This window comes from Coffea arabica, chromosome 8c, assembly GCF_036785885.1.
Source record: "Coffea arabica cultivar ET-39 chromosome 8c, Coffea Arabica ET-39 HiFi, whole genome shotgun sequence".
NCBI lineage: Eukaryota > Viridiplantae > Streptophyta > Magnoliopsida > Gentianales > Rubiaceae > Coffea > Coffea arabica.
In genome coordinates, this window is record NC_092325.1 from 1563630 (window position 1) to 1707808 (window position 144179).

The following is a 144179-nucleotide window of genomic DNA, read 5'->3' on the forward strand; positions in this document are numbered from 1 at the left end:
CATCTCAAACCCGTAGCTCACGCTCGAATTAACGTCATGATCAAGTTTTTTTTTTTTTTTAATGGAAATCCATGCATCATGATTCATGACATCCTTTGTTAAATCTGCAACAAACAAAAAAATTTTTTTTTTTTGGACGGAACATATGTTTCTCAGTCACCATGGAGGTCCAAAACTAATTTCCACATCAATTAATGTCCCAATTTCAATGGACTTTCCACTGTCGGTTCCAATTCTGCAAAAGTCCCTCCCAACCAACTAGATGACTGGTTTGTTTGATCTTTCTCCTTATCTTCTTTCCTTCCCACTTGGAAAACCAGGTTCTCTGCTGTGCCTAGGAAAAGAACTACAGTACTTTTCTTCCACCTTGCCTTTTAAGTAAGAAAAAGAAAAATTCACAACTGTCCCTGTCATGTCAAAACATGGTCCAATGTCTCCGCAGGTAGCCTTCAAACTTAGGAACCTAATTGAGCTAACTCCTAGAAGGCTAGAACCGAACTTTCCAAGAAATTCAAGAAATCCCTCTCTAAACCAAGGAAAAAAAAAAAAGGCAAACAAAGTCATCATCTTTGGCGATGCTTACGTGATGGTATATGGTACTACTGCCGCTAACCGCCCATCCACCAGGTTGTCTTTGTGTCCATACCTCAATTCCTTTTCTCTTCATACACGTTAATCTTTATCACAATGCTCAATTTCTCATAAAATTCAACTTTCTTCGAGCTTCCACATTTGACCACCTCATTTTCACAGTTTTTCTTTTTAAAACCTTTGTGTTAGTAGAAGTATTTATGCTGAATTCTCCTTCTTTTTTTTAGTATATAATAACAAGTTTTCTCATCAGGGTTCTCCTGTTTTCTTTGTTTTCTTCCTTCCTGTTGCTTCTCCTGCTGTTCAGTTCCATCCCCATCAGAGTTCGCTTGATTATCTCTCTCTTACTCTAAGCTCTGTCCACACCTAAAGCACACAAGTCACAAAACACATACTCATACGACCAAAATCCAATCTTTTTTTTTTTTATCATATTATATTCTGCAGCCATCCGTTTATGTTTAGGAAGAATTCCCACCCGGGATTATACAAAATTGGGTAGTATTTGAGGATTTTCTCGTCCTTTTTCACATATGCAACGTATTTCTTACACTATTTGCTTGTTCATTTATTCCCCTTTAAGCTATCTCTCTTTCTTCAATATCCAACAAGTTCTGAACTTTCTTGAATGATCTCAACCTGGTGACCTTGTTCATATGTTTTGCGTATAAAAGGGGCGTTACCCTTTTGGTTTTAGTCCCCCATTGAAGATGCTTTGATGAGAATCAAGATCAGTTTAAGTCAAATTCGTGAAGAACTATCCAAAATGATGAAGTGTTTCTACATATTCAAAGATAAGTCATCAAGATCAGGTAGGGAAGGAAGATCAGCACCAGAATTAAGGAATACAAGTAAATCAAATAGTTCAGCATCAAGTCGTCCAACAAGGTCCACTGGCTCATCTTCAATGCCTAGGAGCATCCCAGAAATGTACAGAGAAAAAGAGCACAACTCGATAGTGTTTTCTCTATCAGAGCTCAGAGAAGCTACTAATAATTTCAATAAATTGTTGAGGCTTGGAGAAGGTGGTTTTGGGAGTGTTTATAAAGGGAAAATTAGGCCACCTGATGGCAAGGGTGATCCTATTGTCGTTGCTATAAAAAAGCTCAACACGTATGGCTTACAGGTACTAGTTTCTGCTTTATAATTTACTTCTTTGCAAAATTTAGAGTAAAATACTCATCTTATGCTGTGTGATCGGTGGATTATCAATTCTGTATTCTTCTGCATCTGTCTGGTAGTTAATTGGTTTCATTGGTGAAGAATTCTATTTACGAAACATGAGATACATGAATGCACTTTTAGATAAACAAAAGTTGAAACTTAATTTAAAAATGTGTTGCAATGTATTAGAAAACAAGATGCCAGAGAGCTGCTGGAAGGGGCAACTACTTTTATGTGATGTTTGGTAATGTTAGACTAATCCAAGTTAACTTGGGTCAAAGGATACACGGCTACTACGTCTATATATAATCAGCTGTCCGTTTTCTAGGCAACGGAAGTCTTGGTTGCACAATTTCGTAGACTAAAATTAAATGAAAACTTTACAACATATGGACATGAATTAAATATTTTAATGGGTGTCTTGATTTGATAATTCTCCCTTGGAAGATGTTGTTTTCATGAAGTTGTATGACGGCTGTAAATACCACACCGGTGGCTGTAAATACCACACCGGTGATCACTTTTTTCTTTCTTTTTCTTTTTTCTCTCCCCCCCCCCCCCCCCCCCCCCTTTTTCGTACTCTTTCATGTACAAGAACAGGTTAAAAGTTTGGACTTTGATTAGTTTTCCACGTTTTGGGTTGGACCTGCCACAATATTTGGTAGAAGGAGCTGGTCATGGTCCTTGCTATTCTTTTAAAAGTGCCCCTTACTGGTAATGAAATTCATAGTACCTAGAAGTGGAAGTGGTTTCCTGTAAAGATTGCACTTACTGAGATGACCAGCATCTGTATAAATTTTTCATTCATTTTTGGTAAAATATGAATCCGAACGTAATGGACAACTTTTGTTTCAACTTAAAGATCTTTAATGTGTATTAATTTTGTAATGGATGGGCCACGGTCTCCCATTTCTTCACCTTCTCCATTGTGGATTGGAGTAGGGGTTGCTGTACCAAGGAGTACCTTTTTCTCTTTACTAGTCTTATCTGATGTACAAAACATTCCTCCTCCTTTTTTTTTTCCCTGAAAGGGGACCTCTTATTTATCTTTAGCTTTTCCAGCATGACTCAGATCCACCTTGTGGAATGCTAACATCAGTATGATTCAGCATATGTCCAAAAAACATACATTCAGTCCATACACTAGATTTTCTAATATCAACCTATTGCCTTGAGTTTGTTATTTCAGACGACACTGTCATTTGCTCATTTGCTTGACATCCAAATGTTTCATAGACCTCTTTGACTGAGTTTGACATTCCTATACCACTATGGTGTCTCCGAACTTCAAGCATACAAGAATTAAAACAAGACACCAGATTATTGGGTCAAGGCTATACTGAGTGGAGATGATTAGTACCTGAATTACACTATCTGACTTCATCTATACCTTCAAAATGTACATCTTATGCCCTTATTGTTGAGTTATTTCATGATTACTTGTTTCAATGCTGCTATGAAGTTTCAACTTTAAGGCTTACATTACAGGAGAATGTTTCTCATTATTCATCTTTCATGCAGGGACATAAAGAGTGGGTAGCAGAGGTTCAATTTCTTGGAGTTTTGGAACACCCTAACCTTGTAAAGCTTTTGGGATACTGTGCTGTAGATGGAGAAAGAGGGATTCAGAGGTTATTGGTGTATGAGTACATGCCCAAGAAGAGCTTAGAGGATCATCTCTTCAACAGGACCGTGCCAGCCATTCCTTGGAGAACAAGGCTACATATTATTCTTGGGGCGGCTCAGGGGATGGCTTATTTACACGAGGGATTGGAAGTACAGGTGCTAATTTTTGGTTGTTAAATTGTAATCAAGTGATGTGATTGTTGACTTGCAGGAAAGAAAGAAAAATCAGCATGTCAGTTAGATTTTAATCTACCCTTTTTTACTTTTATCATGTTAAAACAGATCAATGACAAAGAAGGATTTTATTTGAGTGCTGATATTTTGATTTTCTAAGATGTAATGGAAAACTTGGAAATTCTAAGTTATTTTCATTGCCAATTTCTGCAATGCTCAAACTTTCTGTCCTGTTTTAGCACTTTTTCTGGTCCATTAACATGTCTTTGGCACACTTCCACACTGATTGTTAAAGTACACAATCTGGTTTCCTTGTCTACTTCTTTATTATAGTTCTTTCAAAGTTGCATTGATTGCATCCAAATTTAGAAAAAGTTCTAAAACAAGATTAAAAATGTGAAAAGTTGTAGCAGAGTCAGAAAGTGTACATCCACTGATTAGCTAATGCATGTTAGCACAGGCAAATAGACTTCCTTATTGTGCTTTTTGCCTTATTTATATATTTACTTTTTTCATTTAAAGGTAAATACACGTCTTAATTGTTCGTGTATGAATTTGAAGGTGATTTATCGAGATTTTAAATCTTCAAATGTGCTTTTGGACAACAACTTCATTCCAAAGCTTTCAGACTTTGGGCTTGCAAGAGAAGGGCCAATAGGGGATAGAAGTCATGTATCTACAGCGGTATGTATGACAGAAGTTTGATTTTTACTGCAGTTTTACTCTAAATTGGTGTTTACCCTTCAGATTGGTTGGTATTTTTATGGTAGTTTTGCTATTAGTAGGCTGCTATCTGAAACCTATTCAGTATCTTTTTTTTTTTAAATGGCTGAGAAAAAATACTGTACTTCAGTGTATTTTGGTTAAGTGCTCTTTGTGTATAAGATGAGGTAAAATGCTCGGTTCAGTTCTTTTTAGTTCAATAAATGTGGAGAGAATCTTGAAACTTTATGTTTCATATATAGCACTATTTTTCACTCCCTTCCTAGTGTACTTGGATTATGCATTCTTTTACAATCTCACATTGTATTTTATATACTTTTTCTTCATCCTTTTTTTTTTTGTGTTATTCGTATGCCTATGATCTTGCTTTGGTGAAAGATTTCAAAAGTCTTTTGCACTTTTACTCATCTCTTTGGTTGCGTTTGGTTCACCTCCTCAAAAGCATTGCTACAACTGCAATCATGCGATGATACTTATTTATGTATGTAGTACAGAATCTCTTCTTCTTATTGTTGTTTTTGAACCTTTTTTGGTGATTAGCCTGTCGGGACTTATGGTTATGCTGCCCCAGAATATGTTACAGAAGGCCATCTGTCAACCAGGAGTGATATATATAGTTTTGGGGTCGTACTTTATGAGATCCTCACGGGCAGGCGAGCTCTGGAGAGAAATCGCCCGGCGGTGGAGCAGAAGCTGTTGGAGTGGGTGAAACAGTTCCCAGCAGACAGTAGGAAATTCAGCATGATAATCGATCCTCGTCTACAAAACCAATATTCTCTGAATGCTGCAAGGAGGATTGCAAAGCTAGCTGATAGCTGCCTGAACAAGAATGCAAGAGATAGACCAACAATCACTCAGGTAGTGGAGGTCTTGCAGCAAGCTATAAAAGACACAGAAGAGGAAAGTTCTTCAAATACAATAGGTCCCGAGCCTTCAAGCTCCAGAAGTAAACCGGTCGCAACAGATAAACAATTCAACAAATTGAGAGTGAATGCAGCTATGAGACAGATGAGCCATGCTGCTCAGGTAAAGTTCAACCTGGCTTTGTATAGAAACTTTATATGAGCTAAAGATAAAACTAATTGACTTGGTTTTATACCTTCTTTGGCTAACTATTCTTGTGTTGATATCTGCTACAGGCCTGAATCTTAATCGATCTCCTGCTCAACTTGAACATGGAGTTGTAATTCAAGCTGTTATGCGAATACGAGAACATTCCCACTGTTTATTCAATTTCTCACGTGGGTTTGGAATCTGGCATTTTTGTAGAAGATGGATCCATACAATTTTTGGAGTTGCTAAATACGGATTCGAATTTCTATTTTTCTGATGAGCACAAAAGTTTTAATGAGAAAGCAAGGTTCCAGACTTCGAGGAAGAATGGTGCCAGGATGGATACAAAACTCTGTCTGCAGGAAAAGTTTCAGGATCGGCCATTATGCATTATTTTTGGGATGTGGCATTCCATAATGCTGTTACTACTGTGCATGTAAAATTCTTTTAAATTGCTAGAGGCTAGAGTTTGTTGCTAAGCTGATTGTGGTTTTTGTTTCTCTTCTGCATTTTTTTCGGCCCCTGCAGAATTTAATAAGCGACTTGTCAGGTTTTTTTCTGCTGCATGAGTTTTACCTGTCCATTTTCGCAAACTATTCATGTACATCAGCCATTTTTATGTATGCGTTCCTTTCTTCTTCTGTTCTCCCTTTCTGTCTTCTGTTTTACCCCATGCAACATGCAGAACTGGCTTGTAACCAATTGTCATTGGCTAAGTAATTCCTTGTCATAACTACGAAGAGTCATTTACCCTAAAAAAAATATAGGTTTCTTCAAGGATCGACAATTATCTTTTTGTTTTTTTGTGGGGAAGAAAATCAGTTGATAACAAATCTTCTAATAAGCATGGCAGAGATTGCTCTGTCACAAACAATAATATTTCAAATGAATATCTAAATTCTTGCAAAAGAGAAGTTTTTAATTAGTGTTCGAATTTCAAAACTCATAAAATTTTTTTTCTTTGAAATTACCAACAATATTTCAAATGAATAGGTTCCGTTTGAATTGGTCATTTTTTCAAAAATAAGTTTTTTAAATACAATGTTACAGTAATACCCAATAACTCAAAAAATATCTCATTTATACAATATATCAAATATTTTGAAAAATTTTTATAGTAAAAATTTTTCAAAATTTTTTATTTACACTGCTATAGTAAAATTTTTTAAAAATATTCTCAAAAAATAGCTAATCCAAACAAATAAATTCTTTCAAAAGAGAAGTTTTTAGTTAGTGATCATCTTACAAAACCCATAAAATCTTTTTTCCTCCAAAATTGCGTGTAATTGTAAGAGTTACTTTCAGCTTTACAAAATCTTTTTTCCGCCGTAACTCATTTCATATCATTTCATAAAATGTCTTTATTAAAAAAAGGTTATTATAAGAATTTTCCTGCAAATCCTATCCAATTAAAACAATAAAATACAAAATTAAATCAAATCAAAATAATTAATTTTAATTTTAAATATAAATAAGAGGTTTTGAGTTCGGCCCTTCAATAAAAATGTTTTTAAAAAACAAAATCAATCCCATAAAAACTAAAGTCAATTAAACGATAAACGAGGAAAAAAAAAAAAAAAAAAGCAGCCCGCCGCGTCATAAACCCAGTGCTTCGTCATCGGCTCGCTCAGTTCTTTCTTTCCCTCCGCTTCCGGATTCTGCTTCCCACTGACCCAATGCAGAACAAGAAGAGCTTTACTCTGTTACAAACAGTTGCGACCGCCGCCGTTTTTTCTGCTGTTTCCGGCTGGTACCGCCCACCATCATTACCCCCTTTACTCTTATTTGTTACTTTTTTTTTTCAATAACAAAGTTTCAATTTTTTTGTAATCCATAACGAGTTCCTTCTGCTTCTTCTGCAGGTATGGATTTATGTTCGGAAGAGAGTCAGCTCGAAAGGAACTCAACGATTTGATTGAAGGCCTCCGACGCTCCAACTCCGAACATCCCTCTTCTCCTCCTCCGGCGGATTCCTAATATCCGGTAATTCATCACAAGCACAAAATTTTGCCTGCAATTTTTATTTTGTAGTTGTGTGCTGGAACAAAAATACGATTTTTTAGATATTGTCTGCATTGGGATTTTGTCAATATAATATAGGATTGGAGTAAATTAGATTTCTTTTTTTTTATGTATATTGGAAAAAGTAATAATTTTTTTTTATCTATGGGACTAAATCAAGGTTGTTCTTTACTTGGTCTAGTGTAGATTCTGAGTATAATAGTTTTTGTAGGTGTTAAAAGACGGTAGTCTTACTCGAACTTGCGAGAAAGTCATGGGTCGAAATGTCCTTCTTGGATTGGAGTAGAGTCCATGCTGAAGGTATTTGGACCTCAATCAAAAGCTCTCAATGTGTGCTTCCTGGGCTGGCTAGTTAGTTTTGGACGAGGAGCAAAATTTTGCTGCATATAATTGCTGTATGTTTGGCATATAGGTTGACATTTTGGTATGTTAAACTGATTGTGATGTACTTTTCTTTAATAACTTGTAAGCGTTTCGACAGGCTTGATTTTCCAGTATGGGATGATAATGTATTAATTTAGTTTTTTGGTAGTTTCTGATGAAATATAATGACACCAAAGTGCAAAAGGAAGAGACAGAAACTGGATAAATCTCACAAATTAAAAAGGTAAATAACTTGGATTGGAGATGTATAGTGCATTGTCGTAATATGAATCCATGGCTGATCTTCAAGTGATGTTGCTAAATTACACTGCAACAAGGACATGGTGGTCTAATACCCATTACTTAACAAGCTCTTTAGCTTCCCTCCACCATATGAAGTCTAGTTATGCATGATGGATTTTCAGAGCTCTAAATTTACATGGATTTAGTTTTCTTTTGTTGGTCTACCTTGTAGTATGATAAGTACAGAATGTATGATTTCTTCTCATCTCCTATATTTTCTCTTATATCTTTATTGCTCTGGAATGTAAAAGTTCTATGTCCATGTCGCTTTATACCAGGGCAGCCTCATTAATTTTCTGCTCACTTTTTCCTTTGATAAATCCCACGTATAACTCTGTCCTGCTGGTATCACTCTCTGGAAGCCTTGTGTGTCTACCACCTTCAGACATGCTTTTGACAAACTCCACCAAATTTTGCCAGTTGTTTGGTTCGAATAAATGCTTATTCATTCTTAAGTATGTGAAGGCACTCAATCCATTTCCTGCATCTGATCTACTTGTTGCCAATACCTGGGCATAAGCTCCAGCATCATGTCTCTCAAGGGCATTTTCTCCTGCAAGTTCTATTCCAGCTGTTCTAGTTGCCATCTTTATTTGCCTGACTAAACCTTGTGGTGAGCAATTTGCATATTCAGGCTGTTGCTCATCTTTCATTTCCATACATGTAAAGTTGAAGACAACCCCATGCTTACCCATCATATTTGCTATTGGTAGGTAGCCATCTCGATGCCTGGTATTGTAGTATCCTGCTGTTAATTCTGCTGCATGTGATCTTGTTTTGTAGTGCCAATGTATTCCAGCTACTTTTCCAGACAGTTTAGCTCCAGTACCTTGGAATATACCTTCTGCTGCAGCCAGGATTCTGTCTCCATGCTCCAGAAGCTTTGTTGAATACCATTCTAAGAAAAAGTGTCCATATTCACTATTCCATGTTCCATCCCTTCTGAAAAACCCTGTGTCTTCGGGAAATTGGTTATAGTGGCCAGCATCATGAGGCCCTCCATTGCCCCAATCCTTCTTTCCAATTGCCTCTGCTGATGCTTCCAGTGAAGATTTCATGTACTGTTTTGGAAATAAATATGTTTTCGTGAAAAAATGAAACTAGAATCGGCTTTATATAGTATTCTGATAGAGGCTGAATTTTGATTATGTAAACACATAATGCTCGTAGAAAAAATTCTTGTTTATTTGGCAGATCGAACATTTCTAAAATTTCACTCGAGTAACTAATTTCCCCCGAGTTTTGTCATGATGACAGGCTACCATGAGATTTTTATATTATGTTTACCTCTCATCTCAAATTTTTGTGGTCTCAATAGCGTCATTGTTGAGACAACAGAGGGGAGAGGCTATTCTGAGTCAAGAATATAAGAGTTCTGATAGAATCACTACCATAGCTATGAAGAACACAAAGGTGATCTATATCAATATGATGGAAGTTAGGGCGGTCGGTTCAATTTCACTTCAGAAAATTAAGTTTGGGCGTACCTTGTCATAGCATTGAAATTCTCCAATTCCAGGAAATCTCCATGTTCCATTGGTTTCTGGATAGGATGGGTATCTTAGCTCTCCACAAGGCCCCATTCCCACCTGAATCTCCTGCAATGAAGAAACAAAATTTCATTTGTATAGATGACGGTAGGAGCTTCTTTATGTACGACTGTTAAAAGGTACGAATGTATGGTGGTCCGTTTAGGAGATATTTTAGGCATTGTTAAAACCCTTTAAGTGGTCCATCATATGTGATTTCGTGGTCCCTAAAGGCTAGTTTCGTGTATTTTTTAGTATTCATGCCTTGTCACTTCATTGATATAGTTTCAAGTTCCTTCTGCCTCCAACCAGAGCCAGAAGTAGTGAAAGTGAAGATAGGGCAAACAATCAGCCAAACAGAGCCAGAGCAATTGTTGCGGGTAGCACAATATAGTTTCTTACAGATGGTTGTTTTTAATTAGTTGAATAGAGTTTTTTGAACATTTGAGACTAATGTATATAATCATTAGTTGAACATGTACTTATTTTCGGTCTCAATGTAATAATCATGTTCTCTTTACAAGATTGCTTATGTAAGAGTTGATTGGTTCTCAAATTCTTTTGCACATGCATATTGCAAGGAATTATTTGGCCTTTGCTGCGCTTTACTGTTATTCGTAGCTATTACTCTCTCCCTTTTGGATTTTATTCGTAGCTATTAATCTCTCCCTTTTGGAAGCATTCTTGGCAATCACTTGCTTCAACTATGAACGAGGATTTGGATCTCTTGTCATGTACTTCTTGTCCAAAATGCTATGTACCCTTACTTTTGGAACTTAACAGTAACTTCAAAGAGTTAAATGTTTCAATTTGCCCTTTGTGGCGAATGTGAGAGGTATTTTATGTGATAAAAAATATTTTCAAGGATATTTTGCAGTGTTACAGATTGTGTGGTTTACTATGACATGAAATGTGACAGGATTAATGGGAGGGAGAGAGTGTTTCCCAGTGAGAGGAGACAATTATGTGCAAATCTGGCCATGGTTTTGTATCTAATTTGCTCCCTGTTCTCTGTTTATCTCTCTGCATCTTTTGCAGAGCCATTTCCTTCCCTTTAAACCCATTTATTCAGAAGCTTTTCTTAATATTTCAGGGATCTTACTAGTGTCTTTTGTGTTTTTGAGTTTCATAACACATTTCTATATCATATATTAAATCTTTTCCTCTCTGAGATATTTATATAAATGACTGCAATATGTCCAAGTTAAAAATGTTAGGTAAAGCAGTCTAGAAAATAAAAGCCTTACCATTATGACTTCCCCCAAGTGATCTTTGAATCTGTCTCTGAAGCTCATCATGTAGTCTGAGTAGACCTGAATTGGTGTTCTTCCTCTGAGCAGTGGTAAAGAATCACAGCCCAGTGAGATGTACTCAGGATTCCTTCGGCCTGATCTATCTGTGTAGACAAGGTCGGGATTCTTGCTTATTTCTTCGAGCACCCATGGGGGTAAGGGAATGCTACAAAATTGATAACAATAATTTACAGTAAAGGTACAGAAAAAGCTGTGTCTTTTAAGATGAAGATAGTACTGCAATATGTCAAGGAAGTATGGATATTGGTTCTGAATACAATTAGCAGAGAAAATTGAAGATTTACAGGGCCCCTTCAATGAGTAGAGGCATCTTCAGGTGGAAGATAAAACATCCTAAATTACAGCTAAAGCAAAAATCTCATGTCGACCTCTTGGAAGGTTCTTGCTTTCAAATGAGAAACCTAAAACACTCTTCATAGTTATTGTTATAACCCCACAAGATTGCTAGATCTCCTATGGTATGCTTTACCGGCAAGAAATGTGAGTTACAAAGATGGTTGTTTATTCATGTTCTACACGCTGGAATTGATAAAATAGAACCTAGACCACAGAAGTCAAATAAAGCAAAGACATAGGAAAGACTAAGCCTGAATTAAATGGCACGTTGGTGCTTGGGGGCAATTTAACCTGACTACTTTCAGGGTGTAATATGTATCAATCGCCTAAAAATCTAAAATTTAGCGGATGAAAAGGTACCTGCAAGAATCTCCAACGTTCCCTCCGCATTGATGGAAAGACATAACAACTTGCAGCTTCAAGCCATGGTTTTGAACCATATTCACAAGCTCGGCATAACCTTCCCAGTTATATTTCAAGGGTCCATCTTTCTCTACCAATCCCCACCAAGCATCAACCATTACTCCTTCAACTCCTGCACTTTTCAAAGCCATCAAACTAGCATTCATCGCTCTTGGCTTGTTCAAGTTCCCACCAACTGATACGGTATCAAGCGGTAGCATCACAAAAACAGGTACCCTTGAACCGTTTTGGCTATGAGGAGCTGGTAAACCATGAAGTTTCTCTCCCTGCTCATTTTTTCTCCCTTCGAGCTGTGAGGGTCTCTCACGTGAGATTGGAGCTTCTTGCATTGAATTCCTCGCCCGGAGGCGGCATGTTGGCCTGATCTGGGCAAAACAGACCATGCCACTGTAATCATCTGGAGTTTTTAGACTGCTGCTGTCTTTAAAGTTGATAAAAGAAGTTGAAGAACGAAGTGTCAGAGCCATTTTTGAGTAGGTGTATAGAAAAGAGAAGTGGGGAACGGATAAGGGCCGCAAGCGTTAATTTATAAAGAGAGAGTCAGGTTTGAGTTTATGAAGAAGACAACGTTGGCGGGCTCTGTTTCCAAATGGAAAAAAGTGCAGAAGATCAAAACACGTCAGATTCCCTTTTCAAAGTCTTTCTTTGGACACTCACACGTGTTCTTTGAATTGACAGTATTACTTGCACAGGGTAAAAACATGGCAACGACTAAGGACGAAAGAATGTTTTAGGTACTAAATTCATGGTTTAGCAATGAATAGGAATGAAAGAATGTTAAATTCATGTTTACATGTGAAGTCTACAATCATCTGCTAATTAAATGGGGAAGTAGCTACATGTAGGGGTGTTAACGGGTCGGGTTTGGACCTGGGCCCGACCCGAATTCGATATATTTTTTTCTGAGTTTGGGTTGAAATATTATTTCGATATCCGGATTCGAACCTATTTACTTAAACAAAAAATTGGTCGGATACGGAATACTAGATTCCGCTGCATCTCGAATCCGAACATTATATTAATAATTATAATATATAAATATTTTTGAATACATTTTTTTTTATCAAATTAACAATTTAGTAATGACTTTGTAAATTGATTTGTGGTTAGTTTTGAATTGACTATTATGAGTTATTTGTGATTCAGTTTTGTAATTTGATTGGTTTTGGATTTAATTTTGAAATGTTTAAATTTGGACCTTTTCTTTCCAGGTAAATCTGGACCCAATTCGGGATCCAGTTCCGAAACTCTAAGATTAAGACCCGTCGGGTATACGAGTGGGGTCCGAATCTACTACATAAAAATGAGTCTGAATCCGGGTCTAAAATTTTCAATTTCGATTCGAACCCGACCCATTGACACTCCTAGCTACATGGAAGCTGCCATCCATGCGGAGGAGTGATTCTTTGTTCCGATGAAAATGTCGTGCAAACTTGTTCAACAAAAAAGTAATGACGGTATTTGCGTGTTAATTCATTCATTGATCTGAGAATATCTTCTGTGAAGTGATGCCCTTCTTGAATATTATGAACTTCAGGCGCCATGTTAAATGTATCTGTCCTAATCAAAGCCGTATTTTGTGCGTGATGGTAATTTTACTTGAGCAGAGGCTATCGATGCTATTTTGGTTGCTATAGAAATCGAATGGACAAACCTCAGCTAAGTACAAATTATGCCTTGTGTGGTCTTTGCATCACCTTAAGCTTTGCTTCCTCCTTTCTCTCTATTTTCTTGCTCGCCTAGTTTGGGCTTCAAATGGAGAAATCTGACTTATAGTGACCCAGTTTAATCGTGTCGATTAGATTAACGACATCAAGAATATTCATCATTTTTTCCCAGTTCAGATTTTTGTCTTGACTTCGCTTAAAAGTTTGGTTTGTATTCTCTTTTATGATGGACTTCTTCTATCTCCTGTTTGAGATAATGGAGTCCAGAGACAGCAAGCAGGCCGGTTAAGAAAGCAGTTGCTTGCATTGCTAATTGGTAGGTTCAGAAAGGATTATTTACCACTCGTTCTTGCAAACTTATGGTCGCTGTCAAGCAAACCCCACATGGTTCCCCCCCCCCCCCCCCCCCCCCCCCCCTACTTGCTTGTTTTCTCAGTGGCTTATACGTACCAGAGCCTGTGTTTCTGTGTTAACGTGTGGATGACAAAAAATGTCGAGTTGCTTCGAAAATTTTTGCTTTTTTAAGTTGTTTTAGGATAAGAACGAACGAAAGATGCTTCTTTGAAGCTGTGTGTGCTTGTGGTTGCAACAAAGTTTGGTTACTTCAGTTTCTTGGAGACGCCATCCCATATATGCAGAGTTTATCCACTCAGCAGCTGAGTCACCGTATCACGATCATGGTTCGAAGACTCGGCCGACATCGAGACGACTCGGCCGAGTCGTCACCGTCTTGACTCTCGCCGATACGATATCGTGACGAAACGATACCGAGATATTCAACTCGCCGAGACGTCACCGTAAAGGGTTGAAACGGGCGAGTCACATCGAATCACTCCGAATCATCCCGAATCAACTCGAATTTTTATTATTTTTACTAATTTTTAAATTATTTTTGTTTACCATATTTTTTTACAATTTTTAGAATATTAAATATTTCAAAAATTCGCGTCTCGCCGAGACTGCGACCGATATGCCGAGACCGTTGTGGAACGATCCAGGCCACGACCGCTTTGAACCATGATCACGATACTTATAATCAACTTGATGGGGGAAAACGGATCATCCTTGTTTGTCTGCTGCTTGATTAGTGCTGGGAAATTTTTTGTTTATGGAAGAAATTTGCAGGAGTGGTGATAGATTCCACAGTTTCATTGTTTGAAAGTAAAAAGAACGAAAAGCATAAACATCTGTTTGGTTTTGAGATAAACATTCACGTTTTGGGTTCTATCTGTGCTTGAATTGTCAGGTTTGAAGCAAGACTTGGAAGGGAGAAATCTCAAGGCCTAAAGCACAAAGTTGGTTGTAGTTAGTAGAATTACACTCGAAAAGGCACACGGGCATGATCATAGGATCTTTGGCTTTTATATTGTAAACTGGCGGTTTCAAATGTGGATAGTTATTGAATTTTTGCAAAAATTGTTGATAAACTACATAGGGGCAAAAAGACCATGGCGTGGGTGGTCAAGTTTCCTCCCTTTCGGGTGGAAAAGATCATTTTTTTCAATTTAAATGTGCACGTATTAACAACCAAAACAAGAAAAGGAAACACAAGACAGAGGTAGGGATGAGCATCTTGATGATCTAGTGGTCGGAAAAAATCCAGTGATTCGATTCGATTAGAATTCGATCCGAATTAACGGATATCCAGTCCGGCGGATCGTACGCCGTCAAATCACATTCGGATCAATAAGTAATGCGAATCGGATTCAGATATCATTTTTTGTGATCCGTGGATATCCGATCCGATTCGCATAACCTTTTTTTTTTTGAATTTTTTATACATTAAATTCACTAATTTATAATAATTTTATTCTTTTTTTTTTATTTTTTGTCCTCTTTCAAAATACGCTTTCTTTGTATATGTGTTAAGTTTTTAAATATATTGTCATATAATTTGTGGGTAAGAAAAATTTTAGATAAAATGTTGGATCTTATCTGTTTGAAGCAAAATAAGAAAAATAAATATGGAAGTTACTTTATATTGCAGCAAAAAAAAAAAAGATTAATTTTGACTAAAAAATCTTTTTTTTTTTTTTTTATGACTAAAAACTCGTATGTAAGTACAACCTATCACTTATATGATATTTTTGAAACTCTAAATACATTTGAATTTCATTTTTATCTTTGAAATTTATAGTTTTCTTTCAAAGGAAATTTTAAAATTTAGATACTGATCGGAATTTGAAGTCTCTAATTCTAGTAATTATTATAGGTGCCTTTGTCCATACTCTTTCTTGAAAGGGAGAGTAGGTATCCATCCCTTTTCTCATTGGCTATATCTTGCGATTTATTTCCCATGCCGTCCAATGCCATCTAAGAAAGTACTACGTATTGAATATAGAAGACAAGAATCTTTAGCATGTTGGTCCTTTCGCTGCTGAGAAAATACCAAATCTCCAGCTGCTGCAGACGTTGATAGTTTGGCTCCCAAGTGGCTCTTGTGGACGGCCTTAAATCTTATCCACTTTCTTTTTGATCTTCATGCACTTTTAGGACCATATTTAGGAAATGTACTAGAGTAGAGTGACTGGTAAACATCTACATAAGGGACAGAAATGTGAGAATCAAACTTCAGGACCGTATTTGGAGAGGAATGGAGATTGCTGCACCAATTTTTGGCACTACACATAAGAGTGACTGGGGGGTTGGGTTGGGTAGATATAAGTCTCCTACTGGCCTACTGGCTTGCCCTTGTGGGGTTGCCATCCCACATCGGTTCTGGGTTCTGGGGGGTTGGGTTGGGTTGGGTAGATATAAGTCTCGTGGGAGGCCTTTAAAAGTTGCCGGCTTTTGGAGGTTCTTCTGTCATTGGAGATGTCAGGATCAAAAATTGCAATTTCGATTTTGTGACCAATGATGCCTTGGTTTGTTGGAACTTGGAATCACGCGTACAGAAAATTTGCTGGACCACAGCCAGTTTCTTGGCTCTTTTTCATTTCTTCTTTGGTTCATTTTCAACTCAAATGGGAGCTGAACACGCGTCATTGGATATGTACATTTCCATTTCAGATTTGATATTTTCTTTCATGGTCGGTTTTGATTCCGTACTCTTTTGATTTCCTCAGGACAAGAAAGTCCAGTTGAAATTCTATGATCCCTTTTGAATTAGGCACGTTCTTGTGTTTTTCACACCAGCTAAAACTGCCAAAAGACCAGTCATTTTTTTCAGCGAAACAGTTCATCTTATTGCAATGGTCCTTGCTGGCTACATGTAAAAAGCAAGGTTTGGTGGCCATTCTCACCAAATCTTGTGGCTCCTGAGTCTGCAGAAACGTAATCACTTTTAACTCCCACAAGCTTCTGCTGGCCCTTTCTCTTTCCTTGATGTGATCTTTTCTCAACGTAGAAAAGGTGAAAATGAAAGCACCTATGATTAACGTGCAAGCACCTATAATTAACGTGCAAGCAATGTGGATTAAGCACAAATTAATCTATCCGCGCCTTCAAGGGCAATACACAAGAAGGCGTGGAATCTGGATACTATGACGCTTGGTCACTGACTTCTGTCTGTCTAAAGCGCGTCCAGCAAATGCTTGCAAGCTCATTTACATCTTGTGGTCTGTGGAAGCCAAGGAGAAATGAACCTGCTGAATATAAATTGCTAGCTGTTTTCGTCGTCTTTGTTACCAATCGCTGCATGAATGGGGTAAAACAGGTCCATTCTTGTGCATGTGCTGGGGTTCTTTCCATGTATTCTTGAATCAAGTCTGTCTCATGATATGAAAGTTCTTGTGACAAGTCCATTCCAAGAAACTATAAACAAAATTATGACTGAATTAAGCACTTTGAGGTTTGAATTTGATATACAAGAGAGTGAAGATTCGCACAACTGCACGAGAAAGTTACTTACGTCACATTCTTCCTAAAATTGCCAGGATGAATGCCTTGAACATCAGACATAAACACAATGATTATGCATTCTTAGCAAACTTCAGCATTGAGATGCAGCAGGTCCTGTGAAAAAATGTTTCCAGGGGATGAATCAATGCTCGTGGGGAAAAGTATAAGCATTTGATTTTTCCTCTCCAACACTGACATGAAGAACAAGAGGAGTTCTCCTCTAAACTGTAATGGAATGTGAACTTATATATTGCAACAGAGACGGATAATATAAAAACAAAACCAAAGGTGGCCTGTCTGTTTACAGATATCTCATACTACGTATCTTCCAGTAGAGATAGTACCATTCGTAAATGTCACAATCATACAGCTCCATTGTGATAAATATCCTGAGTGCTGCTTAGTGTTTTAGAATCCATTCAATTTAACAAAATAATTCAGGTTAACAAGTACAGCATCCACTTTTTACTTTTCTCTTCAAGAGTCTGCAATTGGGAAAGCAGAACCGAGTTTGTTCCCCAAACGATAGCACTTCACATTGACAGGATATGGACCAAGCTCAACTTGATTATCTTCTCCACCCACAAAGAAACATAGAGTATAAAGCGCAACTTCAAACTCAGGACTCACTCCTACCAAACAGCTTGAAACAGATTTCAGAACACCGTTCCATTCAAACTGAATTGTGAGTAACTGGGTCTCGGAGTCAGGCTGCAATGTATACAAAGGATCTAAGTTTCAAGTGTATCGCATGGAATAAGCGAAGACTGAAAACCCAAAGCCATGATAAAATTAGGCTAAATGACTACTATGTTTCTCATACACCATAAAACTAGTATGTTAGAGAATAATCTAAACTCCCTATTTACCAATACATGCATTTCACATATTAGCTGAGGTTCTTTCTCATTCTCAATTAGATGGATAGTCCTATAAAACCCATCCTGGCATCATCAGCTGGTTTGCCCACATCAGCACTAGAGTTGCTCTTCTTTTTTTTTTATTTGAAAGAGAGGAAAGAAAAAGGAATAAGCATCTTTTATCTGATTTGGGATTCCATTGATCAATGAATTTGAGACACATTGCTTGAACGCTGAAGTGATGAACAGTATTAAGAGGAAAAATATGTTAAGTTATAATTCAACAGAGAATCCAGAAAGAATGCTAACCATAATTACCCAAAAATTGACCAATAATGAAACAAGGGGAAGTTTGCACTATAAGATTCCAAATATGTCCCAAAATTGTTATTTCCTATCCACTGCAGCATGAATGTAAATGAATCACTTACAAACTGTCCATGCCTTCGAGGAAGAATATAACCTTGATAATCCACCCTCCCCTTTGCTTCTTCAAGATAAAACTGCAGACAAAATGAAACAGATTGACATCTTTGTAAGGTCCCAATGAAACGCATTCAATAATTAATGAGAACATTGGTAGAAAGAAAATGGTTACAACTGAAACTAACAAAGGCTAATAAGGTCCTAACCTTGCCAACAACTACTGCAATTAACGCTGTCTCCAAAGTACTAATGTGCATATGGTTTACCAAAGATGTGATCTTAGTCAATTCGAAGAAGCATCCATGTGATGCAGAGTGTTTGTTGACCAGAATCTATTTAATTGAAACTAGGAGAATGCAGTTTATTTGCATCCAAAACATATCAAACTGCAACATTACCTTCACAGCTCCTCTTGCCAAATCAAATGTCCTTTTCATTGGGTTAGAATTTTGTTAGTGAGTTCTTGAATTTCCATTTAAAATATCATATCCCACCTTATCACAATAAAAAGGGTAACATTTTTTTTAGTCATTACTCTTTTCAGATGATACTTATATAGTTTATACTAGTTCACAATAACTCAATTAGTACAGTAAGTTATTAAGAGTAAAAGAAGTTAAGGGTGTTTTAGGCATGTAATAATTTCATTAAGGGTATATTAGGTGTTACAGAAAAAGGAAGAAACACGATTATATTATATAGTAATAGATGGATAGAAGAATCCATTTGGAATGATTAGAAACAGTTTTATGATTACAGAAACACGATATGCACCTGAAGCCAGTTGTGGAATCCAGACACTTCTTGCTCTCCACGTTGCTTGATTTCTCCAACAAAAACATGCTCAAAAGCTGAAGAAGAACCATGGGTACCACCTCGGTTGTAAAGGTCAAACCAGAGACTAGTCATCACTCTCTTGAACTCCTCATAGTTATGGGACACAATGCCCTTTGATATGAGATAATTGTAGAGATATTTGATTGGTGCAGTTCTACTGATTTCTTCTATAAATGCTGTTTGCTCCTGCTTCTCTTGAGATGTCACATTTTCCTTGTACCCTTCATGTGGGTTGTAGTTATCTAAAAGAGAACAAAAGCGAGAAAAAGTAGGCCTCTTAAATATATCTTCATTCACCCAGGAAAATAGGCTTCCTTCTGCACAATCTCCTTTTTGGTAAACCTTCTTTCCTTCACCAATATCAATTTCATAGTCCTTGCCTGGTGTCAAACGGTTTAAATCCAGTTCCCAGAGCTTGTTACAAGCTTTAGATAGATCTCTCAGTTCTTCTTCTGAGGGCTCCATGTGACTTCTGTATTCAACCTCATTAGAGTAAGTTTGTTCTTCAGGAGGGCGTTTATAGTTGTCCCAGTGATCCATGTGTACCTGCCTCCATTTTTTAAGTCAAATGTTGTATTCAGATAGACACAGCAATATTTTGACCAAAAAAAAAAAAAGTTAGAAACAGCAATAAGCGACATACAGAATTAATGCATCACATATATACAGGAAGCTCATATAGCAAAGACTGTCAAGGGGATTAAAAGGTTAGACTCACAATGCCTTAAATTGCCAATCTAGTTTGACATGAGAATGCTATAAATAACAGAAGATCAATCGATCAAATACAATTGTATCAGCAGGCTAACAAGTCAAAAGCACAGATAGTTACACAAATATTTATGAGACCAACCAGATAGAATACCACAAAATAGGATAAAAAAGTTGATGCTAAGTGTTCCTTTTCAAGCAACAACAGCTTTTGATCTCCCAATGTACGAAGTTTTATGAAGTCAACCAGATAATATGATGTCAATATCATGAGTGAATGAACATGTCGACATTGAACTATACAGGATATAATGCAAATTTTGTCCCGACCATTGAGGATCAAAATTGTCAAAGATGAAACAGGGTGTACACTTGGACTACCGCCAAAAAAGGAGGATGGTGTGGCAGGAGCGGGAGTAAAACTAAAATTCACCTACTAAGTGTAAAAGGAAAATGCTGCTGCTGCCCTGACATCACAACTCAAGCAAGTAAATGCAATCTATCTTCTGTTTTCAATGTATCACATTGGAAATAAATTATTTATTCTCAACAATTTTAAGTACAAATTCCTGCCCCTCTTATCTTAACATGCTTGTGTTCGTCAACTTAAAAGAAAAAAAAGCCTAGGTTTGTGTTCAAAAAGATTATGATGGAACTCTAGTTGTTGAGTATTGCAGTTCAACTATAAATAAAAATCCTTCAACAGGGCAGAAGGGAAAAGCATGAATGATACATGTCATGTAAAGCACACCAGGCAAAAAGATAATACCTTTTGGTGTCTTTTTGAAGGCTTTTTATGGACAGTTTCCCAACCATCTTTGCTTTCTCCTCCCTGCTGTACAAGTTCCATGAAACCAGTTCCCTTCAGCACCAAGCTTTTCTTAATCAGAAAAACAAAAAAGGAAAATTACACATGCAAACTGAACCTGTTGATCCCACTGGCTCTGGTCGTAATTATCTTGTCTACGCTCATCATTTCTCTCATTATCCTGCCAAGTGGCCTACAATTATAACATTTAAGATTAGTAATTACCAAAAAAAAGACAGACTAAATTGACAGTTTTTGCAAAGTAATATGAAAAACAGCACAAGCAGTTATCATTTGTCTGTGCATCGAAAAGTTTATGCTCTTCTCTTTCTTGTTAAAATGACATAAATTCAATGCGTTTGATACTTCCTGCAAGGCCCAACTAGGCCTTTTACTAAGTGAAAAAATTAATACATGAATCTTATGCCACCATAAAGATTAAGAAGTTGTCAACAGAAGGATTTCAAAATTCAAGCCCTCACCAAAACAAAAGAAATTTATTCACCACAGTTCATCAGTCTTTGCTGTAAGAAATCAGCCGATTAAACTGTATGCAGAAATACTGAGATAGAGTCCAATTTCACTGGCCTATAAATCAAGAAATTGTATACAAAAGGATCAAACTATTTTTGGTCTCTAAACCTCAGGGCCATTTTACAGAATACTGATATTTTTATGGGAAATCAAAGAAATATTGTGGATTTTACCGTCGTCTTTCCAAAAAAATGGACTTTAAATTCATCTTATAATATTCATTTTGGCGTCTACTAACTGCGTTTCTTTCTCCTTCAAGTGCAACTGTTGTTCCTTTTCTTCTCAAACTCCCTCTACTCCTCCCTCTCCTCCTCAATTCTATTCTCCGGCTCTTCCAACGAAACACCACATCCAAATTTGATGCAAAACCACCAAGGCCAAAGCTATTATAACTAGTTCTAGTATTGTGGTCTCCCACTTGCACTTGCACAGCACTCATCTGTTCTTGTCATTTTGAATTGTCCCTCCTCTTCTTCTGCTACTGCTGGTGTTTCTTGGCTTTATCTTACTTCTGATCACAATGATGAGGACACGAATGGCTGCTGCTTCTGCTGCTGCTGCGCTTTGGATCCCAGTAAGGACAGACTAACCCACAACACCAACAATAATTTTCCCAGCACTCCACTTTAATATCTTTATCATTACAATTCTGAGCTCCAGGGATTTGGCTGACAAAGAAAATGAACTAAGGCACCTCAACGGTGCTAGTTTGACATTGAGTATTGGTGGTGGTTGTGAGGAGGGAATAATTGGGATGGAAAGGTGCTGCAGGAGGTGCAGCTCACATGATGCGCTTTTATGGTTGCTCTTCTACATTATTGTTCTCTTCTCGTATGTGCATAGAATTAATGGAGAAAGACGGAGGGGAAGGACAGGGAGAAGTGCAAGAAGAAAAAAATAACAGTAGACGGAAACGGATAAAGAAGAAGGAAGAATCGACTTCTAACAGTAGAAGTTTTAGAAGTCAATTTCTCAGAAAACCAACTTCAAAAAGAAATAAAAAAAAAAAAAAAATCAACAATGCCTCTGTAAATTCCAGTAAAAATATGAATATTCACGTAAATAATACCTAAGCCCCACATAAGATAAATCAAGGCGCAGATCATCTTGCTCACGTATCAACAATCCAGCAAAATCAAGTTTTTCCCAAACATGCGTTAACCACACGAAGAAAATACTCCAAATTCAACTATATAGATAATAATAGCTTAAACCATATAAGCAGAATCAAGAACCAACAGAAAATCACCATCTACCAAAGCCTGCAAAACTTAACCGAAAAAATTAAACAATTAACCTTCTGGGGTCTCATGGCTGGCCGCGATCCACTTGATTCCCACGCCTCATTTCTTCCATAATTCCCTTCCTACCATCCAAAATTAAAATACCCAAAAGTAAAAATCAGATTTCTATATATAGTTCCGCTAAAACCCGAAAAAAAAAAGTTCACAGGATCAAAGTCTTTAACCTGTCTATTATACTCATTTCTACCATGATCCCTGCTATACCCTTCATCATCATTATCCCCAGAGACCACCTGCTCCATTTAGAACCCAAATTTAACACAGATGGATTAATAACAATAGAACAAAGAAGTTCTTTTTCAACAAACCTGAGCCCAGGAGGATCTCGATTGCTGTTCAACATCATGAGACTGAGATTGAGGGTGGTGGCCCTGACCTTCTCTTCTTTCTGCATTATCTTCATCACCTCCCAAAACTACATTGATCAATCCCTTAACTAGGCCTTCCATTGCTGCTCTGTGGATAAGTGTTGAGAGAGATATTTTCTGTACGTTCGATGGGATGTGCAGAACTGATTTTCAGTGCAGAGTTTGACTACTTTATTGGAGATACTTTATTGTGGTCGTTGAATGCAGTTAAAGAGTTGAAGCTGATGAGGCGGGTAATGGCAATCAAGTAAAATTTGTTAGTTTTGGGGATTTTTTTTCGTGTTCCCCTGCCGACAGCGGAGTTTGAGGCGGGTAATGGCAATCAAGTAAAATAAGCTTGTTTGGATTGTTGTTTTTAGAAATTTTTATCAAAAAAAAAATAGTGTGGCAATTTAATATTATCTGACGTAAAAGATGATTAAAAAATATATTTATGAAAAATATATAAATGTTTGGATCAAAAACTACAATCCAATCATTGATGAATTTGGGATAATGACAAGTCCAAAACAAATCATGTAAAAATCTAAATTACAAATTATACGAATAAAATGAACGAAATGTACACGTTTTCATTTACATATTCTTGGACATTGAAAGTTTATTTTCGAGAGAAATTAATTTTTTTTCTTTCAAATTCGAACCATTTCATTTCAAATTCATACCTTACACAAGTTATTTGATGGATTTGGAGTGATAATTGTTCCAAACAATACATGCAAGCACCAAATCACAATTTATACAAACAAATGAATATTGGGTATATTTGGATATTCTTGACCATTGAAAGTTTATTTTGAGAGACGTTTCATTTCAGATTTGTACAAGTCATTAATACACCAAAAAAGTATCGATTATAGAATTTAGCCTATTTTTACAATAACAACATTCTCAAACAGGGACGGAGCCAAAAAAAAATTTTAGTGGGGACAAAAATAATACTAAAATTTTTTATTTACTCTTTTTCTAATTTTTTTAAGCAAAAAAAAAAGTCTCATGCATAAAATCACCATTTTACAAGTCAAAATATTTATCAAATAACCCATTTATTAGTTATTACATTAACTAATCAATTTTCAAATTTCTTTAAAACAGTAATAGTTTCATGTTCTAGAAATATATTTGCAAACAAACTTAAAATAATAATAATAAGAAGTAATTGTTTAGAACCTGATTTTGATGGTCTCCTAAAGTTGGTGAAAAGAGCTGCAAAATGTTGCAGACCCAAGTCCTAGAAGATCAATTGATTCTGGTGCAATCTCTAAATAGGATGAAGTGATCAAAAGAAAGAGTAACAAGCTTTGATTGTGGAAAAAAAAATGGCTCTCGTATGTATGTTGGGGAGGAGTGGGGACAACCGAGAGCCAGATGAGGAAAGGAAAATTGGAGAGTGGGGACAAAGGAAGTAAATGATAATTGGCTGAAGTGATAAAAAGAAAAGGTAGTTGGTTTGGGTGTGGAAGAAGAGGAACCGGTTGTGAAGAGAAATGGCGGACCACAGGAGTAAAGGGAACTTGGAGAGTGGAGACCAAAAGGAATGACTGATATAATTGGTACTTGGCCCTGTTGGTGGGAAAATGGGAACTAGAGGAGGAAAGGAATGATATAAATTTTGTGACCCATTCTTTCACATTCTTCTAAAAAAATTTCTGGGAGCATTTTAAGATTATGTCAAAATTGTAGATGTATTATAGGAATTTAAGGGGGGCAGTGGGGGCCCGTGCCCCCAGTGCCCCCACTTTAAATCCGCCCTTGTTCTCAAATATATGTATTATATTCTTTTTGTTTTTATTTTCCCCCAAGAAAGAGTAATAACCTCCCTACTACACACATAAATTAGTTGAAAGGAAAAATATATACATGATTGGATTGATAATTTAAACTAGATTATTATATTTCTCATTAACTCTTTGAAATCAATACCTATAGATTAACCAACATGTCAAAAGACCACCCCCCAATTCAAAAAAAAAAAAAAACACACTCTCACACAAACACGAATTAGTTGCACGGAGTGGTGCATGCATGGTTACGTGGACAAGTTAAGCTGAGTAATTATATGTCCCGTTAATTCTTTAAGATCAACACCTATGGATTAACGAACAAATACACACACACACACACACACACACACACACACACACACACACACACTCCCTTTGAAGTTAGTACACCAAAGCCTTAAGCCCTTCAGTACGGCAAAGACAAGACAAAAAATTCTTGCATGTACACTTGCAGAAGAACTCGAATGAAAAGCACCAAAGTTTCAAGTGCAACTCAACCAACTCCGACCCTCAAATCATTAATCATCTGTGTCGACGTTCCCGCGAGAAAATCTATGGAAAGTACAAGAATAAACTCATCATCTTCATCTCGCACGTCATAGCACAGAAGCTCCGCAAACAACCAGCTTGGGCAGAAGTAAAATACCTTATCATGATGTACTGACTGGATACTGAGCCAAAACTGTGAAACATTCATGAAACCGAAGGTTGCTCTGAAATGATGCAAAGACAGTCCCAGAGATTTGGCTTAGTTTCTCAACGAGGGTGTTTTCGCACCAAGATGAAGGATCTAATGAAAGTCACCGAGCTTCTGATGGTTGAGCCAATTGTTGAAGGTCATCAACAACCCTCATAGACTTCCATTCAGATTCTTCTTTGGGTTGTCTCAAGGCAACAAAATGAAGGGCTCCACTCTGCACTTGGTAAATATGGCATGACCACGGATATGAATCATGTGCTGACCAAATCTTTTGGTCTTCTAAAACTGTTTCCTCAGCAAGGGATTCTGCAATACAATATACAGCTTTAGGGTCTGGCTCCTCAAACCTAGGCACAGCAACACATCCAGGAGAGACATAGCCTGCAGGAGCACGAGGATGCCAAATCGAGACAGGAGTTATGTAGTCCTCCAGGCAATTCCTCCATACCTGCACCATAATATCCAAAAATTACTTATCAATTTCGCACAAGCAATAAAAAAGGATACATAGTTTGAAACCTTAACACAAGCATGAACAGGATTGCCAACTGAGAATGCTTGAGAAAAATCAATGTTCTGCTCATTGCTTAACCTGTGAACACTTGCATGCCATGACTTGTACACATAGCTTGATGTGTCAAATAGGAAGTCAAGGGCATTAAATTATTTTCTTCCAAGTACAAGGTTTGCCAATAACTAGATTAATAAATGTAAATCTGAGCTCCTTAAAATGTTCCCACTACTTGATTGCTCTTAAGATGAGAAATCTATACCCAGAAAGAAATGAAAACATCCAATTCGTGTTGCTGAATGTCTGAAACGGATAAGAATATACTAGAAAACTTCCACGTTCAACTAGGGCTACATCAGCGTTTCATTGAGCTCAGTATGAGAAGCAGCGTGATCTGGTCTGGTCAGCTATGTCTCCACTGAACAAGCCAGAATTGGAATTCACACTGATGAATACTATGAATTTTTTTATTGCCTCTTTTGTGTTTGTGTTAGGGGAGGAGGTTCTAATCTGAAGGAGAAAGTACTAGCATTTACTTTATCCAGAGAAGGCTATTTCAGAGTATACATTTTAATAAGCAAATGAACATCAGAAAAACCGTGGAAACAGGAAACCAAATAGAGGTTAAGGCAACTGTTTTACACAAGATGACTAATCCTTGGATGAGTCATGCCAGGACAACAATTCTGCGATGACTCATCAGTGTTTGATTGAGCTAGGTATGAGAAGTTGAGTGATCTGGTCAGCTCTGTCTCCACTGAACGAGCCAGAATTGGAATTCGCACTGATGACAACAGCCTTTTGACTCTCTTTTGTGTTTGGTGTTAGGGGGAGGAGGTTCTAATTTGAAGGGGAAAACACTAGCACTTCAACTGAGGAAGATTACATTTCAGAGTATGCCTTTTAATAAGCAAACAAGTAAACGGACATCAGACATACTGTGGAAACCCGAATCTAAACACAGAGCAAGGCAACTGTTTTACCCAAGATGAGGAATCTTTGGATGAGTCATCCCAGGACAACAACTCTAAGATGACTCATCCTTCTGTATCCAATCCACAAACCATATGACCCTTCACTTTTTTTTTCTTTTAATACCCTTGCAATGTGATAAATAAATCTGGATTGTTGGAAAAATATAAGATTGAGATTTAATGAAAAGAGAAGTAAAAGAAAATTGAGCTCATTAACAGCTAACAGAAATAAAAATATGCAACTAGCAATTCATTGCTGCTTGCAACATTGACCTATTTACTTCAAAAAGTACATTCAAAAGAATAGGGCATGCCATTTCTCAGAATTCAGTTAGTTTTCTACTAGCCCACAGATTTGGGCCAAGTTTGTTCAAGTCTTCTGAAGGTTCTTACCAGGTCAAATCCTACTGGAAGAGTGAAGTGTTTGTCAGAATAGTGATATACAGCTGAAACATTAGGAGGATGGCTGCCAGCACGAGCTATATCCCCAACTGAGATATACCTGAGGCAAGTGGAATTTCATTTGAGATTAACAGAAGCATTAAGACAAAAGTAACATTACCAGTAAAGGCAACTTGCAAAATTTTTAACCTCCCCAAGAATGTGATCCAGATAAAGTAAAAGACTATTCCAAACATGGTCAATTTATGCACACAACATGCAGCAGTCCTAGTTAGTTTCCAGAATTCATAGGATTATACTACTGTTTGGCTTGAAAATATAATTTCTTATTTTGCTCTTTGAGATTAGGACAATATTATAAAATATAATCAATAACGAACTACAAACGAGAACAGCCATAGTTGTTGGATATGAATACGGAGAAACAAATAATCTGTAGCCGCTAAATTTCCAAATGAAACTCAATATGCTTTTACAACCTAGAACTTCACAAGATGCGCATACTGCATTAGACAGTCAAAGAATATCCACAGCACAAATCCACCTATTCTTTCTACCTGCCTTCCCTGCATTTTGCCTCACTTTACTGCATTCTCAACAAGAATCCTAATTATGTGAAGTGACGTTGCAAAATGATGGGAAGCAAAAAGTTGCATTCCACAGAGCTTTTAGAAGGCTGATCATGACAGGTATACTGTCTACTCAATGGTGAAGTCCAACAGTCAAGCACAAAGAAGTGGAGCCTTGGGGAAGAGGATGATAGCACTCCTACATCCACACTTCTAACTCAACTAATCTAACCTCTCAGCCTGACCCTTCAGTTCCCAAAGGAAGAGATAAAATATCAGGAATGATTCTGAAAACATTGCATTATAGAGTATGTTAACATTCTCCTAGCTTGGCTTCACTTAAAGAGGACGTTATGAGGATAAGCAGAAAGATGCTCCATCTCAAATTCATTATTCTTACATTTCCCTCGAGTCACGCACCAGATCCTATGGATGCATTGATTAGTATAAATCTTATAATTAGTCACGCACCAGTTTCAGCTGGTTTATAATTTACATCCACAAGTTCCAATGTAACATTTATGTATTCTCTCATCTAAGACGTCATAACAAGTCAAATTAGTTTCATGTGCTACCAGAAGTCCTAGCCTTTTAATAGAAAAAATCTGAGAAAAAGTTCAATGATTACCCATTGGGACAGACTGGTCGCCAAATACTACAAATTCCACCTTCTTCAGATTCCTGAGAGAAAGGCATTTCATTTAGATAAGTTTGATAGTCACAACCTGTAGACATCATTATCTTAAGATTGACAAGTTTACCTTCTTTTGGCACAAGGTACATCGACCTTTTGATTCTTGTTCACTGCTCCACACCTTCAAAAAGTTCATACAGTGTGTGACAAGTTTACCATCATCCGAAGCAGAACCAGCTAAAGAGAGCTCTGTTGATTTGATCACTGATTTCAAGTGCATATGAGGATCACTTCCACCAGCTTCATTACGGATAGAACATACATGTCTCTGGATAGACGGGACCTGCAAATGGCACAGGCATATCGTATGAAATATGGTATTACTGTTTCCTAGTTAAAATTGATTGACTGCAAGATTTATGACCTTTGACATTTGGTTGCTCGGCTCTGAGTCAGTTCGCTTCCAAAACTTGCGCACCATGGAACATATACTTACAGCCTGAGGCTCTCTTTCGTTTGATTCTTCGGTATTGCACTTTATAACTCTGACAAAGTTCTCTGACCTCTTAAAATTCTTGAGATGGATAATTAAATGAGATGGTATGGGGAAACCAGCTTTTGCCAACTCCAATGCCAATATGTCTTCCCATGGCACATCCCACATGATCTTGCAAGGTTTTTTGTCCATCTTATCAGGTGAGGCACACTTCAGATGTAGAAAAAGCAGAGAGTATCAAATACAAGATGGCAACAAGAAATGTAGTAATTGACAAAGGGGGGAAAAAAGGAAGTATGAGAGAAAAATGAATGAATGAGGCATTTATCAACCTGTAGCAGCATAACACGTTTGTTAGTTACTAGAACAATCCGTTGGTAGGGCACCACAAAATGAGCCTCATACTGATCCGACCAAGCAAATTTTGATGGCTCTTTAAATATTTCAGTACATCCAAAATGTCGACTTGCCTCCGCAAGGAAAAGTACCATCTACAATGAAGATTCAATGAATCAATAATAAAATTCCATTTTTGATCTACAAACTGATACATGTGAGAATCACCACACGTCCAAACTTATTTTTTTAGCTCCAGAAGAATATGTGGCATCAGTTATGGAGATAATCATTAGCTTGGAAGAGGCTTAAGTAATTGTTTATATACTTGAATGCACTGCTACCACAAAACACAGTGCAGTTAATTTCGATTCTTCATCAGGAAAATGATGAGGTAAACATATCTCCATGCTTCAGAAGTTGGCCAACAGTCCCAAAGTTATTATTTCCCTTCTGCAAGGCCTTTGGTACTGACAGAAGGCCAACGCCTCTACATGTTGTGATTTTTGTGAACATATTTAGATCCAAAAAACTACTCAATGAGATGTAAGGGAGATGAACTTGAAACAATAACCAGATAAACAAATTGACATCTAAAATCACAACAGTTATAGCTACCTGACCAACAGCTTCTCTCCTGCAGTACTCTCTAAGTACATTGTCAGAATGAATAGCCCGGGGGTTCCTTATTCTCTGGAAAGAGGTCTTGTTTTGGAGAATATCCAAGCACCTGGAACAGCTTGCACCTATTCCATCAACAGTCAACGAGACAAAGTCTAATGCTCCACTGACTGGCTGTACAATGAATCCTAAGAAAGCTTGACCCAGCCCATGAGCAAGGCCAAGAAGACCATTTTCTCTAGCACTTTCCACAGGCTTTCTTAAAACCCCTGAAACTCCAAAAGCAACTCCTTGTGCAAGAGCTTCTGTTCCCTGAATGATTCCATCACCAACACCACCTATCCTTCTTGACCAAACCTGATTAAATTTAAATTGTTTCTTAGTTCAGAATTGCACGCAGTCAAGCCACTAATAACAAAAAACAATTAAATTGACTACCTGCTTTGAACGTAGTTGCAGAAACTGTCCATCTGTAGAGAGCTCCGCAAAACCTTTGCTAAGAGAAGCTAAAGTTGAACTTGTCATGCCGAGGACATCCACCGAAAAAATCAAATGCAATGGATTATGAATCAAATCTCTCCACAAACGATTTGTAATGGCAGATACGACAGAACTTTTTCTCATGAATCTGCCTCTGCGTATCAATTTTCTCAGATGGATCTGAAATAGAAGTATGAAGTAAAAAATGTTTAAAATTGTCAGCCATATCCCTTTATTCAGTTCTAATAGCAAATTTCATCAATCTGCCAATCCAAGGGGAGTTCAACAAGTCATTGGTAAAGGAAAGCAGTTTTAAGGTTTCATATAATCGCTTCATGAGTTTGTAAGGGGAATTTTGCACATTATATACATCTATGTCAAACGTTATTATGTTTGTCTATACAAATAGAAAAACAGGGCAAAGTGCAGCCACTAACATTAACAAGTTTGTCATTTTGGTCACTGAGTAATATTTAGTCTCATTATGGTCGCTATAGAATGTTTGATCTTCTGATGCATTCTAATTTAAGTTATACACATTCTGTGTGGCAAATTTTTGTCAGATCATTCCTTAATTGTTTTTACTTCTTATTTATTCTCTGTCCCTTCCTTGGGCAGTGGCTGCATAGGATTAGCATTTCAGGGAGGAAGAGGGAAAAGAGACAAGTAATGAACACACGAGGAAAAAAAAAATTGAGACAAAAGATAAAAAAGATGGAAATGATAACAAGATGATACAAGAATAAAAAAAATGACGGTGAACATAATTGCCCACCATAAAATGCACAAGAATGAACCAGGGACCTCATCACTGTGACAAACAGAATAACTTAGGAAATTGGTAAGCAACCAAGATTGTAAAGTTGGTTGGCCAGAAAGAGACAGAAGATTATTGACTATGAAAACGGAATATTTTAGAATACCCCATATAACTACAGATGAACATGCATGAGATGATATACAATACACATATGCATCAGATATGATTCGGTGGTGAAACAGATGAAGAGTATGAAGAGTTTTATGTTGCAGCATTTCTTTCCCACCCAAAAAACAAAAAAAAAAAGATCCAAAAAATATCAAATTTACTAACTCATCACCTAATGGTTCTGGAAGCAATTGATAAATACCAGCTTGAGGTTGACATTATGAATGCTGTTCAACTCATTAACATCTCAAGGAACATACAAGTAATCTATACAAACATATACACATATGAACAGAACTGTTCGATAGCTGCATCAGTGTATATTGTCCAGTGAATGAGGTATAGGAAATCAACTGCATTGAGTGTCATACACTCTCTCACTTTATGTATACCAATTCGTAAGTCCACCAAAAGTCACATGAAAAGAAAGGAGAAGAAGAAGGGAATCGATAGGTGAAAGGTACACACACAGAAGACTTCCGAATGGAAGGAGTAGCTCATATATTTCTAGGAAAATAAATTCACATATCATGCTCACCAAAAAAAGAAAAAAAAATCACATACCAGTTGAAAATGAAACATCTGACCTGAATTTTGAATGCATTTCCAACAGCTGTAAGTATGGGACTCCACACACCAAGAACTCCTGGTGGTCTTTCGGCAGGACTAGTTTCCAAAGACACCTTCAGTCTTACTTCTGAAATGTCAATAAGGCTGCAAAAATGTCAAAGGACGTTGGCACATTGCATCAATATCATTTACTAAAAACTTTCTTGACACAAAAACATGGTGCTGCAATTGAGAAACAAGGTATGAACTGATCAAGAGAATGCAAAAAAAGAATGTTGTCATGTCCTAACAACATCAAAATGCTTAATCTGTAAGAAATGAGAGTGAACATTCATTTAAGTTGTCAAACACCAATCAAGTTTGGCTCAACTTCTTCTCACTTGGTGCAACAAACAGTGGGCAGGGAGGATTGAACCTAAGACTTATGCCTAATCTAATACAACAGTGGCTTACCACCGCATCCAAAAGTTCTTTGGAAGCCATAAAGTTCATCTATGACCAACCATTACCTAATTTGGAAACCTCCAAAAAGCAGAGTTTACAAGAAAGAGCAAAGTTACTTAAGCCACATTTTTCCCCTTCTGCCTAGGAAAGAAAAGAAGAGAAAGGCAGAAAGCCCAAAGAATCTTTTAGTGTCTTTTCTTTAATGCCGCTATACCACTTAGTGGACTTTGGGCAGATTAACCCTGCAAAAGTACTATTTGAAGTTGAAGGAGGAAAAGAAAAATGGTTAATCCTTCATTCATCTGCCTTTTACTTATAAAAAATGTAAGATCTTTCAATTGAGGAATCACAAGTCCTTAAGATTAAGGACAGATGTTTGTCAATAACTGCTAGCATAAAAGTTTCCGGTCTCACCAAAAGCTATATGAAGAACACGATTAAACTTATTCCTAGCTATATGAAGAGCACGATTAAACTTATCCCAAAGCTGCAGAGAAGAGGTCTCTATTTTTTCGCTGCTCTTGCGCTAGTGCTTTCTTTACATTCATCAGGGAAGGTATAATACTTTTGACCCTTAATAACTTCCTAACTAATTAAATTGAGCTTTTTTTTAATTAAAGAATGTTTACCAAATATGATGAACCAAAGAGGTACTTGTTATTATTCCACTAAAAGCAACAAATATAAGACATAAAAGCACCTCTTCACAGGAAACCAGGAGATACACTGTGCATGGCAAAGGGACACTAGCCATCATATATACAAATCACACATACACCAACTATTCGATACGAAAAGCTTATCCTTGGTTTCTTTATCTCTTAAATTGGAGAATAATTGTTACATATGACGTTAAATTCCATGAGAGCAAAAGAGCTGTGAGGTCTCATGAAGGAACAAGAAGGATCATAGAAAGTAAGATACTTACTCTATACGTATTTCAGGATCTACTTGGGTAACACTGGAACTCTGATTAACACGATCCAGTTGCAGACTACTGTAGAAACCTATATATGCCCAAATAATAGGTTCATGAATGTTAAGCCTCCAACACTTGTCAGTTACCTATCACATAACCAAAAGGTTTAGTTAGCTCCTGGATTGTGTAGCCTCTTACAGAAGCAAATTTATGTGGTTGAAGAGTTTCCTGGTTGATAAGGATATATTACCCGTATATAGACATATGGATAGATCTGAATTCCGTTCTGACTTTTATTGCTGACAGTCACAGTCATTTTGAACACTGGATGGCTTGCATCACTGGTTTGCTCAGGTGCAAGCAGTACAGGCATCAATGTCAGCGGGAGCTGATTGTCGAGCTGCAAATAACCCAATATGAGTTTGAACCTGGCACAGATGAGGAAGAAGTTCAGCTTAATTTGTTAACAGAATTTTACTCATCAAAGGATATTAATATCAAAGAAAGTTATACACCTGATCACAAGACACATTGATATCTGAATGGGATGGTTAGTTAAAAAAAAAAGGCGGGTAGAGGAAAAGGGATTTTCAATTTATATATGCACAAATCAAGGCCATTCCCTTACTAAATAGAATTTTTTCTTTTGAGTTTCAAATTTGCAATTAGTGATATAATTGCAGTCATGTACAGAAAAGTGTCTAAAAATTCTATCACACAGAAATATGTAAATATATTGCTCTAAATTCCAAAAAGATATAAGCAAACTATCTAAATTAAAGGTCACTCTCAGTTTTTCCCGTCAGATTTTATTGAATTACAATTTACTACTTAGGTTTAAACATTAGGATTTAGGCAGATTGCCAATCTTAACCATTTCAATTAGATACTTGAAAGTCTTATAGCTTAAAATGGGGAATGAAAATTAATGGAAAATCGTTTAAAACGTCCCTCACATTTAATCAAATGAATTTTTACGTCCTTCACTTTTAAAATATTAACTTTGTGTCCCTTACAAAATTTGGTTCTAACCTAAGTTTCCGATTACATTTTAGCCTAAAATCATCATGTGACCCACATGCAATCATTTTCCATGTACAAAAAGGTCAGATCTCACTTTTTAGTTGCGAAAATGAATATGGATTTAGTCAAATCTCACTTTTCAGGGAAAAATGATTATTATTCAGTATACTACTCTTTTAGGGACAAAAATAAATATAAATCCGGTCATTTATTTAACTACAAATGGGATCTAACCTTTTTGCCTCTACAAAAATGACCGTGTATAGGCCACGTGATGGATTTAGGGTAAAAGGTGGCCGAAGACCTAGGTTGGGACTATATTTTACTGACTCGATTTTACAAGGGACATAAAGTTACCATTTTAAAAGTGAAGGGCGAAAAAAATTTATTTGGCAAAATGTGAGGGACGTTTTGGATGATTTTCCCAAAATTAATGAAGTATAATTGCCTAGTACTAGAAAGAAAGAACTCTCGCTGATAAACCAACACATACATGAGTAGGGAAGTAGCAACTAAGCAGCCATTACACATGATACACAGTCCACTATTAACAATTTAACGAATAATCATAGTGGCATAGTATATATGCGGCTGTTCAGCAAAGCAGCATATCAACCTGAGCATGGATTTAGTTAGAAATCTTAAATTTCCTTCAAAGCAACAATTTGACAAAAAACAAGTAAAGTTTATATAAACAAACAAAAGTATGAAAATATCTGAACCTGCTTGTGGTCCCACCATCATAACCAGTTGAATAAGATATGAAAACTCGCTCCAAGTACAAGTAGGAGAGTTCTTTTGGTGTATGATCAACAACAGAAACTCCAACAGCTTGCATCTCAACTATAAGTTCTAAAGGAGATGCATGGTCCTGCATATTGCTCTCTATGTGAGAATTTCCAAGACTCTCCACATGAATTGCAGACCTGCTCCCCTCCCTTGAGAGTGATAAAGTCATCTCATCTAAAAACCTAGCAACTTTAAGATCTCCCAGATCTAAAACATGGAAAAGCAGGCCTAATCCGTCACCTTCAGTGTTTAAACCTGACTTTTCTAAGTTAAATTTGCGAACTGTAGTACTATTTCCCTCCTGAATCTCCGCATCAATAAACTTTTCACCATATGGATTCTCCCAAGAGAAATTAGAGGTTGAAAGAGGGCATAACTGAATCCATGCATCATCACCAAATCCAGATTGATGGATTCTCATCATCTTCCTCCTTGTTCTATTCTCGACCCTGAAAATGAAAAAGCATCAGAACTAATCTGAGACAAATAAAAAGTATGAATTTAAAATAAAACAGAATGAAGCTGCTTGAGGTAATCAACTAGCAGATTTCGTTAAAATTACAAAATTTTCACAACTAAATAGGTACCTTATAGGACCATTCAGTGACCCACAGCGAAATACAACAATAAAACGAGATCCCTCCTCATAACCACGGATTTCAGTTCTCAGAAATCTACATGTACCGTCACCTTTCCTCATCACCAGAGAGATGGTGTCCTCCTCTGCTACTTGAAAAGGAAACGACCAGTTTGTATCATCTAATCTTACCTATCCAACAGACATGCGATATATATAATATGTCAGCTGTGAAGCAAAAGATATGGCAAAAGAGATGAAATGAAGAGAGATTTAATATCGACAAGAAAATGACTACCATTGCAACTAAGGAAAAATCAAAGGCAGTGTGCCTTAATTAGTACTTTATCCATATATAGAAAATTATCCACAATCTAATTTGTTAATGTTTTTCGTGCCTCATCTCACTTCCTCGTGAAATTCTAGACATAATTGAGTACATGAATATGCAGTAAGTACCACATGCATAATCAAGCCTTGCACACTCATATACTGCTTGATTTTCCTATTTGTTTAAAGGGAAATTTGTCAAATTGGTCCCTAACATTTGTCAAAAAACTTTTTTAGTCCCTAACATTTAAAATCAGCCAGAATTGTCCCTAACATTTAAATTATGACCCATTTTGGTCCCAATGCTCGTATTTGCTCATTTCTCCGACTGAAAATAGCACGCCTCTCTCACGTGGGTATATTTTCAACGGCAAAACCGGAAAACACACTTCATTTCTAGTTGAGTAAAGCCATCTTATCTTCATATTTCCCCATTTGTGTCCTAATTGCCTCACTAAAAGAACGAAATTGAAGAGGAAAAACCCAGCTGCAACTGGATGGCTGTGTAATGGAGGAAAAATTGCAAGAAAATGTGAAGAAGAAACTGACATTTTGATCCAAGTACTTGTTGGCCAAATATGTCACACTTGCCAGGTCAGTAGTAGAGTCAAAGTTCAAAGCTTTCTCCATTGCCAGCATAAAATAACCACCAGCATCGGCAGCTGCTACCCCCCTCACCTCCCACCACCTCTAGCCCTGCCGCATCACTTCCCACACCTCCATCCTCATCTTCCTCCCTCCCCTCTCCCTCTCCAGTCGCAATTCTCATTCCGCCCCCACTAGCATGCAATTGACCCAGCCCTTGCTTCTTTAACCAATTGTCCAACTTCATTTGGCCCCATCTTCTCAATCAACCTGGCTGCCCCCCTTATCACCTCATAAGGCTCTATCTAACCACCAATACTGCCACTGTCATCAAAAATACAAGCTTTGGAGCCTTGGCTAGACTTGCCTCTGCCTCCTAGGGCTTTAATTGAGCCTGACTCATATTACCAGCTGCAGCAACAGCGCCGCCCTCTTTCCCCTCTCCTGCCCCGAACTAAGAGTTATGTAATAAATTTTATTTTTTATTTTTTATTTTTTACCTATGTGTTTAATATGTCAGCTTCTTCTTCACATTTTCAATGGGGAAATATGAAGGAAAAATGGCTTTACTCAACCGGAAATGAAGTGAGTTTTTCGATCTTGCCCTTGAAAATATGCCCACGTGAGAGAGGCGTGCTATTTTCAGTCGGAGAAATGAGCAAATACGAGCATTAGGACCAAAATGGATCATAATTTAAATGTTAGGGACAAGTCTGGCTAATTTTAAATGTTAGGGATTAAAAAAGTTTTTTTGGCAAATGTTAGGGACCAATTTGGCAAATTTCCCTTGTTTAAATAAACAATATGCAAGTAAATACATAAGCTTGCAAACACTTAGCTATATTACCATATGCTTTGCATAAGTGCAGATTATCAAAGATAGGCATATAACAAGCCAAATAAATCCCAGTATGAGCAAACTGATTACCATAGTATTCTACAGAGTGCAGATTATTAAGGATCGGCATATAACACCAAGTAAATGCAAGTACGAGCAAGCTGATACAGCTTTTGAGAAGATAAATTACTTTAAGAGTTTGTAGATCTTCAGCATGTAATAAAATATCAGATCTAAGCGAACTAATAAATGTTCCCCGAAAATCTTACAGTAAGAACCTTTCATTTGATAATAAAAGCAGTTGAAATCAATATAAAATCTCTCTCTCTCTCTCTCTCTCTCTCTCTCTCTCTCTCTCTCTCTCCGGGAGTGGAAGTGCATGCATATCGATGGAGAATACACAATTTTTATTCTTTACTTCTTAGTATATATTGATGAAAGCAAATGCTGTACTAATTTCTTGATTAGATCTCAACAAGCAAACAAGCAACCAGAATTTCTTGCAAGTGATGGAGGAAAATCATGAATCAAGATATCATTGAACATGTCAGATCCAATCTAAAAGATATTCACCTACCTGAAGTTCCATTGGTCGACCAGCTTCACGATATACAAATGATACTCTTTCATCCGTTGCATGCAAAATCTTTGGTTCATCTTCACTGCTTAACTTGATGAATATGTTTTGACCAAGTCTGTTTGTGAATGTTATATAGGGACGAATGAAGATGACCTGCCAAAAGAAATGGTAAATTCCAGAAAACAACAATGCTTAGATCAGATGTGTGGAAGTTTTGAGTAACCTTTGTTGGGATAGACAGGAAGGTGCAAGGTTTTGAAGATATAAACAGCCGCATACAATTGCCGTCGCTATTGTAAGCACACAGGTCCACAGATCCATCCTACAAATGAAGAAGGAAAAAGGTGAAACGGTCGTCAGCTTAAAGGCAAAAAAGTAACCACAATCAATATAATCTACCATGTCATTGAGGGGAGAAAGGTCCTTGACCGGCCCGAAATGCTCTTCTCCAGATTGACTTGCTGATGCCGAGAGTCCCAACAATTTGAAATTCAATGCAGAAGCAATTGTATGACCTTCACATAGTTCCTCGTCAGTGATTTCCTCAAGGATCACTTCACTGCTCTTTTTTGACTTAAAAGGAAAAGGTATCTTTCTTGATGGACTTTTGCCCCCAAAGTTTACCAGCCTAAATGTTAGTGAAGGGCATCTGGCAATGGCAAGCCAACAAGGCGAATAAACTTTAATGACCTTAGACTGCACAAGCCCTTCTTCGGTGTCATTTTGTTCAAGAATGAGTTGAACAGTCCTGCACCAAAATCACATGAGAGATCAAGAATCAAGAATAAGCAATTGAAATTTCTTGCAGATAAAGAAAAGGAAGGGTTAATCATTGCACAACGATGGCTGAGCACAAACTCAAACCTTCCAGAAAGTGAACTTCTTAAGCTAATAGTTTTTGAAGGTTCCCTGCTAGGATGAGATATTAGGACAGCCTCCTGCAAAGACACAGTGATTAGTCAGAGAAAACATATACCTTGTCAGTGAGACATTAATTATGCACTGGGCAGAAAATTAGTAATAAAAATAAGGGGGCAGAAGCAACCAACTTGCATGGGTAGCCATCCTTTTTGTGGAAGCAATGATAAGTACAAAGGATTTCTTATGTCAACATTATATATCTTTACAGTCTCTCCAGGTTTAAATACTCCTCTATAACAGTTAAGACAATGACCACTGCTTTGCATCTCCAGAACAGAAAATTCAGCTGAAAGAGGCAGATAGTTGGTGATAGATACAGGTGACTTGACCACAATGCTCCAGTCTTTTATAGGATAAGAGTTCTTGTCCTTTGCAATCTCTGTTCCTAGTATCTTCAAACAAAACCAGATACTGTGTGAACCATTAAACGAGGTTCCACTAATCTCAGGGCAATGCAAGAGTTTCTCTGTCTCTTTGAGAGTTGAGACACAAATTTCAGAATTTTCTTTTGGCGTACCAACATCCTTTAATTGACTAGGCCTATCCATTACAGAACTCCAAGCATAATCTCTTGAGTTTTCGATATCCAAAGGCCTCAATTGCAGTATATAGGATGCAGACTGTGTCAGGCCAGAAAGGGGAACTGAAACAACTTCACCAGGTCTAATGATACCAACAGATATTTGTGACATAAAATCCCCTGATATGCACTTTCTATGCCTAATCCATCTCCTTTGCCTAGCATAATTGACAGACTTAAGTGGATTGTATGACTCGGGCCACTTCAGATGCTGAAAATTTGGAGCATAAACCCATCCATCAGCTGTTTGGACAGAACTTTTATCAACATGCCATTCATCAATCCATTCCCAGCCTGATGGCAACTCGTCTCCCAGTGCTCCCTGTATAACTTTGGATGTTAATATTCACCCCAGGACTTCAATTTAGAGTCCAACAAAAAATCATTCTAGTTTGACAATACAAAAGAAAAAGATAGAAAGTTACGACTCTAATATGTTTACGAATTATCAGCAGCACAATGAAATTCAGGACTTGATTATCAAGCTTATGCTCTGACTATCTCATTGAGAAAAAAAAATCCAAACTACAAAAGCAGAGAATTTATAAAGCAAATTGCAAGTTCACCCAAATAAACACTATAGTATACTGAAAATCTGATGGCTGTATGATTTGACCAGTGAAAACATCATTTTAAATGTCTCAAATGGATAGTGGAAATTATTCCTGCTGCTTCAGCAGCATATTCTTACTATAATTAACCTTTATGCTCTATAAACTCTTTGGGTTTCATTTGGAAGGTGAGGTTTCCTATATTGCCGACTCTAGGAGAAATGAATCTGATGTGAAACAGTTTGTTTAAGCATAATCATTATGATCTTTTGGTTCTTGATCTGAAATCAATATTACCCACCCCCCTCCCCCCCCCCCCCCCCCAAAAAAAAGAAAATAAATAAAAATGGATTTGAGATAAAGACTACAAGAAAAAGGTATATTTCCATCCCACCCTGCAGGAGCCAGAGATTTTTTGCTGAGGCAAATTACTTTTAGACTCTAGTTTAAGTTCATACCCTTGGAGGCCAAAGAGACAGCGAGCTAATTGCTTAATGAAATTTTAACAATGCACTTTGTAAATCAAATCAAATAGTACTTGAAAAACAATTGTTAAAGAGAAAAATTAGAACTCAAATAAGATATTTACCTCAAGGGAATCCAGATTTTCAACCCAACCAACAGCTGGGTTATATTGTTCATTTTCAAAAAACTCATCTGTCACAAATTGGTTTCTTTCTCTAGTAACCACCATTTTTTCATCCTCTCCAGGCATATTCTTCTGACTTGAAGCCGAAAGCTTCAGGCACAAATCTAGTACAATATCAGTATCATTACGAACTGAAACCATGGATCTGATGATAACATATCTGTTGCTATCATTAACACTAACTTCACTGGCAACGAGGCTATTGCCAAACTGCCAACAAGCAGCAGGTGCTGCATAGTTTAACCTAACTATAGTCCACGGTCCTCCTCTAGTTGGACTAATCTCAATAAACCCGGATCTTCTATCTCCAGTTAATGATTTTTCTCCATATTTAACTTCTGATTTAGGTGATAAGAGCACAGAGCATCTTATCCTTCCAAATGTTTTCTTCAATGTCTCACCAACCTGGGAAGACATGTAAGCCAGAAATCAAATATATGAATATAAAAACATTGACCAAGTCATCAAACTTCTGCTCAACTAGAATTAATCACACCTTAGGTGCTGCTGAGGACAACTGTAGCCAAGTCAGCTCAGCCAAGCTATTGAAGTGGTAGTTGGCTTGAGATGTGGCTATTTGCTCCAATGGAGATGAAAAATAACCAACTTCATCACCTGCAAAGTAAAAGCACATGTGTTAACTAGAAAGCAAGTGTAAGGTGTTAAAGCGGCTACTTGGCCTATTGGGAGCTCTTGGAATGAACTTTGCAGTGAGGCAAGAGGAAGTCAAATTTAGATGTTGAAAGAAAAAACCGATCCTTTCTTTTTGGATCATTCTACGCTGTCGGGAGGGTCCCACGAGACATCACCTATAATAGAATAGCCTTGGGCGCTATACCAATGCCAGTGTTGGTGTAATGACAGTCTTAATATAATGCATATGTTAGAGAATGAAGCAGAAACATATGTTGGACCATAATAAATTAGAACTAGCTGATAATCCTGACTGTTAGAGAACAAGTTATCATCAAACTTTACAAGAAGAAGTATCAAGCCATTGATGAGGGTATTTATATGAGAAAAGGGGAGATAAAAAAAATCCAAACAAAAACATGAAAGACCATCAAGACACATATAAAGTAACAAGTCACTAACAAAAGCAAGCATTTACAAGAAAAAAGGGGATTAAACAAAGATTTCCATTAGGAATAGCCAGTCCCATAGCAATGAAAATAAAAGTATCATCTCAAATTTGGAAAGAAATTCTCTTTCTAGGTTTAGACAAAATGACATTATTTCTTGCATTACTAAATGAATGCATATTTTAAGCTACCATTTGATGAAATTTCACTTAGGCTATGGTTTGTGAAATCAAGTGAGCACTAGCTACTTGTCATCCATCCAGTAAGTTTTCCATACTGACAAAGCACACCAGAATAAGTTTCACCATTTGCCAATTAGATGACGAGGTATATTTTGTTTTGAGCAGAACGCTTCTAGTCAAAATGACAAGGTGACAAATAATAATTCAACCAGTCACCTTGGTACCATCCTTAATGTTAGCCAGGAAACCATTATCAACAAAACATTTTGGAAATGCAGAATTTATGGAGAAAAAGGTAAAATCCCTTCGACCTTCAATTGTATATCATCTATAATTACTCTCTCCCTGTCAGAACCAATTTCTCATAGACCTTCCTCCTAGAGGCCTGAGAGCATTCATATTTATTTGGGTAAAATACACTAAGCCCCCTTGTAGTTTTGGTTATAGTCATAAAGCCTCCTCATTCTTTAGAAACTTGCAAAGAACTCCATTGTGGTTTGGACTAATTCAGGCAATGAATGGAAATAGTCCAATTTGACGGAAAAATATAAAATTCCTATATTAACCGTATTTTCAAACTATACTAAAAGTCAATTCAGGGTTTAATTTTTTTTTTTTTCAGGTCTAGAGGCTAATCCCCCCAGGTTGGGCAAAGCTTTGCCCCAAAGATACCCAACAACAGTAGCACGTGAGGGTCGAACCTGGGACCTTGCTGTAACTACAGATGACCAGTACCAGCCGAGCTACCCACGGGGGGCAATTCAGGGTTTAATTAAGATTTGAAAAACTTTTAAAATTCCTATATTAACCCTATTTTCAAACTATACTAAAAGTCAATTCAGGGTTTAATTAAGATTTTAAAAACTTTCTTAGTTCGTTTAAGAAGAAAGTAAAATTCAGAGGTTCATTTAAAAAATTCTAAAAATTTGTTGTCTTCTCCTGTCAACTGGTATTTTGGAAGGAAAACATCTAGTCACTGTATTATGAGTGACCAACTAGTATTTATAGGAGTACAAACCTAACAAACTATTTACAAGAATACCCTTACTAATTTATTATCTACAAGAATACTTATATTCTCTTGACACTCCCCCTCAAGTTGGAGCATATATATCATAAGCACCCAACTTGTTACAAATGTATTTCACCCTAGAACCCCCTAAACTCTTGGTAAACACATCAGCCAATTGATCTACAGACGGTACATGAGATGTCTTGATGACCCCGTCAAGCAATTTCTCTCGAATGAAATGACAATCAACTTCAATATGTTTTGTCCTTTCATGAAACACTGGATTAGACGCAATATGAACAGCCGCCTGATTATCACACACTAAATTCATAGGCTGTTTATGCTCAAACCCAAGTTCCAGTAATATGCTCTTCAACCAAACCAACTCACACACAGTGTGAGCCATAGCGCGGTATTCAGATTCTGCACTTGATCTGGATACAACTGTTTGCTTCTTACTCTTCCACGACACTAAATTACCACCAACAAACACACAATATCCTGTAGTCGATCTTCGATCTGAGGCAGAACCAGCCCAATCTGCATCACTATATCCTTCAATATCAGTGTGTCCATGATTTTGATACAGCAACCCTTTTCCAGGAGCACTCTTAAGATATCTGAGAATCCGTATAACAGCATCCCAATGACTAGTACGAGGGGTATCAAGAAATTGACTCACAACACTCACTGCAAACGAAATGTCAGGTCTCGTTACAGTGAGATAATTTAATTTACCCACAAGTCTTCGATATTGCTTAGGATCATCAAGTAATGCACCTTGATCTCCTGCTAATTTCACATTTGGATCCATAGGAGTATCCACAGGTCGGCAACCTAACATCCCAACTTCACTCAACATATCGAGTACATATTTTCTTTGACATAAATAAATCCCATATTTAGACCGAGCTACCTCAATACCCAGAAAATACTGTAGATGACCTAAATCCTTTGTCTGAAAGTTTGCCTGCAGATTGGATTTAAGTTTCTGAATCCCCACAACATCATCACCTGTAATCACAATGTCATCCACATAAACAACTAATAAAATTTTACCAGCATTAGAATGCCGATAAAATACAGAGTGATCTACTCCACATCTTGTCAGACCGAACTCCATGACAACACTACTAAACCGGCCAAACCAAGCCCTCGGAGACTGTTTCAATCCATATAAGGATTTTTTCAAACGACAAACCAACCGCGGATTCTCCCCCTGAACAACAAATCCAGGAGGTTGTTCCATATATACCTCTTCTTTCAAATCTCCATGCAGAAATGCATTTTTCACATCCAACTGATGCAATGGCCAATTATAAGTGGCTGCCAAAGAGATAAGAAGACGAACAGAGGTAATCTTTGCAACAGGAGAAAAAGTTTCTAAGTAATCTACTCCATACACCTGAGTAAATCCTCTAGCTACCAGCCGAGCCTTCAATCTATCAATAGAACCATTAGGCTGCACTTTTATAGTGTACACCCATTTACAACCAACAACAGGCTTACCTGAAGGACGAGGGACAAGATCCCAAGTACCATTTTGTTCCAAAGCAGACATCTCTTCTTGCATAGCTAATCTCCAACCAGGATGATTAAGAGCATAGGTAATAGACTTAGGAATGGAGATAGAATCAAGGGAAGCAACAAAAGAAGAATATGACATAGAGAGACGAGAATAAGAAACAAAATTAGAAATAGGATGGGAAGTACAATGTCTCTTACCTTTGCGTAAAGCAATGGGAAGATCTAACTCAGAGGAGGGCGTCATACCTGGATTGGAAGATTGAGAATTAATTGGTGAAGTGCGTGGCATATCAGGAACTTTTTCAACCATGGAACGACGAGAGTAAACTTGAAGATGAGGACGAGATAATCGAGCTATGGAATCTGGTGGACTAGATAACTCAGGTAATAAAGGGGAAGGGACTGGTAAAACAGGAGAGGAAAAAGAGGGACACTGGTCTAACTCACAAGACATACTTTGTTTGATAAAATACGGAGTGGATTCAAAGAAAGTAACATCAGCACAAGTAAAAAATCGATTTAAAACTGGACTGTAACATCTATACCCTTTTTGCGCTCGTGCATATCCTAAGAAAATACACTTAATAGCACGAGAATCTAATTTATCCACCCCGGGAGCAAGCTGATGAACAAAGCAGACACATCCAAAAATACGAGGAGGCAATTTAAACACAGGTTCATGAGGAAAAAGAATGGAGTGAGGTAATTGACCTTCAAGAATATTAGATGGCATGCGATTAATTAAATAACATGCAGTTAGAACTGCATCACTCCAAAATTGTTTGGGCACATTCATGTGCAACAACAGTGTTCGAGCAATTTCGATTAAATGTCCAATTTTCCTTTCAGCAACTCCATTCTGTTGTGGAGTGTGAGGACAAGAGGACTGATGAATAATACCAGACTTAGTCATAAAGGTATTAAAAGGAGTGGAAAAATATTCTTTCGCATTATCACTGCGAAGTATACGCACAGGCACACCAAATTGATTCTTTATTTCTGTAACAAATGCACAAAAAATGGAATATAATTCTGAACGATCTTTCATTAAATAAAGCCATGTAACTCTGGAAAAATCATCAACAAAGACTACAAAATATTTAAAACCTAACTTTGAAGTGACTCGACTAGGACCCCAAACATCAGAATGAACTAACAAAAAGGGTTCAGAAACCCGTTTATTGACTTTAGGAGCAAAAGAAACACGATGATGCTTTCCTAACTGACAAGACTCACATTCTAACGAAGATAATTGATTCAAAGTAGGAACCAACTTTTTCAAATTTTGTAAAGACGGATGACCTAAACGACAGTGAATTTCAAGAGGAGAAACAGTAGCAGGACATGCTATCGGACCATTAAAGTTGAGAAAGTAAAGACCATTATGCTCATGCCCTCCACCAATCGTCCTCTTTGTCTTCAAATCCTGAATGACAACGGAATCAGGAGAAAAAGTAACTGTACACTGTAGAAATTTAGTGAGCTTACTAACAGACATTAGATTAAATGGTAAATTGGGTACGTAAAGAACAGAAGACAGCGGAAGTGATGGATTAATTTCTACAGTGCCTAGTCCTTTAACTTTAGTGGTAGATCCATCAGCTAAAGTAACATGAGGAAAGGGAGTAGACTCTTGAAAATTAGAAAAAATTTTAGAGGTACCTGACATATGATCAGTAGCCCCGGAGTCAATAATCCATGAGTCATTACCTTTTTGTGCTAAAGAAGCAGAGGGAAGAGATGCGTGACTTGTAGTTTGGTACTGTAAGAATTTAACATAATCTTCCTCGGATATAATAACAGTTTTCTGGGACCTATGTGCTGAAGAACTTGATTTAACTTGATCAGTGGTAACCCCATTAGCAAAACTTTCAACCATAGCGAATAGCACTTCAAACAAAACAGCAATCAAAATTCGCTATAAACAGTGCGCCGTGAACAGTGCGCGTGAATAGTACCGGGGTGAACAGTATCGCGTGAACAGTACCGCGTGAACAGTGCGCGATGAACAGTATCGCGTCAAGACTTTTGCTAGATGTTTAACCCTAACCCTAGGACTTTTGCTCTGATACCATGTCAACTGGTATTTTGGAAGGAAAACATCTAGTCACTGTATTATGAGTGACCAACTAGTATTTATAGGAGTACAAACCTAACAAACTATTTACAAGAATACCCTTACTAATTTATTATCTACAAGAATACTTATATTCTCTTGACATCTCCAATGACGATGATGTTCAGAATCCATTGCCTTTGTCTTTGTTTTTTTTCCTTTTTTTTTTCTGTTTTCCTTTCCCTTCCATTTTCTTTTCCTTTTCTTCCTTTCTTCAGCTAGCCTACATCACCTTGCCACTTCTGTTCGTCACCATCATCACCGTCACTGTGGCTGCTGTGGTCACCACCTTCGTCGTCATCTTCAGCACCACCGGGTCTCAGATTTCCTCTAAATTCATATAATTTCATGCCTTTTCATGTGAAATTGGTGACAAATAATCCTTACATGGCTCCTAAGGATCATCCTAGTACCAATATCATAAGATCTGGTGGTGATTTCATGAAACAAATAGATACCAGAATCTTGTTCTACTACTTTTTGGCCACTTTCAGCCAAATCGGATACCAGAATGAGATATATGTAATAAATAGAGTTTGGGATAAAAATTTGGTGAAGTTTCAACAATAAATTGTAGCAACCAGCGGCAGCGGTAGAGGCGGTGGCGGCAACTAACGGTGGCACACCTCCATCTCTACTTCTGGTTTGCTGCACCAGTAGGTGGAAGAGAAAGGAAAAAAATAAAGAACAAAAAAAAAAAAGAAAAGTAAGATTAACAAAGGCCAGTGGTGACTTTGCTTCTGCTTTGCTGCTCCAGATGGAAGGGGAGAAAGATTGAAAAAAAAAAAAGAGGAGGAGAAGAAAAAAGACAAAAAAGAAGACTGAGGGATAAAAGAAAAGAAAATGAAATGTAAAATTGCCAAATTATCTTTGATATATTGTTATCACACTCGCTTGTCAAACTTGTATAATTCACTTCCATCAAATTGGATGATTTCTGTCTCTTTTTACAAATTAGTCCAAACTACAAGGGGGTTCTTTGGGAGTTCTTAAACAATGAGGAGGCTTTATGACCACAACCCAATACATAGGGAGGCTTAGTGTATTTTACCCTAATTATTTTGATGACACTCTTAGGATAACTTTGTACAATGGATAAAATATTAAAAAAATGAATCCACCAACAAAAATGAATCTATGTAAGTTCAGTTCATTTTCCACATAATAAGACTAACGCGAGGCTAGGCAATTGCCACCTCATAAATTTTTGTACATCTAGGTGTACATGTCTGCATATATATCTGGTTATTGGCCACGAAATAGGACTACCAAAGCTTAGGCAATCTGCCACCTCTTATATTTGTATATTTATCTACGTAATTGTAGTAATGTATAGGGGGAGGCACATTGTACACACCAGACATGCATACAGTTTGGATCCATAAGTTGCCAAACCAGCAAAGATTCACAAGGAAAGCAACAAAAAGACTAAAGGAAAATATACATTAAACATCACCCAAAAAGAAAAAAGAAAAGATACCTTTCCCCGTCTCAGTCACTATCATTTCAACCATGTAGCAATCCTGGTTAATAGATCAACAGCAAGGATTGTCAGGCAGCCACAAAAGATTAACAAGAAGATTTTGCAAAACTTGCATCTGAAAAGAAAAGCATCTGGAAGGCCACAGGATAAATATGTTGAAGATACAAAAGAGAGAAAATCATGACGATATATCTGAAAAAACAGTTTGTATATGCCAAACTGCAAGCACGTCTGAAAGCCTAATACAAAAAGAGAGAAAGCCATGACAATATATCTGAAAAAGCAGTATATGTCAGATTGCAAGCACGTCTGAAAGTCTAATACTATCGCAAGTCAAACAAGTACATGAATATTGAAAATTAGGACAAATTTAATTTGATGAGGTTCCTCTATTTCATCAATCATCAGAAACATGAGAAGTTCCAAAATTAACACGAGAGAGAGAGATTCAGAATCGAATTTCACAAAAATGAATAGTATTTCGCATGATATAATCATTGATAGACTCGCTATCAACTTGAAGCTATTACAAAAAACTGTTGAGTTCTATTAACTACCAACCCCAATTCGAGACACTTATCCAAAAACCTAATACATAACGTACTTATTATAAAAAAACAACATAATACCCCAAAACCTACGTGAAACCTCCTGCAAAAACACCCTTATCCAAAAAGCTAATACAAAGAACTATTATGGCCACAACCTCCTTTTGTATTTACTCTTCCCTGAGCATTTTTGCTTACCTAAGAAATACGTGAAGCAAAAGTGCACACTCTTTTGAGATGGAACGTGAATGCCCATGAGAGCAAAATGGGACTCTGTCCCATGCAAGTGTTACAGCTTTATAATGGAAGGTTCTTCATGTTTGTCCCATGCAAGTGAAACTCATATATTCTCTTGTTTGTCATCATCTTAAGGTAAGGCTTATTTCAGCTACCACATTCTCAAATCTCAAAGCATCACAAAGAAAAAAGCTTTTGTACATGACTACAAGCCTGTTCCATTAGAAGTATGGACTCCATGAATCTATTACACAAAATTCCGTGCCTAAAGAATTTTTTTATTATTATTATTTAATTTTGCCTAAAGTAATTTCAGAGAAAATTACAGAAACAAAAATTGCTGCTATGAATAGGAATATAAGAATTTCAAGTTTATCAGAAAGCAATGTAAAGGTGTGTATGGATGACAGAATGACTCTGGGTAATTAAGGCATAATTTTGCACAAGAACTCCTTTGTGGACCTGGTTAGGAATAATTCATCCGCTGCTGTTGCCATTTTCTCTGGAGGGACAAATATTAAGAAGCTATTTGAAATGGAGGAGTGACTAAGGCTGAAGTTGTGGCTAGACAGAGAAATGTAAAGATTATTAAGGAACCTGTTCTTGTATTTTTCAGTTGTCTAAAAGCCAACTATGGAACAGTGATTGCTGAAAAAGCTGTTTATGAAATTGAAATGATTTTTTGTTTTTAAACGACAAGGCAGCAAATGTTTTGATAAACACCTTAAAGGCAGCTTCTCAGAATCAACTTCTTCAGCTGAAAAAAAGATGATAGCAGAATCCAAAAGCAAAACAGAACACCCCTATACAGCTTTTTGCCTAGCAAAACTATAATCAGCATATCTTAAGCAACAGAGACCCGGCATTAAAGCAAACTGGGAATTCAGAATTGACTGGAACTTATTCCTTGTGAATGAATTAACAGTTTTGCAGCAGAAGTGCTGTTTCTTAAATAGAACTGTATAATATAGTGTTTTGTGCATCCTTCTTTATCAATATAATAAAAACATTATGAGTTTAAAAAAATAATAATAATAATTATGAAGATAGGAACACGATTCATAAGCTAAAAGATTCATATTTAAAAATTTATGAGCCTGTAATATGATTTCTATATACCGACCGTTGAAACAATTTTGAAGAAAAATACTTCATTCCACTTCACAATTTCAACATCAGAAGAGCTATCTGAGCCAGTTCCACAAGTTCGTGCACTTTGTCGATTCGGTTGTAATTCACCAGCTTGGCTCTGGTTTGGAATAAGATGGACTGCAACAGCATATTGGTTGGAGGACAAACTTTCAAATTTTGGGAGCTGCATTTAAACACGCATGAAGCAAACATCAAAACCAAAAATGACACATTGAATTAAACAAAATCTAAGAATTCATAGAAAATAAGCTTGTTCAGACGTTCAAATTCTGCACCCTTTGAGCTAAGATGTCCAGTCATAATCACCTTAAAGATCTCTAAACAACTCCATTAAAACAGATTTCAGCTGAGTACTACTGAAGGATGTGTCTGTTTTAACACACTACAATCCACCAATTCAATTTAGTTATGGGTAACATGGCACACAGTACAATCCACCAAAGGAGGATGCATGAAATGGAGCAGTAATACATAAAAGCCCATTTAAGAGGATGATATGCTGTAAAAACTTTCTATAGGCTGTTATATTTTCTGCAAGTGATCATCATTTTTATGTTCCACTCAAAGGCGGCTTTTGCTTCTGGAGATTCTTTTACGTTACAATTGAGTACGATGGTAAAGCCTTAAAATGTATCAACAATCTTGAGCTTATATGGACTTAGGAGACTTGATAACCAAGTCAATAGTGTAGCTCTCTAGGGAGAGCCAGAGGTCTTTCACCAGAGCAAAAAGCAACACATTTGGACCATACAATGCCCAACCAAGAAGAACAACAGATTATCTTTAGTTCTTATTACTGAATATGGATAGGTGTTGTACTGAAAAAGGAATCGGCTTCAAACTACAGCACAAAGCATTTTAAGAAACCATGGAAGATAATAAAAGAAAATGTTGTAATGAGTGTATTTTTGATTGGATTGTTACTTTTTAAAACTACAAAGCAATTTTAACGTAAAGAACCATAGTTTATAAAAAGTGTAAGAAAAAAATATCTCATGGAGCTATAGTAAAGAGCAACCTCTGCCTCTGCAATTATGATAGTCACCATTTGTGTGAGCTTCTGACACAGATTTCCATTTAAATGAGAATCTAACATATTCTTTGACACTGGCACTTTTAATGGCTTTCTCTCTCCAGAAGGCATCTTAATGATGTTGGAAAGGCCCTTGACATCAGCAACTCGGATAAAAATGTCCTGACCGAGTTTGTTTTGTGGAATAAGATAGTTACTCTTTCTGTGATGCATATCAATGATAGCTCCTCCTTTTGGAGAAATAGCTTCCTGTTGAATAAAGCCAAAAAAGAAAAAACAAGTACGATAAATATATACAACATAAAACCTCGTCCATCATGGAATACACCTACTTGAGTTTTGTATATGAAATAAAATGCTCCATCTGATAATCATACCATACTTTTTTTCAAGACAACCTAAACCTAGTAAAACTTCAAAAATGATGTAACATCTTTCGAAATGCCAAATAGGAGGACCTCAATATAACTGATGAAAACAAACAACATTAAGCAGGCCATACAACACAATTTTGTTTGACATACTTATGCAAACCATGCAGCAAAGCTCTGGTATACTTTGGTTCACATGTATCAAACTCTCAATCTGTTGAGTTTGAATTTTTTAACAATTACATTTCAGGCAAGCCCATAAACAAGTTTTCTCCCAAAACAAGACAAAGGCCCAATTAAAAAAATTAAGACAGGAAAGTTTATTCACAAACAGCAACATTAGAAGTAGCTAAAATCCAGATACATTATTTATTATTCATAGAAAGTTCAAATTGAAGTGCGATTGTAATTTCTGGAGGGAGTTGATCAGGAAGTATTACTAATAAGTTGAGTCATAATATATCGAACAGATTTCATTTGTAAGTACAAAATGGCCTTCAAGTTAACACACCAGAACAGCAAATTGGCATCCAATGACTAAATGACTACTGTAGGTTGCAGAGGCAACAGAAATTACCGTGTACGATTCATGAACTTGACTAAGACTATTCCAGCTTGCATAAGCTTGAAATATCATATTGATATTGGACACAGAAATATTCATATTGAGATCCCCAGTGGGGGTCAAACGCAGCTGCGAAGCAGCGCCTGGTGCATTGGGATTGTACTGGTACCTGTCAGTGAATAACCATTTAGAATATCAATATTCCATGTGCAGGGAAAGAAACTTGTTGACCATCACAAAAGATCCAGCATCAGGTGATTGAGGCATCTTACTTCTCAGGGAAGATAAGAGGAAGTGAAAAGTATGCAATGAATCCAAAGATTTATCAGACAGGAGAGTCCATGATTGGTCCATAACTAATAGTTGTTTGTAATTTCAGTTAGACGAGTATTATGAGTTTCTAACTTGGTGTCTAGACCTGATAAGCAATGATCATGATTGTCAAAAGGCCAGATCTCAATCTTTTTCTTGCTAGGGCCCCAGACAGAAACCTAAACTCTGAAAAGCACCTTAAAAATGACAAGCAGATTTTGTTTTAAAGGATTACCGTAATGATCCATCAACTGGTTCAATAAGAGGCTCCCAAGCTTCGTACTTGTCATTGTATGATCTAGCAGTCAGAGAGAAGCTGAGACAGGAGGTCGAGAAGTCCTGTCTTCCATGTAAGCTGAATCCAATGCTGCTTAAAGATAAATTACACAACGGTACCATCTGCAAATACCCAAAATGACAGTTGTTATGCCATTTCCATGCACTTACAATCAAGAGAGAAACAGGTTAAATTCATACAATAATAATGAAGCTTCAGAAAAAACAATGAAGAATTTCCCTGGATTTGGTAAAGCTATCTTTGATCAGATAATTGCTGTAAAGACAAATTATACAGTTTCAATTTTTTTTTCCAAAGGATTTTATTTGATTCCAAAAGAGATGATACCCCACTCCGATTTCTATGGATTGCATTTGAATTTTCCAAAAATTTTCATTATCAATAGTCATAGATGATTAATTCTCAATCCCATACATGCCACTAATGACGATTCACATGTCTCAATGACTTTCACTTCCATGATATTTAAATAAACGGTAACTTCAGTATTCTCTAACAAATGTCAGAAGAAAATACATAACAAATGCACTGCTCTTAAATTATGAGTCAAGTGACCAATCGACAGGGAAAAAGGGGGTAATACTATCAAAATGACAACTAATCACCATAGACAGTTAAAATCTAAACTTATTGGAGTACAGTTCAAGCTGCTTCTCACTTTTGCCAATCATGTGAAGAAGATTGATAAAAATAACATACCAAGCCAGTATAGTCATCAAAAAGAGCTGCAGAGAAAGTTCTTATTTCTGCATCAATTGCAGTGTCATCTGAACTGCTTGCAATATCTGGGTCAGCAAGCTTTAAGGCAAACCTTCTTGGGGGTTTCTTGAAACCACCACGTACAATAAAAGTACCCAAATCGTTTCCAACCGTCCATATGCTAAATGGCTCTTTCACGAATTTTATATCAGATGTATCCCACAAGCTTTCATCAAGAAATTGATCCCCTGTGACCATATCACTACGAATGCATCTTAAGGAACTGAAATCAGATAGCTTTGCAGCACCCTTACAAGCAACACAACCCAAGGAAACAAAGCCAGGTGGAGCCTGAGGCAGCCAAAGAGAAATATTATCCACCCCTCTATGTTTCTTTATCTGTCCAACACGTTGAAAGTCCAGAGGGGGTTTGTACAGCTCCTCTCCAGAATCATGAAGGACCACGCAGGTATTTGGAGGTTCATACCTTAAAAAGAGTCATGAAACATGAGCAATGCCCAAAAACAGATAAGGCCGAAAAAAAGAAAACTGCAAACGAGTATACTGCAAGCATCAAATGCAGATCAGCTATGTGACGCGAAGAATAGAAAACTGTGTGTATCACATACCCTTTAACAGCAATATCACCAAAGTAAACCATCCCTTCAGGTATGGTAGGGCGCCATATGGATAATTTCTTTCTAGATCCTGAGCCTTGATTCCACCAGATCAACCGAAAAGTAGCAACAGCCTCAAATCTCCTTCCAGAATTTACAGTTGATGACCTTTCTGACCGGATGGTATGTTCACGAGCAGAAGGAAGCGTTTGGATGTCTGAGCTCTTCAATGTTTGTGAAGAAATATCTGGAAAACCAAAAACTAAATGCCGTAATTCATAAGCTCTACCAATCAAGTTCATTGTAGTGGGGTCAGCTGGCAGGAAGGTGCCAACAGAATTATCCACACGCCAGAATACCAAATTTGGATGACTGCAGATTGAAAATAAGTAAAATTGTTAAAATTTAGTTCAGTAGCACCACAAAAAATCACACAGATTCTGGCTAGCAAAATCATAGATTACACCCAGCAAAGTACCAAGCAAATACAGCTTCTTGAGTACCATTCAATTAATTCTAGATATGGCATCATAGGATTTGCTCAAAACGGATAGCATTTAGACATGTAATATCCAATTACAGTGCACAATTAAAACTAAACATAACTCCTCACAAGGCATGATGATGTTCAATAAAATCAGTGGCATGTTCAGAACGACGAAGAAAAGCATACAATGCATTTGCCTTATGAACAGATGCCACATACTTGAAATGGTAGCTTCAATACATAAAATATAGACAGAAATCAAAACTTTCACGTACCAACTGTTCAGGCTAATGTTTATACAATCTCTAAGGCCACAGGGTGAAACTAAGGATGCTAAGATGCAATGAGCAGAAGATGCTGGAGGTTCTTTCCTTCCAGAAGAAACCACACATCCCATTGACAAATAGCCTTTTGGCGCTTCAGGGAACCATATGGAACAAACCTTGCCTTCATCACTGCTGTCCTCACCATTAATTACACCTTCAGACAAAAAGCTATCCATTGAGGTTGAGGGCCAAACAAGCTTGAAAGACTCAGGTCTCTTTACTCGTACAAAGCTGGTATTAACAGCAACAACTCCTTTGGTTGGTGGCTTGTCTCTGTCACATGGAACCAAACTCAGTTGATATAATGAATAAAAGTAATACCAAAAAGAAAAAAATCATTAAGAAGTTCACTCACAATGGTGTGAGATAGTCACCAAGTATTGCAAAACCAGGTGGTGCACGTGGTCTCCAAAATGCATATACCTGATCATTGGAAGGGTCTGCAGCAGAACAATCAGTCACATCATTTAACTTTCAAAGAACAATTTTGTAAGTCAATCTCAGAAAGGAACTATCAGCAAGCTACTTGATGTTGTGACCTACTTTTAAAGGTTCCAATTTTGTCAAATTCGGAGCACACCACAGTCATTTTCTTTGATGACATCCTCAGAAAAGCCAAAATGTCATCTTCAACAGCCAGAAATAATCTCAAAATGCTAAATGAAAAATTCATATATATATCTGAAATAGTCAATTTCATATTTGTCTTCCCAGAAGCATTCGAGTACGTCATAGAGGTATCAAAAGGCTCCAAAATCCGGATTCCATTGCTCTCCATGGTAAATCCAAGAGCTTCAGCAGTAATGTCAATAGTGTCACCCTTCAAAACAAGTCTGCCAGATAAAATTAAGTAAGCATTTGTTTCATCAAGTACATACAACTTGTAAAACAACTGCTGAGAAGACACATTTTCAACATGCATTTTTTGTATTAAATCACAGATTAACTAGGAAAATACACTATATAATCACAAAACCTTAAACATGTATGCAAACATGACAATCAATTTCACAGCATAAATATTGTAAAAATCTGATTGTCAGGTGACACGTAAGAATCCTAAGAGAAGGATAGCATCCCACCGGTGCCATTAGATCACTCAATGCAGGAAAATCAAATAACAAACAGAGCCAATGGAAGAATAATTTCAACCCAATGAACAATTAATTAGGAAGGAAAGAACCTGCAGAATGCATCTAATTGCGTGTGCAAAAGCTTGTTAGAAAGGAGAAGTGATTTTCCCACATCCTTTGACATATTATAAAAGGTGAGCTCTGGACCAATAGCCTGCAAAGCAGAAAATAATTTAAATTCGACTAGACATACATAAAAAATATAAGAAACCAATGCCAATTTTCAAATGAACCCTTCCAAAAGAAAAAGATCTTCAATCCAATTTTCTAGAAGCCAATTCTTCAAAACTTAAACGCTGTACCATGAAAAATTGAATAAAATGCAGCAAAAGATAATAGGAAGTAGATACTCATTTAACTAATGAATTTATTCTTTAGGTCCAAGGACTAGAAATCCTGTAAATAAACATCATCTGCCTGTATACAAGTACAGCTACCCAAAAGTTCCAAAAAGATGTTTTTCCACAGAGGAGAACTTTCAGGGAACCACAAAAATATTGGTCGAAGGCACAGTCTTCAACTGCTGCACTCTACTTTTTTGCCCTCAAGAACTTTGGTCTTGGATTCTTAAAATGCATCTGAACATATCGGAGCAGCATCCAAGAGCAATGTGCTCCTTTTATAGTTCAATATAATCCCACTAAATAGTAGACAAGTACATAGATTTTGGAGAAGAAACTCTATATACTACTGAAACTCTTTAATGCAGCAGGTGACTACATTTTGTCCCTTTTTCTAAGGACATGCAGAATGAGATTTACTTTCCCACTCCATAACCTCTTAAGATGCTTTTATGAGAAAATTCCACAGGGAGAAACCGACTGCATGGCGAGGTCTTCAAGATGTTCTTAATGGGAGCCAATTTATTCTATGCTGCCAGACTTATTGAAGAAAAATGTACAACAAAACCAGTTGATTTTACTGAAGATTCAAATCACCAATTGCCCCCAGACTCAGTAAAGAAAGACTTTCAAAAAAGTTCCTAGTGCTGCAAAGTCCTTGCAAAAATCTAAACAGCAGTTACCATAATACTCCACCATTGCCTGCAATTGTGTAATACTCAAAGCGATACATATGCAAAAAAATTATGAAGGACAAAACGTTTACTAGAACTATCCAAGTTTTGGGAAGAAATTTTAAAAAGTTCAAGGGTCTGTCATACAATTTAAGCTACAGGAAGATGTCATAACTGCATCAAGGAGTTAATCTATATGTTCTCTGTCTTAATTTCTTGGCGATGCAAATGGATCCTCAAAGAATTCATGTAATTAATCCAAAGAAAAAACCAAAGAGTGCTAAAAACAGTCATTAATGACCTGCAACTCAAAGACAATCTCAGTGGATCTGCTGCCAGCAACATTCTGTGGAGAGACACTGTTACTACTCTCCCCAGAATAGCTCTGAGAATGACCACTATCCCCTTCGTCAAGGAAGACATTATCATCCTCAGTAGCTGAATAGCTGCTGTTAGATCCCAAAAACATACAAGAGTCTAAGAACTGTCCATTCTGCACCAACAACAAATGGTTTAACTGAAAGTGAGTTCCAATAGTTAAGATTCTATGCACCAAAACCTATAATGAGTAATTCAACAAGAAATGATATGATATACCTTGATGGTAACATTCGTAAATTGAAGCTTCTTTCCAGTTCCTACAAAAAAAATAGCTTCCATACTTGGAGATGAGAGATTAGAACCCTGTCTATCCAGCAAATACAATGTCCCACCTCTACCATCATATAAGAAAAGGTCAAATCTTTCATCATCGGCAACCAACGGTCTCAGCGGAGAGAGTGAGAATTCAGCACTAGGTTGACTGAATGTGGACTTATCAAGAATAATTCCATCTATAATGGGCGAAGCATTCTTATCCTCTTCATTTGATAGCATACCACGAACCGTAGGCACAAAAAACTCAACAACATCAAGCAGAAAATCAAGTGCAACGAGTAACTGTGGCCTCTGGATACATAAGAATAGAGATGTGGAATAATCACTAAATTTAGCATCAAGAACGAGCATTGTAGGAACTGGTTTCCTATCAATATCACCCATTTTGTTCTCCATCTTATGAGGAACCACCTCATCAGTCAAAAAATCTGTAGGATTATATCCAATGGTCTCTGGCTTCCTAATTGCCAGCCTAAGTTCTTCTTCTGTACCTTCCCGATCATCAAGCATGGTAAAATCCTTAAGAGTTGCAGACAGAAAACCTTCCCCTGATGAATTTGATTTATAGAGAAACCATGCACCACTAACCTGAAATACAAAATTGAATACTGGGAGTTTGACAAGCAAGCATAGTTTATACATCCAGTACAAGATACTAACTTATAAAGCAGATTTTCAAAGCACCTATCATACATTAGAGTGGGTAAACAAATAATTGCCTAGGTGTACGAAAAACATCCTAAAACATCATACACAGTGAAGCAGAGTTTCATGCAGGAAAAGCTTTTCTGTGTTAAAATATTGAGTAAATATATCTAAAACACCTGCAGACAATTGCATATATGACTAAGGTGATTCTTTTAGCCTTTCCATGAATCAAGCTGGTGGCCCCCTTTGACGAATTCTTCAAAATTTTAAGGAATAATAAGCAAAGCCAACTAATTTATTCTCCTTATCTTAATCCATCCTCATCTCTCTTCCACCATGAAACATGAATGTTACCAATGCCCTGTGCTGATGACTAGAGGCCTGTATTGGTCCTACTTGAAAAGAACTCAATATCATTGTCACAAGAGAATACAAACAAAAAGATCCATATGAGTACTTAAAAATCCTCTGATAAGAAGCCGCAAGGATATGAAAGTGTTTTCAAAGTGGAAAAACAAAGATGAGATACCAAGACCAAGAAAACCAGTGTACAAAAGTTCCTGACCCAAGAGCCCTTGTCCACATGCTATAATGATCTAGAGAAAAAAGGCAATAGAAGTATGTTACCTTTCCCTTGCTTGGTATGATTAAAGAAGTGGGGAACCTAATTTCTAAGTTTGCTACCTTTTTCTGGAAAACTGATTCTGTCAAAACATATATTTAAAGCTATTATCTGCCTTGACAAAGCTCAATTGCTGAAAACATTTCACATCAATGGGCCAAATCACACCATATCTAAACATTTAAGATGCTTTTCATAGACAGGAGGGGAAAAAAATTTAGTAAGACAAGTTTTGAGGTTAGTATACAAAGCTATTATCTGCCTTTTGCTGAAATTTCACGTCAATGGGCCAAATCACATCATATCTAGACATTTAGATGTTTTTCATAGACAGGAGGGAAAAAATTTAGTAAGACAAGTTTTGAGGTTGGTATACAAGAAAAATGAAGACAAGGAAGAATCAGTCACCTTCAAAGTTGCAAGAGATGCATCCCTTGTTACGCCATAGTAAAGGCTCAGTTCAACTAAATCAATGATAACAGAAACCTTGGTGGAAATCCACTTTTCCCTACCCAGAGTTCCAGATTCTGTTGCATTAGAATCTACAGGAACAGAAGGTCCCGCCACCTCTACTGAAGCAGATGAGGAAACATTCAGTTGAGGAACCAAGTTTGGAGTCTCTGAGAAATTAGACTGTGCACATTCTGAAATGATTCGGTACTCTTTGTTGGAAAGAGCTGCTTTGAGTTCTTCAATCTGAACAAAAAAAACAATGATATCTCTTCAAGAATACGATTTTATTCTTCTGCCATTGTAAAGTGAAAAAAATTTAAAACTTGGCAAATTATAGAACAAAGTTCGAAAAGGAAATGGAGAACCTTTCTAGATGGCACCAAGTTGAATTAGTTCAGACTATACTACCTTAATATCAACTTCTGTATCAGGAATCTGATGCAGCAAGTCGCGGAGTGACCTCCGAATAATAACAGAAATACCATTGACATTCTGCATTATACTTTCACCTAATTCTGTTCCAGAACCAACATTCAGGTTTATGTCTTCAACCTACATTAGGACATCAAAATAGGTTATAGAAATATGTATGGAAACCGAATTCTACAAAAGAATGACCGGAAGAGAAGAAGCTGCCAGTGTTGAATATAATATACAATTCTCTATGGTGAGAGTCCGTTGCAAAAAGAAAATATTATGAATCAACAAGCAGAAACAATCCACCAGTTGAGGACATGCCACAGCATATTCTCAAATTCCTACAAACAGCCAACAGACTATCAGTTTCTCCACCTATCAACTTTCATTAGTATACAACTACCACATATCAGGATAAATCTTACTTTAACAGTTAAAATAAAACCATGTGGATCAGTCAGTTGCAAAAAGAAAATATTATGAATCAACTAGCAGAAACAATCCGCCAGTTGAGGACATGCCATGGCATATTCTCAAAAACAAAGTAGCTTAGCTTTAGGTCTCCTACAAACAGCCAACAAACTATCAGTTTCTCCACCTATCAACTTTCATTAGTATACAACTACCACATATCAGGATCAGTCTTACTTTAACAGTTAAAATTTCCATGTGGACAGCATTCATTTCTTGTCTGCTTCCGTGAAACCATTGGAAGGTGTTCTGCACAGTTATATGCACAATATCGAGCTTGAGATAGCTGTAGAAAGATGATGTAAATGGTTAGCTTGACTAAATCTCCCTACACTTCACATGCACATGAAAAGGTTTGCAGAATATTACTTCGAAAAAGAAGGGGAAAAAAAAAAGAAGAAATCTTACTCAAGGCTGTCCGTTCTCCTGGGCATTAATATTATTGGCTTCCTCAGGGAAAGATCAAATTTTACTGCAGGTGACCCTTCAATTTCACTTCGAGTAAATGACTTTTCTGTATTTGTTTTTTGATCTTTTACCCTGACAATATCCACCGAATTACTGGGAACAAGACCCATGAAGTAGCTGATAACCTACAAGGCATTTTAATATCGTTGTAGTAATTTAGTAAAACAGCAAGAAGTAGTTGAAAACCGCAATTGTTACTAACCTCTTGGAGAAAGCGATTCAAATATACTATACGGACTTCAGAAAGCTGACCAACAAGACTGTAATCATAACCCTCATAGTCCTCATCATCAGGACTAAATGAACAAAAGACCAACTACAAAATTACAGACAGAATTTCAATAGAAGATAAATGAAAGGAGGTGGCAATTAATCATACAAACTAATAAAAGCTAATAGACTAGATTCATAGAACAGCAAGCTAATACAAGAAAATAACGCATGCTAGAGTATATAAAAAAGATCAAGGCAGAGCAACAGCATTGGGTCTTTCCAGCAGCTTATGCATTATCATGATGTAAAATACCGCATGTTCTATTTTATGAACTAGATGCCAACACAACAGATCCATATGCAAAAAGCTTAAAATGCAAATCCATGGTTTTTATATTTATCTCTTCGTGCTCTTGTAACCTCTGTTCTCTTCATCCTTCAGGATTCAAATGACAACAGCACTGACATTCTCATGCTTAGTTCTTATTCTAATCTCTCATGATATTGTTAAAGCCTTGAGACAAGTCTAAGGTTGCTCCCTTTAACCAGGAAGGTCAAGGTGCAAGAATACAGCAACAACTTCATTGTTTGACAATGTACCACTGCATATGCCAATCTTTTCCAGACAACTATGGGAGGAGCCACGAGCATTGAACTTTTAGCCTCTTAATCCTAACCCAACACATATGGAATAATATGATTCCAGATTAATTCTAGATGACTACTAGAATAACCATCCTAGGGCTTGCAAAGTAGGAGGAAAATTTCGTTTAGAATCTCCACCAAACTTCTCAAAATTCTGATATTCAAACTTTTCCTCTTTTTCTTCATCCACTTTAATCAAGTGCAGCACTCCAATATACTCCTAGAACTTGCAAACATCAATATAAAACTGAAAACACTTAACACTTTGTTGGAAATGGTTAACCAATCTGATCAAGTTACACTATCTAGAAGCTATACACTATCTAAAAACTACGGGTCAAGGTCAAATGATTAACTCAATGATGCAACATTAACAGTTATATCTGTTAGTTTGCAATTTCTACAATGTATTTGGAGATAGTTAATGCCATATCCATATCTGTTAGGTTGACAATTTCTACAATGTATTTGGAGACACGTAATGCCAAAATAAGAGGAAAAGAAAATCCTCAAAAGTATGAGAAGACAGAAGATATGGATCTTCTAGAAGAAAGTGGAAGGAGAATAGCAGATATAGAGCCACAAGCATTCAACCTACACAAATTAAAAAATTAAGTGAATTGCTCCTTAAACCAAGAGACAGTTTGCTGTCCTATTCTAGACATGAATGAAAAGGCTCAGCGATCTAACCCTCTTCACACATCCCATTAGAGATAAGCTTATTGTTAGAATGACAAAAAAAAAAAAGGGAAACTGAATACCATCTAATCACAAAGTAAGAGAGCAAAGACAACAAGGCACAATTAGGTCTCTTTACACAAGAAAGAGGTTCTGTTTTTAACATCTCTACATGATTATAATGCGTCTCTGTCTGGAAGCTAAAGGGTTCAGCATAACTAATTAGGCAAACAATCTCTCAGAAACAATGAGAAGATAATCTGTTGCATCAAACACAACATTGCAAAACAAACTGTTTATATGTGAGTTGACATATTGCAGAGTCATGCAAAGAAGAAATTGGAACTTTTGTTAATAACAAAGCTCATCATAAAATAATACCTCCACAAATGAACTACCGCCTGGATTTCTCATATCACAGGCCCAGAAATAAATATGGTTGCTATGAAGACTGTCATCACTTATTCTTAAGTTTCCAAGGGATGCCTTTATACTAAAAGAAGATGGAAACACCTATAACATGGGAAAATTTGTTATAGAAGATCAAAGGTATAAAATTCACAAGATAACACAAATTAAGCAATGAGAAAGAATTCCAAAACCTTAATATCAGTAAGAAAATTATCCTGTGACAAAGTAGCAAGCTTAGAACCATTTTCCTTCATCAACAAAATTTGAGCACGAGCCATTTGCAGTGTCAAATAAAAGATGACTCTGGACTTGCCCTTCCCAATAAAACCTTGGGCCACACGCTCCTCCAATACATCTGAGACCTGTTTGTCAACTGCATTTTTGTCAGAAACATCAGATTGCACCATAGCAGCCGAAGTATCACGGAATGACTCACAACTGTCATCCTGAACATTTATAGCATTAACAAAATTCATGATGGCCAGTATCATAGGCCGGCGACAAAAAAATGAAAGAGTAGCAAGCGAAACTGCCACCTGAAAGACAAAGGACACGGCATATTACAAGTAGGTAAGGAGAAAAAGAAAGGAAGAGCAAGAAGAAATCAACTCTCCAGGAACAGCTGACCTTTGTCTCAACACCCTCATCAAGGGATGAATTCTTATCATAAAATATAACTTGAGCCTTCACAAAGCTATCTAATGTGTCATTGACTTCCATATTATCATCCCCAGGATGACTATTGTTGGCGGGAAGTAGACCAGAGAGACGGGAGAAACTAAGGGCTCTGATAGTATTATCTACTGAGAGAAAATTTTGCGAACTAAAATAATCAGGTTGAGTCCCCCATGACTGGGGGCTCTCATCATTAAGCGTCTCTGAAGCCTCGTAAAATTCATCTTCACCTTCACCTTGACTTAAATCATCACTCACAAAAGTTCCATCCCCATTTACATTTGACAGGGACAGTGCATCAGAACTCCTGATGACTGATCTTGCAAGATAACAATACTGAGATCTCCCTTTCCGGCAAATTAAATCTTCCACCTCTAATGATTTGAGGACCATCCCAATGAACATATCATTATCTTTTACCAACAGCTCAACCTGGCAAAGCAAATCAATTATAACTCTTCCAGGAAACAAAAGCATAAAAACTACCACTAAAAGCCACAAAATATTCGCACCCGACCACCAGTTGCTCGGAATTCAAATAAGCGTTTCTCCTCAGCTAGAAGCACCTTCAAGAAATTCTGATCATTCTATGAAAAGGTACATCAACCAACAACAGAGTTACTTAGCTGTCACACTATGAGACAACAACTGTTTAGAATCCACTTAACTACCTGACAATTGTAATTGAAGCGTATCTTTAGTTCATCAAGCACACCAATCAAGAAAACTTTCTCCATCTTTGAGGAGTCCAACAAGTCTTGGTTGTCAACACGTTCAACTTCAGAGTCTTCAGAGTCCGATGAGGTCTCTAAGACACCAGTGATAGGAGCAGACCTCTGGTAAAAAAAACATAAATTGAGCAAAACTATCACTTAACAAAGAACTCTGAACTGCAATAAAGGACGGTAAGAGGGAAACAAAAAATTTCAGCATCAAATGCATATCTTGTTAAAAGATGCTTGACCAAATTAGAACACAATCGTAACAATATAAATGAATCACGATTTTTGTTTGGCCCAACTACTGCTTTACATTAACATGAAGACCACATTCAGTCATCAACCAACATTCTAAAAGCTTAATGGTACTTGGATACATCCTGAATAATTCTTAAGTAATCTCAACCCATGGTACAGAACCTATTTCCAGAGCCCATCTTTGCAATACCATTTTCATGAACTATGTGTATGTGCATTAGGATATTGCATGTGTGCATAAATACATTTGAATAAAAGATATTTGTCGGTGTGTCTGTGTGTGTGTGTATAGATATATTTAAAGAACAAAGATAACTCCTAATCATCACATTTAGAAGGAAATATTAAAACTCTAATAAAGAAGAATCAAGTCAGCATGCTGTTTCATCTGATTCCATTTCCCAAAGATCCTTAGACAAATAAAAATCCCAAGATAGAGATCCCCAAGGAAAAAGAAGACAAAAATGTAACAGTATGAATACAATGCAGTCAAAAAGGGTGCAGAAAATTTTAGTGAAAAGGGGGCACCCCAGTCCAAGTGTACAGGAAAACTGGTAGTAGGAGCCATCTCCAGCCTCAAAGTGAAAACATGATTCCAGCAAAATCAACTTCAATTACTGAAATTTACAATCAAAAATATAAAAATGACTTCTAGCATCCCACCTACTGCCTAGTAGGCCATATTCCTAACGAGCTTATAAAAATCAACAGGACATAAAATGTCCACAAACTCAGAGCCTAATTTTGATCTCCCATAGCACCTCCGGTACCAAATAACAAACATTTCTTCCATCAATTCCAGTTAACCCTAAAGGCATCACGTTGACCAGGCCTGTTTGTATGCTGTAGGTCCATAGATGCATGACAAAGGGGTTACTCAATTTGATAGACTCATTGTCGTCCAAAATACTTGATGGCTCAAGTGCACTTCCATTTGAGAAACTAGGAAAGATCAGAGCGTCACTTGGTATTGATGAGAAAAGAAAAGTTCACCATTCATCTTTCTAGACTTAATACTCATGCTACTCCAAAATTTTCGCTCCTCCATCATTCAAGTAAACTTCCCCAATAATTGACTAAACTATGTACTTTGAGAAGTTAATTGTTGACAAAGAGTCAGATTAGTTGACACATTGCTGTTAAAGAACAGAAACCTAACTTTGCAGTCAAGCATATCTGAGTCTTTGAAATGTGGAATTATGTGCAATACTCCTTGACATTAAAAGATTTCCAAAATTTCAGATACAAACTAGGTGATAGAAAAAGATTTACCGATGCACGATAAATGCCCCCCTGCAACCAGCTCTGCCAGGTCCTCCTTGAATCTTCAGAGTCACAACGTAATACTAAGGCATTTGGATCTTCTACTATCTGTAAAGAGATTAGATGACAGTAAGCAAGGTTAGAAACGAAAAAAAAAAAAAAAAAAAAAAACAATTTTCGTACTACTACAATGACTTCCAGGTTATTTCAACACAAACCTTGTTAATGGACAGCCCAGAGATACAAACAGCCAACACGTGTTCTAGATTACCAGCGATATCTGCAGGAACTTGATGTAGCTGCTTCCCTCGAAGGCTGGAACAAGAAAAGTATTTATGTTCATTAGTTAATGAAGAAGTACATAAAAAGGGCATAGCACGTCTCATCCAGCAAAAGGAGAAAAAAAATAAAATGCATCACCCAAATTTCTAACGATTACGAATCAATAATCTGATAATCCATGACTAATGTGAGACATATAACACTTGATAAGTCAAGGAATAAATACGTTATCCAGAACTTCTCAGCTAAATAATTAAATAGAATTGTGTGTGACAGCCAGAATAAGGTCCAACGGAAAAGATCCAAAGGCTTTATAAGAAGTCCAACTTCAAACTCATCATTATAAGAATAGATGGAACCAATATGGAAGGATACCTAATTGATAAAGATGTATAAATGCCCTATTAGTAGTTTTCCAAACTATTTTTGAGTTTATTATGATAGTGAATATTTCATTGAGGGAGTATTTTGGTCATTTTTTCCTAAAAGAGAATCATGCAGCTTCAATCTCATCCTCACTTTTATGTCAGCTGATGTTTGAGAGCATCTCTCAACTGACTTTGCCACTAGGGATTACAAAGTTTCAGTTACAGATCCAGTGCAAATATTACTAAACCTGTCCAATAAGATCGTGTTCAATTCATTTCAATGGCTACCCACTGTTGCACAGCTTCTTTCAACTGTGAATATAGTATTATTTCCTAGAAGTTCTTTGATAAATGAGAATGTGAATAAACTTTTATGCCAAAAATCCATGTTTACATAAGAGTCTTTGGTCTAGTGGCTAAGGTTGAGGCCCTAGGAATTAGAGGTTCTAGGTTCTAATCCCTGCTTCATTCCCGCTTCTTAAATCCCACCCCCTGCTAGGAAAAATTTTTTTTAAAATTTAAATAGATCCAGAATGCAATATCATGATATTAATTACATAAACCCATAACCGTGCAAGAAGAAATGTAATTCCAAATGAATCCAATAATGACGAAAACATTACCAAGTATATTTAACAATTAGTATAAGTTTAAGATATTTATTTTTCTAAAAAAATCCAGAATGTGATCTTAGATTGAACAAGGGTAAGTTACTGATAACCCCCCTGTGCTTTTGCATAATAACACAAAACCCCCTAAGGTTTCAAATTATACACATAACCCCCTCCATGGTTTTATGTGAAGTGGCAAATGGCCAGAAAGCATATTCGGTTACCGCAATTGACCAATACGTGCTTCAAAAGTATGTGTGATGAAATTATAATATCCACTTAACCCCCCTACGGTTTTGCATAAATATCCTAATAAGATGGTGGTTTTGCATCTATCCACATAACCCCCCTATGGTTTTATGCAAAGTGGTTAGACCCTCATTCAATTTATTGCTTAAGTAAGGGCAATACTGGCATTTCAACTGACGACACTATGGAGACTATTTTTTGTCAAATTTCCACTTCACATAAAACCACAAGGGGGTTATGTGGATGTTTTGAAACAGGCATCATGTGGTCTCACGCAAAAGCATAGGGGGGTTGTGAGTAATTTAACCATTATGAAAACATGATGAATTTTTATGGCAACAATAATGATGAATTTTTCTTTGAAAGTTACATAACCCCATATCGCAAATTAACACGAGTGTTGCTTTCTGCAAATATATTTGAAAACAAACAAGATGAAATAATATTGACCTTAGTCCTAGTGTCCCAAAACCAGTCCAATTTATGCCCTCTTCAAACATCTCCAAAACAAAGATAGTACCCACGCCACAAAAGTAAAGGGGCAACTCGCCACATGAAGCATCTACATGACAGAAGAGAGTGACTACAGATCCTGCATATTTTGGATTCAGATGGTGGGAAAAGACCCAAAGTCATGATATTTGTTTCTGCCATCATACCAAGTGCAATGTTTCTCATGTGAGATGGAGGGAAAACTACTCTCCATTTCTGATTAACAATACTTCCAACTCTTTTGTCTTTTCTGTTTCTCCTAATCTATTCATCTTAGGCTTGTCCGTTTTACCTCTCATTGTTTGTCCTTTTCTTTTTTTTTCTTCTTTTTTTCTTCTTTTTTTTTTTTTTGCATTCGTTTTCAGTTTCCACTAGTAAAAAGTGACAGAAAATAATAATGTATATAACCCAGAGGAAGGAATTCAAACTTCTCCTCGAGAAAATGGAACCTAGATTGGTCACTCAACAGTACAGCACATGCTGGAAAATTATTAAATAACATCAGATAAGTAGATGTTTGAACCTCATGTACTGCTTGTATGATCTGGAGTTCGGATTGTCGAGCACATAAAGAAAAGGCCCCACAATACAGAGGTATTTCCGCTGCCATATAGCCTCCCTACCTCCCATACCCTACACAAGAAGACCATATGGAAGGAAATATGAAAGCATAGCAAAATATTAATCTAGAAAGACGGACAAAGGAAGGAAAAACAAGGATTCATCTTTGAAGTGGGAAACTAAGAGCAAAATGAAGACAAGTATCTATATCAGCCACCTTCCAAGCAAGAATAGACAACCATCCCCCAAAATCAGCTTGGTCCCAAGGGCGAATAAAATCAGCATTATCTTTATTTTCTCCTTGAAAGATCTTTGCAACTTGCATAAGCCGGTGATAACGAGCAGGTGAGAAATGAAAACCCAGGGAAGGAAGCCTCAGCGCCAGTCTTGTAGAAGGAAACAAAGGGTTTTCGAGTCGGATCTGGATGGGATGTTTTTAGTCAAATGACATACTTATGATGCCAAAATTAGAATAATTATGCAAATTAGGTTACCTGTTGAAGCTTTACAATGACCCCACACTTATCAATAATGGGCAAGAAGTTAATAACACTATGCTTGGATGAACCAACAGTTCGATCCGGAGAAGCTTGACTCCAGTGGTAGTCACCGTCAACCAAAAATGCTGAGACATCACTCAAAACCAGATCAAATTGCAAGTACATGCTCATCTCCTCAGGTGGAACCGACTCAGTACCATCCTAAACATGTCGAAAATTTTCACCACAGGCCTTGGAAAACTATGGGCGCACAGGTAAAAAGGTTCTAAATTTACCTGGGTACGGATTACCAAATTTCCCAAGTCAAGCAGAAGCTTAGTGGAATGGGCGTCATCCGGATGGAAGTCAGTAGGTATGGTAATCTTGGGAGCTGCAATATTTAAATCCAAGGAAAACCTAGAAGCAAGTGAACAATGCAGTCTAATTAATCATGCACTCTAATTTATCCCTCAATGAGTGTAAGATGTCATGATAAAAGTCATCAAATATTACAATAACTAATGAGCTAGGGCATGCATTTATATCACATAGAAGAAAGGAGTCAGTTTAACTTTATTGAAGTATGGGCTGCTTTGAAAGAGGGGCAAAAAAATGGGTGTGCAGTTCATTTATTTTAACTAAAAAGACAACAAACCTGGCCTGATCCTTCAGTGCTCTGTTTACTTGTTGTTGTGCAGTGCGCTTGACTTCATCGATGGTCATCTATGTAAACACGGCCAATATGAAGAAACTAATTATAGGGGTAATATCTGCATCTATAACAGTCTATCAATATTAGACGACAAATATTTGGCAACTTCTACAACCTTAAAACAGGCAAATACCTCATGCCTCCCAAAAGTCAATGTACATGATCAATTTATCTTCCATCTTCTCAAGTTCATTTAAGAAAAGCCAACATTCTTTAATTCAGACTCACAGAATGAAATTGGAAGTGATTTATTAGTTCATGCAATATGTATTTTCATGTGAAAATCACCTGAATTTCCTACTATTTCAGATAACCAAAATGTACTATTCATACTACACCATAATACAAGTATTAGGGTTTAGCCAAATCAAAAAATGAAGGACAGATAAATTCCAGCAAACTTTCAAGTTCAAAGAATCAGCATGAAACTTGCATCCGTTTTAAACAAAGTATGAGACTGCTAGCAAGAAAGAAGATAAAAACAAGGGTGTGGTTGCCACATGAGCAACAATGTCATCTAGTTTTTCATAAATCCTACTAAACATCTCGATATATGCCATTCTTCTACAAGCGATAGCCTATCATACAATTGTAGAGAAGACAATATCACAAATATTCTCTTTTTTTTCTTGTCCATTTTCCTTCTTTTTGTTTGTTTACCTCCTCCTCCTTTTCTTTTTTATTTTCCACTTCGTTTTCTTTTCCTTCTTCCACTCCTCTCACCCCACCTATCCCACCACACCTCAGAAACCAAACATCCCAAGCCACCATCCGCCTCCGCAAACCAAGCCCCCTTATCTATTCACTTTTTGTCTTGTTTCCCTTTTGTTCCTATTGGTTTTCCCATTCTATATTCTGTGACACTGGTCAGGAGATTTTTTTCCCTTTCCTGGAGAGAGGTATAGTTGGCATTGGGCTGTAATAGAAGAGCACAAGAAAAGGTGGTGGTTGTTGTTTTTTTTTTTTGGGGGGGGGGGGGGGGGGGGGGGGGGGGGGGGGTGGGGGTGTTGGGAATAAAAGAAAACTCTACTCAGGTTTTTTTATCAAAATGATATTTCCATTTAATGGGGTTCAATGATGGCTGAAAAAGTGTAGCAGGCAAAGTGTGGCACATTTTACCCATAAAAGTACAGAGACTTAAATCCATAACAAACAAGAAAGATAGATAGGCAAACAGCAGCAGAAAAGAAAAATTACAAAACAGTGGCTCAATTAAACATTCCAAAATTAGAAGTAAATAAGATGATACATTATAATTCATGAACTCTAGTATAAGCTGAATTCCACTTTTTCCTTCTCCATTTGCTAACTTTTATTTATTTAGCCACGCACTTTTTTGTAGGATATAAAGTGACATATTTGCCTCTCATACCAGGGCAATAAGCAATTGTGATAACTCATATTAGCATCTTTGGGCAATCTTTTATAATTATGGCCTCATTGTTGCATGAAGAATGTAGTAAGATTTTATCAAACTCCTTGTTGCAACCTGCCTATAGTTAATTTTTAAAAGCTTCTATAGAAAAGTAGTCGTTGTAGATCAAAAAGGATAAGAAAAAAGAATTTCCATCTAATGCTGAATAGAACTATAAAATGCGGACAAAGGAGATCAGAATTAGACCTGCACAGCTGCAGCAGTTTCCAGAGCTACTGTCTGACTTACAGCAGCATTGCTTTCAAAAAAGTTAACAATTCCATCAAAAGAATCTTTCAAATACTGGTTAAAGGAAAAAAGCAGTTAGTTATCCCAACTTCATGAAGCACATAGAAAAATAAGTATCTGAAGAGAGAGAGAATTATTACGGTCACATAACATGGAGAAGCTTTAGCAACCAAGCTCCAGTCCACTTTAGAATCAAAAGGCTTATAGCGGAAGGCACCAACTAATGAATCATGACCCGTTGCACTCTGCATAAAAACAGAGACCAAATGTCAAGTTAGCAGAAGAGACTAAGAAAAAAGAAATGGTAAAAGCATAGAAGGGAAGGGGAGGAATATGGAGAAGGATTTCACTACCAAAGATCTAACCTCTGCAAGGAGACCATTTGGAGATGATAGCTGGTATGATCCCAATCGTACGTCAAACACTTTTGCCTCAGAATAAAGGTTTACAAAACAATCAAGATTTTCACATGACAGATCGGCAAGACATTCCTTCTCATCAGCAAGCCTGGAAGCATTGTGTTTCATGTGAATCTCCAAAGAAGTATGCAGTAAGTCTGCTCTTCCATGGATTTCCAGAAGTTGATCACTATCACCTTCTTTATACCCAATTATATTGTTTAACCTTTGCCAGTCATCCTCACTGAGGTTTCCCGGTTCATTTTCATCTGTCACGGAGTTGCTTGTCCTGAAATGGGCAGTTGCACAAAACATCAAAATTATAAGCATGCAATAAAAGTTATTGAACTTGCAACAGGAAGCAGGAAAATAGCAAATAATCACCATCCAAATGGCCACCAGGATTTCGTTGATTTTTGATTCCTTAAGTAAGGCGCTGAATCCATTGACTGGGCCACAAACTTGTGAGCCAACATCCTGTGCAAAGAAGAAGTATAAGGATCATGCCGATTAGGAAAGCAAAAAGGCAATCAATCAGCAAGAACTAGAAGCTCTTACAAGGAGTACAGTCGAGTACTAATACTCAGGACTGCAAATGAAAAACTCATTCAACTTCCACAGACAAGACACCACATTATAATACAAAGACAAACAACCAAAGCAACGAAATCAAAACAAAATGGTAATGAAAAACACCCTTGCACAAAAACGTTCAAGGCTTTACAAATTTACCAAGCGACACATACTAAGGGTTCAATCATACAAAAGCTGCGGTATAATTTAAACCATGGAAATCCCCAAGCATCAACACAACCAGAAAAATCATACATAAAGGTCATGACAAGCTCAAATATGAAAAACTGCATTTATCAGTGACAAAGAGGTTAGTAGAGCATTTATTAAAAGTTTCATCTCCACTTATTTTTGTTAATAGTCACATGGCTATTCTGTCAATAGATCAGGACTCTAAACAGGAAAATAGTCTACCTCCACTGGAGAACAAGGTCAAAGTCGAGTTCCCGATCAAGTTCCTTGATCTCTTCATTATCATCAATTACAACCCGATCAGAATCAGATCTGAGCAACTTTGCATAGAGTGATATATACTTCTTGCGTAGCCTTGCATACCAAAGGACCTGCTCCCATGACAATTTCCCACTGAAAGAGGAGAGAGTATTACAGGGAAATTCAAAGGTAATACTATAGTATCTTCTCTGTCAAGGGCCAAAAGTTATCCAAAAGAGTGACAAGGCAAGGAATCAAGACATAGTCCCAATATGCTAGAGAATTGCAGCAAAGCTCCTTCTGTCAACCTTTTTATGGATGCGAAATTCTAGAGCACACACGGTTCACCCAAAAAAAAAAAAGAAAAGTGCCTATATTTATTTCGCATGATACAGAGGAAAAAAAATTCATAAATCCTAAATAACAGGAACAAAAGCCAAAGTGAGAATGCAACATATGAGAAATTACCAAGCATCAACAGTAACAATATAGCTCCAAAAAAATACAGGAAAAGGCGAAGAATACCCATACAATAGAAAAACAAAAAAGAGGAAAAAGACAACCTAATAGATATTCAAGGTTTTCCTTATAAAAGATAGCAGGTTCCTTGTTACTCAGTTTCTAAGGATGAGCGATACTCTAGAACCAGCAACAACCATTTTTGGATTATATTTCTGCAACCTAGGATATTAATGAAGCATGATCTATGTTACTTTGAATATCCATAAAAATGGTGACTTTGATTTCACTGCTGACACTCTTCAAGAAAATCACAGTGCTTTCCTGTTAGAGCTGATCACATGCTAGACACATCAGGCATTAGTGAAGCATTTTTGACAATACATTCTACCTTCTCAAAATTTCCAGTGATCAAGAAGAATAATTTTAATTAACCGAATAACAATACAAATTTGAAGAAAGGGAACAAATTCAAAAGGCAATGAAGAGAAGCATTCTCACCTAGCCTTCTTCAACTGATCTGAGACGGCTTTATAAGCATACTTCCACCATGGCCTTGGATCAGATTTTACCGCGACACTTGGGCGATAATGAGCATACTTCAATCGTTGATTAAATGCAGCAAAATTATCAGCTAATTTTAACAGATCCCTGTATCCACTCTGCCAAAACATACATAAATTGTGACAACATGTACAAAATAAAAATGCTTATAGAAATGTATATCCTGTCTGTCTTAATGAAAAAGGGACTTTTTCCACCAACCTTTGACAAGCTAAGTGTCACATCATCCAGATTCACCACTGCTTTTTGAAGAGGCTGACCATCATTAACAGGTAAACTAGCATGCTGTTTTGAATATTTCGCATTTCCAGTCACAGGCTGCAATATGTAAGAGTGCTCTTCAGGAAGAACAGCTGCTGCCTTTCCCTCCTTTGTCCCAAATTTGAATATCTGAATCTCGTGAAATGCAGTTAGGAATGGGTGTAGAGTACACAGACTCAATCTTAAAAAGATCACAATGTCAAACAGAACATGCCTGATCCCATTCCCGGGGTGGTAAATCCTCCCATGGCTCATCTATGTGCCAAGGACTAACATCAGAATCCAAATAAACAGCCAGCCTCTCCAGCTCCACAGACTAACACGCAAGAAGAAGGGTCATTAACAGCCTGAATAATTAATGGAAGCACATATAAACAGTTGCAGACAGATAAAAATACAGCAACCAAAAAAGAAAGATTTCCAAAAAAAAATAAAAAATTGTTGCTTTTCAGGAGAGCATGTCAAAAATAGCTTTTACAAATTCACAAGAAGATTCCACTATCCCTGATCTTAAAGTCTCCGTTGTCATATGTATAAGAATATTGACCATGAACAAACACAGACACAAGAAAATATGCAACAATAAGTAACTAAAGACTAAAGCTCTAGAAAAAACATCCAGTGCTTCTATGATCTTGCTTTTCTTTGGGCGATAGAGTTTCACTCATAGTTCTTGAAGTTAAGTTCTCAGGTCTGTCTCAATTTTTGGAAGAGGAAAGGTCAACCCTTTCAGTGCTGCGGACTTTTCCAACAGGGGCTTAACTTAAAATATATCTCCTATATCTGCATAATTTATAATTTCAAAGAACCAGAACCTTCTGAATACGCTCCAGTGCACCCCCAGTTGCGAAAGTCTCCTGTCCAGTGTCATCAACTGTGACGGCTAACAGCTTGTCTAAAGTTACACCAGCTGCAAAAGGATGGCCAGGATTGCTGCAAAAGGAAATCAGTAAGGTCCCATGAAGCTCATGATTGAAATAAGGATTGAAGAGTGCTCACCTCTCAGTGTCCGCATATCTGATGTGAATGTTTGAAACAGAAAGCTTCAGATTCCCAATTACCGTGTTTATCAAAGACTCCAACCAAGACTTGTTCTTTCAAACAATCAAGAGAAATGCAGTCAAGACAGGTCCAGACAAAAACAACAAAGCAAGGAAGATATATTTTAGATACAAAAATAACTCCAACACGATCAGATTCACATTTTAACCATTTATTATTAACAAACATAAACATGGGATTTTAAGGAGAGTCGAAGTGCTATGAACAGATTATGGCTCTGATGCTGTTCACCTCACCAATCTCCTCAATCTGGAGCATCTACAGATCACAATTCAGAAGAGGTCGTCAACCTTGTGTTGACTGTAGGAGATTTGGGCAATCATCATTTGCATCTGAAACATTCTTTTAACAGGAAGAGGATTGAAGTGAGGTGCTTTATGTAGCATCCTACATAAAGCACCATAAAGCCCCGAGGTGTATCAACAATAAAAAGTAGTGTAAGCTTCTCCGCATACCCCTTGCATGCAGTTTGTGTCAACAATAAAGGACAGATTATAATTGACAACCAATCAAGTTTCCAAGAAGAGCAAGTCAAGTCAGATTTTAATTAAGCTCTAATATGCCGAAACCCGTGATGTGATTGCAATAAGTAAGCTGGCAGCCAGCATGCAAAACCTTAAGCAGATACAAACATCAAATTCTAATGATTGTTCAAACATATGCGATAACCAAATGGACCAGAAAACTACTGCATGGACAGCTCTTAAGGAACATACCACTTCTGTCTGTAATTTTCTGCTCTCCAATAGTTTCATTTCCATTTCCTACACCATAGGAAAACAAAATTAAAAAATCCACACCAACCAAGAAAGAAATCTTGATTGGAATTTACAATAGTCTTACTCGTATTCGGTTCCTCTTAACTTCTTGCACCACATCTTCACTAGAACTTTCAACCTGAGTTGAAGGCTCAGCAAGTAAAAATATACGATCCAGGTGAACTAAAACTGGATCCTGGCCAAGCTTGCTCCATGGAACCTATAATCCATAACCATAAAAAATACTGAAAAGCTTTCAAATCGAGAGAGAGAGGGAGACGGAGAGGGCGAGAAACAGAGGAAGTAAAATTGTTCTAAGGAGTTGGAAGTTTTATTAATTGAAGGAAAACATCTTAGCTTTCTGCAACGGAGTTGGATGTAAAATCCTGCTAGTTTTCTTTCCTTTGCACGGGCCAGGGGGAGAGAAGAGTTAAGTATCATTCTAGCCATCTTGACAATTGACATTAGAGATCAATCAAAGAGAACACTATAGCATCGTAAGATTTACCAGATGATAAACTCGTCTGATCTTGTGAAAGACCTCAAATTAATGAAACCAATATTCTAATTGCAAGATATGCAAATTCAATATCAAAACAGACACCCACAGTTCTGCGTTTGAATTTCAATGAGGATTTTTCTTAATGCCTTCACATTCATTACCCATTTTGACCTTGCAATAAAAAAAATTACCATTCCCATCATATGATTATTCCCTATGCAACTAGACAGCAAGTGCCATAAAAAGGGATCATATTGCTTTGAAGCAAATAAATAAACTTGAAGTTTTGCTTAACTCACAGATCAGACTCTTTCAGACCATGACATATAGACAAAAAGAACTATTAAAGCATCACAGGCTGAACTAAAATAGCATTAGCTAGAATGCACTCTGCTAAAGGAACACAAGGGTTGAGTCTGAGCAAATACTTGCACACGTAAAACACATAATACACCAGAAGTCAAATCTCCCCCCCCCCCCAAAACACACACACAAAAAAAAAAAAAAAAAAAAAACCAATTGTTCCTCAAGTATGACAAATGCATTTGCTGTAATGATCACTAATAACACATGCTATTAGACTGTGGGAGCTGAAATTCCATTTTTAGATGTGAAGGATAGACTTGAGACATTTTTACAAAGTGTTTACAGCACAAAGTCAAACAAATTTTTATAGTGTAGAATCAAAATTTCAAAAAACACATAATTGGGTTCCTAAATATTTAAAAAGTTAAATTGTAACTAACTCTCGTACTATCAAGTGTTAATATATAAAAGTACTAATTCCGTTTGTTGGAAAAAAAATATTTAAAAAGTTAAAGCATTCCCACAAACCTTAAGCTTCACTGACCCAAGAAATCCTGCCTTAACCTTTATAGGCAACTTCAACGCATTGAGGGCCTCTGGCTTCAGTTGCATATTAGTTAGCTCCACATCCCCTAAGGCACATTTAAGCAACATAGAGCACAAATTGTTGAGGTACAAGCAAGAAATTGAGCTGAGCTCATCAACTATTATAAGAACAAGCATTATTAAATGTAGCACTAATTTACAAGAAAAAATCAACCAACTTATGAGCAAATGCATGCCACTAGCTTTTGCCAAAATGAAATCAACATTGAAGAATCAACAGTTCAGAAACATCGCATAAGTGGAAGAAAAAATCATTATGTGTTGATTTCTCTTAAATCCTCATTATCATAACTTAGTGCATATGAAAGATGAGCAGCATTACGCTCTATCTGTGGCACAAAGGAAACATAGACTCACACGAGTAACGTTCAGTACCATAATGGAAAGAATGACATGATGGAGGGAAATAACTTAGCTTAGTAGAAAGGGTTTCAATTCCTATTCCTCCTCAATATACTCAAGAAGTATCTGCTCCAGTTGTTCTCAAAATCAACAGGGACAATAAACTCCACTGTATATGCAACAAATACAAACCCTCCTTTTTTTAACTCTCCAGGACCTCTCATCTCCTTAGACAAATTTTACTCAAGGGGTTACATAGACCATGAGCATCACTAAAATGTCATCAAACATCAATAGCTACATAGATGAAAGCAAAGAACATAAATCTGCCCACATTGCTTTCGCAGTGTTACATAGTGTCATGTTTGATAACTGCACTTTATGCTGAAAAATAATGCATTCACCACTTTTTGAATTTAACATGTTTGACAATAGAATTCCCTCACCACTTAGTATATTAAGCACGACTTACTTGTATTCAAAATCTTACGTGAAAATATTCCTTCAAATTTGCTGAATTTTAAACACCTGTAGGGACTTAATTTCTTTTTATTGCTCTCTCTCAGACACACACTCTCTCACACTTACACAGACACACTGTCTCTCAAACTCTCTCTTTCACACACAGACACACTTTCTCTCTCTCTCACACGCACATGCATAGGCATTTTCTTCTATCACATAGACACACACTCTCATATGCACTTATAAACACATACAAACACACACTTTTCTCCCTCACCGCATACACTCTCTCACTAACACACGCATAAACACAATCTCTCTCTCTCTCTCATCCTCTCTCTCTAAATATACACACACAGAGACACATAAAAACACTCTCCTCTCAAAATTTACCATATTTATGAAGTGACAAATTTCAATTTAAGTGCTTAAATTTAGCTAATAATGACATACATACAAATTTTTTCAGCACTTCATTCTGATTCAGATTTATCAATCAAACACCTATTTCGAATACTAGGTACCATGAACAGAGTATAAGACATGGGTTGAGAAATCCCCACAAAGGAATGACCTAATAATAAGTATTGACACCATTCCTTCAATGATCATGATATAGAGCTTGTGACCAGACCATCACCGTAAAAATAGAGAACCAATTCTGGAGAATGTAAACCTAAAATATTACATTCTTGCGCAAAGATTACTGGTTTAACACCAAAACTGTTTAAATTTCCAACACCCCGAGGTTTCTGGACTTGATTGTTTTTCTTAGGACTTGAAGCACATCTAATTACTAACCTCCTTATTAACTTCTTTGACATCAGTTCATTCAGATGATCGCTAAGTCAAATTCTTACTATTTTCTAGCACCTTTGCAACTGGCAGTGCTACTTATTCGAACAATGATGGAGAATTGATTTCCAGTTAATACAACCCTCAAGTTTCCTACACAACAAATGCAAACACATAAAGACAAATCAAATCAAATTCCTGAACCAAAAGTTGATCTTCAACAGATTGATGTGCAGATAATGCAATATGGTCAATTAGTTATTCAACTGGATGGAACCAAAAGTCAGTAATGGCTTGATTAATTTTAGCAACTCAAGGAAATCTAGGATATCCATGTTAAAAGGTTTGACATTTGAATCATCTTTTAATCCAAACCGAGTATTTTCATACAACTACTTAACTCAGATTGGTTCACTATTTAATTCTTCAAATTGCAGACAACTTGATCCCAACTTTCAACCACCTAGACCACATCTACTTCTAAGCTCAAGCATTTGACCTTGGATTACTTGTCGCTTTAAATGTTTCAGGTTTAAGTGCACTTTCATTTTTCTTCCGAAGTGCCTTGGACATAAATCAAACTTCTATGCACTTATTGGTACCTCGGAAGCGGTAGAATATAGCACCATCACTATTCCTAGATTGATAATAGTAAGCTCTTTGGTCAAATTCCTTTCACTGCCACTTTTAAAATTTTTTCTTAATTTTTCATCAGCCTTGTGCAGCAAGAGGAGATTTTAACCTTTCTCAGCTCAATTTGCCACTCGAAATGAAGAGTTCATACGAACCTGTGAATTAAAATATTCACTGAATTCGATAACAATTTTTTTCATCTTGTATTGTAGTCAAACAATCAATTGCCTTTCTCTGTACAATTTGCCATACGAAATCAAAACTGCATGCAAACTATGACTTTAAAAACTTCACTGAATTATGCAGGTCCTTGTACAACAATTCTTTCATCTGAAATTGTAATCAAATTCTCCATTGACTTAGTATGCTCAGTTTGCCACTCGAAATTCAAGATGCATAGAACCTATGAGTTCAAGAACTTTCCTAAGTTATTCTAATCCTTCAACGACAATCCTTTCACCTGATATTGTCATAAAATTCTTCAATGCGCATTCATTTCCGAGTAAAAATGAACTTTTGAAATGACAAAAAATCATACCTAGCTAAATATCCATCACATTAGTTATCTGCCAGCATTCCACTCCACAGACAGAGAAACTAGCCCACCATTTCCCTTCCAGAATTATTTATTTTTAAAACAAGCCCACCACGCCAGGTCCATTAAGAAACAAAAACCCAATTTTGTATGTTTTTGTCCCCTAACCTTTCATGCAAATTTCATCCCAAGAAACATTTCCAGCTGAACTACAAGTACAAAACAGTGATGATTGAAAAGTTGGAAAATGGAGGAAAAATTACAAACCTTGCCAGACACTGATCTTGAGGGCTTCTTTATTAAGTCCTCTTACATAGTTCCCCAGATATCTCTGTAACAAATTAGCTACCTGATCTTCCAACATCTTCTTCTCGTCAAATTCCTCTTCAATCCCTCTTCAACGAAATCAAAAACACATCTGTCTATACACAAAATTCACATGTGAGAGAAGTGTTGTTCAAGTTTCTTGGAGAATATACTAAGGATCCAGAAAAGTCCCGTCCCTCTTTGTTTCTTCACTGAATGGTACTGGGTTTTTACTCGTAGGAGGAAGAAAAGATTAATAGTTGTGGGCTGGTTAAGTTACGTGTGCGACGGGGTGTCGGGACAGATTCGGTTTTCTTGTTCTCTTTTCTTAACAGATGGAGATATTACGGGTTGCCATGTCAGTGAAAATTTGAGCACGTAATAATACCGAGCTTTTTTTATCTTTTGATTTTGTGGATCCTTCGGAGCAGTGAAATTCTTTTTTTTTTATTTTCTTTTAGTATAAGCAGGAGATGGTCGTCAATTCTCACTTGCACTCCTTCCTCCTTTATAATCCAACTCATTCATATCTAAAGTCAAACTTTATTTAAGGGTTTAGGTTGAACTTTTCTTTTTCTTTTTTTTTTTGACAAGAATTGTCCGAGAAACTGTTACAAAGTGTATAGGCTTCATTTGGATTGGAGTACTACTTAGGGAAAAAAAAAATTAAACACATTCTTGAATTACCTTAGTTATATTTCTAACCATTTCATTGGTGTTATGGTACTTTTTTGGAGTAATATTAAAAATATACAATTTAAAATCAGGAGACTTTCAGAAGCAGGTAACCAATTGTAACTCTTACTTAATATTTATTTAGTGAAATCTTATTATATTTGTTATACTAAAGGATTTAGAAATGTATTTGCTTGTTCAAGTCTCGCACGAGTTTACTCAAGAGTCAAGACAAGACAAAGTTATAGTAAAATAATAATATGAATTACTAATCTATGTGTGACTATTGATTTGTCAAACCCCAAATTTGTTTTATTTCTTGAATTTCTTCAGTTGCATTGCGTAGAATACAAACTTTTTCTTCTTCTTTTTTTTTTTTTTTTTTTGTTTCTTGGGTGGAAGGAGAGGATATGAGCCTGTTATTTGAATTGAAATTTTAAAATTTACATAAGGCAAATCTTAGAGCTCATTTGAATTGGATTTTTTTTTCATGTTTTTATGGAAAAATATACTGTAACAATGTAATGATGTAAAATAAAAAGATAATTGAAGAAATGTAGGAGGAGGAGAAGAGTAAAGGATAAGGAATAGGGGAAGAAGGAGGTGGGGTTGGGGTAATGAGAAACAAGAGTTATTGTGATCGACGTAGCAATTGTTGTGATTAGGGAAATAATCGAGTTGAGTCAAACTCGAATATTGTCATACTCGAACTCGACTCGACTTGTAGGAAGAATACTCGAGCTCAAGTAAGTAGTATTATTGGAACTCAAGTTTGAGCTCGATGCATTACTCATAGAACTCAAGCTCAACTCGCATAAGTTCGAATCAAAGCGAGCCTTATCAAGTTTGAGTTAGGGAAATTTGGAAGTTTTCTTTTTCTTTTGGACAATTTTTGAACAAAAGACATTATCGCCCGTCAAAAAATTTCATACAATCTCAAACATTTCTTAAATTAAACTACTCTTGTGAGCACGAGGGTAATTTCATAATAATAATATATTAAAAAATTAAAATTAAAAAATTCGATAAGACTCAACGAGCCTTCGAGTCTTCCTACTGGATACTTGAACTCGACTTGTTAGAGTCTATCGAGCAATTCGAACTTGACTCAGAACTCAATTAACCCAAGTTCGAATTAAGTTTTTTATCAAGCTGCTCACGAGCAAATCAGTGCGAGTACAATCCTAATTGTGATCCAAAATACTAGTAAATCAAGCCGTTAATCAGATAGATCGGGTCTCTCCAGCCCCAAACTTGAAGACAATGTCCATTACTATTGATATGATGATGATGGAACAACAACTTTTCTGAACACCAGCCCAAGGATCTGTAATTTGAGCCCAAGAAAGAGAACCTGTAGTTACAGCCCAATAAAGAGTGTGATTGAAATTGTCAATTAATATTACTATTTTGTCCCGTATACAAGCACGGGTTTGTTTTTATATTAGTATTGGTTGTGAATTTATACAAGCATGAATAATTTTAAAAAAATAAAATAATATTATTGCATATTCATGAATATTCAATTTAGCAATTCAATGTATCTGAATATTCAAGTACTATATTAATCTTTGAAAACATCTATATATACATTTATTTTAATAGAATATTATTCATTAAATATGCAAAGTATACGAACTATTGATAGATATTCTTTGAATTAATTATTAGATTTTTATACGATAAAAAACCTAACACTATACACCTATATTCAACTAAGCTCCAAATATACAAAACATATTTTCTTCATGAACGAATATTAAGTTTCTGGAAATGTTGATGACGTAACAATTAAAATAACACTAAATAAAGTTAATACATATGGAAAAAATAAATTACTCGAATTTTTAGATATAGTTTTTCAGAAGAGAGAAGAAAATCATAACAAAATATAATTCAAATTTATTGAAAAGGATTAAGTTGATAGAAGAGAGAGAAATTATGATAAGAATCGGTTAGAGAAGAACGGGATGGGATACGAATATGAGTTAAATCCAAATATCTAAACGACCTAATCAATTAGTATTTTCTTTTCACGTAGGCATGCTAACTACGAGAAAGAAAATAAATAATTTGAATTAAGAATTTTCATATATATGCTAGCGATGTTTTGTCCACAGGAGTTTAGGCAGAGGCGAAGATAATATCATGGCGGGCTCATCCCTCCGCGTGCATTAATTCCAATAACTCCGCTCAAAAATTGCATTTTCCTGACATTGCCCCTGTGAACATTTAATTGAATCAATTCGCTCCTTATATTGCTACAATATTCCCAATCAAGTATAATTGGATTGGAAAAAAAAAGCCTAATATCCAGCTGAATTGATCATGTGCATAACACATAGCTTCATAGAGCGAATAATTACCTCTCAAGTTCTTAACGATTACATTTTCTAATTACTTACTCTCATTGAAAACTTTTCTAAAACAATCTAGTTATCATTAAAAATACTAATTTTGTGCAGCTTTTAGTTTATTATCATAATTGAAGTATATCTTGATATATATATATATATATATATATATATATATATATATATATATATATATTATTTTATAACTGCTATTTTTTCATATCTTTGTTAAAATTGAAAGATGCATTGAAAAAAATGTAATGGTTATGTACATTGTGTTTTATGTCTTATTCTAAAGTTCTTACAATATGTATAATTAGTTGGAGTTCATTTTGACTCATTTTTTCAGTTCAAAAGTTATGTTCAAAACTTTGTTGTGAAGTCTTATAGAGCATGGACTAAGGCTGATAGCGAGTCGAGCCGTTCGCGAGTCAGTCAAACACTTGGCTCGAAATCAGATTGACTGAGTTCGAGTTACTCGATAAAGAAAACAAGTCGAGTTCGAGCATTGTTTTGTGATACTCGAGTGTTTGTCGAGTAGCTCGACTATTTATTATTATTTATATAATATATATAATTATAATTATGAAATGACCAATAAGGGTTTATAATTTAGATAAATTACACAATATCTTGTATGCTTTGTAAAATTTTTAAATGGCAAAAAGGTAATATTGTAATTATATAAGAATTACTTTCAAGCTCGAAGGAGTTTTAATCGAGCATTCAAACTCGTTAAGACTCGTTACTTTTATCGAACCTTATCAAGTCAAGCTCGAGCAATATCACAACTGCTGCATCAAGTCGATCTCGAATTTAAGTATCACTGCTTAATTGAATTCGAGTTCAAGCTCGAATAGTACCTTACCTTTCGAGTTCGAGCTTGAGTTGGGTGCTACTCGAACTCAACTTGACTCGAGAACACCTCTAGCATGGACATAGTAATTTATTCAATTCACGAAACTATCTCGGCTGTACGTGACATTATTATTATTTTTTTGAGTGGATTTATTGGAATTAGCCCTAATTTTATTTCTTTAAAATTACCTACGTAGAAGTAGAACTCAAAATCCCCATCAAAATAACAGTAAAAAAGGTAACTTACTGCTTTTAACGAGAAAATGACTAATAGACAATTGGTACCAACGAAACCAGTCCAGCACCCACTCAACATTACCACATACCAAACCCACCAAATCAACCTCTCGCCTCATTTCAACAACCAAATAAATGTACTACCACCACTTAACATTTCACCAAACCATCATATTTTACAGCCCTCAACCACAAGTGAAGCCTGCTCCAACTTCTTGGAATGCATAAATTAGTAATCTTCATAATAGTTACTGAAACATCTTACGTATATCTCACAAAAATTACACCAATTTCTCTGTTAATTTTTTCCTTTTTTTTTTATTGACAAAGGAACCCGCAGCGTTATTCAAAAGTGCGCACTAGATAAACTCCGTCCTGTACAATAGCCTACCAATCAATCTTTATCAGCTCGATACGTTAATATTATAAACCAGGGAACTATTTTAATACAAAAAATGCAGGTTTTCAAATGCTTACGAGTCAGGAAGAAACTCGTGCAAGAATTAGTTGACAGCAATGCAAATCAAAGATTCAAAGTATCAAAATCTTTCGTAAAGTACTACTAATAGTACATTGTACTAAAAACTACTACCATATATGTTGCCAATCGTTGAGCAAATTCTAGAAGGCATTGTAGTACAAGGATGAACATCTCTGGAGCTGCCGAGAAACAATATTAATAATAGATGTCGTGCAAAATGTGAAACGAGTACTAGACCACATAGGACGTTTTTGAAGCCAACATAAATGCGAGTAAAAGGGGAGTTGAAGATCAGAAGGGATCCAAAGATGTAAAGTAGGAAATTTTTGGTAAACTCTTCTTGATTGTGATCAAGCAAGCCTCAGAAAATGTTACCTTTGCTGGATCAAGAACAGATATCACTGATGATAGGTGCAGATTTACAAATCAGGAACTGGGATTCTCACAATTTTGTTGAACATGATAAATTCTTGTTGCAATCTTTCCTTTACTCTACGAAAAGGAATACGATGATGGTTACTTGCATAAACTTCCCAAAAGCGAAGGGGGCTGAAATCATTAACTCAGTTCATCATGATCAAGTAAAGACTAAAGAGAGATCGCTAACCCAAGAGTTGATTATTGATTTATTGTTATCTTATCTATGATGATCATGTCCTAAGATCATATCCCCTTTTTCCCTTGAATTCAGAAAAACATTACTTGTTTCTTCAGAAAAAATATGAGGTATTACCGGTATGAAAAAGAAATTAACTTCACAAGGAGTGAGTCTCACTCCATATGTTTCTATTCAAAACAACAAGGCAAGGTGTAATATGAGGAATTCTTAGAGGTCATCCATTTTAGTACATTTTTTGCAGAAAAATTTTTACGTTGTCCGTAAACACATTTCTTAATTATTTTTTTACCTCACATACATCGAATTGTTTTCCGTGAATACATTTCTTACATCAAATCATTACAATATATTTTTCTATAAAAACTTTTAAAAATAGCAATCTAATGTTACTCCCGTCCAAGCACAAAGAGTTACCGGTATTATGCTTCTATTGATGGTGAAATACCTTCGAAACATACACAGGGAGTATTCAAGCTACCACTTGGAAGACACAGCAGTATGAAAATTTTTCCACTCTGCCAACCCGAAGCAAAACTTCCCATAAAACGCAAGCCCACTGCCGAAAACTGCCGTGTCTCTTCTTTTTAATTTTTCCCCGCCAAAACACAGGTAGAATGAGACATATCTTTTTGAGGCCTAATGCACCTCTTTCCTGATTAAGCCTGTTCCAAATGAAATGCACAGCAGGACCTATGTTTGGAGACTCAAACTGTCTCCGTCCTTCATAAACCATTAATGTTGTAGTACTAGTATTAAAAAGAACGAGCATGAAGCAGGCAGTTAATTGAAACAAGTCCAACTTTCTAGATTTTCACAAAAGGTAAAGCATTTTTTCCATTAAGTCCACTTGCTGGCCACTTTTCACTCCTGCTTGCCAGGAAATTCTCTTCAACTTTAGCACTTTCATGGCTCATACAGAGACACACATCAGTTTCAAACTGAAAAAGATCAAAAGGTAATTCACCATCAATGGGAACAAAAGAAATTTCCCTTGTACTATAGTAACTATACTTTAGTAGTGGCTTCTCTCATTGCCGTAATGATACAAACCCCCAAAAAAGGAACCGAAATTGCTTTTGCACAGCTCCAAAAAAAGAGCCATCAGAGATACTTCATCAGTCATACCCACAGTCAAAACAGACCTCTCCTCTCTCATATCAACATTTATACAACTCTTTTTACAGAGAAAAAGAACTAAACACAAAAAGCAAAAAAAATATATTGCTTCTTCTTCTTCTTCTTCATCACTTCTCTATGACAAGGCCCTTCACTTCACTGGCAAAGTCTTGGTGATTTCTCCGAGTTCTTTTTGGGAGTCTCTTCTTTACTGGTATGAATATAAGGAGGAAAAAGAGGGCTCTTGTTGCCTTTTTTTTTTATATGATACTACTAGCATATTTTGATTTGGTCAAGAAGAGTCATTAGTCACAAGACTCAAGCAGCAGCAACTGTGCTGGTGCGGAAATTGCAGTCTTGTTTGTTGGGAGAGGTTGATTTTCTCTGGTCCTTTTTTCTCAATGCCCTCATTGAAGCGGAGAGGTTCCAACTCTTCTCCTTGGATTCATCCATCTCTATTTGCTCTTGTCTACACTCTTCACTACAGAATGGAGTATCACCTCTGCAATATAGACAAAAGAACAAGGTACAGATCAAAATCAGTACCCAAATCTCAAAAAACAATTAAACCAGCGGAATATTAAAACAGAAAAATCTTGATGACCCTCTTCCTCGATCACAGCGAATAGCTAGAAATGAGTTATAATAATCAGAAACAACCATCAAGTTCAAGACTTCAATAGCTATTTCCTTGTATTCTGATCATTAAAAGTAGAGAAAAACGCCAAATTTTAGGCACTAACTTCTCCCCCTTGTACCACTGGTTGGGAAAAAAGAATTCAAGATTGAATTTTTAACACTGAAACCAGGTCCAAATTTTAGCACTGAAACCAGGTCCCAAGAAGGCATGTTGAACATAAAATAAACCTAGGCACTGGGGGGGAAAAGATTGAATTTTCGGCAAACTTTATCACAAAGAGAATCGAATACAGCTCAGCAGTTAAAAGAGTGTTTCTCGCAGTCTTACGACGAGAATTCAGTCTAATAATATCAGATTTAAACAAGACACACACTTTAATCATATGAAAACATAAATTTTCTCCAAGAAATAATGAGAAAGCTTAATCAAATCAGTGTGGACTAACCTGTACATGAAGATATCTCTATTGCTGCCAAGAGGTTTTTTGCACAGAAAACAAGCATCCAAGAAATGGGCTTGGTGGGGTTCTTCATAAAATCTCATAGTACTATTGCCAGCAGCAGATCTTGGAGAGGAGACAAAAGCAGACGAAAGTGAAGGAATACGTCTCAAACTGCTTCTTCTTTGCATAGCACCGTAATAAATTGGTCTAGAAACCAAAGGGTAGTTGTGATGGCTCCCTGAGAATCCAGCTTCCATATCTGCTAGTGAAGCAAGTCCATCATCTTCTTCGACAAAGCAATGCCTTTTCACTGATTTTGCCGAGTCCATAGACAAAATTTGTGTGTATTCTTTTAGTTTTATAGAATAGAAGATTTTACCTGGGCGAGGAGAAGTTGAGTAGGAAATGGGAGAAGAGTGGGTTTGTGGTTTGGAGAAGAGTGGGTTGGGCGAGAGGTGGTTATAAAGAGAGGTTGGTGAAGAAAGATATGATGCAAGAGAGAGAAAAACGGAGCAAAAAGGGGAGGAAAAAACTAAGGCAAGAAAAGAAGTGTAAACCACGGCTGGAGGGTTTTTTGGATTCCGTGCCTGTGAATCTATTGGCTGAGCCGGAGAGAAATACTTCCTTGTGCTTAATTTGACTGGCTTGTTTCTTGTGCCTTTATTGCCCTCCTAAATCTTTTGAATTACTCCACTTTAGAAGCTGATCCTCTATTTCTTTTTTTTTTCTTTTGTATTTCCTTTTTTTATACTAATGTGGAGTTTATGACTATCTTGTTTGGATTGTCATTGATTTTCTATTCAAAGTTTTTTCATTCTTCGTGAATACATTTTTTAATATGTTTTTTTACCTCACATAACAAATCAGTACGGTATATTTTTCTATAAAAACTTTCGAAAATGGCAATTCAAACAAAATCTTAAAATTTAGAATGGAAAAATTAGGAAAATATTATTTGCACTCATATTTTTGTTAATTACACTCTCGCTGTCATTCTAATTATATAGGTTTCATTTATTAAAGTATATGATAAAATAAATTGTGAGAGGATTACACATATTGTGGGAGTATTACAAAAAATGGAGTGCAAATAATATTTCCTAAAAATTATCCAATATGGAAAAAAGAAAGACTCTTTGTAAGGTAAATTTTGCTTTAGAGTATTAGATATATGTGAAATTCTTATTCATTCTAACATTAGATAATGCAAATTAATAATAGATAATCTAATTACTTAAGTAATTTGTAATATTTCTATTCATGAATAATTTGCATGTTATTTCAGAAGGATATTTATTATCTTGCAAACTTTTCTTACAAATCAAAGCAACATGCTAATGATAACTAATGTCTTGTTTTATTTTTTATCAAGGTTGAATTTGTACTACAGTTTTGGAATGTGGAATTAATTGGAAAATGAAAGCATGATTTGTAATTCATAAATATGAAACAAAATGACATGTTTAGTTTGTACACCGATTATTTTCGTAAATAATTTTGGATTAATTTTTTTTAGGACACAATTTTATAGGTTAATACGTCTGGAAGCATGGTAAGCGATTTCAACTTAGATTTGAATTGAAAATTTTTGCACATTTAACATACATCCAATCTAAATAGCGTGCACACTAGTGTGTTTGGATTGTCAAATTATCCCAAATAGTATTTCACTTGCATCATAAACATATTTTCTAATTTACCTTTTTATATTCCCAACTACTTTTTATCTCGCATGCATCATATCACAAAAAGTGTTACAGTAATTATTTCAAATAATATTTCAAATAATACTCTATCCAAACACACTGATTTTAATAATAGTAAAATTAATTTATTCCCTTAAAGTCATTAATGTCACTCGCCCCTCGCTTTATTAACTTTGTGCCCTATTTATTTAAAAAAAAAAACACCCTTGTCTCTCTTAGCAACTGATTTTGACGTTAAAGAAAAAGAAAAGGCAAAGGGGGTAAAAGAGAGAAAGCATAAATATGGTACAATTATAACACATTTAATTGCATAATAATAATAATAATTGTGGGAGAGCCAAATCAGAGGGTAAAGTGGCCCTGGTGGACCAAGTATCCCACTCGCGACCAAACTGCACATGAGATGCTCCGCTCTTTTCCGTCGTCTCTCTTACGAGAAGAAGAAATAGCCCTAACGTTACATACAAGTTATAACGTCAAAATATTCTAACGGGGGAAAGATGATGGACCCCACGCTCAGTCTACGCGCGTCCCTTTAAAACAACGTCACCGTCCTATTTCTGGCTTCTCTACTTTGCCTACAAATACGATATTTTTGGGTCTTCGGTGTGACATTAATTCATAATTGACACTAGGCCCCCTCCAAATAAATAAATAAATAATGAAAAAAGTGGGACATTAGGTAAATGCTTATTACCCACTCCACAGTGTGACATAAGTGATGGTTTCTGATAATCCTATAGGATAATATCAGATGCCTCCCTTAGAGTTTTTCCTAATATCACCCGGTATCTCTAAGTTTTTCCTGTTATTCGTGGGGTATAATTTATTTATTTATTTTAAGTTATTTTTTATAATAATTAGTACAGTTTAAAAGTTTGGACACGAATTAAGAAAAAGTTGGGAAAAAAAAGTTCATCAGAAATCAATTTTGAACATATAGAGTTAAACCAGTCAATTGTATTTCTTTAAAAATATCTTTTTTATTTTTCAAATATATATTTTTATGGACTATAGTATTATGATGTGGCAGTACTACTAGAAATTATTCTTTAAATGATGATTTTTTTTTTGAAATAAACAACGTGATCTAGGAGCATTTTTATTTAGCAAGTAGAAGGATAATATAGGATTTTTAAAAAATTGTTACATAAAAAACAAAAGTAAGGGAGATAAGTGATATTTTTAAAATGTTACAGATGACAGGTGATATTAAGAGAAAACTTCAGGGAAGGTTTCTGATATTATCCCTAATCCTATTGCACATAAATGATTGATGATCTCCCTTGTTTGGATTGAAGTTTTTTCGTGATCATATTTTTCAAACACATTTTTACTTCACAAACATTATTAAATTATTATAATATATTTTTATAAAAATTCAAAAACAAAGCAACCCAGACGAGAAAAAAATATTAAAATTATTAAGGGATGGGCATCTTTTTTTTTATTTTGAAGGTATACTTTTCAACAAAAGAAAATGAAGAAAGTTGCCAACTGCTTCAAGTGTCACATATCAACAAATTTTCCCTTTAAAAAAAATTATCACATACTTACCTTATGTTTCGCCATATGATTTGACTGGATGTTTTTCTATTGCTCATTCAAATGATTTACTTTCCATTCAAGATGTATTTTGCATAAAGCAAAAGTTAAAGATGAATATGGCGTGTAAGGGTCATTCTTAATTTATTCATCCTTTTAAAAGTGAAGTAATCATGATCATGAATGTTAATCTTTCTTTCTTGTGTAATGTGTACTACTATTTTCAATTTAAATTGATGTCATTTTATTGGGATGAAGTAACATTTTTAGTTTTTTTTTTAAATTGATGGTATCTCATAAACTATTAATGGTGGCAAATTATTGTAAGGAAAATGATCCGGTCAGATTACAAATAGACATAAAATGGTAAAGAATTAACCCAAAAAAAAAAAAAAACTCCTCGAGGACAATTTGCCAGGAAGAGCGGTAAACATATAAAATAAAAACTCCTTTCAATTTGGACGGTAAAAAATTAAATGAGCCATCACTGTCACTGTGGCTGTTGACGTTGGACCCATCTGGTCACCGCCCTTGAGTAGAAAGCCACCTCCTCAGTTTAAGATCACTAAATTTTTGACCGAGAAAATTTTAGAACCCGTTCAAATTGGTTATTTTTTGAGATTTTTTTTTGTAAAAAAAAACTATTATAATTTAATATATGTAAAAAATGATTAAAAATTACAAAAAGTGTAAAATTTTTTGGAAGGGCATGGCAGTCTAGACCTTAAAATTGCCAAACAAAATTTAAGAGCATTGAACCCAAAAAAGAGAAAAGAAAAAAAAAAAAGGCTGTAGCTTCACGCGAGATTAAATGCGAGTGGCTAAACCACGGCACGGCAGAGTAGTACGTGGAGGTCATGCACTCAATCCACGACCCACGGTTTTAAGTTTTGTAACTCCTCCCAAGTCTGCTAACTTACGCCTCACTCAAAAACGGAAGGCCTCCGCTGACGTCATGGGACCCCTTCGCTTTTTTGCCAGATTCTTTTGTCGCTTTCTCGGCAATGCCCCATTAAACTCCAACTTGGGCGGGGCCCGCTCCCCCAGAAACCCATCATCTGCGGGCCCCACATTTTGTGGTTTCGTAGACCCCCGCTTGCTGGTTTGATCACCATCATTGTGATGGCGTGACCATGAATAAAAACAGTACCATGGGCTGGCATGTGAATTTACATATGTGACCCTTCAGCTTTCACGTAATCCATGTTTTTCGATTTATTGCTTTCGATTGTGATTTTTCTTTTTTAAAAAAAAATTTACATTTTTCTTTAACACATTTCTCAATCAACCTCGTATACATCAAATCACTGTCGTACATTTTTCTTAAAAAAAAAAAAAAAAGTCATAAAAGTAGCCATCCAACATGTAGTACGATTTTTGTTTCTCATAATTATTAACGTGTGTAATTTATTGATTTTTGCAGTGCACGATGGTTCGTACTAGTTTGGACTGTGGTTTACATGAAGAAAATTGTATGGCGTGCAAATGGAGCTTTTGATTAGTTTGATGTGATTGATATTGTCTTGTTGTATTATATTTTCTTCTCGTGTTAAATTTGATTTACATTGCTTTTGTTTCGCGGCTTTTTCTCTCCTTTGGACGTTATTGGATTGTTCATTATTTACAAATAATTATATTATATTTTTATCCATTTTATTTTCAAATATTCATTATTTATAAATAATGATATAGTAATTATTTTAAATAACCCTTTATCCAAATACACTCACTAATTTATCCAAATAAAAACTATTTTTACTTGTGAAGTTTGCCACAACGCATCTCAAAAACCGCCCCAAAACACCCGGTCCATATGAATCTCTAAATAGCCTTAACAAAATAAAAATTTTAAAAATAAAATAATTCACTATCTACTACACACCACCAACGTCCCCATCACCACCCTATTTCCCTTCCCCTTTTGCTCCTCTCCTTTCTTTTTTCTTCTCCTCCTCCTTCATTTCTACTCCCCTTGTCGACCCTACTTCTCCTCCCTTAGAGTCCCGATCGCGACATGATTACAACTCCCAAGAAAAGGAAGGAGGGTTGGCGAGGGAAAGGGAAGGGGCGGCAAGAGGGAGAAGGAGAGAGGAGGAAAGGGAAGGAAAAGGGAAAGGGAAAAGAGAGGACGATGGAGGGGGAAGGTAGGGTGATGATGATTGGTTGTGACATTTTCAATTTTCAAAAAAAAAAAAAAACACTCTAGTGAATTTTTAAATTTTAAAAATACATTAACAAACAGCTACAATCACAAGTTTTTCATATATAAATATTATAATGTAATATTTAAAATATACACCTAAAAATAACTAATCCATTCGAAACTTAGGGTTATTTCGTGTCAATTATTTGGACTTCATTTGAAAAAAGCTTTTAAAGTATATGAATACATTTTTTTATTTACAAAGCGCAATCACTACTGTAATTGTAAAGGCCCCATATCCAAGACCAATCATTCATTTCTATTTTTTTTTTTCAAGCTTACGAGTAATTAAATTAAATATCCTCATGTAACTTACAAAATTGCAAATTCAGAAGTTGAATCTAAAACTACATGTCAAATATATCCACCACAAACTACATGCCAAAATTTCGAAAGCGTTGTGACCCAAAACCTAACACCCTTAAAATATCTTGCAATATACCACGTTTCATTTTTCATGTCACGTTACCACAATTTTCTCCAAAAATAAAAAATCTTCTTAAATGCTTGTCCATGTCACTATTATTTTTACTAAGAAATGCTTCACTCATAGTGTAAATTCTATTTACATTTTTTTTTTTGGAGAAGTATATACATGGTCCTAGTATCAATGGTTAAAAATAAAAGATAATTGAGTTGGATGATAAGGCGGAAGTATCGAAAAAAAAATACAGTTAAAAAATTAAGAGCGCAAATGAGGGGAATGAAACAGCAGTTCTTATTATTTTAACCGATAAAATAAAGATGAAACAGCAAGGAGTTAGTAATAGTAGTAATAGTGGTTAGATGCGCTCATGTTCCAAGGTTTTCTCCGTTCCCCGAACCACCATCTTTGCCCAACAATCGCGGGCAGTACAAAAGTCTGCCCGAAGCCACTGTACACGTGTGGAATACCACTTTGTGCCACGGGCACGGCAGCACCTCCCTGTTCCCGTAGTTTAAAATTCTCAATGACATCACGCATTACTGCATGACTGAAAAAGTCAAGACCGCCATTGTTTAATTTCTTGCCTCCTCCAAGAAATTCTCTTCCATTTCTTCAACCCTAAGAGACCGTTCCTCAAATTTTTTTAAAATTTTTTTCCCCTTGGCCTCTAGAGCTTATTTAGAAACTTTTTCTGGATTTTCTTTAACCGTTGCCTTTACCAAAAAGAATCTATGTCTATGAGTTTTAGGTTCCGTTTGATAAAACTGAATCTGAATTCTGAAACAATTAATTTGCTGAATTTTAAACACTGAAAAAAATTTATGAATGCCTGAATTTTAATGCTAAACCTATTTATACTGTTTGATAAATATTTATAACTGAATGCTTAACAAGTTAAATTTGACAATTTTATCCTTATATCTTTTCATCCAAAAAAGAAATAGAACCTATGAGCTAAAAATAATAGGTATGAAAATGACAATATTTATTTTTAAATCAAATTAATATAAAAGATGAATTATATTATATGAGGAGTATGGAGAATAAGTGAAAGTCATTCAAAAGAGAGAAAAGAGAAATATAAAATCATTAGATAGAGAATATTAGATTGTTTAATTATATAAGAATTTTGAACATAATTAACAAACAAGGGTAGATTTGGTAAATAAGATAAAGTAGTTGAAATAATTCTATTGATTCTTATCAGAATTAAGCATTCAGTTAGGATTATTGTGCTGAAAAAAATACACAAAAGTTTATCACTACTTAACAAGTTCAGCAAATGGATTTTCATTTATCAAACACTCAAAACATCTGAATGTCTGAACAAATTCAGATTCAACACTTTTTTATGTTATCAAACAGACCCTCAGATACATCAGTAAATTGCGGTTCACGGAGACTTCCTCAATTTCATTCTAATCGCCGGAATCGAATTCATTCAAATTTTTTTATATTATTATATAAAAAAAAAGAAATACGTGAACAAATTACTATGTCCTAGTGAAGGAAAGATTACATTTTGAAATAAGGAGTTTTATACTCAAGTAGGTGATATCAGAATATACATTTAGCAACTCTTAATTAATCTTTGTGAACATAAATGGTCAAGATTAATATTATACTCATACTTTAATCTCTTCCTCATGACTGGTTTGTTGTAGTGAACAATCCATAGTATGCAATCAATGCATTAAATATTTGTGTCCGTCCTTCCAAAGGTAACCGGTTGCAAAGATGCTTATGGTTTCAGAATTATCTGTGTCTAATGCCCATGATTAAGGAAGGTATATGACACAACACTAACTTTTGGAATTATAGACCCCTACATAGCTATGAGCTGTTCCTCTCCATCAGCTTGAGAAATCTAAAAGCTGCAGTATGTCTTTGGGTAAATGTATCTAAAATTCAAGGATAAAGGAGGAAATAATACTGGGTAGGGTCCAGCTTAGGTCATTCGTTAAGAGATATTTAAGTGTTTAACGAAAGTGAAACCAATATAAAAAGGTGTAAGAAATGTAATAAATGTACGGTTTGTCTAGCTTTGGGCCATTTGTTAAGAGATATTTCAAGTGTTTAACGAAAGTGAAATCAATGTAAAAAAATATAAGAAATGTAATAAATGTACGCTTTGTCCAACGGATGTCCAACATGTTATATCTTTGAAAACATAAGATTAATTAGGAAAAATAAATAAATATAAAGGAAAGTAAACAGGATTAAATAGGAAAAGTATATAAATATAAAAGAGAATAATAATTATTAATATGCGTATATATATATATATATGGTAGATTAGGTGAATATTAGTTGTGGTAACGAATACTCTAAAGGCACCCTTTAGAAAAAAAAAATTACGTATATTTAGATCGCAGATTAGGTGTGTTTTAAGTGTGCTTAGGACCATAAAAAGTTTGCTATTATGCATCACAGATTAAACAGGTGGCCTAGTAATTACATTTTGAATTGTTGAGAGATATCTATAACACTCTCAAAATAGCTGTAACTTTAGTGCTTCCCTTCTACAAAAAAAAACCCTGAAGGAATTCACTTCTCTCCAGATTTGTGGCTTAAGCTAGGTAAGGTTGGTTATGCAGTTGCAGTTCATTGGCTCATCCGAAATGTTGTGGCTTAAGCTAGGTAAGGTTGATTATGCAGTTGCAGTTCATTGGCTCATCCGAAATGTTCTAGCAATCAACAAGAAATGGTCAAAAGGATAAAACCAATAAGAAAGATGACGGAGAAAAACAGGGTAGGCGTCAAATTATTGTGTTGAATCTACCGGTAAAGTGTAAAACTGGCGAAGAAAGCGCCAGCTCAAATCTCAACAATATCACTAGCAGTAGCAGTCCCCAAAAGGTTGCAGAGGTGAAGTTGGAGTATTTGGCAGAATAATTTATCTCAACACAAAGAAAGAAAAGTCTCCTTAAAAAGTGCCATCTGATTCTGATGAAATTATTATTGTTGTTTCAAGTTGTGTGCAGGATGCCGTCACAAATTCCCTTTCCCTCATTTTTGCCACTTTGCATTATTGCACGTCATTTTCCTAATACACTCCTGTGTTTTCGGCCATAGTGCATTGCGGATATCAAAGTTTTTGGAGTATGGACCAATATATGTGTGTGTATGGTTACTTTCCATCCCAAATGTGAATCATTACATTATGTCATGTATCACGACCTATGTATATAGTATTCATCTCTTTTGGTGAAGAACATTTGTTATAGGATGAGGAAGATTTCATCTAATGATCAAGGATGAGGAAGATTTGATCATCAGACGATCACGGGGCCTTGTTTGGATTGCATTTTCTAGAATTTTTTGTAGAAAAATTACTGTAGCAATTTGATGCATGTGAGGAAAAAAAGATAATAGAAAAATGTGATCACGGAAACGACGTAATTTTCCAGCAAAAAATGGCTATCCAAATGGGGCCAGAGATCTGACTAACTTCTATGTTTCCTGTCTGTTTTTTAAATTCCATCTCTTCCTACAAGCAAAAAAAAAAAAAGATAATAAAAGAACATTTGTTATAGGTACACAAATTCCTCTATTTTAAGGGCAAATAATTGTGAACCTTCCATTATCGTTTTCTCCTTGTTTTCTGGTGGACTCGACCCTCGGCCAAAGTACACGCTTCCATATGTTTTCCTCAAAGTCTCTACCGACTCTCATTGTTCCTGAAGCAAAAGGAGATGGTAATTTAATTAATGTGGTAAAAGGACAAAAGAAATTCTACATTTTAAAATGTGGACTAGCATGGCGATATAGTATTACAAACTACCATAAGTGACAAGTGTATATAGAAGTTCAGATTCTTTTGGGGTTGAACTTGAGATATGTATCCTGCTTTGGAAGCACCATTTTAGCTGCTGCTGTTGGAAACTTTTCCTTACCATGCTTCGAGAGAAGAAATATACATGTTTGGATTGCAATTTTTTTTTCGTGAACACATTTTTCAATCACCTTTTTACCTCTTTTATATTAAAATCGATACAATAATTTTTCTACAGAAAGTCCAGAAAAATACAATTCAAACAAAGCATGCTAAACAGTTTTTTTTCCTCTTCGGAGGAGACTCTAATCTAATGGGAAGTTTGAAAGTTGAATTAAAAAACTCACAGTTATTCGACTAGTGTTCTTACAGATTGAATTGGATCTTAGGAACAACACATACACAATTATGAATTTGTTGTCAATCTATATATTCCGTTGTACTTCTACTTTTGTGTTCGAGATGGCCGGTTTCATTATGCTTAATTTGAGATTATTGCATATCAACGAATCAAACTCAATTTCAGATGGGCTAAGAGCAACGAAAAACTTGTCATCATGAGGTTCTTAGTTCTGATTTCTTCAAGGTTTTCTCATGACATTAGAAACAAATCCATCATCCAAAAACACACAGAGGGTAGATAAAAATCATCCACTAAAATTCAGTTTTGTATTCAAATGAAAAAAGAAACCAAAATCCCAATATGTACCAATTGTGGGATCAATCAAGCCACGCAGAACGTGTCCTGCAATAGATTATTAATTGATAGTGGAAACATGAAAGTAACTAGTTAGGGGAAAAAGAAAATGCAAGGCATGCTAGCTAAACACACTACTTTACTTGGGTGATTCTTTATGATGGAGATGTTACGAAAACATCCAGGACAAATTATGTTGTCTTCCACTGTTTGTAGTACCATGGGAACAGCTCATGGAATAGTTGGTTTAGGTAACATCAAAGGAGTAGGCTGGCTAATTGGTTGGTCAATTCACAATGACCTTTTCTTTTAATTTGGGCTCCATTTCCTTCTTACATGGAGAAATTTAACGTTTAGGTCCTTTTCTCAATGGAAAAATCATGTTCCCTTTATGACCCACTCTTCAAATTTCTGGAGACCAAAGATTTGTATCAATGAAATGAAATTGTTTTGGACCATATATTCATTGACAAATTGATGAATGATATGGAAACAAGCTTCTTGGTACGCTGTTTAGTCATAAAGATGTTGTTGTTTTGGTCAAAATAAAGATGTTGATGGGTAAATTGGAAATTATGAGTACTGAGTACTAGGCTATCTAGCTGATTAAATGCTGAAAATTTGTAGGACAGGTAAATTTAGAGAGAGACCGGGAGGAAACTAAAGGGCAAAACACAAGGATGCTTACATTAAAGGGGAAGAAAGGATAACCAAATTAGCTTGAGTCTTCAGTTTTTGCTTCACTTTTTTGAAGTTGAGAATCATACTTAAATGATCTTTCACTTCAAATTATGCTTCAGGTATATATCAAAACATTCATTTTTGTGATATAGTAGGAAATATAAGACACATCTATCAACACAAGTCGCGTATTAAATTCTTACTTGGCATATTTCTTTTCATATCCATTCTTCAGATCTGTTCTGTATGAACATAAGAGAAAGGTATCAGTGAATTAATTCCATACTTCTTTTATAAACATAAGAAAGGTATCAGTGAATTAAGAACCGAGTGGAAAAATATATACATATAAAGCATGCTTGACCATATTAGTATGCTCCTCATTGGCATTTTCTGCAAATTATGTCTTATGCTTTGAGAAAGCAAAAACCCTGTTAATACCTTCCATCCCTTTTTGTTTAAGTTTCAGGAAAAAGTCACCCCACACCTTCTCTTCTGGTTTATTTTACATGCTGTGTCTCCCCCATGCCAGGCATGTTACTCAAACGTGAAACCTTCTTTGATGCTCCCTGATTTGAGTCTTTCCCTTAAAATATTTATACATTAGAATATATTAAAAATTTCCTTTTCTATATATATATATGTATAGCGTCCACGGGTTTAGCTACTTGGTAGCAGCGTTCCCTTGGGACATTCAGGTCCCGAGTTCGAAACTGTACTATGGAGACGCCTGTGCACTTATCGTGTCTTGATCGGGTTGGAGCGCCGGGTTTGGGTTGCAGAGGATTATTCAGGTCCCGTAAGAATTGACCCGAACATCCCCGTGTCGATAAAAAATATATATATATATGTATTCTATCATTTGAGCCTACTGAAGGTGGTATACAGGTAGAGTGAGCCCCTAGCATTCTTTCTTCTTTTTTTAAAAGCTTTTGCATTAAGTACTAATACTAAAGCATCAGAAACAATTATGTGTCCCTTAATCAACACAATGCTGCAATAATTTAACACTATAATACATGTAGTACTATTTTAATACTGGTTGGTAGGCAGCTTTGGTCTGTCTCCACCTCGGGAGATTCTCAACCATGAGAAGCTGACACACGTGTGGAGGAGATTGTGCACACGTGTGACAATGTGCCTGGACAACCATGCTGTGCCAATTAGAAAATTGATGAAATCTAGGCATATTGGTTGTATTTGATTCCTCTTGATATCTAATTTTCTACTCATTGATTTGTTACTGCAACTTCTTCAGTCCTTCAACAAGTATATGAATAAAGCTAAAAGCATTCCATTTCCATGTGCCTTTCTCTTCTTTTGCATGATTCTTGGCCATCTAACCAAACCACCATGTGCTGCTTGATGAGAGTCTGAGAGAAAGATTTGGCTTAAAGGAGGTGTACTGAGGTTGATGCATAAAGTGCAACAGAAGCAATCCTTTTGAGTGATCTCTCTTTTTGTTAATGCCAAATGTAATGATCTCATATACCCTGCTTATTCAATTAATTAGATCATTCTTGAATGTGGGGTTCATTACAATCTTTCTGTTGAAAAAAGAACTAAGAGGAACATATTAGTGAGGATAGGTTTTTCCTTGTAGTTTCCTAACCATCTGACACGCACACCAACACGCGTCATTCAGATACAGTAGTATTATTTAAAATAATTATTGTAGTATTTTCCGTGTGATGTTATGCCTTGCTTATTCAATTAATTAGATCATTCTCGAATGTGGGGTTCATTGCAATTTTTCAGTTGAAAAAAGAACTAAGATGAACGTATTAGTGAGGATAGGTTTTTCCTTATAGTTTCTTAACCATTTGACACGCACGACCGCACGCGTCATTCAGATACAGTATTATGTAAAATAATTACTGCAGTATTTTCTGTGTGATGCTATGCGTGTGAAATTAAAAGATAGTTAAGAGTTAGGAAGAATAGTACACTATTTGTATTAAATGCTTGAGCACAAATTGAAGGTACTAAAAAATGAATAAGCACTTTGACTGTGTGTGTCTATGTGTATATATATATATCACTGTCAGACGATACTTCTGTTAGGGGCAGTTGAGGAAGACTAATAAGATGGAGTGCCTGGTATGCAAAACAATAATTGTGCACATCTCTCAAATCATTCCCAATAATATATGATTAAAAGAAACATATACGATACAAATACTTTTTCAGAGCAAGTCATTTCAGAAATTGACAATTGTCTCCAACGCCCTTTTAATTTGATTAATTAGTCTTCTCCATGTTTTGACTTTTGAGTAGTATTTACTTTCTTGCTATCAAATCCGTGAGGTTGAATAAATGGCGAGTTCCTAGAAGCTGGCAGTAAATTTCACATTTCATCACTATCACGAAGTCGCCATCACGATTTTAATACTGCGACAATTGACTCGGTCTCTGGACCGCGTATTCAGTGGGGAGAATTGAAGTGGGGAAGCAAGAAGTCGTTGATTAGCCCCACGATGTTGGTATTATTGATCTTGGACACAGAAGTCGTGCAAAAAAAAAAAAATTTTTTTTTTTTAATTTTGGCATTGAATTATTGTACTAGCAATTATACATAGTGGCCATCTTCCCAACTTCCCAAATTTCCGAATCCTTCACCATGAAAACCCTTTACTTGAAAGTAAGCATAATTGAGTATGGCCTTGGTTTTGGTTTTTTTTTCTCCTTTCACCATCCAACTTAGAAGTTGGTTGTTGTTAATCAAATTAAAGATTGACAATCACATCTTCTTTTCATTCTTTGTGGTCTTGAAGAAAATCCGTATGCTCTATGCCAGATGGAAATAAGGGAAAGGAAAGAACACGGAAACGATATTTGCACTCTCATTTTTGTTAATAACACTTTTACTATCATTTTAATCATATAATTTTTCATTTATTAGATTATATGAAAAAAAAAATAGTGGGAACGTAAATAACAAAAAATCGAGTGCAAATAATATTTTTCAAACAAAAATCAGTAATTAATCTGTTCAAATAATATTTCCCAATATGTATTTGTTGTTTTGTCCGAATGTATTATTAGGCAAAGAATATATGATATTGTGAACAAATAGAAAATGTATTTTCCTTTTGAAAGGAGAAACAACCTTAGTTAAGTGAGAGTGGAAAACCTACTTAAATTGTTACAAACATGCGTATGCCACACTGCAAAAAGTCAATAAATGAGTAATTTTGGGTATTTTAACAATATTATCTTAACAATCTTAAAGATATTTCATAAGCGATACATTAAACTATTTGGAAAGTTTAAGATCATTAAAAATTGCAATGAATTTTTCAAAATACTACATTCAGTAAGTAATAGAGATTCAACTATACATCATATGAAAAAGAAAAACTAATTTACTTTTTATGCACTTACAATGTAGTTTTTTTTTTCACTAACAATTATGGATGTACTCTATATGTGCATAATTTAAATTTTAAATTTAAATATATATTTTAATATACATTGACCGTGTGTATAAAATTCACTTAAGAAAAAACTACATTCAACCATAGAGAGTTGTGCTACATTTTGGGCCACAGCATTGTGTTTGTGGGGTTTATGTCTTCTTAGTGGCCTAGTATTTCTAGAGTGTCTGACCCAAGGCTCTGAAACTATTTATTACTGGTCTAATTCTAACGTCGTGAAAGCCCAAGCCGAGGTCAGGTTTAAAGACAGCAATGGGCTGTGAATGGAGGATTTAAGGAGAGAGAACAGACCTTTGCCTTCAGGAAATTTTAATAGTCATGGGCTATCGCAGTAGGGCTTTATGCCCAACTGTTAGCAAGGCTAACACCAATCCATGGATTTTACAAAAGGGTTAATTACAAAAACACTGCTTAAGGTTTAGCTAATTTTGCACTTTATCCTCAAATGTTGTTTTTCTCACTTTTTCCCCTAAACCATTATTCAACTTAAACCTTGTGTAATGAAAAAATAAAAAGATATTTATACCCCTAGGAGTTAACTTTAAATCTCCTCAAGGTACAGCGTGTTTTGCACTTTACCCTCTAATATTATTTTCTTAATTTGTTTGTTTTGTACCTAAAACCATTGAAGATAGATAATATTTAAAAATATCAGTATCTCTACCATAATAATGAAAATTATTATATATTTATGGATATACGTCTTATTAAATTTCATCTTCATAATTATAGGTTAATAGATAGAGGAAAATATCCTACTCATTTTACATGGTAATGGGAAAAAATAAAAATTATTAGTAATATTATAAAATATTATTAAAGGTTTATAAATTGGGTTGCTTGGATTGAATACTATTTGAAAAATTTTAAAAATAATACTGTAATAATTTTTTTGTGATTTGATTTTTGTGAAATAAAAATGTGGTTAAAAAATAAAAAAAAAAGATTGAGAAACATGCTTACGACACAACAAAAAAATTTTCAGAAAAATTTGGAAATCCAAACAATTTTTTATAGCATATAATCATGCGATATTATAAAAAATGACCCCATAAACTTTGAAGTCCAAATTAACCATATTTCTTTCTCTTTTAAGTATTACCAACAAAAGAAAAAATGTATACTGCCATATAAAGAAAGTATCTAGCTATTAAAAGAAAAACGCAACATATGCTCATTCTTAATATTCAAGCATTTTTAGACTTTTAATAATAATTTCATATATTAATTTTTTAATAACAATTTTTGTTATTTTTTCCATTATTACATGAAATTAGTAAGATATTTCTGTTGATCTAAAAAAATATAATTATGGGATGAAATTTAATTAGGACCATATCTATAAATATATTATTTTTTCATTATTGTGTTAGGAATATCGATTTTTTAGACATTTTTTGTCCTGAGTGTTATAAAATAGTGGAATTAACTAACGATTCTAGTGACAATTGGAAAAAAAAAATGATGTTAAGGAATAAAATGCAAAATAAGTTAGGAGAATTACTGCATTTAATTATTATGGGTATAGCTATCCTTTTAATATTACCTTATACAACGTTAGAATCAATTAACAGTTTAGAGGATAAAGTGAAAAAAAATAATAACAGAGGCCAAAGTGCAAAAATAGGTATACCTTAGGGGGAGTTTTTGCAATTAACCATTTACACAACTACGATACTCCATCTAGAAGACGATTAGCTATGCTATTTCCATGCTTATAATTAATTTGTTTCCTCCATGCAAGAACCCAAAATAAGCAGGACTATATACTGATGGTGTTAATAAACTAAGTAAATTTTTTTTACTATGGATTTTATAAAGACTTAGAAATAGTGAAGCAATGACTTTTAATCGAGTCTGAAAATGTGTTTCTCTCTCTCTCTCTGCCGACATCGACATGTTGCTCCCACCATGCTAAGAATGTTAAGTACGTTCCAAAGTTTCACCAAGGTATGAATTCAAAAGTACTATCAAACTAGTTATGAATGACATTACAGAACGTTACTCAAAATTTTCTAAACATGGTCGAACGTAAATGTCAATTAAGAGGAGAAAATTAATCATTTTCAATATTGTGGTACCATAACTGACGGATCCATCTTCAAATATTCGTAGTCTCTAATTTTCCTTGCTCTAAGGTAACTAGAGCTAGCTACCATGTAAAACTCCATTGCACCTTAGTATTCACATCTTGGCAAGTTATGGAAAGGTACCTTCTAACCAAGTATAGCATCCTTGTTCTGAAAAAAAAAAAAAAAAAAAAAAAAGAGAGAGAGCAAGTTTAGCATCCCCTTTAACAGCAAGTGCAGTTTGCAGAGATAGTAGGTTGATGCCAATATTAACAGTGTATACTGTCAGTTTTGAATGAATGACAACTATATAAAATTTAAATTTGAACTCCAACTCTTGCACATGCGTCATGAATTCAACAGCGATAGTGTATACACTATCAATGTATATAAGGTTTACACAAAGAAAAATACAGGAACTGGACCATATTTTTATCACTCCTGAACAGTAGTAGTCTGCAATTATTAAGATTTGAACATATCAATTCTTATGCATCGGATCCCTCTACAACATTAATTGATATAAATGTCCTTTAAAAATTAATTGGTCCTGGTATCATATTCAGCCCGTCCTTTCTTTTGTAAAAAAAAAAAAGTAGGCCATTGATTGTACAAAAATTGGAAAAGGAAAAAAAAGTTTGTACAAAATTACTAACACCTTGTTTGGAAGATGTCCCCATGATAACATGGTTAGTCACCAAACCACCGGCCTTTCGGTCATCATTGATCTTGCTTTTACAATTTGGTTGGCATTATTCACAAAACATGGAAATGGTAGTTTCCCACCTAACAGAACTAAGTAGAAAGAAGACTCTCAAGCAAAATCAGTGTACTTTTGCCAACAGATATCAGAGATACAGTAGTACTATCAACACTGATTTTTTGCAAGAAGGCCGTGTAACGTCTAATTGATCTGGTTTTTGTACATCAAATCAAGGGCCCTTTCCTTTTTTTTATCATTAAAGTTTTACAACCATCAATTTACATCGATTCATTTTGCAAATTTTGTTTGGTTCATGGGACCATATTGCATTGCTAGTGCAGCCTGCAGTTTATAAGTGATATATGACTGAAATCTGCAGCAAGAGTTAAAGGGTTTTTACTATCATGCTACCAATAGGACTGCAACTTTAATCAAGGCCCTGTGAGTTTGACCTATAAGGGGCAAAGGAATAGTCTCCCATAAACTTTTCAACTGGACAGACCGACTTAAATATGTTAGCACATCTTAATTTCCGATCCATGATACGTTCCTCCTTAATTTAAACCTATGAAAATTATAACTGAAAAAGTAATACATTAACTATTCCATTCAAATAATCTCCTATCCAAACACACCCCATGATTTTATTTCAGATTGGTAACTTATTTTTGTTTGTTTTGGTGTTCAATTCAACATCTTTACTCATAGTATCCGTCAGTCATGTTTCAACCTACAGTAAAAGGGGCAAGAAGTGGGCTAGCAATCTGACTTTCTTTGTATCACATAAAGCAAAAACAGCATATGGATTAAGCAAACACAGTATGATTTGTTGGTCTAAGTAAGTATTTTGACTATGCAATCACAGGTAACTCTTAACTGTACACTTATAGTGAAGTGGTATACGTCAAATTGCACAAACTATTATGTACTCGAGTATGCGTCGAAAGTTCAAAGTCCATGGAGACAGGCAATTGGAAACCTGTGATTTTCTTGATATTGAAAAAAGAACTGTCCCACCACGAATAATCTCTAAAGTAGCTTATCTAATAAATATATGGAGGACAGGGAAATTAATATCTTTAAATTCTTTGAAATTAAGCATACATGTGAGCATTTCAATATCTTGAATCTCATGATCCTGCATGTCTGCCCATTCATTTTCACACTGTAGTGGCTTTGTCAACCCACGTTCAATGCCAGTTGCAACTAGACCTTCAAAATCCTAGTAGTCCCATCTCTTTGTGGGAGTTCATTCTCGTTTGCTGTCATAAATAGGGCAATGGAGGTCAGAGAATACACATGGATTACTAGAACAAATATTATTATACTTCTAAACAGCCCTAACCCCCTTTTTTTTTTTTTGAAAAAATAATGAGTTAATCCTCGTTAGATGCACTAAACAGGAATAAAATTTCTCTATTGTTTTAAAGCTATTGAATTTTTCTACAGGAGATTTTTTGTTAAACCGACAGAGATGTAGCATAATCTAATTCCTTTTCCATTTGTATTGTCCCTCTTCTTTTGTAGTACGGCAGTCAAAATATGATAAGACTCTGATGGCTTTGCCAGTTTCATATGTGAATATGCTATTAGAAATCAGCTGACCTGCAGTATAAATAGGAAAATGAAATGATGCCGGCTACTAAATTCAACTTTGAGCTATCATAGATTTAAAGACAATATATGGTTTCAGATGATCAACAGTTTTAGAATAAGTAGCATTATGTGATAATAGTTGGGTGATTTTGTAGGGACTTGGGAAAAGCTAGCTACTTTAACTACTCAATATTCTCTTTCTTTCTTTCTTTATTTTTTTTTACTCAAATTGTTACGACTTTATGGCAATATAGTGTGGAAGGCAATCAGGCAATGTTAAACATACATGCATGAAAAACTTTTTATATGGTGTAATCTTCTGATAATTTGACCCCCCCCCCCCCCAAAAAAAACCCTTTATAATTGATGAATTTCAAGAATCTATAGAATTGCTTTTGTAAAGCAACATTGACATGTTTTCTTTGACATGTATAATAAGTGAATTTAGACTACATCAGTGACTGCCAGTGGAAAAGCAATTGTAATGCATAATTCGTGTTACAGATGTTTAGTTGACTTGGTAATATGGTAGAATTGATCACCAAGCAAGAAGTGGAGACGTGGTTCCATACCCAACGGACCTTTCAACCAGAAAAAAAAAAAAGAAAGAAAGAAAGAAAGAAAGAAGAAAAAGAGAGATGAAAAAGATGCCCCAAAGATCAAGCATGTTGTTGATGACTTCTTTTTTGGCAGAAATGAACATTTGGCATTGATTCTTTGATGTCTTTGTTTCGTCAAAACAGCAATCCACAACACATCATATCAAGGGCCCATTAAGGGATTTCATCACAATGATCCAACCTTGAAGAAAATAATGGGGAAACAAGAAGGTGTCTGAGTCTGCTAAGGCTAAGGGATATGTTTGGTTGCAATTATTAAACGTGAAAATGATTTTGAAAATAAGGGAAATGAAAAGCAAGGCCAGGCCAGCAATCTATAATGCCAAAAACACAATAATTTGTATTCAACTGGAATCCGTCCAGAAGTAGTTTTGAAGAAAAAGTCATCAAGATTGATGCCCATTTGCCACCCCAGTTGCAGCTTTAATTGAGAGACACCCATCAACAGTTCTTGCCACACAATTGCCAAAAAGCTTTTTGTTGATGTAACTCAACAATAACAGTTGATTTATGAGTTGACAATTGTATCTTCTGTCCATGGTTAGCATGTTTGCTGCAATTTTTTTGTGCAAGCTAAGCTAAGACTCGTATTCATAGGTAAGAAGGATAAAATCCCAATCTTTTTCTTGAAATGCCTGAAATATTGGACCGACCAAGGAATTTTGTGCAAGAGACTGCAAACAATTAGCATGAGGACAATAATAATATTTTTGCACTTCAATTCCACGTGATTATTCTTGACAAAATTGAGGTGCTAATTATCAAACTTAAGACTTTCTGGACGGAAGGCCAAGACACTGGGGCATGTTAAATGGGTGAATTGCCCTATTCTTGTCCAACCAATATTTTAAAAAGAGAGTTGAAGACTAGCATTATGGATACTGATCGATTTGGTCAGCTCTGTGTGATTGAAAATTTGAACCTAATTTTGTTGTTGTTAAAAGCAATGTGTGTTTTAGGTGGAAAATGAAGTAAAAAAAACTTATTAGGAAATGTTGAAAGTAATAAATAGATTAGGAACCTGTTCTTTTCAACTAAAACCCCCTTTTCTTGCTAGTTCATAGATGCAAAAACCATGGTCCAGAGATCATGTGAGCTGCCCACAACGTTCACCATTCAATATAATACAACTAATTAACAATCTAAACTTTAATTTTGGTGATGCTTGTGAAGGGCATCTGATATTTTCTTGTTTGTTTTATTTGCATTGGTCAAATTAAAGAACCATAGCCTGTCATCATATTTGGTCATCCCTTTCGTGCGATCTAACAATTGTGGGCTAAGTTTTCTGTCTCAAAACCGTGTCAGAGAAAGCTATCTCACAGACTTTGCAAGGAGAAAGAAAATTGTTTCGACCATGTAATTAAGTAAGATGCCTTTCTGAGGCGTTGGTAAAGAAGAGAAAACCTCATTTGATGCCTTCCATTTAAGTATGGCAAAACTAAATACTTTTACATATAACATCAGGCCATTGCTGCAAGAGGAGTGATAGATATCAGGCCAGTTGTTGGTACAAATTAATGTTATAACTAAACTTTCCTCTCTTCTTTTCTTTTTATTTTCCCTTGGGACTAAACCAACAGAAAAACTTGGCCAAGAATTCCATACCCAAACAAGAATGCCGGAGAAGTTCAAACCAAAAACACAACAACGCAAAAGAAGAAGAAAAGATTAGGTGAATCAAAAAGTAGCCCAAGATTGAATCAGTTGTTGTACTGTTTCTTGAACTGAGAGAGATCATGGTTTATGATGAACAAGATTCTTGTCATAATTTTCTTTTCAACTTATGACAGCTGAAAAATATCTGCGTCAAAGTCCATAAGCTAGGCTATGCCAGTAGCTTCTTGTGTCCATCCATTTCTTGAAAAATTACTAAACTAAAAGCAGCTAAGCAAGAACATATGGTAAATATATATGTGGGATTGGTTTATTCGTATAGAGTTGATGTGTCAATGACACCACCAAACCATGCAATGTTCACCAGAACAAAAACTGATCAAATCACAGAATTATGAATCAGTCATTCACGCAACTAAAATCAAATCCTTTCACATCAAAAAAATAAAAATAAAAATAAAAACCCATTAAAATCTGGTCGTTGAATCAGTGAGATCAGATAAAGTTGTTTGGCTCCCTTGCATAGTTGCTTAGTTGTCTTTGCTGAAAATGTTAGTGCTGCATAAATGAGTAAGCCATACATATCAGACTGCGTTGGACAATGTGGTGCCTTAACCATGTGAAACCCATCAGTTTCCTGCTTATGATCTGTTACATGAAACAGTACTGTTAATGTTGCACAATAATGTGCTTGCTGATAAACATCTATATATTTCTTACGTCCAATCTTTCTTTCATAATACTTATCCTATACGGAGGCAAATCTTCAGAAAAAGATAGTTTGAAAATCAATTGTGTCATTTTAACATGACTACAAATAATGGACTTGATTTACAGCTTCTCCTTTTACCCTTTCTAACTTTTAAACCGCCTAAATGAATAGTATGATCCATCTTTATCTATATGTGATAATTTTAGGCACTTTGTGCAGAGTGCTAATCGTTTCTAAGATCTATAATCGTTTCTAAGATCTATGCCACTGACTCATTGCAGCCCTGAAATTGAATGTCCAAACTGGGCTATAGGATTATGTGCCCCTCTTCACCCTTAGCCATGCCTACCCTACTCTGGCAATGCATGGATACCTTCTTCTTCAGCCATAATGCACCTACTATTGTACACAGTTTTTGCCCCCCCCCCCCCCCCCCCCCCCAAGTAAAGTAGGGAAATGGGAAAATCATGTAAGAGAATTCAGTGAAAAATGTTGGTAACCCAAAAAGTAAAAATGCATGGAAACTGGAGTAAATTTATTTGTGTAACTTGTATAAATAAGCTCAATTCCTTTGATTGCCTTCAATACAAAAAACTCGGGTATTGTGTCAAACTGCAACAGGAAAAAGTAAAAAAAGGAGCCAAGCTAACAGGTACAAGTTCTAGGAAATGAGTCCATGTCTTTGTATGTATATACTTCACAGACCTGCATGTCTCCTTTTATTGAGTTTGGGAACATTTCCTCGGAATGGTGCCTTGTTGAAAATGATAAACCTTTCCTCCAAAAGAAAAAAAAAAAAAAAAACTAGTGTAACCCTTGAGATTTTGGGTAATGTAAATATTGGATTAGAGATGATTTGAAACAAGATTTTGAATTGACATTATTATAGCAACGCTTTTTATAACGTGATGCATATGAAACAAAAGGACATTTGGGACGATAATTTTAATGCACTATCCAAACACACAATCTTTTATATTCTTGGTGATAGTCTATTATTAATCTGAACCCGGAAGTTAACATATAAATATTGATTAAGGGACAAAATTTGATTTGTGAAACTCTATCAACTTCATCTCATTTCTTTGTAGTTTATTGAACTATAAATTAGATATTACTTTATTTAACTAAAAACGAGAGATATTATACGAGTTCATCTGATTTCCTTGATCGATGTGCCTGGCAAATAAAAGATATTTATGGGCTCACAAGATAACCATGAAAGTTAGCATAGATGTGGACGAAACAAAGATAAAGTGCATTTAATGCAAGTTTATGCTTGAACCCTACCCTATATTTATCCTTGATCTCACGGTGATTAGAGTGATCCATAAAATTTGGTCAACATCAAGTGGAGTGATCACGAGGCAAAATGAATTGATTTTTATACAGCTGGTTGGGAGGTTTCTCTCAATTTGAAGAAATTATTTGTGACATTAACGAAAACACGTTTTGATTTGGAGTCAAGAAGTGTGATTTAGCAAGAACCTTTGTAAACTTGTGATTTTTTTTTTTTTTTTGGTTTCTTGGAGACTCTATTTAAGATCTATGTCAAAAATGGAGTTGGAGTTGTATCCAAATTAATCTACATTTAATTAATTAGGCACAGACTAATCCCAATCTAATTCAAATTTTACTAATAACCAAATAACAAATAGGGCCTAAACAGCCTAAAAGAAACTCAGCCCAAAGTCCAGGGATTAAAAAACTAACCTTTTACTATGTCCTTTTTTTTTAGAGTATAAGTGGTAGATTTCGAATTTGGAATCTTTTATTTTTACTTCCTTCTCTCGTATCACTTAATCCATCTCTCCCCTTTTACTCACACTTCCTCCATTTGTATCATCTAAGTCATCCCTGTTTTCCTCTCGTATCACCTAATCTATCTCTCCCCTTTTACTTACACTTCCTCTACTCGTAAGTCGTATCATCTAACCCATCCCTCACTCCTTACTGTACCATTTCACGATTGACTAATGATCAGGTGATCATGTATGAGTCGAACTTTGCAAGTGTATTACTGCCTAACACATTGGAAGAAGAGTTAGGGCAACAAGAAAAGAGTCGTGCATGCATCTTTAACTTGCAAAAATGATTTTGTGTTGTTCTCCAAAATGGAATTAGAATATTCAAGAATCAAAACAAAATGAAGCCAAAAGTTTGGGAGGAAAAAGATGGATAGAGATGAGCACAACAACAATACACGAGTAACATGACCATGCACGTTTACCACTCTTTAAAACAAGCAAATTTCAAGAGTTTTAAAACATGCATATAAGTTAGAACATGCATCACAAGAAGAATTTAGGAAAAACATCTGATACTATAATAAGTTAAGCAACTCATGCACTACTCTACCCCAAATCACATATTAGAAATGCAAATTTCAACAAACACTTTGTTTAGTACCAAACTTTTAGTCCACCAAAGTTTATCCCTTTCCACCTATCATCAATTCCTACTTACTTGGAAAGAAGATGAACATGGACATAGTAGCTGTGACTTTTCATAAATGTACTTTGGAAAAAGAAAAACATAGAATTGAAGATGAGGATGAGAAAGAACTGCCAAAACCACCGCTTGAGCTACTTTGAAAAAAAGGGTCACGTACTCAAGTAAGCCAATTATGCATATCTCCACTTTCAACATTCAATTCTTGAACAACGAAACCGGCTACTACCTTTTTCCATACCAATAATATCACCATTATGGTTTTTGATAACAGAAAATAACAAAATGCAAGTAACTAAAGCAACCACACAAATATAATTAAATCAAAGAATTTATGTATGATTTTGGTTTCGGATTAAAAATAAGAAAAAAAAGAACCAAAAAAAGAACTGCCACTCCCATGTGGCCATTTACATTCCACCATCAAAACATTTTGGGGCAACAAAAAAAAAATTAAAATAGAATATGGTCTTGGGAGGTGGGTATAAAGTTTAAACTAAAAAAAAAAAAGGGGGGGGGGGGGAAAAGGGAAGAAGAACTTAATAATATATATACTTATTATACTTAATATTATACTTGATTCCTGTTCATATTCTCTCTTTTCTTTTCTTTTCTTTTCTTTCTTTCTTTTTTTTTTTTGGTTTTCCCCAACCTGTTAATGCTCTAACAGTCACACGTGGGCCCCACTCGAAACAGGTGGGCCTACATTGGGCTTGTGTTTGATTTCTGCCGGTGCGATTGTTGGGCTGGGTTCTAGGAAAGGAAGACCTCAAGACTTGAACTTCTCGTCGCGAAGCAAACTGGGCAAGCTCGTGCAACGGCGTCGCATTCTGTACAAAGCGACAGGTGGCGACACGGCAACACCACCATCGCCGCCACCCGCTTGCGACACGCTTTACACGACGGCCCAGCCCTTTCCACCACTCGGTCTGGGTCAATGTACGCCGACTCAGCATCCTCCGCTTCGCCACCCACAGTCCCCGCCGCACTATTATTCCCTCCCCCTCCGCCGCCCCATTCATCCCTCTCTTGCACCTGTTGTGCCGCCCCATTATATCCACCGCTAGTAATGATCGCCCGTTCCAGCTGTGCCTGCAGATTCGCCGCCATGTGCTCTTGCATCTTGGCCCTTTGCTGCCAAGCCTGAGCCTCCAAACTCAGCTGAGCTGCCTTCGCCTCCAGCTCGGCATTTCTTCTCGCCGCTTTCTCAACTTCCGCTTCCTTCTCCCTCAGCCTCCTCGCTACCGACTCCTCCGCCGCCCCCAACAGGGAACGATAGTGCCTTTGCCTTTTCTCCGCTAAAGTTCGTCTCAATTGCTCCCCCTGCATGTGTGTATATGTATATATTAGAAATGGACAAGTCAATTTGGAAAAAAAATTTTTGATACCAGTAGGAGGAGGATTGTATTGGATGAAAACGGGGGGTAAGTACCTGGGCAAGGAGGAAGTGTTCGATTTCGTCGCGCTGTTGTTTAATATGGGAGGCTAAATCATCAGACAAGATGGATAATAGAACTGATGACTGAGCTGATGATTGAGGGGAAATCGAGTGTTGTTGCTGAGACAATGGTGGTGGTTGTTCGCCAAAAGCTAAGCCAAGGCCAATGGAGACGCCATTTCTCTGGGTGGCGGAATGGAGCTGAGTGAGGTCCATCAGTTGAGGATGTGGCGCCATTGAAATCAATGGTCTATTCATGGCAGCTGCCACCCCTCCTGTCCCTGCTCCTCCTCCTGTTGCCGTTGTCGTTGCACCTACCTCTCTTCCTCTTTTTCGCGAATTATTGATCCCAACTGTATTGGCGTTCGATTCATTGGATTAGCTGTGGATGGGATGAAAGAGAGGCCTAATTGGAAAGTTGAGGGAAGTTTTATTATTAATTACCTCCATGATTGAATGACATGTTTGTTTGATCAAAAAAAGATATTCCTCCTCCTCCTCCAACTCCTCCTCCGCCTCCGCCAGGAGGTTGAGGTTGCAACGAGTAATCGTTGGCAACTGGGCTTTTGCCTTCTTCAACAGCTCTGCACGGTATTAACAACTTTTGTTGGTTAAAACGTCCGTCGACGTTGGGCTGAGAGAATTGATGATTGAGGAATTAAAAGGGGAGCGGTTGGAAATGCGAACAAACCTGTTGAACAGAAGAACATTTGATGGGTATTGAGCTTGGACGGCCATTCTTTTCTTTCCTTTCCTTTCCTCCTTGAATCTCTTCTCTCTATATAGTAGTATAGAATGATGGAATGATGGAATGATGGAATGATGGATTTGGGATGAATGAAGGATTCGGTCAAAATCCAAAACGAATGAATGATTCAATGGGGGGGAAAAGATGAGGAGAGATTTATGGGGTCATAGGGAGGACGCGTATGGGAAGGAGGGAGGGCTAATAAACGCTGACACAAAAACAGCATGAAATAGATGCCCCAAACTCACGGCGGACTCTTCAATGAAGAGAGATGGATAGAGAGATAAGCAAATGAGAGAGAGAGAGAGAGAGAGCAGTATTCCTTTGTTCTTGTTGTTGTTGTTGTTGTGGATGATTGAATGCAATGGAAAGAGGAAGAGGGAGGAGGTGGTGGAGAGACAGAGAGAAGAAATATGCAGTCGTAAGAGTCTAACGAAAGAAACGTAAAGTGAATGAGTAATAGTAGTAGTAGTAGTAGTAGTATTAGTCTTTCTTGGGCGCCACCATCATCAACAAGGAAGGTAAAGAAAGGCTGGAGATGAGGAAGAAAAGTACTCTATTCTACACCTTCGAGGCCAGGCCAGCAGGCCAAGAAAAACCCATCATATTCCCCAAAAAAAAAAAAAAAAAGGAAAATTCTTATATTGTTCTCTTCATCAATTTGTTTTCATTCACACAACTAAAGGACCCAAAAAAAAAAAATTTTTTTTTAAAGAAAAACTAAAAATGCAAAGAACAAAGAATAGTTTTCTGTTGCCAATGGTTTATTACTATAAAGGAAGAGAAGGAACGGAGGAGAAGAGATATAGATGCGATTGAAGGGAATGAGTCCAAGAGAAAAGAGAGAGATTAAGGGGGAGAGAGTCTCGAGAGAGAGAGAGAGAGAGAAGGGGGGAGGGAGGGAAGAAATGGGAAGTCTTCTTCTTATTCTGCCTGGTTCTTTGTTTTTTCGGGGTTGGCTATAACTTCCTTTGGCTTTTGGTGCTCCCCTTTTCTCTCTTGTTTCGCGTGGCTTTGTTTTTGGCTTTTCTTTGGGGAGGGGGGGGGGAGGAGTCTCGTGCTTCTTATCAACTCCTATTTTTATACTACTATCTTTCTTAATTATCTACTACTAGTATTTAATCAATCAAATTGCAATAAATACTTATTAATTTTAACATAAATAAATACCTTTCCCATATTACCCCATAAATATTCTTGTAGTAATTAGTTTTTTTCTTTAAAAAGATATTTTTTTTTCAAAATGGTATATATATATATATTTTTTTTAAAAAAAATATTTTTTTTTCAAAATAGTATATATATATTAAGAAAGAGGAGGGAGGGTTGGGTGATGGATTGTTGTTGATGTTGGGCGTGCAGAGCGGTGTCTGGCGTTACAGCTGCCGGTTTGGATTGTTTGTATATGGCCCATCATCCATTGCTCTCTGCTTTTTCTCTACTTCCGCTGCTACTATTATTATTATGGGATGGGACTTAGGAGGATATGGGAAAATTATTTTTAAAAAAAAAAAAAAAAACCTTACTGCATCCACTCCTTTATTTACTTTTGTTCTCAACAATACATACGTGTACTTCTGGATTTTTTGGTAAATGGACCACTTTCTTCTCTTGGTAAATGTAAGGCTATTTAATTCAATTTTATGTGTACTCCTATATATTGGAGAGTTTTAGTAAGAACCCAAATGCCTTTTTCTCATTTAATAAAAAAAAAATAGGAAATGTGTTATGACTAGTTCTGCATCGGAGAATATTAGTAAAATTTCGAGATTTAAAAAGGGTCCAGATTCAAATTGCCCCTTTGAATATTACCATTCCCTTCCCTTACTAAGGAAGGAAAAAAAAAAAAATCCTTTCTTAGCTGGTTTGCTTTAAAATATGGATTAATTTTTGTACACTTATATAGAAGTGTATTCATCAGCTATTTGAGTTTTGAACTCTAAATTTTGCATATGTGGCATGTATCTGACCGTGCTAATACATAAATTGTCAAAAGTTTTATCCTTTAAATTTAATATCAAAGTACGTTAATTTCTTTTGAGTTTTGAACTCTAAATTTTGTATATGTGGCACGTATCTGACCGTGCTAATACATAAATTTAATGTCAAAGAACGTTAATTTCTTACGAATTGGTTCAAATTTTCATTTATTGCTTCGCATTTTTTTTTCCCTTTTTGACAAACATTTATTGCTTTGGATTACCTTCCTTGTTAAGTATGTAGGGGGTCATAGCTGTTTGTCTTGTATGATATCTAAGAATCCAACCATTCTATCCGTTCTTGATTGTCTTTTACTTCTCGCATGGTGTATTATTTTAGTCAAATACGTTGTTGATTGCCTATTACTACTTTTATTCTATACAATTATTATTTTTTGTCAAATTTTTTTAGAAAAAAATTAATTCAATTTTGATGTGGTGGCTTAGTTGAAAGTGCTATCTAGCTGCTAAGAGCTATGTGAGGTCATAGGTTGCACAGATAATGGAGGAACCACCAAAATTGTTTTTGTACTAATAGTTTGTTCCACTCTTAAGCAAAAAAATATAAATATATTGGGCCCCAAGAAAATTATGATTCCAAAAACTAAAGATAGTGCCTCTTGAATCACTTGGCTTGAGGAATTTCCCCACTACAAACAGCAAAAAGAAAAGGATGTGCAGAATTTTGGGTGAATTTCCAACTATCCCATATTTCCCTTTCAGCATTTGCATTCCGGAGAATAAAACAACCACCACATGGTTGGAATTTATCACTTAGAGAAAGTATTTTTTGGGTATCAAAGTATTTTCATCACTTTCATTTGAAGTAACTTGGAAATTTTATATAAATTTTAATGTTTTCCAAATATAATTTTTTAGTCAACATTTTGAAACAATTGAACTATGAAGTTCTTATTCAAATATATCCTTGTGTTAGTTAGAAAATAAAAAAAAACCATTTATTTTTTTAAAAAAATGGAAAATTTTGCAGGAAAAACCAATAGATTCATCAGAATTTCTTATACTCAATAGCAACTTGACACCACATTGACAAAAACTAATATATGGTTCAACTGCAATAAATTTTTTTTTTTTTGAGATTTTACGAAAATCTTTTGTTTTGGAGGTGTCTATCATATATAGGATCTAATGGAACGCCATGATAGTATAATTAGGAGGACAAAAGGAAATTTTCAGAACTACAAATCGGATTTGATGGAAATGGAATCAAATCAAATGTTTATCCAGAACCGTCACTGGTTGAGTGGTCGCAACTCATAGTAGTAGCAAGAGATTTGCAAGGAATCGCAGAGGGAAAAAAAAAAAAAAATGGGGTTACAAATTCACTCCATTGTGGTCCATTTGAATTTTTATTTGCGTGGAGAATATTGACTATTTATTACACGCATTTTCGTAGACGAGTCATGTGTCAAGAAAGGCATCCATAATCACTCCAACCCATGCCGCATCTTGTGCGTTTGAGAGGAGTAAGATATTAATTGTGATTGATGATTCAAGACTACTATACGTACAATCATTTCTATTTTATATATTCAAACTTCAGATTTCAGAATTCAGTTTTATCAAACGCACCTTGTGATACTGTTGATGATTGATGATTCGAGACTATGTACAATCATTTCTATTTTATATATTCAAACTTCAGATTTCAGATTTTAGAGTTCAATTTTATCAGACGCACTCTATGATACTACTGGTGATTATTGATGATTCAAGACTAGGTACAATCATTTCCCTTATATACACATATATATATATATATATATATATTCTTTGCATTTGTCAAAAAAAAAAAAGAAAGAAAGAAAAAGGGATCCATTTTGTTTAAAAACATATATATATATATATATAAATGTGAATCAAATCCCGAAATTAATTTGAAAATCATTTTAGTCTTATTTTAATGTACAAGATTATTGATAAGTCCATGTTTCAAGCTTTTCTCCGTGTGCGACATGCCACCTTCAAATTGTCCATTCAAAGAGCCACGAACCATCGGGTGAAAGGAACCACACTACAAATGAAACACCAAGGGGAAGAAATAGAATAAATAAAGTATGGGACGGGGGTCGAAAACCTGACGTCCACGGCTGCCTCCAATGAATTAGTCAAATCCTCAATCAGCCAAAGTTAATAAATGTGGGATAATCACCATCGATTATCTTTGGCATGACAGCTTTCTTTCTCATTTCTTTTCTTTATGGGATTCTTGGGTTTCACATGAAATCTTGAGTCATTTACAAGGCACTAATTGATGATGTGGTGCCTTAATTGGAAAGGTCTAAACAACTTACTATAAATTTAATTGATACCACTCATCATAATGTTGGTATTAGTCGTGTCTTGATTTAGCAAATTAAGGTGAGTGTTTTCTAGAAGCTAGAAGATGGAATAAACAAGAAATTGTGGGTTAAGAAACGTTGGATCGATCCCTAGCTTGGGGGAGGGTTGGGTTGGGTGGTACGGGGGAGGGAGTGTAAGCAAGAGGTCTCGGGTTCGAGTCCTCCCGCTTACAAAAAAAAAAAAAAAAAAAAAAAAAAGGGGAAAGGATCGATCCCTAGCTAGAGTGGTTCCATGGATCAAATCATACACTCTTTAGGTGAGAAAAAGTTGGATGAAAAATCATGATTAATTCTTGACAGGAGAAGATGGAGATGATAATAGAGATAGAGATGGTGAAAAATAAGTGAATCTTTTTCACAAGGAAAAAAGTTTGAGTTGGGTTTTGGTAATCTTCCCCAAAACCAAGAAGGATATTTACTTTTTAATTAATGGGGGTGACAAAGAAAGAGGGAAGCCACCCAAAAAAGAGAAAAAAAGAAATGAGTAGAAAAATTGTGAAAGAGAGTGCCTGGAATGGCATCACGCAATTTGTCTTTGTTTTGGTCCCACGGGTCGGCTTCTTGGATCCCTAGTCTCTCTGCCGCTAACCAACACCCCCCACAAAATCCCCATATTCACCACCTTCGCCGCACTAATTTATGTATATTAATCCCCATACGTTAATCACTCAACGACTCTTTATCTTGGTCCTTAATTTCACACGGTGTCTAGGAGAAATACTTCGAGAGAATCCACATATAAGTCAGAAATTTAATTTTGATCTAAAAATTTAAACTGTTAGATCTCGAATTTTTACTTAACCGCTCAACCTAACGCACGCACACACAACACAAACGCACAGTCGCATACTTGAAACTCCTCCCTCCCCCCGCCCTAACAGCTGAAATAAACTTCTTTGTTTTATTCTCAGTCAAATTCAAAAACCATTTAGGAATTTTGTGTAAATTTTAATGGATTTTGTGGATACTCGTTAAGATGTATTTCACATGTCAGTTAAATTTTTATGAATGTAGAATTAAACAGGATAAAGTGTCTAAATGCAAAGAGGTAAATAAATAACTAACGGTACCATCCGCATAGGCATTAGGTAGAAAATCCAACTCTCATTTTATCAAGGATTTATTTGCAAAATTCCTATCATTTTTATTGGGAATTAAATTGCTTTTAACATCTTTTTTTTTGGGGTTTTGTTGGGGTTGGGGGGGGGGGGTGTTTTGCTATTTGTATTCTTCTTCTTCTTCTTTTAAAACAGGATTTCCTTTTCCGTCAATTTGGTGGTGTGGATTATGTCCTGTCTTGCCTTTTTTTTTTTTAATATGGTTTTTTTTTGGAGCCTAGTTGCGATTGCTTAAAGAGAATCATATCAAAACATTAAATATATATTTAGTTGTTTACTTGCACATGAGGACCCTGCGTTATTTAAAAAAGGGAAAAAAAAAAGTTTTAAGAAATCGAGATTTTTCAAGAATATGGTTGATGATGAAGTGACTGCAATAATGGATGGATTGCAATGATAGTTCATGTTGGCCAATTTCATTTTATTCGACCAGAAAATTTGAGGTGAACATGAAATTCATACGTTTAACCTAAAAAAAAAAAAAAAGGAATTTCATGCAAAAAAGGTCGCTGAACCAACTTGAACAAATGCGTCCATCATTTGATTCCTCCCCTTCACCATCTATCTTTTTCCTACTACATGCTTATTTTGGTGGTGGGAGGGAAATTTTAATCCACAAATATTCAACCAATTTTATTTATGACACTTGCCCAAAAAAAAAAAAAGGACTTGTTCTACCTGAATATTACTAATTTAATGAGTGCCTGATAAACATTGGATAACTAAGAAGAGTTTTAGTAGGTAGTCCTTGCGAAAAGTGATGTTAAATTGGAAATGTCTCTAATTGCAAGGTGAATAATAAATATTAAATATGTGCATTTAAATGGTATATTAGGTGTGTCAATTAATCAATAATGTTTTTTTAGTACCTAGCTATGAGTAAAGTCCTATTACTAATTATCTACCAAGACATGTATACGAGTATTGTACTTTTATTGTTGCAAATAGTGGTGCTGTTTTTAAGAGTTTTTTTTTTTTTTAAAGTATAAAAAAGGTATTGTGGCGATTTGTTGTATGTGAGTAAACAGATGATTAGGAAATGTATTTACGAAAAAACGTGACAAATTTTTTTGCAAAAAATTACGTTCCGAACAAGTTTAGATGAGAAGGAATCAATCTCAAAACCTCTAGAATATCGTACAATTTCACCAATTTATAGTAACTCATGCAATTTAATAACCAAATTATTTGCCATGTCTTGTCACAAATAGAAAAGGTTAACCAACTCGGGCAGAGTGTTTTTCCAATAAATCAAATAAGAACATATAAGCTATGAGGTAATCACATGCGTAGGGTTTAGCACTTTTCTCTTTTCTTCACTTGATTAAGTTGAGGTTTTAAAAAAATAAATTCACAGCTAATAAGAGAAACAAGAAATTAAATAGCATTTGGTTGGCAAATGTTTGTTTGACAAAGACAAATAGAAGTGGCCTCCTCCATGCGAATTAATGCACCAAAAAAGTTGATGCTAACAACAGATTTCATCGAGTCATTGCATGCACAAAAATCAACTCAGTCAGCTTTGGGCAAATACCAAAAGATAAACAAAAAATTTGTAAGTCACTTCGCAGTTTCCTTAATTTTGTTATCTTCTAGATGCCGTGGAATCCCCCCCTTTGGGTTTTGTCTCCTGGAAGCTGCTGAAAGCTTTTGTGGGACTTAATCTTGACTATGAAACAAATCAAATCCGTACGCTTCTGCCGTTGTGACTTTTGATACATACACAATCAGGGAGGAAAGACGTCGACAAATTCTACGTCTTTTCTTCGTCTTGTTCGTGCCAAAATTATAAATATATTTTAGGTGTGCACCAATTCGTTTTTAATTATGTCATTTGCTCAATTGGGTATACATTACAAAGGACAAAGAATGCAGTAATTTCAGACCTGGACTTTTCTTAGTCCTAACAAGCTTGCTTGCTTTGGATTTTCCTGGTAATGGAGCCTAATTACTTCTTGTCAAATGGCGCGTTTTATACCGTTTGGACAGCAGATTATTTACCAAAATTTATCTCACGTACATCACATCACAAACTGTATCTTTAATTATCAGCTGAGATGGGTCTTAGAAACTTAATTAAGAGATCTCAATATGAAAAAGATTGTTTATTGTAACTGCTAATTAAAAAACCAAAATAAAATTACCAAGAAATTGCTAATGAAAGTTATTTTTCATGATTTCTCTGAGTGATCATATGTATTGGCACGCTGTTATCTACAGTGGAAAAAAGTTACGAGGCTCAACTCAAACAACCAAGAAATGAAATTGCTTAGTTTGAAAGAATAAATAGACTGGAAATAAATTATTTTCTGTCTTACGTGGTGCTGCAGACATGCAGATTTGTACTATGCATGCAAATAAATGCATTGTCGATTCCCATGCAAAGATAATGGGGGTGGGGGGCGGGGGCTTGATTTTTGTGACTGGATCCGCACTTCCGCGGGGACAAAAATCAAACTTCAACGGCCAAAACAGCAGAGGCAGCAGGTGGAGGCACTGCTAGAAAAGAAAAGAAAGAAAGAAAGAAAAAAAAGAAGAGAGATGATCTATACATGGACTGGTGAATCATTCGTTCATTCCTGCTGGTCAAGTCAACTTTATTTTCAGACCTTTCGTTGCAGATTTTAAAAACAGTGAACAGTTTACGAGTGTCCATTGAAACGGGAAAGAAAACTCCTCCTCTTTCCCTTATCGTCTTCTGCGCTGTGGAACCTCATTGACTCGGGCCATGAAACGTGGGTTGAAAATTACATTGTACAGCAATATATGTATACACATATATATATATATATATATGACTTTTAGTGTGTGGTTTTTGTTAGAGGAAAAAAGGGACCATAAACAGCTAGTAAAAGATTGTTGTGAATATCGTGGCTAATAAGGATAAAACTCTGAGGAGGAGATGATAAGCTTGACCTGATAAAGGGTTCGAGAGAGAGGATCTGATCTCGCATGCAAAGACAATTCTTCATGGACAAAATTGACACGAGGAACTTCAAGTTCCCAAGCAAACTTGCGTACTCAATTGATCTTTCTTTTGCTTTCTGGCATTTCATGCGTGATATTCGTAATTTGGTGGTGACAGATTAATCAAGTTAGAATTTTTTAAAAATATTTATTTAATTAGTTTTGTACGATTAGTTGAACTAGAAAAATCCTAAAGGAAGAATCATCATCATCATCATCATCTTCAAGAAGTGTCATGAAATCAGGCGTATTTCCTTGGGGTGAAGAATGAAGACATTGCAACTTTCTTTAGTTTAGTCTTTTCTTTAATCTCAATCAAAAGTATTCGCATCCATTTCCTTGACCTGCACACCCACACACTCAAACCTACTTTTCATGATTTGTAGGGATTTCTTTTCCTTTCTCTTTTGCATCTTTCTTTACGGTTATGGACTCATGACCTTCAATTTCCTTTTACCAAACTTACCATATACATATATATAAACTCCTATAATAAAGTAATCAGAGAAACTCATTTTCTTTTTCTAATCTTATTGTGTGTGTGTATATATATATATAGTAAATCTTATATACACTGATAGCGTATACATTATTACTGTTTGATTCGTAGTATTTGTGTAAAAGTTGAATTTCAAATTCAAATTTTACATAATTGTCGTTCATCCAACGCTGACAGTGTATATACTGTCAGTGTAGAAAAGATTAATCTATATATATATACATAAAAAAAAGGTAACTATGGAAACTTTTCCGGTGAATATTCTATCTATCTGTTTGCATTTGGACCTATACTTCCATACATAGAGGGACAAATGTAGAATTATTGTTGATTGGAATTTTGGAATAGTGCACAAAAATCTAACCCCATCTGACCAGCCCCCTAAGGAATACAACTTTTCTTGCACACCACCACCCACACTCCCATCCTTATTCCTACCTTTTCCACTCCTCCTTCCCTCTGACGAAAAACTTCCATAAAAAACTTCTCCATCCATCCCCTTAATCTTGAACTCTAGATCCCTCCCTAATCTTTCCTTGTCTTTGTTCCCCATGGAATAAGTAGACAGGGGATATAACACTACTGTTTGCCGTATAAAGTGAGGAGGGCTCAAAGCACATGGTTTTTGGGGTCACAACCATAACCTATTGATTTGGCACAAACCTACTAAAGAAATCTTGGTACGAAATGCCAACAATGAAGAAACATCTGACAAAGTGAAACTTACATGATGGAAAGATATTCAGAAAGCATAAATGGAAGTGGTGCAACTTATAACATGTATCTAGCTACAGCCTTATCATCACGATAGTAATATGTGATGAGTAGACAAAACTATAGACTATCTCATCCAATAATAATATTTCATCAATGTATATATTGTGAGCTAACTAAGTGATCGAGCCTAATGGAAATTTAAGTGATAAGCTCGATTAGTTTATGTGGATAATCTAATGAAGTTTTACCTAAAACTACACTAATTAAGCACGTACTACTCAGCTTTCGCTTTATAGGTGTGCAAGATGTGTGGTAGCAGGTGAGGTGATCACATCTATTTCCTGTTTCGATATTATTAATTTACTGGCTCCATCTTGTGACTTCTGAAGTTACTTCTTGATTTAGATAGCTAGTGAAAGGAAAAAGAGAGAAATGGAGATTTCTACTCTTTCAATAAACTAATATATATACATATATATATATATAGAGAGAGAGAGAGAGAGAGAGAGAGAGAGAGAGAGACATAAACGTACGATATTAGGACAAAACTCATGTGTATAGAAATAAGCAATTCAAAATACCTATTAGATAGCCTGACAGACTCAACAAATTAAAATGCATACATCATGTTTTCCTTTTTTTTCTTTCTTGTTTTTCTTTCCAACACAAAACAAAAGTGCTTATATTCTTCTTTTATCTTTTCTGCATAAAAAAAAAAAAAGTTTTAGATTGCTGCTTCATCACATCCATTAGTTAGATGGAATCCAATTGTGGATGACTTTAGAATTTTTCCAATACAAATATGTGAATTGTGAACAAAAGAATAAATCCAAGCAAGCAAGCAAGCAAGAAAAGAAAAGGGAGTAGAGAGAATTATTTATGAGAATGTCAGTGTGAGGAAGGTGGGTGTTAATAATTTATGAACCATGCAAGTACTTTTGGCATCTCTGCTGATCATGATAATGCCAGTCACAAGAAGCAGCAGGCCAAAAATGACCTCAGAGGCAAAAGAAGGAAGCAACATCAGGATCAGAGTGTGGGTGATGGTGGGTCTTTGTATTTTCCTGCAAAGAATCAAAGCTTTCACTGCCTTGGGAGACCCTTAAATTCATTGTGGTCACACACCTTTGGAATTGCAACCACCCTCCTCCATCCCATGGCCCATCTGTAACTTGTTTTTTGCTTTCTTGATTGCTAATTTTGCATCAGACATTTCTGCCTGCTGCACCTCAATTCACCCCTTTTATCTACTCTATTTAAATAAAGTGTACGAAATGTACCTCACCAACAAACCCGAATTCTTGCACAGAACCTTCAATTCAAAGCTTTTCTTTTTTTCAAAATTATTGCATGTCCAATTAAATTCCTGACTTCTGGTAAATTAGAGATCAAATTCCTGACTTCGTATTAAACTCCTTACTTGAGACGACCGTTAAAAAAGCAAAAGTGGCTCTTATTTATATAGGCACCAGTCCAACACTCAAAAATGCTAGGGGGAGATTAATTAGACGTCCAAACTTCAATTTTATATTCCTTGAATACATTATTATGGAGTATTTATCAACTGGAGACTTTTTGATGTAAAACAAATTAGAAACTACTTTTTTAACTATGATTATGCTGTAGCCAGAGCCTGCAGTGTTTGTTGTAGGATGTAGATGGCATGTGGCTGATGAGAACAGGCAGCAGCACTTAAAGGGGCAGAACCAAATACCATAAAAAAAAGTGGTGAAAGAAGAAGAAGAAGAAGACAACAGCTTCTTTATAACAACAAAACTTGAATGATTTTGATCAGGTTTTGTGTCATTGATTTTGCAGATGCATAAAACAGATAGAGATGCCAAGAAGCTTTCTTGAAAAAAGAAAATGTACGTGGGAGCTACTATTCTACTAGCAGCCAGAAACTTTAGTTGAGAGCAATAGCAATAAATTTTGGAGAATCAATGGTCCTGGTCCCATGAACAAGAATTATATATACATCACAGGTACCAAAGTAATAAATTTGTTGTGTATGCATCACACATCAGTTTAACCGTAATGTATTACTGCAAACAAACTTTGTATAGTTGTGGGTGTGACTTTAATTTGTGCGTCTCACCTTTTTCTATAACCAAATAAGATATTGAGCTGCTAATAATAATAATAACAAAAGTTCTAGGACTTTTTTTGTAGTTATATATATATATATATATATGTATATATATATTACAAACGTCTGGGAACGGGCATTATAATTGTTTTTTCAGGCAATTGTAGGCCATACCTAATTAAGGGTGATCTCCGGGACCTCTTTTTGAGGAAGGAAGAATGACCTGACTTTAATTGCTCTTTAGTCGATACCAGAAAGGATGATCCTTTTGATGAATTGTCTTCTTTCTCCTGTTCTTTGAGAGAAAGAAGTAATTCCTAGCTGATTTACTCAATTTTTTCACTTTACTAACCAGCTATGATATGCAGTAATTAAATCTAACACAAAACATTAAAAAGAAAAGGAAATTAAAAAAAAAAAGTGTTGCATGGAGTCGTCTTGGTTTTCACACCGGTGAAAATGGAAAATGGAAAATGAAATTGCAATTTCTTCTTCCTTTGATATGCTTTGATATGTTTGTACATTGATAGGCAAGCAGTGAGAGATTTCTGCAGCAACTCTTCTATATGCCATAAAAGGTGTAAATTTAAAAGATCTACCCGTTAAGATGTATTTCGGGTATTGGATTTTTGAAATGATAAAATTAATTAGAAAAACTGTATAAATACGAAGAAACGTAGTAATTATTAATATGTGTGCATGCACATGATAGTAGGTAGAATTTATATATATATATATATATATATATATATATATATATATATATATATATATTAACGAGTGTTCGTTAGAAAAACCCTTTACAGATTAGTAAAATGGAAAAGCGGCTTTGCCTGCTAATAATGGAAAAGTGCAGTTAATTCAAAAAAATCGTCATAATTAAGGGGTGCAATAATAAATATGAAGTAAGTTGTTTATTTCCATGAAAATTTAGATGTGATTTTATGTATTTTTAAGGGGTACGTATTTATTGGTTTGCAAAGCATCTAATAATTGATAGGAGAATTTTTATGCAAAGATGCTCCGCCACAAAATGCGACCCCATTTTTTTAAAAGTTTGACCAGTGATGATCTTCCGATTTAACATGTTTCTTCCTCATTTGATAGTTGATGATCGATCAATTGTACAACTTTCTGTTTCCGTATAGGACAGTTCATAATGGATCTATCCCAAATTCAGAAAATAAATTGCCTGAAATCGAGGTAATTACAATCCTATCCAAGTGGGTATATGTGTTGTCCTTTTTCACCAATTTTCTAGTGACAAGACAATGGTGTTGATAAATATGTAAACTTTTCTGACACATTGAAAAAATAATAATAAAGCACCAAGTTGATTTTTTTTTTTTTTAAAAAGTTAGGTTGTGTCAATTCCTGAATACTACTAAAAGGTAAGGGGGAAGAGTAATCCATACATTTTTTTGGGTCGTAATTTAGGTACTTGCAGAAAAATACCATGAAAAATTTATAGTCCATCCTATATATATATTTAGTGACCAAATAATTGTAATATTGATACAAACTTTTTTTTTTTTTACCAAATAATATTTAGTGACCATACACTATTCTGTTAGCCCTTTTCTTAGATCAACTGCGACCGACTATTTTCATAAAATTTACCTCAAACAACAAGAATCACAATATTCAAGATTTTGGCTGATTCCTTCATACAACTACAATGCAAATTTTACGCCCCAAGAAGTTTCTTGTATGTAACTTTTAACTAGTATATATATATATAGTAGCAACGTATATTATAATACTTGAGGTATTTTTAGGTTGAAAGAGGTTGTATATATTGATCGTAAAATTTTTTTTTTCTATCTAGTAATTTAGCACTTTTTACTAGATTTATGCTTGCTGGAAAGGAACAAAGAGAAATAAATTAAGGCTCCTTGTTTTCAATTATTGTTTCTCATGCTTCATGTAAAGAATACTCAAGGGGATGAAAAGATGTTTTCTTTGAGAGAAAACGTCAACAATTATTATTATTGCAGACCTAGCAAATTCTTCTTAATTCTCTTGACCTTGAAATATGGTAACGTAAAATCGATTCATTGAATCTATATATATATATATACATATAAAATAAAAAAAACTTAGTGATTCCAACGCCATCCAAATTGTGGTCTTTTCTTGGCCGTTATAGAGAATTGGACTTTTTACGTTCATGCATTCTAATGCATGATTCAAAACACGAATTTGACGGTGATACAAATGTCATCAAATTGCCGGCATTATCATATGCTATTCATTGTCAAACCATGACACCGTTTCTTGGATGCCAATTGTTGTTATCATCATCATAAGTTCGTATTTATCAAGACTAGCAATACATTGGGAATAATATCCCCCACACCTTTTGCTTCCGTGCAATATTTTCCAAGAAATCAAAAAACAATTGCCATACGAGTGGGAGAAAAAGAATATGCCCCCCTTGAGAGACACGTCTAGAGAGACAGCGATTGGTTGCAGTGGAGATTGGGAGATGTTGAGCTGCTATGACTATGATGCTGAGCCAACCATCATGAACTCTTGTTTGTAAGTTGCAACCACCGTTTTTCAAGTTTCTAACAGCTAGACACAGCACGAGGCGAAGACCCATGACTCTTTGAAGGGAGCCCCTGTCCATACTTTGAAGCCAAAGAAGAATTTATATATATAGGACCGTTTAATATGGTTGTAGTGTGTTCTTTCTCTTGCGTGTATTTCTTTGTCATGGGGACCATGTTAGCTAGGCTGAAAGGGGGTTATTTGATAAAGGGGTGGGAATAAACCGAGCCAAATGGGGTTGGACAATTGTATGGAATGTATTCTGTATTGGCAATTCTGGGATGAATTGACTTTGGAAGGGAACTAGGGGAAGGCATATTTATTTATAGTTGATGCTTGAGAGTATAAATTTGAATTTGCCTCTATCTTCCTTCCCTTCATGTGTCTTTGTTGACGAATGAAGCAGAAATTCACGCGGAAATAAAGAGAAAACAATTGTTACAAAAAAAAAAAATAATTTTCTTCTTTCTTTTCCCCGCCCTTCTAGCTTTTCCTGAGGAAACCGGAATTGGTCAGAAAAAAAAATAAATTTCCTTTTTTCTTTTCCCCTTCTAGCTTTTCCTGAGGAAACAGGAATTGGTCTTCATTCCATCCAATTAATTATATTCGCACTGGGGAGTTCTTGATGTCAAACTACTAAGCTAGCTGACAGAAATGGATTGAAGGGATAATCAATCACGGTCTTAATGTTTTAACCCACCCCCCCCCCCCCCCCCCCCCAAAAATCCCCAAAAAAAAAAGAGAAAAAGATCATACTAAAATCTTGAGAAACTTTACAATTTTAACTACTGGGACCAATTCTAGTCTATTCTGGAGCTCATATTTTTTTTTGGTGTTGTTAATTTATTGTTAAAGTCAAATGTGATAAATAGTGGTTCTCGAGAGGCACACCTTGATCGAGCAATATACTCCTATTATAACATGAGAAGATAGACTAGAGATTCTTGATGAGTCATGGAAAAGCACACAGCAATTCGAATCAGCATCCCTTGAATCCATCAATTGAAAGTAGCTAGTCCCCAACCATCGTGCTTTCTGTGATTTCTGGCAAATTTCTTCATGGGGTTCACCTGCAAAACTTAAATTACGTACAGGGTATGTGGAAATCACATGCATGTATGAAGGATTCAATTCATCGGAGAGAAAAGTAATTAGTCATGAGAAGTGTTATGGGTAGGACAACTACTTTTGGTTAACAAATAAGTAATTATCTTCACACTTGTATTAGGCTTGCTTTTCATTCTTACCCTGTTGAATTACAAGGTATTGATGAGTAAAGTTATAACTGTCGTCAAATTCAGGCTTTGTTTGGATTGCATTTTTCTGAACTTTTTGTAGAAAAATTACTGTAACAATTTGATATATGTGAGGAAAAAAGGTGATCAAAAAATGTGTCTACGAGAAAAATGTAGCAATTTATCAAAGAAAAATTGCAATCCAAACACACCCTAAATATTTGACATGTAAGAATGTAGTTGTATTTAAAATATGTGATATATTAGTTACAATGGTACGTATAGTATTCAGTCATGTAATTACTGTTTATTTAAAGATATTTATGTTTAAAAAAAAAACTTCTATACCTTGTACAGATTAGAGTTTGCATGCCTAATTCAAAGTTTCTATGAAAATTAGATAGATTGCTATTCAAAAACATGTAATTTTAGACGAGAGAAAAATTAATTTTGACAAAAGGATGACAACTAGAGGCATAAACAGTAAAAACCAAACAGTACTTTCTTGAAATAATCCTGTGCTTGATCTCACAATCTGATCATTTTGGTCATTCTTTTTCGATCCTGAAAAGACCAAACCAAACCGACAAATATCAAGATCATAAGAGATAGGAAAAATCGAGCCGCCTGGTAGCTTTTTTAGTCTTTTAGCTTTGATTTTCCATCGCTCGTGTTCATCATGATTCAGCTACCTAGCTTTCCTCCTTCACTTACTTATCTTTTGCTTTGGATACAAAGTTACATAATTGAACGATCCCTCTTTTTTCTTGATTAATTTACAGCGTTCCTAACCCCCTAATTATAAATATAATAATAGGAAAATGTCGGCTACATGTAAGCTAGCAATACCCTATATATATAACGACTAATGAGTCTATATATGATGTTCATGCAGATTTATTGGAAGAGTCAAATTTTCAACCCCATATAATTGAGAATGAGAATTGACAATAAATTGACACTTTACCAGTGGCAATAAATAATCTGTAATCAACCATTCGAGACAAATACATGCATGGTGAATTTAGTTACTATAATAATAATAGGGCCGTCTCTCTTTAATTAGACTAAAGGATAATCACATGAATTTCTCCCTTTTTTTTTTTTCTTCTTGACATTCATTATGGTTATATAATTTTCCTAAGAATTTGAAGCTTTGTTGAACTAATTCTAAATCTATGAAATTTGTTTCATAGAGAAAAAAAAAAAAAGAGATCGAGTTTTGTGTAATGCAACAATTAATTTGAGTGATCTATTTCTAAAAGTCTTATAATATAGGCTAATCATGCATTTGCAAGCTTCTACAATTTGTAAAGATGTCCAAAAAATATAATAATCAAGAAGGAAAGAACACGAAAACATGATCTATAATGGAAACGCATGATTAACAAAGAAACTCAAGCACAAAACAACAAAAACAGATGCCACGTTAAAACCCTGCTATACGAGCTCTGATGAACTAGCTTGTTACAATCTTGTTTCTTTACACATTCAATACATTTATTTAAACGCTGGTTAATTTGGATATCTTCCCATTCGCATTGATGATCTGATCAGGACCATGAAAACGTTGTGGGGTTCCTAAAAACTACAGTAGTGTGTTTTGAAATCTGGAATCTCATCGATCGATCCATCTGCATCGTCAGGCATCTGCTACCTTTAGAACCAAAAAAATAATAATAATAACTTGTCAATAATAATGCATAATGCATGTTGTGCTCAGAAGGGACGTGTGAAAGCTTGAATTATATATGACTCCCACCTCTCTTTTTTCTCCATCCCTGTCTCTCTTTCTGTGGGAAATCGAGAAGCAGCATTTATAACCTTCACGCGTCAGACACAAAAAAACACACCACACACACTAACACTACTAACGTACAACTTACTACTATGCCCCCTAGGACAGACAACAAGCTGGTAAGTGCTGTTCAAGATTGTAACTTTCTTTTCGAATTCTCAGGGTAAAAAATATAGTAGAATTTATTCGTCATTATTTCTATATAATATCAAGGGCTCAGAAGTTAAGTTTTGTTCTGTTCAAATCGCAGTTTTGTACAATGCACAAGCTAGTGAGATAATCTAGAATCCGTACAATCAACTATGATACGAATGCACCAAGCAATACGTGCTATATAAATGGGGAGATGGTATAGTTACTTTTGAATATGATACCCTCTAGTAAATTTACTATTAGATTATAAAATAAGTAACTTTCTTTAACCCTTAAATTATAACGATTTTTTTTTAACACTTTTGAATGATGTGCTAATCAATCGCGGGGTAGATATTGTGGTTTCTTGAAGGGCCATAAAAATTTTTCATGTTAGTAATTGACAGACTATTAACCACACATTATCTGGATTTACTAGGCAACGTTAATTATTAGATATTTCTTTAGTAATCTAGAAAATCACGTGCAAGAAATTTTGTGTGACGGGTAACCCTAGTAGTGAGGGAATCCGTTAAAGTTCCTTATCAACGGGCCACCCTGGGAATTATTCTAAGCTGTAAACCTCTTTCTTCCACAAGGTTATATGAGTATGAATAGATGATTCAAGATGCTGCTTTGCGGCAGCTTTCGTTGTTTGGAGTCCAACAAAGCTTACAAACAAACAATTATGGCTTGGAACAATTCTCTCTTGCAGTAGTAGAAAAGAAAAGAACATCCACTAGGCATCTTTTTCCATTGGAAAGTGCAAGTCAGAAAGAAAATAGTACCAGTACTTAGTAAAAGATATATAGATGGTGAAAACTCCACAAAACAAACCAAATTAATTAACCTTTTTTTAATCCCTCAAATATTCTCGTACCATGCATCAATCTCACATATGTGATCGATCTACACATATTCTAGATTAGCTTCTTTTGTGGGTTGGCATGCATTTTACTACCCTTCTTTGTTGGGTGGGACTTTTGTTTTGTTTCTCTTGATTCTTGTTGAAGGTGCTCCATTGTCGTTGGCCTCTTTTGGTACAGTAGTTTTTTGGCTTTGATTACATCGAGTCCCTTTCAAAATGACATGTTCGGTTCAAGTCTTTTTCCCCAGCAAAACCATTTAATTTTTTGGTTCTTTCCTGAGCGAATGGTTACCTGTTATTTTCCTCTCTTCTAGGCATCTATCTTAGAAACATATGCTGGTAGCAATTCAAAGAAGATAAAGTTAAAAATATCTTTCCTGATTTTTCTTCATTTTTTTTCCCATGAATGAAGAAAATGGAAAAGTGGTAGTGAGACAGATTAGTATTTTTCTAATGAAAACATCCCCTTTGTTTAGTAATCCATGAGGGAAAATATTATTAAAATTCGCATAAAGTCTTTGCTATTATTACGAACTGGATAAAGATGGATCATGCATGACATTGATATGAGCTTCTTCCGCCGGAGGCTCTTTCAATTTCAAAAAATTGTGGAGGCAATCTTTGCAATTATGGCAAAGAACGAGGGACGTACACGTAATTAAGTTGCCCAAGAAAGTAACAGCTGACATATATACTGAACGAATCACTAGTGGGCTCTAGAGGGTCTTAGATGATATTCAAAACCGTCCCAGCTTTGTCCCTTTTTCTCTTTTTGATTTTTTTGTTTTTTACTTTTTACCCCCTCTTTTCTCAAGAATGTGATTGCAAATAAAGGGACCCGACTTGTGCATATTTATCATTTCTTGATGAATAAAGGGCTAAAAAGGACAGCAGCCCTCAGCTACCATTTCTTTTGTTGGGAATTGATCTTCAACCAACATTGACTCATTGCGGGCATGCACTAGAGATTTCTTTTTTGTTTGGTGGTATATTAATATTAGAGCCAAAGAAATTTCTGCCTGGGGTAGATGGTAAAAGACTAAAGATAAGGGTGGCAAACTGCAAAAGGTATAGATTTTTGGAAAGGGTCAGCATATTTTGGGATGATCTTTATCTTTTACTGGTACCAGTCCTCCAAATCTGTGGATATGATAATGAGAGATAATGAGACATATTTTGTTGTCGATTGAAAAATGTTTACTAGAAACCTCTCTACTTGTCTACCTTGCACTCCACCAGCCGTGTTACTTCAACAAACATAGGAGTTGATGTGGATTTGCAAACTTTGTTACCCTCTTACAATTTTCTTGATAGAAAAAAAACAAAACAAAAAAGAAAATGACCTATACATAGTTGTCATATATTATTGTTGTGGTGCACTTGATTTTTAAACTTTGAAAAGAGAGGTGCCATTTGATGGTTGTCTCGTTCTAAAAATAGGATTTCACACATCAATCTTGGATTGGCTATTACCCAACCGGCCATTCTAACGAGTAATGACACTACTATGGACTCCGTATAAGTCAATAAAACCTAAAAGTTGTGCTGTACCAGAAAAGTTTGCTCTAAACCATATTAAATTAAAGCAACATCTAGGAAGGAGCAAGGAGTGAGGTCTCGTTTGGATCGCTATCTTCTAAGGGTTCTGTAAAAAATATACATGTACACTGTAACCATTTGATGTATGTAAAATAATGGAATGTTCGAAAAATGTGTTCACAGAAAACTTGTCGTGTGATTAAACTTCTATTTAAGGGTTGAGAATATCACTTTAGACAGCTTAATTTCAAGTTGCGTGATGTTTGGCTGGCTAACTTTTGATCTCGGCAAACGTACATGGTGGTGGGAATAGTTAAGCTCTGTGTAGCTATATATATGACCAGCGTAGAACAGCATATCCATTCTCAACCACCATATTGATATCAGAGTAAAATCTTCCGCCAGAAATGAAAAACACTGGAGAGGATCAAAAGATATGTTTGATTCTTTCCACCGGCCGTGGATGATAATTATTTGAAATGAGGTAAGAAAGGTGTGGACATACAAAGAAGAGGTCAATTCAAAATCCATCTAAACACATAATAGTATATGGTTCTTGAAAACATCTCCCCTCACCAGTCATCTTTCCAAACTCAACAGCTACTGATTATTTAAGAAACGGGGAACCAAAAGTCTGTGCTGTTAGTACAACTACAACACAGCACAGCACAACACCCTCCCACCTCATCTGATCACCTCCTCATCACATTGCTGATTGCACAACGCAAACTGCAAATGGAGGTGTCAGTGTTTTTCCTTTCCTTTGCCTCCACGTTGCCTTGTTTCCTCACTTGCTTGACCCCTCCTTTCATGCAATAATCACTCACGCTTCTCTACCCTTCTTCCACATTTCTTTGGCACATATCCCCATTTCTAGTCTTCACCTTTCGCTTGTGTGTCTCCCAACTACTTTTGGTCCCAAAATATTAAAAATCAAGGCACTAGAAATGCAAATAGAGCACATTGTAGGTCCTCGATCTAGTTAGTGAGTTATTTCGAGATGCACGTAATTTAAGGGAAAAGAAAACATGTAAATGACTCGCAAACCAATTCTTAGGTACAGCCAATTCTTGAGACTTCTTGAAAAGGGCTTAATTTGTAAGAAACCTTCCGGTTCTCAAAAGCAGCTAAATCAATGATGACCATGCTGTTTGGGGTTTAGAAGAATAATCAAAAGAAATGAATATGATTCATTACTTGATGACATGCTTAAGTATAACTTTATTAGTGATGTTTCAGTTTCACAATCTTCATCATACTCAAATGGTAGATAGTACTAATCAGCGGGGTTTTCTCATGTTTCATCAATTAATCTTAGGTGGTCTAAAAGTAGTAGTATTTCATTCTTCCAGTTTTCAACTTCTCTGTCACATGTCCCCCTTCATTTGTCGGCCTTTGAATTGCAGTTCACCAAATATTTTAGCTCTTGCTTTAAGATTTCATATGCTGCCTTTGCAACAAATGCATCAACTAAAGTGACTCTGATAGTCCCATGGAATCCATTACTGCGTGCAAGAAACAGTCAGAAAGCTTTGATAGCGCAACCACTTTGCCGTATTTAAAAGTAGACTAATTCATTCTTTCTCGTTAATTCTTTCTTCTTCTTTTTTTTTTTTTTGGAAAAATGGGATGATATTATTAAAGAGGCAAACATCACATAAGTCTAGCTGCTGTTACAAGCTTCACTTGTGAGCGGAGAAAACTTGCTGCCTGTCCACATTAGCAAAATAGATAGATTATTGACAGAAAACGAAGCAGTCCTAACAATCTAATTGTGAAAGACCGATCTTGTGAAAGAAACAAATTCTATAAAGCTAATTTTGTTGGATGCTAAGAAGAACCAAAATAGAAAGACAAAAACAGATGGCCGTCAACTTAGTTGGATTGTAAGTGTGGAAATATCACGAGGAAAAGCAACAATTAGAATAGCTTCAAAGGATTAGCATTCGCAACTAAAGATAATCGATTATGCGTTAGCATATTATTTAGTTGAGTAGATCTTGATCTAGTAGATAAATTTGGGATTCCAAAAATTTAAATATCTAGTAGTGTTTCTTAAATATCACCTCTCCTTGCAAAAAAAAAAAAATTATATTTAAGAAGATGGTTTTGTAGATATAAATCATATATCTTTCCTTTGTTCCCTGTTTTGCTTTCACCTTTTAGTACTTAGTAATACATGGATTCGCTTATTTTTATGAGGAATTTTTCTAAGCGTATATGAGTTTAAAGGGTATTTAACAAATTCCATTTCCTGTAGGATTATCTGTTGAAAATTTGACGAGGAGTTGTTCTCCATATATATATATACTCCCTCCGTCCCGTTTACTTAGTCTTGATTTTTTTTTCACACAGATTAAGAAAGTGTAATTAATTTGGTTGGAAACATAAATTTAGATTAATAATTTCCTAAAATACCCTTATGCTAATAACGAAGAGTGCATTGGAAAAGCTCAATGTATTCAATGTAATGGGTTAGTATTTAATAACAATGTATTAATAACAAGATATTTAATAAGGGTATTGTAGACAATTTGAAAGATCATTACATTTCTTAATGGGAAAGTGGACTACAATTTGGGACAGACCAAAAAGAAAAACAAGACTATCAAAGTGGGACGGAGGGAGTATATATGAAACAGTTGAGTGGCTCGTAATAATAATGATTTCTGCGAGCAGATATTCTCGCTTATTGGCTAACAGATTCAGCAGTAAATTGGTAATATCACTTCTGAGTAATAACACAAAATCAAAAGTACAGAATTTCGTAGCAAGATATCATCAACCTTCGAAGTAAAAGAAAAATATCTATCTTGGATCGTGAAAAGAAAAATCAGACAATGAACAGGCACGAGATGGAGCAGTACATGTGATGAGACATGCAAGAAACAGTCGTTGAAAGTTGAAAGCAAATTCAAGAAGAGAAAATCTCGTCAGAGAGACAATAGCGTCTCAGACCATGTACCATGTACTTACAGATGCTGAAATACACCATGAAGTTTCATTTTACCTTGTATTGAAATCCCTGCCGGTGAAGGAAAAGTATGCTGTACCTTTCCACTATTTTGCAACTTTAGTTGTTGCTCTCATCGGGGCCCCATTGCAAATTCTTATGTTTATTATGACTTTATATGATTATCTCAATTGGGTTGGCATGTACACATAGATCAAAGCTGCGATTTGAAAAAAAAAATAATTAAACCATCAATTGAGAATTTGAGTAAATCTGCACCAAAAGAGTTTAAATAAAAACATAATATGTTCTCGGAGTCAAATGACAGAGATGTAATAGAGCCAAATATGTGTTATCTTAATACAGATATATACGAGAAAAACTTAGAAATCTAATTATTACTGTCAGAAGACGAAAATATTAAGCAATTATTTACACCAGGTGGGGTGGGAAAAAAAATAATAACAACGCCTTGTTTGTATTGTGTTTTTCTGCAGAAATATTTTTACTTTTTCAATAAACACTTTTTTTAATTACCTTTTTACGTCACATACATCAAATCGCTATTATAGATCTTTATACAAAAGCTCCTGAAAATAGAAATCCAAACAGGCCCTAAGTTTTCTAGTACCGTTACGAAAATGCAATAGAGAAATACTTTCTTCTTAATGTTACTGAATTTCAAGACCTTTAGAAAGTAAATGAGATTTTCATTTCTTAAAACAGTATTTGAGACCAAACAAAAATATTAGAATGATGGGATTGACCAATCTTGTGGAAAGAAAGATGGAGAGGCAAAAAATTTAATCTGCTAGCATTTCCTGAGGCCAAAAAAAAAAAAGAAAAAGAAAAAGGTAGAAATCAAAAGAAGCACTTGATGTGTTTTTGGCTTCTCATTCTACTTTTGAAAATTAACAGCAATTGAGAATAAGTCCAAAGAAATTAACTATGAGACCGCATGAGAAAGAAGGCAGTGCCCTAATTGCTTTGACAATTTTGTATGGTGTAAAGAAATAAAGGGACAGTGAATGTAAAATGGTAAACGGTTCTATGATAAATAGGAAATTAACACCTTTATAATAGCTTGGTAGATATGTCACAACTTTAGTGCTGGAATTTTGGAAAACTCTACATGGGAAAATCAGGCCATAAGAAGAGTTAAAAATGTAACTTGCAGAATAGCTTCCATCTTGCTCTGAGTTTCCAAAATCCCAACATTTCATTTGATTATTGTCAGTTGCATACGCGAATATACAATATGCATCCATGTTCATCGAGGTAAAATTAACAGGGCTTGGATCATCTCGGTTGCATACAAGAAGCTTAATTTTCCCTTTCTCATAACCATAACCCAAAGGAGGGACATAGCATTAATCAAAGATAAAAAATGAGTTTTCCTTCTCCATGCATTGTATGTTTAGTTGTGTTTGTTTGGCTTTTCTACATAAAAATATTATTAGTAACGAGGATGCAAAGGGCCTAAAATTAGCCCCTGACCCCATGTCTCCATTGTTGTTCAGTATTTTTGCTTCCATTATCTGGCTCTCATTAAGTGGTCAAAAACGTAGAGAAGTTCAAATGTAGGAATCTTAGATACTCTACTACGTATTATTTGACAAAGAAACATTGTATTGATCATCCAAGTAGCATTTTGAAAACAGTGTTTTGAAAAAAAAAAAAAAACACACCATCATGCTTCTAGCTGGGAATCTCAATGAGTGAACAAAAAATTATTTCAAAAGCATAAGAAGAAGTAAATCGTGTAACGTAATTAAGAAATGATATGACATCAGGGCTTGTAATTTACTCTGATGACCGAAGGAGAAGACAAGAAAATCCCTCCTCCTAGGCTGGCGGCTGGCCCCCTTAGCAGAATGCCGGACCAATGAAGCCATCTTTAAAATCTCCGGGTTTGTCAATTGTCAACAAGTAAATTTGTGGAGAAAAACACAAGCAGTTGGCCTACTATAATTGTTCAAATTAATCATTGTATGGCCTTCCGTAGAGTTTATCATCAAAAGCAAATATCAACCTACCATTATTGATTTCTTGCAGCTCATCTAATTGTCCTGGCTAGGTTGTTGATTTGATTTGTTCAAAAGTCTAGCATGTTCAAGAGCCAGCCATTACCATTTCTTTTCCGCCCCCTTTCCAAACTAGTACATTTGTACATTTTTTTTTAGGATTAATCTTCTATATACTAACAGTATATACACTTTCACCATTAGATGCATGACACATAACTCGAATTTGAATTTGAAACTCAAATTTTACATAAGTATCGTATATTCAACTATAATAGTATATCTATAAGATTTATCCTTCTTTTTTTGATTAATATTTAGGGCGATTGAGACATTAATTTAACATCTGTCAAAGTAGGGAAATGAAAATTGCTACTCTTTTTTGAGAATCCCATTTTAAAGAAATTTGATAGCAACCCCTGGTTTTAGCTTTTTCTTATCGGTGGCTTCAATTTTGTCCCTCCCTAATCACCCCTTTACCAACCCCACACATCTTCAATTAGATGACGGTTTCAACCTTCTCTATCCATTGCTCCATCAACTTAACATCTTGGGTCAGCAAAACCAATAAAATTTTGCACTTGGTTCTTTTGTGTTTTGCTTCCTCCATGTCTTATTCACCCGCATTTTACATCTCAGTTGGTCCACCCTTGCACAACCCATCTCCTCTTCATGGCTATAGTGCAAGAATTTAATTACTTCTTGACACGAAAACTGTTACTACCATATATTTCATTTAGTAAATGCCGACAAGTCTCACTTATTGCACGTTCGTCCAAGAAAGCTCATCTCCCTGTGCAATTTTCAACTTCTGCCCCCCAGCTCTAGTCTCTTGTATTTCGTGCAAACTTCTTCCTCCTGCCATATAATTCGTCCATACTCTCTATAAGATTCAAACTAAGCTTACAAAATCTTTACACATGACACAGGTAGATATACTCACTCGTCCAAGTTGTCCGCTAGAAATTTCTCAGCTCCCCTTATCTGACATCTTTTATAACTTAGGTGGAGCAAATCCATTATTGTTGCTTTTCTAGTGTGAAAGTGTTACAAACGGGGCATCTTTGCCCCTTAGCCCATAATAATTAATTTTTGAAAATAACCCTAATCGTTGTGTTAAGTTCTTGTTTATTGGCTGCCAGGCCAAGGTCCTCAGGCAAAAGGGTCTAAGAAATTGATTACTGTGTATTGAGTTGGATTAGATCTTGCAGCATCATTCCTGGCTGTTGGTCATCAAAGCAAGCTTTCATTGAAACCAAAAAAATGAGTTTAACCGTCCCTAATGATGACTGCTACTATTAATCACGGTCATTATTGAAAGGTTTGGCCATGTGTACCATATATTGGCTGAGATGTAACTTTGCATAAATTTGGAATCTCATGTTTGGATTAGTACTACATAATCCCTTGTGATACATGACGCTAGTTGCTGTGAGCAATAAGTTTATACCTGCCTCTCTTGACCTATTTCACAACCTATAATGCGCCACGCTGATCAGCATTAACGAAATGGTGATGTTTCATAATTTCATCTACAATCAAGCAGCCCATGTTTAGGCAAAGTTGTTAACTGATTCATCTATTAATGGAGTCTATGCTAATTGCCTTATAATTATGTTTTATTTGTAGTTATCTCCTCAGGTTGGCCTACCAATCGCCAAATTGTCCCCTTGGAGGTCGGTTTGATATCAACCTATTGCTCCAAGGTCAAGAAAGAAGAGAATTGAAAATATATAAATGTTTTGGATGTTTGACTTGTACATGAATTTGATAGACATTTTTAGCGTATTGAATGCATGATTAGGAGGAGTCTTGCCCCCAATAAGACAATGACTAAATAAATTTGGACGACTCAAAGCACCAAATTAGATGTCACGAAGAAGCATTCTAGGGTAGTCTGCTGAACAAGAATTTGATTCTTTGTGCTCAAGCTGACCTACAATTTATCCACCTGTACCATTAGAAAAATGTCTGAAAGCTTTAATTTCTGGGTAGAGAGAGAGAGAGTCTGTGAAAGCTATTCAACATCCAAACACCAGAATCATACAAATATGACAGCTGAGTAAAAAGGAGCAGGTGATAAATTAACTAAAACAAATAGAGTAATTTTTCTAGGGTGTAGCTAGTAATATGACTTGGTAATAGTAGTTAGTGTTAAAACGGGTGGACCATCAAGAATCCTTCAATCTGGGGTTAAAAAAAAAAGGTCTACTTGACTTAACAATGGCAAGAGATTATTCTTAAATGTCTTTCAATGTAAGGAAGTGATTGGATTGAACTTTTCATCTTTTCCTTTTCCTTTTATGGGAAGATGAATTGATGAAAAATGATCTGATTTAAAACAGCACAATTCATCAAATTTTTTATGGACAGAATTTGCTTTTTAACTAAACCAACCAAGATCCTAGAAGGGTGGTGTTGGATAGATGTGCAGGAACATGTGGCCCTTTTCCTCACTTGACAAGCTTAGTACCAAAACTTGGTGAAAAACTTTATTGGCAGGAATAGTGCAGCAGACCGTCAACAACTAGCATAGAGGGAAAGCATCATTTCACTTCTCTTATAGTACAAGTCCAGAATTATACTGCAACATGATTCTTCAATGAATAGTGCACACACATGGAAAGATTTTTTTGTTTAAAGAAGACAGAATAACCAATACATCAGAGATGAAGAAAGGAGACAGAATAACCAATACATCAGAGATGATGAAGCTTCCTTCTTGATCTAACTTTCTACATAAATAGTCACATCATCTATACTTGCCAGATTTATGTTGTTTTTTTACTTTTTCTGTAGTGGGCTTTGAGATCACCATATCCCATGTGGGCTTTTCTATTGACTCTTTTGTCCAATCTTTATCACCAGCATAATTATGATGCTTCGTCCCCGTGTGGATTTGCTTAAACTAATAATCAATCTTAATTTAAGTCAAGAAAGGCTCCAGAGTCCTGATGGAGAGCATGTGAGATTTGGTTTAAGTCCTGCAGGGTAATCAGTGATGCATTCGATCCCATTTGGAATTTTCTAATGATACGGTTCACAATTTCAGCATAAAAAAAAGCTATGCATTAATGGTCAAGATCGACAACCGTTTAATAAGTTTGCGAGGCCAAAGATAGTAGTAATTTTAGACCACCACGATTCTGATAAGTCTTGCACCTATAGATCAAGATTTCAAGATTTTCCAACCAAAAATATTTTGTTGATGATAGAGCGAGTCAATATGGTCTTTTGAGTTGGCTAATTCTTTATTTATACAGATGTCGAGAAATTGGCTTAAATCGAATCATGATTAGGATCAAGAGTTTGGAGCACTTGCTATGATAATGGTGTTGATAATAATGGAAAAGGTACTAAAAAAGTTGATTGCGAGATGGGCTCGGCCACAGAAATTGAAAGTATTGACAGCCTTGTTTCGAGGGAAGATGGCATGGAAAGGAAGATAGACATCCACCAAGAAAGACGGTGAGGTGTGGTGCGGGTTGAGGTACATAGGGAGAGAATAAAGCAAGTAAAAAAGCACCACCCCATTAAGCAACAAAGTTTGATGGCTCTCAAAAGAAGTTTTCAAGCCAAAAAATTTTTTTTTTGAGAAAGATGGAATTTCTTTGTCATAATGGAGTTGTTTTGTGTAAAATCCGTATTGGGATTCTTTCAAATGGAGACACCACCTATTCATTTGTTCAACCAATACACAAAACAATGACTTTGATTCAAAGATAAACAATGAATATGGACAATTTACAAAGTTTTTGTTTGTTTGTTCGTTTGGTTGGTTGTCCCAAGGAAATTTGATGAGATTGCAATTTTGTGATTCACAGCCTATTTTTTCTTCTTTTTGAGGCACATGTAGTTGTAGTGTGATGGGAACATATTGGGATTCGACGATGATTTCAGTAAGCATTCTTTTTATTCTATATATATATAAAAAAAAAAAAAATCAGAGGTGATCGATCCACTTTTCTTCCTGGTGAAATGGTTCTATTTTTTGAGGATAGAATCGAATCAAATGAAATGCTGTGGGAAGCAGGAACGTCCAAACCCTCAAATACTTAATCCGTGGACGGAAAAAACAATTCGTATATGACTTCCTTCCTATTCCTAATGAGAAAGCTACTACCACAGAGGCGAGGCATTTCCAACAAATGATGATGTCACTCGGAAAACAACAACAACAACAACAACGCATTATTTTCATTTTCATTTCAAATCAAAATGGTTCTCGTACCCACCAGATTAATTAGTACTTACCAGATTAATTAATGATTAGCATTTGGTCACTAGCCCACTTTGATGGCCCAAGGAGTCTTCCCAAGTCAGGTTGAAGCTTGGAGTTGATCCAGAGGCTCTGTCTAGCCCAATAGAAAAACTACGACAGATGCGTTCGAGGTACCATCAGAAGGCCCAGCAATTTTGCAGTTTCAGAGCCTGCATTTTGAAATTAAGCACAGTACCATCAGAAGGCCCAACAATTCGTTGGCTAAAAGAAAAGAATGAAACGTTCAAGTTAAATTGCAATCACTGCTACAGAAGTAAACGTTCCATACAATAGAGCAGCAAAGAGGTTATCATAAAATCCTAGACAGCAGAGAGGAACCTACAAAATCGTTAATCCCAACTTCTCAATCGGAAAAACAGTGATCCTTTCTGTTAAAGTAAGCTAAATTCATAAATCTTCCACGTCCTCAAGGGAACAAAAATATGAATCTATTCTACAAAGGGACTCCTGATCAATCGGAGTCGAGCTAAACCACTTCGGCGGAGCATAACTGGCACGTTCCTTATGCAACAGATTATCAATGGGATTCTGCTCGTCGGATGCCTCAGCAAGAACAGAATCCACTTGACTAGTCTTGCTTGCTCTCTTGGAGATGCGAGAATACATGTCAAAGCAAGCTTTTAAATCTTCTTCATTGCGGGCTTTATTTAACTTATCAATAAGATCGCTCAAGGCTGACGCTCTTTCAGCTCTCCAAGAAGACTTCATCTTCTTCGGTCTGTTCCCCATTTCATCTGGATCGCCAAGTTCACCATTGCCATCATTTGACTCCAATTTGTTAAGCTCCCTCAACCCCTGATCAACAATATACTGCACCCTCTTCCTGAAGTTTTCAATTCTAACTGGATTTGACCTCAGCTTTAGCTTCAATCCTGGTACCATTATCTCATTACAGTCATCCACAGAACGGTCAGTATTTGCTGCCGAGGATCCTTCTTCAGACTGCCCATCCAGTGCCGAATTAACACAAAATACCTCCTCCAATAGACTAACATTCCTCATATAGCGGTCAAAAGCTTCATTTTCTGCTTCAATGTTCCTATCTCTAAATTCCTTCAATTTCAAAAATCTCCATTCGTTTATCACCTGAGCATCCTGAAATCAAATTCAAAACTAAGGATGAGAATTCTTCGACCACAAGACACATTAACAGATGATACTTCATTCAACACGTTCCAACCTTTCGTGTCAGAGGCTTCCTGGATCGGACAGGGGTTTGCAAATTGTTGAACTGCGCAAAGGT

At 35.7% G+C, this 144179-nt stretch overlaps 8 protein-coding genes across 15 annotated transcripts in view; 2 read left to right on the plus strand and 6 right to left on the minus strand.

Moving 5' to 3' along the window:
• Positions 1-323: 323 nt before the first annotated feature.
• On the plus strand, positions 324-5977 carry LOC113703530 (probable serine/threonine-protein kinase PBL19). Of its 2 annotated transcripts, none has more exons than XM_072063220.1 (5): positions 324-1717; positions 3277-3537; positions 4078-4239; positions 4819-5304; positions 5418-5977. In XM_072063220.1, the coding sequence occupies exons 1-5, from the start codon at positions 1310-1312 to the stop codon at positions 5421-5423; spliced, it is 1323 nt and encodes a 440-aa protein (XP_071919321.1). In that variant the 5' UTR covers positions 324-1309; the 3' UTR covers positions 5424-5977. The 2 variants fall into 2 exon arrangements, with proteins under 2 accessions (XP_071919321.1, XP_027080729.1); XM_027224928.2 differs by having other exon boundaries at positions 544-1717; positions 4117-4239.
• Positions 5978-6897: 920 nt separating this feature from the next.
• Positions 6898-9219, plus strand: LOC113703967 (uncharacterized). Of its 3 annotated transcripts, XR_003451543.2 has the most exons (4): positions 6907-7081; positions 7194-7314; positions 7565-7653; positions 8803-9025. XR_003451543.2 is itself a non-coding variant. In XM_027225521.2 (3 exons), exons 1-2 carry the CDS (start codon positions 7008-7010, stop codon positions 7306-7308), a joined length of 189 nt encoding a protein of 62 aa, XP_027081322.1. In that variant the 5' UTR covers positions 6898-7007; the 3' UTR covers positions 7309-7314; positions 8803-9219. The 3 variants fall into 3 exon arrangements, 2 of the variants coding, with proteins under 2 accessions (XP_027081322.1, XP_027081321.1); XM_027225521.2 differs by lacking the exon at positions 7565-7653 and having other exon boundaries at positions 6898-7081; positions 8803-9219; XM_027225520.2 differs by lacking the exon at positions 8803-9025 and having other exon boundaries at positions 7565-7884.
• LOC140013610 (beta-amylase 3, chloroplastic) lies at positions 7953-12186 on the minus strand. Its single transcript, XM_072062962.1, has 4 exons — positions 11558-12186; positions 10796-11006; positions 9507-9617; positions 7953-9080 (listed from the first exon to the last, which is right to left on the minus strand). The coding sequence occupies exons 1-4, from the start codon at positions 12085-12087 to the stop codon at positions 8289-8291; spliced, it is 1644 nt and encodes a 547-aa protein (XP_071919063.1). The 5' UTR covers positions 12088-12186; the 3' UTR covers positions 7953-8288.
• Positions 12187-17353: 5167 nt separating this feature from the next.
• LOC113702671 (uncharacterized) lies at positions 17354-23166 on the minus strand. 2 transcript variants are annotated; one of them, XM_027223787.2, is made up of 8 exons: positions 22916-23166; positions 22772-22840; positions 22601-22669; positions 20888-20962; positions 20731-20793; positions 19188-19796; positions 18419-18490; positions 17354-17838 (listed from the first exon to the last, which is right to left on the minus strand). In XM_027223787.2, the coding sequence occupies exons 1-8, from the start codon at positions 23054-23056 to the stop codon at positions 17605-17607; spliced, it is 1332 nt and encodes a 443-aa protein (XP_027079588.2). In that variant the 5' UTR covers positions 23057-23166; the 3' UTR covers positions 17354-17604. The 2 variants fall into 2 exon arrangements, with proteins under 2 accessions (XP_027079588.2, XP_027079586.2); XM_027223785.2 differs by having other exon boundaries at positions 20731-20796.
• Positions 23167-25133: 1967 nt separating this feature from the next.
• On the minus strand, positions 25134-80333 carry LOC113703042 (uncharacterized). 4 transcript variants are annotated; one of them, XR_011820525.1, is made up of 65 exons: positions 79935-80331; positions 76820-76923; positions 75569-75703; positions 75442-75489; positions 74663-74757; positions 74479-74596; positions 73878-73979; positions 73604-73792; positions 73340-73500; positions 72362-72532; positions 71759-71851; positions 71342-71663; positions 71117-71221; positions 70935-71030; positions 69257-69324; positions 68898-69018; positions 68617-68823; positions 68340-68543; positions 68085-68194; positions 65778-65874; positions 65569-65667; positions 63991-64155; positions 63832-63906; positions 63272-63751; positions 62836-63180; positions 62615-62746; positions 60900-61013; positions 60638-60822; positions 60407-60515; positions 59750-59893; positions 59297-59584; positions 57559-58206; positions 57263-57454; positions 55997-56100; positions 55357-55646; positions 55169-55253; positions 54763-55086; positions 54013-54372; positions 53384-53870; positions 52622-52785; positions 52087-52243; positions 51124-51387; positions 50077-50268; positions 48166-48208; positions 41263-41381; positions 40707-41171; positions 39115-39888; positions 38930-39003; positions 38465-38813; positions 38289-38387; positions 38063-38218; positions 35743-35924; positions 35089-35604; positions 33594-33771; positions 33353-33489; positions 31998-32124; positions 30441-30662; positions 30000-30359; positions 29378-29536; positions 28974-29255; positions 28677-28892; positions 28544-28596; positions 27338-27446; positions 25406-25907; positions 25134-25311 (listed from the first exon to the last, which is right to left on the minus strand). XR_011820525.1 is itself a non-coding variant. In XM_027224255.2 (64 exons), exons 1-64 carry the CDS (start codon positions 80029-80031, stop codon positions 25560-25562), a joined length of 13014 nt encoding a protein of 4337 aa, XP_027080056.2. In that variant the 5' UTR covers positions 80032-80331; the 3' UTR covers positions 25134-25559. The 4 variants fall into 4 exon arrangements, 3 of the variants coding, with proteins under 3 accessions (XP_027080056.2, XP_071919566.1, XP_071919565.1); XM_027224255.2 differs by having other exon boundaries at positions 25134-25907; XM_072063464.1 differs by lacking the exons at positions 25134-25311; positions 25406-25907; positions 27338-27446; ... (4 more) ...; positions 30000-30359; positions 30441-30662 and having other exon boundaries at positions 32003-32107; positions 79935-80333.
• Positions 80334-86005: 5672 nt separating this feature from the next.
• Positions 86006-87848, minus strand: LOC113703988 (FCS-Like Zinc finger 2). The gene is made up of 2 exons (XM_027225556.2): positions 87399-87848; positions 86006-86815 (listed from the first exon to the last, which is right to left on the minus strand). The coding sequence occupies exons 1-2, from the start codon at positions 87722-87724 to the stop codon at positions 86632-86634; spliced, it is 510 nt and encodes a 169-aa protein (XP_027081357.2). The 5' UTR covers positions 87725-87848; the 3' UTR covers positions 86006-86631.
• Positions 87849-111949: 24101 nt separating this feature from the next.
• On the minus strand, positions 111950-114340 carry LOC113707125 (BOI-related E3 ubiquitin-protein ligase 1-like). Its single transcript, XM_027229288.2, has 4 exons — positions 113764-114340; positions 113517-113656; positions 113067-113425; positions 111950-112957 (listed from the first exon to the last, which is right to left on the minus strand). Exons 1-4 carry the CDS (start codon positions 113808-113810, stop codon positions 112388-112390), a joined length of 1116 nt encoding a protein of 371 aa, XP_027085089.2. The 5' UTR covers positions 113811-114340; the 3' UTR covers positions 111950-112387.
• Positions 114341-143182: 28842 nt separating this feature from the next.
• Positions 143183-144179, minus strand: part of LOC113706491 (uncharacterized) — a 4584-nt gene continuing 3587 nt past the window's right edge. Inside the window, exons 4-5 of the mRNA XM_027228404.2 lie at positions 144117-144179; positions 143183-144031 (exon numbers count right to left, since the gene is read on the minus strand). The exon at positions 144117-144179 is cut by the window's right edge and continues 40 nt beyond it. Coding sequence (XP_027084205.1) covers positions 143324-144031; positions 144117-144179 — 771 coding nt within the window. The 3' untranslated portion in view covers positions 143183-143323. The remainder of the gene's footprint in view (positions 144032-144116) is intronic.

What these genes read in the sequence shown, in the direction of transcription:
- LOC113703530 (XM_072063220.1), top strand. Translation starts at nt 1,310, where the DNA reads ATGAGAATCAAGATCAGTTTAAGTCAAATTCGTGAAGAACTATCCAAA. An exon ending in TCAACACGTATGGCTTACAG is followed by an intron (nt 1,718 to 3,276) that starts GTACTAGTTTCT and finishes TCTTTCATGCAG; the next exon opens with GGACATAAAGAGTGGGTAGC. An exon ending in ACGAGGGATTGGAAGTACAG is followed by an intron (nt 3,538 to 4,077) that starts GTGCTAATTTTT and finishes TTTCATTTAAAG; the next exon opens with GTAAATACACGTCTTAATTG.
- LOC113703967 (XM_027225521.2), top strand. Translation starts at nt 7,008, where the DNA reads ATGCAGAACAAGAAGAGCTTTACTCTGTTACAAACAGTTGCGACCGCC. An exon ending in TTTTCTGCTGTTTCCGGCTG is followed by an intron (nt 7,082 to 7,193) that starts GTACCGCCCACC and finishes CTTCTTCTGCAG; the next exon opens with GTATGGATTTATGTTCGGAA.
- LOC140013610 (XM_072062962.1), bottom strand. Translation starts at nt 12,087, where the DNA reads ATGGCTCTGACACTTCGTTCTTCAACTTCTTTTATCAACTTTAAAGAC. An exon ending in AACGTTGGAGATTCTTGCAG is followed by an intron (nt 11,007 to 11,557) that starts GTACCTTTTCAT and finishes TCAATTTTGTAG; the next exon opens with CATTCCCTTACCCCCATGGG. An exon ending in ACTTGGGGGAAGTCATAATG is followed by an intron (nt 9,618 to 10,795) that starts GTAAGGCTTTTA and finishes TCTTCATTGCAG; the next exon opens with GAGATTCAGGTGGGAATGGG.
- LOC113702671 (XM_027223785.2), bottom strand. Translation starts at nt 23,056, where the DNA reads ATGGAAGGCCTAGTTAAGGGATTGATCAATGTAGTTTTGGGAGGTGAT. An exon ending in CGAGATCCTCCTGGGCTCAG is followed by an intron (nt 22,841 to 22,915) that starts GTTTGTTGAAAA and finishes TAAATGGAGCAG; the next exon opens with GTGGTCTCTGGGGATAATGA. An exon ending in AGAGCCAGTGGGATCAACAG is followed by an intron (nt 20,797 to 20,887) that starts GTTCAGTTTGCA and finishes GAACTTGTACAG; the next exon opens with CAGGGAGGAGAAAGCAAAGA.
- LOC113703042 (XM_027224255.2), bottom strand. Translation starts at nt 80,031, where the DNA reads ATGTTGGAAGATCAGGTAGCTAATTTGTTACAGAGATATCTGGGGAAC. An exon ending in CACTGGAGCGTATTCAGAAG is followed by an intron (nt 73,980 to 74,478) that starts GTTCTGGTTCTT and finishes CTTGCGTGTTAG; the next exon opens with TCTGTGGAGCTGGAGAGGCT. An exon ending in GGAGAGAAGCTGTTGGTCAG is followed by an intron (nt 29,537 to 29,999) that starts GTAGCTATAACT and finishes TCTTCATTGTAG; the next exon opens with ATGGTACTTTTCCTTGCGGA.
- LOC113703988 (XM_027225556.2), bottom strand. Translation starts at nt 87,724, where the DNA reads ATGGACTCGGCAAAATCAGTGAAAAGGCATTGCTTTGTCGAAGAAGAT. An exon ending in AGAGATATCTTCATGTACAG is followed by an intron (nt 86,816 to 87,398) that starts GTTAGTCCACAC and finishes TCTATATTGCAG; the next exon opens with AGGTGATACTCCATTCTGTA.
- LOC113707125 (XM_027229288.2), bottom strand. Translation starts at nt 113,810, where the DNA reads ATGGCCGTCCAAGCTCAATACCCATCAAATGTTCTTCTGTTCAACAG. An exon ending in AATGTTCTTCTGTTCAACAG is followed by an intron (nt 113,657 to 113,763) that starts GTTTGTTCGCAT and finishes AATACCGTGCAG; the next exon opens with AGCTGTTGAAGAAGGCAAAA. An exon ending in CATGTCATTCAATCATGGAG is followed by an intron (nt 113,426 to 113,516) that starts GTAATTAATAAT and finishes ACGCCAATACAG; the next exon opens with TTGGGATCAATAATTCGCGA.